This window comes from Echiichthys vipera, assembly GCF_963691815.1.
Source record: "Echiichthys vipera genome assembly, chromosome: 5".
In the NCBI taxonomy this organism is placed as follows: Eukaryota; Metazoa; Chordata; class Actinopteri; order Perciformes; family Trachinidae; genus Echiichthys; species Echiichthys vipera.
In genome coordinates this window covers 2,726,974-2,835,630 of record NC_139830.1, presented here as the reverse complement: position 1 = coordinate 2,835,630, position 108,657 = coordinate 2,726,974, and the positions used below count along the sequence as shown (strand labels likewise).

The 108,657-nt window shown below is 45.1% G+C and overlaps 8 protein-coding genes across 11 annotated transcripts; 3 read left to right on the top strand and 5 right to left on the bottom strand.

The window, feature by feature from the left end:
- Positions 1–2,215: 2,215 nt before the first annotated feature.
- Positions 2,216–8,984, bottom strand: dcun1d5 (DCN1, defective in cullin neddylation 1, domain containing 5). Its single transcript, XM_083913403.1, has 10 exons — positions 8,858–8,984; positions 6,949–7,001; positions 6,788–6,830; positions 6,603–6,702; positions 6,306–6,471; positions 5,618–5,709; positions 5,220–5,328; positions 4,924–5,028; positions 4,077–4,179; positions 2,216–2,591 (listed from the first exon to the last, which is right to left on the bottom strand). The coding sequence occupies exons 4-10, from the start codon at positions 6,668–6,670 to the stop codon at positions 2,536–2,538; spliced, it is 699 nt and encodes a 232-aa protein (XP_083769529.1). The 5' UTR covers positions 6,671–6,702; positions 6,788–6,830; positions 6,949–7,001; positions 8,858–8,984; the 3' UTR covers positions 2,216–2,535.
- A 6,130-nt stretch (positions 8,985–15,114) lies between these two features.
- Positions 15,115–35,262, bottom strand: LOC310947360 (cullin-5-like; the record flags this gene model as incomplete). Its single annotated transcript, XM_083914150.1, is given in 20 exon segments — positions 15,115–16,323; positions 18,482–18,605; positions 18,761–18,879; positions 20,207–20,368; positions 22,638–22,813; positions 23,007–23,130; positions 24,155–24,198; positions 24,201–24,285; positions 24,395–24,554; positions 24,625–24,689; positions 26,209–26,316; positions 26,418–26,548; positions 26,709–26,802; positions 27,476–27,556; positions 28,542–28,687; positions 28,831–28,972; positions 30,836–31,012; positions 31,140–31,239; positions 33,401–33,510; positions 35,239–35,262. Coding segments are annotated over 20 exon segments (2,367 nt in total). The 3' UTR covers positions 15,115–16,128.
- aamdc (adipogenesis associated, Mth938 domain containing) lies at positions 33,297–89,414 on the top strand. 4 transcript variants are annotated; one of them, XM_083913594.1, is made up of 4 exons: positions 33,297–33,329; positions 88,410–88,552; positions 88,641–88,736; positions 89,184–89,414. In XM_083913594.1, exons 2-4 carry the CDS (start codon positions 88,421–88,423, stop codon positions 89,322–89,324), a joined length of 369 nt encoding a protein of 122 aa, XP_083769720.1. In that variant the 5' UTR covers positions 33,297–33,329; positions 88,410–88,420; the 3' UTR covers positions 89,325–89,414. The 4 variants fall into 4 exon arrangements, with proteins under 4 accessions (XP_083769720.1, XP_083769717.1, XP_083769718.1 ...); XM_083913591.1 differs by lacking the exon at positions 33,297–33,329 and adding an exon at positions 87,236–87,313 and having other exon boundaries at positions 88,403–88,552; XM_083913592.1 differs by lacking the exon at positions 33,297–33,329 and adding an exon at positions 87,251–87,313 and having other exon boundaries at positions 88,377–88,552.
- Positions 37,744–42,820, top strand: LOC310947359 (solute carrier family 35 member F2-like; the record flags this gene model as incomplete). The annotated part of the gene is made up of 8 exons (XM_083914149.1): positions 37,744–37,853; positions 38,859–39,034; positions 39,138–39,265; positions 39,468–39,627; positions 40,821–40,977; positions 41,660–41,712; positions 41,858–42,012; positions 42,527–42,820. The coding sequence occupies 8 exons, from the start codon at positions 37,744–37,746 to the stop codon at positions 42,818–42,820; spliced, it is 1,233 nt and encodes a 410-aa protein (XP_083770275.1).
- LOC310947080 (transient receptor potential cation channel subfamily V member 1-like) lies at positions 44,648–57,559 on the top strand. The gene is made up of 15 exons (XM_083913730.1): positions 44,648–44,803; positions 46,236–46,387; positions 47,878–48,030; positions 49,367–49,504; positions 49,597–49,901; positions 50,015–50,191; positions 51,766–51,921; positions 52,020–52,115; positions 52,213–52,283; positions 53,102–53,267; positions 53,360–53,426; positions 53,580–53,908; positions 54,498–54,622; positions 56,156–56,265; positions 56,368–57,559. Exons 1-15 carry the CDS (start codon positions 44,682–44,684, stop codon positions 56,436–56,438), a joined length of 2,238 nt encoding a protein of 745 aa, XP_083769856.1. The 5' UTR covers positions 44,648–44,681; the 3' UTR covers positions 56,439–57,559.
- Positions 62,278–70,592, bottom strand: LOC310946922 (protein FAM222B-like). Its single transcript, XM_083913512.1, has 3 exons — positions 70,458–70,592; positions 66,333–66,458; positions 62,278–65,247 (listed from the first exon to the last, which is right to left on the bottom strand). Exons 2-3 carry the CDS (start codon positions 66,412–66,414, stop codon positions 63,137–63,139), a joined length of 2,193 nt encoding a protein of 730 aa, XP_083769638.1. The 5' UTR covers positions 66,415–66,458; positions 70,458–70,592; the 3' UTR covers positions 62,278–63,136.
- LOC310947288 (flotillin-2) lies at positions 73,088–86,279 on the bottom strand. The gene is made up of 11 exons (XM_083914073.1): positions 86,168–86,279; positions 84,597–84,678; positions 82,188–82,278; positions 81,603–81,726; positions 81,129–81,247; positions 78,534–78,647; positions 78,326–78,445; positions 78,009–78,223; positions 77,392–77,575; positions 76,070–76,219; positions 73,088–75,363 (listed from the first exon to the last, which is right to left on the bottom strand). The coding sequence occupies exons 1-11, from the start codon at positions 86,214–86,216 to the stop codon at positions 75,325–75,327; spliced, it is 1,287 nt and encodes a 428-aa protein (XP_083770199.1). The 5' UTR covers positions 86,217–86,279; the 3' UTR covers positions 73,088–75,324.
- Positions 89,415–90,323: 909 nt separating the features above from the next.
- ints4 (integrator complex subunit 4) lies at positions 90,324–102,874 on the bottom strand. Its single transcript, XM_083913602.1, has 24 exons — positions 102,817–102,874; positions 101,861–102,055; positions 101,583–101,700; positions 100,456–100,562; positions 100,219–100,333; positions 99,394–99,479; positions 99,236–99,286; positions 99,033–99,121; positions 98,525–98,645; positions 98,322–98,393; positions 98,046–98,220; positions 97,478–97,683; positions 96,667–96,809; positions 96,402–96,517; positions 95,947–96,080; positions 95,684–95,838; positions 94,814–94,907; positions 94,605–94,685; positions 94,385–94,515; positions 94,163–94,222; positions 92,866–93,025; positions 92,592–92,735; positions 91,524–91,644; positions 90,324–90,625 (listed from the first exon to the last, which is right to left on the bottom strand). The coding sequence occupies exons 1-24, from the start codon at positions 102,868–102,870 to the stop codon at positions 90,423–90,425; spliced, it is 2,931 nt and encodes a 976-aa protein (XP_083769728.1). The 5' UTR covers positions 102,871–102,874; the 3' UTR covers positions 90,324–90,422.
- Positions 102,875–108,657: the final 5,783 nt, after the last annotated feature.

Below are 108,657 nucleotides of genomic sequence, written 5' to 3'. Positions count from 1 at the left end.
TAAAAATAGATGCAAAACCAGCACAAAAAGATGCAAAATTATCAAAAATAGATGCAAATCCACTACAAAAAGTGAAATAATTGCTAAAAATAGATGCAAAACCACCACAAAAAGATGCAAAATGACTAAAAATAGATGCAAAACCACCACAAAAAGATGCAAAATGACTGAAATAGATGCAAAACCACCACAAAAAGATGCAAAATGACTGAAATAGATGCAAAACCACCACAAAAAGATGCAAAATGACTGAAATAGATGCTAACATCACTTTCATCTGCACTTAGCTGGAGCGGCTAATGCTAACTGTCAGTCAAACTCCTCTAATCCTTGTTTTGATGCTGTGATTTTCTGGAGGGGACGGGTTCAAACAGACTCAAACAGACTCCGGTCTCCTGGAGCTACTGGGCCGGGTCTGACCAACCTGGCAACCCCAATGCTGGACTTCTTTTTTGTTGTTGCGACGACGATCTTGAGACACAAGATGGAGCTGTTCGGCTCATTCTACAGATTCAACCTTTGATGCACTTTGTTTGCTCCTCGTCGTCTGTTGGAGAGTCGGACATTTGTCTGTTTCTGGGCTGCAGCCATGCGTGGTCTACGTGACACACACTAAAGCATCGACACACACACACACAGCAGGTGAAACCGCCCAAACAGTCGTTGCTCTTGGGCAAAAATCAGGTCAAACTGGCTCTGACAGAATCTGCATGAGCAGAAAATGAGCACATGCTTCCCTCGGTGTGTGTGTGTGTGTGTGCGTGTGTGTGTGTGTGTGTGTGTGTGTGTGTGTGTGTGTGTGTGTGTGGACCCCCCCCTCAGGACATTTGTTCTCCAGTTAAGGGTTAAACCACGCAGCAGAGTAGATACTGGTTAAAATGAGCTCCACCGTTACCAACGGCAACATTAAAGTGATGAACACATTAATGAAAAGTTTACAAAGGAGGGCTTTAAAAAAACAAATGTGTGTATAAATATGTGCTTTATCTGTATATTTACGGTTATATATGTGTGTGTAGATGTGTTTCTATGTAGGCCTTTGAATTACATTACTTTATTTAAATTATGTTATTTATAAAATGCCATAAAATGTATTACTGTATAGTAAGATTTAAAAATTGTACATAGTAGATAAAGATTACAGCAACCACTAAATAAGAGCAAACTTATGAGTTAAATATATTCATGTTACAGGGTTATTTTCTCTATTTGTGAGCTAGTTTCATTTTTTATAGTTTTGCACTTTAGCACACGTTATGGCTCCTAGAGGGCACTTTAACACAGGTTTTGGTCCTAGAGGGCACTTTAGCACACATTTTGGCTCCTAGAGGGCACTTTAACACAGGTTTTGGTCCTAGAGGGCACTTTAGCACACGTTTTGGTTCCTAGAGGAAACTTTAGCACACGTTTTGGCTCCCAGAGGACACTTTAGCACACGTTTTGGCTTCTAGAGGACACTTTAGCACACGTTTAGGCTCCTAGAGGGCACTTTAGCACACGTTTTGGTCCTAGAGGGCACTTTAGCACACGTTTTGGTTCCTAGAGGAAACTTTAGCACACGTTTTGGCTCCCAGAGGACACTTTAGCACACGTTTTGGCTCCTAGAGGGCACTTTAGCACACGTTTTGGCTCCCAGAGGACACTTTAGCACACGTTTTGGCTCCTAGAGGACACTTTAGCACACGTTTTGGTCCTAGAGGGCACTTTAGCACACGTTTTGGCTCCCAGAGGACACTTTAGCACACGTTTTGGCTCCTAGAGAGCACTTTAGCACACGTTTTGGTCCTAGAGGGCACTTTAGCACACGTTTTGGCTTCTAGAGGGCACTTTAGCACACGTTTTGGCTTCTAGAGAGCACTTTAGCACACGTTTTGGCTTCTAGAGGGCACTTTAGCACACGTGTTGGCTCCCTAGAGGGCACTTTAGCACACGTTTTGGCTCCTAGAGGGCACTTTAGCACACGTTTGGGCTCCCATGAGGACACTTCAGCACACGTTTAGGCTCCTAGAGGGCACTTTAGCACACATTTAGGCTCCTAGAGGGCACTTTAGCACAGGTTTTGATGACATAAGATGAAAAACAGGAGAGAAGCAGGAAGTGGATGATGGGGAAGGTCTCGTTGCGACTGTGATGCCTCACAGCGTCTCCGTAAAACCATTCAAAGTGTCTTTTTCTTCCGAAGCATGAAGACGCCGCTCGCCGTTCGTCCATTTCCTCTTTATTACTGTGAAAACATCTATAAACAAGACACAAAACGGGGGAAATAATTACCAAGGAAACAGAAACTCCATAACTCTTCCCTCTGGGTTCAACTCGTTTCTTATTTTTCTTTAAGAGCGTTTTCTTTTCTCCACATCAACACTATAAAAAGTCTACTGAGTGAGAGAGAGAGGCGTCCGGGCCGCGGCGAGCGTTCCCTCTGTGGTCCGGGTGTTTCCGCGTGACGTGGTAAAGTCTGTGTCCAAGCGGTTCAGGCTCCTTCTGTGTCTGTGGGTCTTGTTTTCTCTCTCTCTCTCCTTTTTTTGGTGTCGTCTGCTACGATGCTGACCAAGACTTCTGCCATTCCACAAACTCGTCTAGCAGCACGGGCCCTGCGGACAGAAGAGCGCGGACACGCAGCGTATGAGGTCACATCAGAGCGAAAACCACAGTCAACGTTCGTTTGGTTATTAATAATAGTTTGATGGTTAAATATCTTTAGTAAGACTGTTCTTAAGTCAAAGTCCAGGCCTCTTAAGTCACTCTTTGGTCGCCCACTCCCGCCAAACAACGTATGATGTATATTAATGATGTATATTATGCTGCAGCAGGTTCATTTACACGTGCTCTGAAACACATTTTAAAGTTCCCACACGTTTGGTTTGAGGCATAAAAGTGAGTAAAACACACTCTGCTGCCACTACAGCAGCATGAACACACTTAGGGCGCCCTCCCACTGTGCCTCCGTACCGTGCCCCGTGCTTTAGGGTCCTTGCCCCCCCCTCCAGGCCCGTTTGTACTCACACTACCTGGGCCTCGGAGAATGCTTCTTGCTGCCTATACGTCATCACGCCGTAACACGTCACACGCATTGATGACGTCATGGCGATGCGTGGCTTTGTTTCCAGATCTTTCCGTAGACCTCTGAGTTTTTGTGCGTCTTGTCGACTGTTTTTGAATCTTTTCATCGACCAAATCTGCAGTAAACACTCCACCTCCGCATCACACCAACGTGAACCTTTCACCGCCATTGTTTGAAATGTCCGCACATGGTCCCTCCTTCTTTTTTTCTACGTCCCAACAGGCGCACAGGAAATGACCTCAGAACCGCCGTAGGCCTCGTGCTCGTACACGTGTGCACGCTCGTGCTCGTACATGTGTAAACGTGCTTTACTAAAGCCCACCTCTCCCAAACGGGCCGAGGACGGCAAGCGTGCCGCTCCTAGACGCGGTACGGTTGCACTCACACTGGTCAAAGGAACCAGACTTTAGCCTTGGAACGTGTTTGGGCACGGTACGGAGGCACAGTGTGAGTGCACCCTTACTGTGATTGAACTCTAATAAACCGATCAAAACCATGAGTCTGAATTTACGCTTCGCCACGTTCTTCTGCAGGACGACACACAAACAGCTTTTAAAAGGCTTGTTTTCCTAACGGAGTCTGGATCCATGTGGGCTCTACTGTGCAGGAAAGGCTTTCCCCACTCAGCGGCACACAGATTTCCCATCGCCCGCAGCCCCTTGAACACAGCATTAGTCAATCCTTCACAATTACTGCGCTCATTTATCCTGACGGCACCTGAACGCAGCACATAAAACGTCTCTAAATATAAACGTGCATCAGCGTTTTCACGTGTACAGAAGGAAAGTCGAGACGTTTCAGCAAATGCTTTGAATTCCTATCGTTGTTGTTACGTCGCTTCACTCAAGTCCGTCTCACAACCCTTGGCTAAGGTGAGGTCTGTAAACGGCGGCTGCGGTGGCCTTTGAGTGACCTTTAAGTGACCTTTGAGTCTAAATGGAGGGAGCTATGCTGTGAGCTGTGTGTTGCGTCATGCAGTGTCGTGTAACAAAGCGGGGCGGTGCTGTTCACTCACACGCTCCGTCTTCGTCGTAGTTACTGAGGTCTGTGTTGATGGTCCGGCTGAACTCCAGGACGTTGTACCACTGGTCCTTGTTCATCCCCTTGTACTTGGATTGCTGTGGGGGGGAGAAAACACCCGACAGGCGATTGATTACACGGGGCGTGACGGGTCACCAACGTCACGGTTCACTAACGTCCCTGGGTTTTAAAGGCACGGTACGGTTCGTAGTTAAAGGGGGAAATGGAAAAACAGCTGTTTGTCAGAACGAACACAAGTTTAATTAGCAGTTAAAACGGTTTTAAATAAATATAATACTTCTTAAATAAATGCAACTGCAGCCTTTACTCAGGTTACAGCATTTGCCAGTTCTGAATTCACAGGTAGGACTTGTTGAAACCTGCGTAGGTCATGATGTAACACCCTTTCAAAATAAGATTTACCTTCCAAGCCTCGCAGCAGTGCCGTGTTCACGTTGTTTGAGCAGATCTGAGTTTTTAAAAAACTTCATAATTGTCATTTTCCGTCTTTGTTTTGGATGAAAAAGACGTTTGACTGATGAAAGAGGTGATTGTGATTATTCATATGTTCGGATGTTGTGTTTGTTTAGTTTCAACGGAGCGTTTGGACCCGGGAATCTTATTTTGAAAGGGTGTTGCGTCACACTGAGCAGCAGGATGGCGTCACAGGTGTCACAGTGACGGTAACTCCTGGATGGTGGCTTTTTAAATGCGCGTGCGTGTTCATCATTTACCTGCGTGAACACCACACTTTGATTAGATCGACAGGAGGACGAATGCGTGTTTTAAGCATTTACACACTTGTTTTTCTCCGTCCGATCCAAACGAGTCGAGAGACTTACCTCCAGGAACTGATGGAAGACGGGGAAGAGCGGCCACGTTCTCTCCAGCAGCAGGGCCAGCATGGTTTTAGCCGTGTCCATGTCCAGGCTCCTCTGGTCTTTGTCCTGAGCGCAAGAGAAGAACAGAAGCTGTGACGACGAAGAGCTCCAGAGGCTGCGCTGACTTTCCCGTCGTCCCGCACGTTTTACAGAAATGTTATGTTTTTATGCTCATTGTTACTCTGACCCTTCCCCATCTTTGTACTGAAACAGGAGAAATAAAGCTTCTTGAACACTGAGAGAAACGTCCCACTCACTCTGGCGAAGTCGAAAGCGTATCTGAAGATGTTTTTGAAGGCTGCGGAGTCGTTGAGCTCACTGCGCAGGTAATCCAGTTTGCTCTGTAACCGCTCTGTGCAGTCACACCTGCAGGAGAGACACACACACACACACACACACACACACACACACACACACACACACACACACACACACACACACACACACACACACACACACACACACACACACACACACACACACACACACACACACACACACACACACACACACACACACACACACACACACACACACACACACACACACACACACACACACACACACACACACACACACACAGGCGTTTACAGCTCCTCTGATGGCCACAGAGAGCGAGGCGTCGTGAGAGGCGTCAGGTGAAAAGCGCTCTTACTGTAGTATGGTCATCCCCCTGAGCCACTCCTCTTTGGTGAAGAAGCCCATACTCGCTGCCTCCAGGTGCCAGGCTAAAACTAACATGATGATCTGTGGGAGGAGAGAGACACACTGATGAAACCCGGCCCACGCCCCGTACGTCAGCCTCCTGAGCCCGTCCTGATCTCTGAGCTCTGCTGTGTTTCACTCTCACATCAGTTTGGGAACGAGCGGCGGAGAAAACACGGAGAAGTTTTCCAGCGACCGAACCAATCAGCGTTGGTTTCTTTGGTGGATTTAAGTGAAACAGAAGAGACTGTTGAGTGTAACCAACATGGAGGCTTCCACGGATGAGATGAGCAGCTATGGAGCAAGCCGCTCACTAACTCTTTGTTCTCTGGATCCTTCTGTTGAATATGGACCGGGCTCCTGAAATTGGGCCTTTGATCCGTAAATTCACGTTAAACACAAAGGGAAAATCTCCTTTACCCACATGTTGTTTCCTTTCTGAGCTTTGCCTCCACGCTGTTAGCACGTCACACGCTTCACTCATCTGATTGGTTGGTTTGACCCGTGTGTTGGTGACAGACAGATGGTTTATCCAATCAGAAACCAGGATTTTCGCCCCTTCACTAAAGCTCTTTAAACCAGAGTTCAGATGGATCAGTCTGGAGGAGTCCAGTTACTCGTACGTAGGGTGAACTCACGTTCTCCGGCTCCACCCCGATGTCCTCACAGAACTTCTCCATGGCCTCCGGACCGACCACCTTGTCGGCGCCGGCGTACCCGTGGAACCAGGCCAGGCACTTCTGAATGGAGAACAGCTTGTCGGCGGTGATCGGCCTCGCGCCGCGGACCTGAGGTCGGGTGAAACTGCAACACAGACAAAAGCAGAATATCTCTCCATGTCACGACTGTTTAAGTGGCGCCGCAGCCTTTGGTTCTGTTCTCTCGTGTGTGTGTGTGTGTTTCCCGCGCTGCAGAGACACAACGCGTGCGTTTACCTCGTTATTTTACACTTGCGCTCATTCTCGTCTGCGTCGGGGAGCTTCCTCCTCCTCTTCACGGGCATCCCTGGACCTTTGGTGGGCTTCACTAGCTGGGCTGCAAACAATAACCTCAGATCAGACGCGTCGGCAGGACGACACGAGCCAAACATGGATCATCTGTGTGAGCATGAAGGTCGTACCTGTGTACTTCTGGCTGCCGTGTCCATTCAGATCTAAGAGATTCTGAAGTAGAAGATAAAAACACCATCAGGTCAAAAGGTTCCTGCACAACACTGATACACTGATACACCGATAATCCTTAATCCAGTCAGAGCTTTTAACAACAAACAGCACTACTCACGAGCTTGTCCAGCGTTTCGGATGCTGGTGACCGCTGGGCGCCGCCGACTGTTCCTGCAAAAACACACACACACACACACACACACAACACAGGCGAGATATCATGAGGACGTACGTCAGATACACAGGTGAGTCGTTACTTATTCTGCATCGTTACTAAAGAGGCGTCCACACGAACACGGTGTTTCTGAAACCATGTGTCGTTGCTCCTGAAACTGGAGTCCAGGGTGAACTTTATGGGGGAAAACGTTCTTGTCGACACGTCTGACGTCACTGTGCGACGGTAAACGGTCTCTTGTTTCCATGGAGACGTGTGGAGCGCTCTACACGTGACCAGCTGACGGAGTTGCTGTTACTGAAGACCTCGCTGCTGTTCAGCAACTTAGAAACAGGGATCTGCCCTCGGCCTCGGGACAACCTTCTCGTTTTTCCAAAGTAAAATGATTAAATAAAAAATAATTAATTAATTAATTATTAATACATTTAAAAAAGAATGATAATTAAATTAATAAAATAAAAAATGTGTCTAAATTAAATAATAATAATATGGAAATACACTTATATTCAAATATTACACGGACCTAAAAATGGTAAAGCAACGAAAACTGGAATTTCTTAAAGTCGGACAATTTTTAATGTTTTTATTTATTTTGTTTTAATGGAACCACTTTGTTTGTTTGTTAGTTTTTTGTTGAAATAAATGGTGAAACATGATTCAATAAATTATTAAAAATAAAATAAATAAATTAAATAATAATAATAATTAAATATGTAAATACACGACGAACTGTTTCAGCGCTTGTTTTCAGTGAATGTGATATTTTCATTGCATCATTATTTCACCAGGTCAAAAAAAGTCACATTAAAAGGAAAACTATTAAAAATAGGATTTGGAAATTATATTTAAATATTACACAGACTTAAAAATAGTAAAACAAAGTAAAAAATGTAATTAGTGAAGCCTTAAATATTTACCTATAATGTTATGTGTATATTATTCTGTCTGTCTTTTTCTATATTTGTTTGTTTTAGATGGAATAAATGGTGAAAACATGATTAAATAAATGATTTTAAACAATTAATAAAATAATAAAAAATATATATAAATTAAAATTAAATTAAATTAAATTAAATAATTAAATTAAAAATAGAATTTGGGAATTATATTTAAATATTACACAGACTTAAAAATAGTAAAAGAATAAAAAAATATAATTATTAAAGCCTTAAATATTTACCTATAATGTTTTTTTGCATGAAGAAACCACTTTGTATATTATTATGTCTCGTTCTGTTCTGTCTGTTTCTATATTTGTTCATTTTTAATTAAATAAAATGGTGAAAACTTGATTAAATAAATGATTTTAAACAAATTAATATAATAATAAAAAATGCCTAATTTAAATAATAAAATATGGAAATGGAAAATCTTCAGTGAAAGGTTATTTTTAAAAATTTTACCTTTATTTTACCGGCTCAACAACGTGTCACATTATTATTATTATTATTATAATTATTATTTTTATTATTTACAGAGTGAATAAAAAACGACCGTTAAATCAAACGGCTTCGGGGCTTCCGTTGATGCTAACGGACCACGGCTAACGGGGGTTAGCATGACTAATGTTACACCCCGGGAACAGACGGTTAATCTGCGTGACACTTAAACGCCTCCGACGTTTTAAACACAACACAAAAACACACGTTGTTACTTTTACAGAGTTCCGGGGCTCCGTGTCTCCGCTGCTAGGAGACGTCTTTTGTTTGTTAGCGGAGTGTCGGAGCTAACGGCTAACGTTAGCGCATTTGTCAAAACGCGTCACGGGCTCAGCGAAACGCACCCGTTAACGCTAAGTTACGGTTGTTTGTTTTAGTATAAGTTCATAAAGAAAGTGATTTAATATACTTACAAACTCCTACTTCTTCTGTGGAAATGACACTTTTGGCTGACAAATCAGTTCCACCTGCTTCCGCTCAACACCGGGGTTTGTTTCTGTCGAGGCTGACGGAAGAAGGCTGGGACACCGCCGGGGTTTGTTTCTGTCGAGGCTGACGGAAGAAGGCTGGGACACCACCGGGGTTTGTTTCTGCAGAGGCTGATTAAAGAAGGCTGGGACACCACCGGGGTTTGTTTCTGTCGAGGCTGACGGAAGAAGGCTGGGACACCACCGGGGTTTGTTTCTGTCGAGGCTGACGGAAGAAGGCTGCGACACCACCGGGGTTTGTTTCTTTCAAGGCTGATGGAAGAAGGCTGGGACACCACCGGGGTTTGTTTCTGTCGAGGCTGACGGAAAAAGGCTGGGACACCACCGGAGTTTGTTGCTGTCGAGGCTGACGGAAGAAGGCTGCGACACCACCGGGGTTTGTTTCTTTCAAGGCTGATGGAAGAAGGCTGGGACACCACCGGGGTTTGTTTCTGTCGAGGCTGATGGAAGAAGGCTGGGACACAGCCGTGGGTTTGTTTCTGTCGAGGCTGACGGAAGAAGGCTGGGACACCGCCGGGGTTTGTTTCTGTCGAGGCTGACGGAAAAAGGCTGGGACACCACCGGAGTTTGTTTCTGTCGAGGCTGACGGAAGAAGGCTGCGACACCACCGGGGTTTGTTTCTTTCAAGGCTGATGGAAGAAGGCTGGGACACCACCGGGGTTTGTTTCTGTCGAGGCTGATGGAAGAAGGCTGGGACACAGCCGTGGGTTTCTTTCTGTCAAGGCTGATGAAAGAAGGCTGGGACACCACCGGGGTTGGTTTCTGTCGAGGCTGACGGAAGAAGGCTGGGACACCGCCGGGGTTTGTTTCTGTCGAGGCTGATGGAAGAAGGCTGGGACACCACCAGGGTTTGTTTCTGTCGAGGCTGACGGAAGAAGGCTGGGACACAGCCGGGGTTTGTTTCTGTCGAGGCTGACGGAAGAAGGCTGGGACACAGCCGGGGTTTGTTTCTGTCGAGGCTGACGGAAGAAGGCTGGGACACAGCCGTGGGTTTCTTTCTGTCAAGGCTGATGAAAGAAGGCTGGGACACCACCGGGGTTGGTTTCTGTCGAGGCTGACGGAAGAAGGCTGGGACACCGCCGGGGTTTGTTTCTGTCGAGGCTGATGGAAGAAGGCTGGGACACCACCAGGGTTTGTTTCTGTCGAGGCTGACGGAAGAAGGCTGGGACACCGCCGGGGTTTGTTTCTGTCGAGGCTGACGGAAGAAGGCTGGGACACCGCCGGGGTTTGTTTCTGTCGAGGCTGACGGAAGAAGGCTGGGACACAGCCGGGGTTTGTTTCTGTGGAGGCTGACGGAAGAAGGCTGGGACACAGCCGGGGTTTGTGTCTGTCAAAGCTGAAGGAAGAAGGCTGGGACACCACCGGGGTTTGTTTCTGTGGAGGCTGACGGAAGAAGGCTGGGACACCGCCGGGGTTTGTTTCTGCGGAGGCTGAGGGAAGAAGGCTGGGACACAGCCGGGGTTTGTTTCTGCGGAGGCTGACGGAAGAAGGCTGGGACACAGCCGGGGTTTGTTTCTGCGGAGGCTGACGGAAGAAGGCTGGGACACAGCCGGGGTTTGTTTCTGCGGAGGCTGACGGAAGAAGGCTGGGACACCGCCGGGGTTTGTTTCTGTCGAGGCTGACGGAAGAAGGCTGGGACACCGCCGGGGTTTGTGTCTGTCGAGGCTGACGGAAGAAGGCTGGGACACCGCCGGGGTTTGTTTCTGTCGAGGCTGACGGAAGAAGGCTGGGACACCGCCGGGGTTTGTTTCTGTCGAGGCTGACGGAAGAAGGCTGGGACACCGCCGGGGTTTGTTTCTGCGGAGGCTGACGGAAGAAGGCTGGGACACAGCCGGGGTTTGTTTCTGCGGAGGCTGACGGAAGAAGGCTGGGACACCGCCGGGGTTTGTTTCTGTCGAGGCTGACGGAAGAAGGCTGGGACACCACCAGGGTTTGTTTCTGTGGAGGCTGACGGAAGAAGGCTGGGACACCACCGGGGTTTGTTTCTTTCAAGGCTGATGGAAGAAGGCTGGGACACCACCGGGGTTTGTTTCTTTCAAGGCTGACGGAAGAAGGCTGGGACACCGCCGGGGTTTGTTTCTTTCAAGGCTGACGGAAGAAGGCTGGGACACCACAGTGGGTTTGTCTCTGTCGAGGCTGACGGAAGAAGGCTGGGACACAGCCGGGGTTTGTTTCTGCCGAGGCTGACAGAAGAAGGCTGGGCCACCACAGTGGGTTTGTCTCTGTCGAGGCTGACGGAAGAAATCTGGGACACCGCCGTGGGTCTGTTTCAGTTGAGGCTGACAGAAGAAGGCTGGGCCACCGCCGGGTTTTGTTGTTGTCGAGGCTGACAGAAGAAGGCTGGGACACCGCTATGGTTTGTTTCTTTCAAGGCTGACAGAAGAAGGCTGGGACACCGCCGTGGGTCTGTTTCAGTCGAGGCTGACAGAAGAAGGCTGGGACACCGCTATGGTTTGTTTCTTTCAAGGCTGACAGAAGAAGGCTGGGACACAGCCGTGGGTTTCTTTCTGTCAAGGCTGATGGAAGAAGGCTGGGACACCACCGGGTCTTGTTTTTGGGGGCGTCCAGGACAAAGCCATTATCACTACGTTTACGGGGGCGTTGTTTTTTCTATTGTGACAGTTCATAATGTCCTGAGTCTCTCCTTTGACCCAAACATCTGTGACCTGTGTGTGGCAGTGAATATAAAACAAACAGAAACCATCTTTACAGTTGTTTACAGTTTTATTCTGCCAGGAAATAAATTATTCAACTTTTAAAAAATATTTGAAACAAGCAAAAACCACCGACGCTCATTTGGACGCGGTTTAAATTGATGTCGTGGCGACTTTCAGCGGCTTCAGGCTGCGACCGACTGGGTTTGGTTCAAGTTTAGTCTTTTATGCAAGGCCACAGGTACGTGTGCACACCTGTGCGGGCCGGGCAGGGGGGCGGGGGGGCAGGGGGGGGGGGTCTCCAGAGAGAGGAGGACACACACCCCCCCCCCCCCCCCGCTCCACAGGCTCAGAAACATTGGGATGAGTTAAAAGTGATCGGAGAAAAACACGTTTAACTCGGCTTAAAACGCAGAATGTGGAATAAAAAAGGGCCAAAAAACCAGAGCAGTCCGTGTTTTCTGTTTTTAAACGTAATCGTGACAGGAAGTGACGCTTTTCTACAAAGTTCAAATAGAACTTCTGTTTGTTTGATGTCGGCTGAAACAAAAACTGTGCGAAGTTGTGGATGTTTTTTTTATGTGATGATCAAACTCTTAAAAAAGAAGTCGATGAACTCATAATTCAGAAACTTCCTCTGTGACCGATTTATTACGCAGATTAGTTTTAGTTTGTGGGGAAGATCACATGCGTCACGCACACACACACACAAACATACACACAAACACACACACAGACAAACACGCACACACGCACGCACACAGACAAGCACGCACACACACGCACACACACACACACACACACACACAGACAAACACGCACACACGCACGCACACACACACAAACACACACACAGACAAACACGCACACACGCACACAGACAAGCACGCACACACACGCAGACACACACGCCTGAGCAAACGTTTCTCATCTTCACCTTTGTCTGTTTAAACCGTCCCCCCGATCAGGTGATGATATTTAAGCCTCTGATTTTGAATTCTGAGTGAAAAAGTCAAATTTTTTGTTGTTTTAGTAAAACCGTCGTGATCGTCGCAGCTGAACACTTTAACGTTGACGGCATCGGTCGTATCCTTATTTAACGATATCTGCGTTTGTGTGTTCTCTGATACGGAAACCTGTTCCACACATTTAACACAGAAAACAATCATTACAGTTCTTGCACTTTGTTGATTGATGATTGTTAAGAGTTGTCCCATGTCACTCATGTCGTTGTGTCTTCCATCTCTTTGAATTATTAGCTCTTTGTCATCATGTGTGTCATTATTATTGTGCGTTTTACTGTTGTTTTTGCTGCTGTCTGTGCTGCAAATCGCCCCCCGGGGACAATAAAGACCTCTTGACTTGACCGACCTTTAACATGTTTATTCAGCTATTTCAAAAATGTATTCATTTGAATTTCAGAAACTGACTGATACTGAACAAACAGTACCTTTTTAGCTCTTTTTATGTCAATTTTAAATCAGTTTTCATTTCTAGGATGAAACACGTCAGATTTATTGTGTTTAATCTGCTGCAGGCGGCTGTTTCTTAATCCAAGAGGTGAAGTGAAGAAACGCAGGAAACTTGTGTTAAATTACTCCTTTCTTGAGTTTGCTCCCCAATTTATAAAACACGCACACACACGCACACATGCACACGCACACACACACACGCACACATGCACACGCACACATGCACACGCACACACACTAGCTCAGACAGTGTTCTCCCCAAACACAGCAGCTCATCCATTTAAATAAAACCGTTGTTTTTTTGTTTACAGCATTTTTCTGGTTCTTCTTCATCGATGCAAAGACAAAACACGTGGCTTCAGTGACAGAGCTCCAGTCGAGTGCGTTTGTGTTTCTGTTTCACCGCCTTTTGCCTCGTTGCTGTTCAGAACAAACAGTCTGCAGACGTGTTGAACGTGTGTGTGTGTGTGTGTGTGTGTGTCATCGCTCAGACACGGCGAGGGAAAGGGTCCCACGTGTGGAAACACGCGTCGTGAGTCGGGCACGAGGACAGAGGCTAAAGATCCTCCGATGACGCAGCGAGAACGTGACGTCGCATTCACGCGAGGCGGAGCCTTATGGAGCATCACCACCATCATCTCCAGACGCTCCACGGTCACACGTTTAAGTGCATCGATGTGTTGACCTTCGCTCGTGATAACCGATCGTCCTGCAGTGGAATCGAACCGTGATGAAGCTCTTGGACTCAAATCTCTCAGAAAATCTGGTGTGAAGTGTTTTGTTTGTGTCATTTATTTGTCGTGTTCATTTTTCTTTATGTCAAAATGAGAAAGTATTTAACTCACACAGCGTGTTCACGAGTGAGGGGACGATGGAGCGTGAGTTTGGCCGGAGAATCGGAGCAGCTGGGGCGGAGCTGCAGTCGCTCTACCGCACCGATGTGACGAAAAGAGAGCTGAGGAAGGCAAAGCTCTGGATCTACCCTCAGTCCTGGTTCCTACCCTCACCTGTGGTCATGAAAGCTGGGTCAGGACCCAAAGAACCAGGTCCAGGTCCAAGCGTCTGAATTGTGTTTCCTCAGGAGGGGGTCTGGAGTCTCCCTTAGAGAGAGGGGGAGAAGTTCAGCATCCGTGAGGAACTCGGAGTAGAGCCGCTGCTCCTTTGTGTTGAAAGGAGCCAGTTGAGGTGGTTCAGGATCATCTGGTAAGGATGAACCCTGGGCGCCTCCCTAGGGAGGTGTTCCAGGCACGTCCAGCTGGGAGGAGGCCTCGGGGAAGACCCAGGACCAGGTGGAGAGATTAGATCTCCACACTGGCCTGGGAACGCCTCAGGATCCCCCAGTTAGAGCTGGTTAATGTGGCCCGGGAAAGGGAAGTTTGGGGTCCCCTGCTAAAGCTGCTGCCCCCGAGACCCGACCCCGGATAAGAGGCTGAAGATGAGATGAGCATTAATCGTCTCAGGAAACTTGCTGTATCATGATTAACACAGTTACTGAGATCTACGTTATGCCCTAGTTTAAAAGTCTAATTATTGCATGAAAGCGACTTTGACGAACATAAAGAGCCGTCATGGCGTCATTTGGAGTTGATTGAGTGTTGTTTTATTGTGAAGGACAGGAAGTAAAGTACCCGGATGCGTTGGCAGCACTGACGACTTATTACGCCCCCGATAAACCAGCAGCAGCAGCTCCAGGTGTTTACAGGGAGGACCTGAGCGTGAAGGTAGACTCTAGTTTTAACCATTAAAGAGAGAATCCGTAAAATCCTCATGAGTTCAAACAATGGTGGTTGATCATGTGACGCACTAATGAAAGCACGTGTTTCCTCTTTATCTCTCTCTCTGTGTGTGTGTGTGTGTGTGTGTGTGTGTGTGTGTGTGTGTGTGTGTGTGTGTGTGTGTGTGTGTGTGTGTGTGTGTGTGTGTGTGTGTGTGTGTGTGTGTGTGTGTGTGTGTGTGTGTGTGTGTGTGTGTGTGTGTGTGTGTGTGTGTGTGTGTGTGTGTGTGTGTGTGTGTGTGTGTGTGTGTGTGTGTGTACATTTAAGAGGGGAACATTGAGGGGACGGACCGGAAGTAGAGAGGTGACACACACACACACACACACACGATGGAGGCCGGGAAAGAACAGGCGCGCTGCAATTACGTCTTACGGCCACAGAGGGCGCTAGAAACGCCGCGTCTCAAATCTGACGGACTCGGACTTCACGTGAACCGAGCACATTCGCACGATCGTCCGTAGGGAAACTGTCTGAACGGTGACGCACACACACACACACACACACACACACACACACACACACACACACACACACTGTTTTTCTTTACCTGTGGGGATAAAAAATAAAACAATAAATATTAGTATTTCAACGGTGGCCGGACTTCTCTTCGTCTCAGACACAACCACAAAGTGTGACGGAGCCTCCAGCAAACACACAAACAAACAAACAAACATCAGAGAGCAGCATGCTGTTGAAAGTGCACACACACACGCACACACACACACACATGGAAAAGACCACACACACACACACACACGATTTGGCAAAATACTCCTCGGTAGTTTGAGATCATCTCTCCGTCCGCTCCTCCTCAATGGCAGTTTTTTTTTTTTTGCGTTCCCAGTTTTAAAAAAAAAGACGAGCGTAGAATCGGAGGGATGCAGAGCGGCGGCCGCTAAGATGGCGGCTGTGGCGTTTTGAGTGAAAGCGTGAGGATGTCCGGTGTCAGCGCCCTCCCTCTGCAGTGCGTCCGTCCGTCGCTGACAAAGTAAGGCAGGAAGGGTTTCGTTCCATCACGTCACGGGTTTCCTTCTCATCTCGGCGGCTGGCGGACGGCGTCCTCCTCCTCTGACCCGCGCGCTCGAGGGCAGAGAGGCAAAAAACGAGACGACTCGACGGTCGCCTCGGTAACACGCCGGCGTCTTCACAAACACAAATATAAATATCCACACTTTTGTTGTTGCGGAGGCTCTGCGTCGTCCTCTAACGTCCTTCTCAAAGCGCCGGTCGCAGGAACCGGGAGTTTGAAACAAAAAAAATGGCGCGGTGGAAGCACCTTCGCTCCCCCTCGCCGCCTAGGCCATGTACATGAAGGTGTTGATGTCGGCCTCGTCCCTCTTGATGTACTTGTGCTCGATGAGCCACTCGATCTGCTCCTTGATCATCTTCTTCTGAGGCAGGAACATGTTCTTCAGGATCTCCACCAGCTCCGTCTGCAGCTGCGCGTTGCTCAGTCTCTTCCGCATCTTCATGATCTGGATGATGGCCTCCTGCACCGCAAACACACACAACATACTCAGCAACTTTTACGCCATCGCCGCGTCAGCAGATGAGACGTTCCCCAGGACGCCACGCTGGCAAGAAGTATACAGTCTTTATCTATATACCGTATTTTCCGCACTATAAGTTGCACCTAAAAACCTTCAAATGTCTCAGTGCTCCTTATAATGCGGTGCTCCTTATATATGGACCAATATTGAGCCACAACAGGTCTCCAACTACGGTGAGCAGCCGCCGACTCTATTTCCCCCGTAGAAGAAGTAACGCGCGGTGCATGTTGAGATATACGACTGTGTGAAGCGTGCCGTTTCATTTCCATGTGTGTGTTTGTGTAAAGAGCCCAAAATGGCTCCTGTTAAGAGACACGCTTACGACGCAGAGTTTACACTCAAGGCCATTAGTCACGCAGCAGAACACGGGAATAGAGCAGCAGCCAGAGAGTTGAACATGAACCAATCAATGGTGCCGAAGTGGAGGAAGCAACAAGACGACCTCCCCTGACTGTTTTGTTGACGTTCCCTTTAGTGCAGCTTCATCTAATGGATGCAGAACGTAACCCCAGCCTCCACTGTAGCGTCTGTTCTATGCGCCTTATAACGCGGAAAATACGGTACTTTATTAATTTATCTAAAAAAAAAAACCTGTTTGATTACCTTTTATTAATTTAGTTACTAAAAATGTAATTAATTAAATTATTAGTTTAAGGTTTTTATATTCACTTTTATTTATTTCCAATAATTTAATACAATTTATTTATTTAGTATTAGTCTCTTTGTCCTAATTCCTGTTGTATACCTTTTATTTGTATTTGACTAGTATTTTTTATTTATTAACTCATTTATTTTTTAATTATTTAATGTTTTTTAAATATTTACTTTTATTTATTTATTAATTTCTAATCTTTTTATTGGTCTCTTTGTCCTAATCCCTGTTGTATACCTTTTATTTGTATTTTAATAGTATTATTTATTCATTTATATTTAATTATTAATGGTTTTTATATGGACTTATAATTATTTAGCTATTGTTTTTATTTATTTATTAATTTTTAATCGATATATTAGTCTCAGTCTTCTTTATTCCTGTTATATACTTTTTAATTGTATTTTACTAGTAATGTTTATTTATTAACTAATTCTTTTTTTAATTATTAACATTTTTTACATATTAACTTTTATTTATGTATTAATTTTTAATCTATTTAATGACCGCTTAGTCTTCCTAGTTCCTGTTATATAATTTTTAATTGTATTTTACTATTTATTTATTAACTCATATATTTTTTAATTAACGTTTTTTATATATTTACTTTTAATTAATTAAGTCTCTTCCTCTTAATTCATGATACATGGTTTTTATTTGTATTTTACAAGTATTTTTTTATTAATTTATTTTGTAAATATTAATGTTTTTTATATTCACCTTTACTTATTTAGCAATTGTTTTTTTTTTTTTTATTAGTCTCTTAGTCTTCCTAATTCCTGCTATAGACTTTTTATTTGTATTTTATTTATTAACTTATTATTTTTTTAATTGTTTTTTTTACTATTTATTTATTTACTCTTTAATTATTAATTATTAACGTTTTTTAAATATTTACTTTTATTTATTTATTCATTTTGAATCTATTTATTAGTCTCTTAGTCTTCCTAGTTCCTGTTATATGGTTCTTATTTGTGTTTTACTAGTGTAATTAATTATTTTTTTAATTAACATTTTTTATATTCACTTTTATTTATTTTGCTATTTTAATTTATTAATTTTTAATCTATTTATTAGTCTCTTGGTCTTCTTTATTCCTGTTATATACTTTTTATTTGTATTTTACTAGTTATATTTATTTATATACTCATTTATTTTTTTAGTTATTAATGGTTTTGATATTCATTTTTATTTATTTAGCTATTTTTTATTTATTTATTCATTCATTTTAATCTATTTATTAGTCTCTTAGTCTTCTTAATTCCTGCTGTATACTTTGTATTTGTATTTATCAGTATTATCTATTTATTTATTCATTTTTTAATCTATTTTCTTCTTGTTTTCTTTTTATTCTGTGAAGCACTTCCTGTCGCCTTTGCTGTGCATGAAAAGTGCTGTAAAAGTTAGTTTGGACGACATAAAGAGGACGCCGGAGCGCTTTCGTACCTGAGTCCTGAGAATCCTGAGCTGAACGATTCCCTCGTTCTCCTCTTCTCTCATTCGCTCCGTGGTCAGCTGCAGGCGACCAATTAGGTTGATCTTCCCCCGCTTCTGGACTTTGGAGTTTTTGCTGAGAAAAGAAAACGAGACGCACAAAAAGACACGATCAATAAACATCACAAATATTCTATAGAGCTGCGGATTACGGAAATAAAGACACCCTGAAATCATGGATCAATGGGGACGTCCACGTTCCTCAGACGTGCGTTTGTCAGTGTAACGTACATGAGCGAGAACTCCTGGTTGACGTAGAAGAGCGTGCTGTCTGTGAAGTCTTTGGGCGAGCTGACCGGGGGGTCGTAAGACAGCACCTGCCTCTTCAGCTTGGGGAAGGCCACGAGAGACTGCACAGAGACGAGAGAGAGACAGGGAGACATGAAACATCAACTCCTCCTCACACTTTGAGCCTCTTTTTTCGGGACCTCACTGCGTCTCTCCGCGTCTCAGACCCTGTCACAGTCAGCTGGTTGTCTCTGTAAACAGTTTTGTGATTGAAGGCTGGAGAGTTTTGGCTCCATCTGCTGTTGTGACTGTGTACTGACATGCAACGCTCACACTGTGACTCAGGGCGCACTCACACTGTCCATCCGTACCGGGCCCCAGCACGTTTCACAGCTAAAGTCTGGTGACTTTGACCAGTGTGAGTGCAACCGTACCGCGTCTAGGAGCGGCACGCTTGCCGGCCAATGTCCATTTGGGAGAGTTGGGCTTTAGTAAAGCACGTTTGCACATGTACGAGCATGAGCGTGCGCACATGTACGAGCACGAGGCCTACGGCGGTTCTAGGTAATTTCCTGTGCGCCTGTTGGGACGTAGAAGAAAGAAGGAGGGACCATGCGCGGACATTTAAAACAATGGCGGTGAAAGGTTCACGTTGGTGTGATGCGGAGGTGGAGTGTTTACTGCAGATTTGGTCGATGAAAAGATTCAAAAACAGTCGACAAGACGCACAAAAACTCCGAGGTCTACGGAAAGATCTGGAAACAAAGCCACGCATCGCCATGACGTCATCAATGTGTGTGACGTGTTACGGCGTGATGACGTATAGGCAGCAAGAAGCATTCTCCGAGGCCCAGGTAGTGTGAGTACAAACGGGCCTGGAGGGGGGGACAAGGACCCTAAAGCACGGGGCACGGGACAGAGGCACAGTGGGAGTGCGCCCTTAATGTGGCCTTTAAAATATGCCCACCCCTCATATTCAGGAGAACACAGTACGTTATGTCCTGTGAAACATCTCAAGTGTGTGTGTCAGAAGTGTGAAGAAACACATGACAGCGACGAGTGTTGAGTGACACGGACAAAATCTTCTATCCCGGTGTAGAAAGGTTGTCAACGTATGATTTAAATATCCAATGTTTTTATCTATGAAATAAAAAAGGGGGACGATTCTGGATTTGTGTATTTTGACCACGGTAACCTTTGTAAACACACACACAACACGACTGAGAAGTACCAAACAGATGTGTTGTTCTACTTTAGATGTGTATTTATATTTGCTTTGGTTAACAACCCGACTGTTGCTAGGTTACGGTTGGCAGCCTGGCCGTGTTTCGCACCCATCAGCGGCGAAGAACGGATCTGACCTCAGTAAAATACCTCACTCTTGTGTACTTGAACGGTAAATTGGCGGATTGTAACACAGTATCTGAGAATGTTTTCCCGTGGTCTGACCCAGAGTGTGCGTCGCAGCTCTGCGTCGGGCAGCTCCGTGGCCAGTTTGAGGTTCTCGAAGCTGATTCGCTCCCGGGGTCGCTGGTTCCAGGCGAACAGCACGGCCAGCTGGAACGTCGTCACCTCCAGGTCGTACTGCCCCACCTCGTTTTTAAAGGTGATCTGAGCAGCAGGAGAAACAAAGGTACAGTAGTTTACTGTGTGTCTCACTGCAAATATACATAAACAAACTTATAACTAAGTTTACTAACTCATAAAAGAGATATTAGAAGAATAAAGACAGTTATTTAAAGGGTTTGTAGATGATGTTTGGCATGAGACGAAGGTCAAAACTCCTGCAACACTTGTTGTTTATAGCACAGTTTTATTGTTAAACCGACGCGTTTCATTGGGTTCATTGAATAAATAACAAGCGAGACAAAGAAAGTTTATGGTAAATATCATTTGACAGATCGTTGTTCGTATTGGTATCACTCAGTTGGGCGTGACTGAGCGATTCCTTGAGTAGTCCTTGTTTCGAAGCCGAATGGTCAAGTTTTTGCTAAATAAACAGAAAAAAACATGTAGATTCAAAAGATTTTTTAAATGTAGAGACATAAAGAAAGTATTTCTTAATACTCTGTAAGTCATGTGAACAATAAACATTTAACTTTTCAGGTTTATTTTTATGCGGAACATTTTGTTCCTGACGTGGTGTGGTGTGGTGTGGCGTGGTGTGACGTGACGTGGCGTTGTGTGACGTGACGTGGTGTAACGTGGCGGGGTGTGGAGTGGCGTAACGTGGCGGGTGTGGAGTGGCGTGACGTGATGGGGTGTGGAGTGGCGTGACTTGGTGTTGTGTGACTTGACATGGTGTGGTGTGACGTGGTGTGGCGTGACGTGATGGGGTGTGGAGTGGCATGACTTGGCGTTGTGTGACTTGACGTAGTGTGGTGTGGCTTGACGTTGCGTAATGTGACTTGACATGGTGTGGTGTGGCGTGACGTGGCGTTGTCTGACGTGGCGTGGTGTTGCGTGACGTGGCGTGATGTGACGTGGTGTGGCATGACGTGGCGTGACGTGGCGTTGTGTGACTTGACGTAGTGTGGTGTGGCTTGACGTGGCGTAACGTGACGTGACGTGGCGTGGTGTGACCTGGCGTGGCGTAACGTGACGTGGCGTGACGTGGCGTGACGTGGTGTGGCGTGACGTGGCGTGATGTGACGTGGTGTGGCATGGCGTGGCGTGACGTGGCTTTGTGTGACTTGACGTAGTGTGGTGTGGTGTGGCTTGACGTGGCGTAACGAGACGTGACGTGGCGTGGTGTGACCTGGTGTGGCGTAACGTGACGTGGCGTAACGTGACGTGGCGTAACGTGACGTGGCGTAACGTGGCGTGACGTGGCATGACGTGGCGTGGTGTGGCGTGGTGTGGCGTGACGTGGCGTTGTCTGACATGGCGTGGTGTTGCGTGACGTGGCGTGATGTGACGTGGTGTGGCATGACGTGGTGTGGCATGACGTGGCGTGACGTGGCGTTGTGTGACTTGACGTAGTGTGGTGTGGTGTGGCTTGACGTGGCGTAATGTGCCTTGACATGGTGTGGTGTGGTGTGGCGTGACGTGGCGTTGTCTGACGTGGCGTGGTGTTGCGTGACGTGGCGTGATGTGACGTGGTGTGGCATGACGTGGCGTGACGTGGCGTAATGTGCCTTGACATGGTGTGGTGTGGTGTGACGTGGTGTAGTGTGACGTGGCGTGGTGTGGCGTGACGTGGTGTGATGTGGTGTGGCATGGCGTGGTGTGGCGTGACTTGGTGTGGCGTGGTGTGACGTGGCGTGACGAGACGTGGTGTAGTGTGAAGTGGCGTGGTGTGGCGTGACGTGGTGTTATGTGGTGTGATGTGACGTGGTGTGCCGTGACTTGACGTGACGTGGTGTGGCGTGACGTGGCGTTGTCTGACGTGCCGTGGTGTTGCGTGACGTGGCGTGATGTGACGTGGTGTGGCATGACGTGGCGTGACGTGGTGCGGCGTGACGTGGCGTTGTGTGACTTGACATGGTGTGGTGTGACGTGGTGTGGTGTGACGTGGCGTTGTGTGACTTGACATGGTGTGGTGTGGCGTGGCTTTGTGTGACGTGACGTGGCGTGACGTGGTATGGCGTGACGTGGTATGGGGTGACGTGTTATGCCGTGACGTGACATGGTGTGGTGTGGCGTGGCGTGACGTGGCCTTCATAATTTCAAGTGTTAATTGTAAAAATAACTGTTTTTTTCACTTTATTTGTTTTTTAAGATATGATCATTTTTATGAGTTTAAAAAAGCGTTTTGATATTTCACAAGAGTTATGAGGGAGGGGTCGGACCAAAACCGCCTTGATTCTCTCGTAGTGTGACGCCGTTCGTAGCTGGTCTGTGGGGAAAACGTGTTATTTATTTATTCCGTCTCACTCACGATGCCGTTGGACATGAGGTGATGCCAGTGGAGTTTGCGACCGCTGTGGTTCCTCTTGTAGAAGTCTTCCACCTCAGGGATCAGGTCCTCCAGCTCCGTGGGCAGCGAGACAAAAACCTTCTCGCTGCTTCGCGACCACGCTCCGGCGTTCAGGATCTTAATGTTCACGCTGTCCGCTGTAGGGGAGAATCAGGAAGAACCGGTCATGGAGCATCACAACTAAACTGTGAATCGAGTCTGAGTCTCTGTGTTCAGTTAAATAAAGCGAGCACGTCGTCATGAAGCGTTTCCTATCGCACCCAGATACACGCACCCTCTCTGTGTGTGTGTGTGTGTGTGTGTGTGTGTGTGTGTGTGTGTGTGTGTTACCTGGCAGTGCCAGCTTGTTGTGTTTGTGCATCTCTTTGAAGACCTGATTGAGGTCCTCTGAGACTTTGATGTCCTGAAACATCCTCGCCAGCTTGTTCACATAGTCGGCAGGCATTCCTACTTCCTACAGAGAGAGAGAGAGAGAGAGAGAGAGAGAGAGAGAGAGAGGGAGGGAGACAGACAGCGAGAGAGAGAGAGAGAGAGAGAGACGAGAGAGAGAGAGAGAGACAGAGAGAGAGAGAGGAGAGAGAGAGACAGAGACAGAGACAGAGACAGACAGACAGACAGACAGAGACAGAGAGAGAGAGGAGAGACAGAGAGAGAGAGACAGAGAGAGAGAGGGAGAGACAGAGAGGGAGAGACAGAGAGAGAGAGACAGAGAGAGAGACAGAGAGAGAGAGACAGACAGACAGACAGACAGACAGACAGACAGACAGACAGACAGACAGACAGACAGACAGACAGACAGACAGACAGACAGACAGACAGACAGACAGACGAGACAGAAGAGAGAGAGAGAGAAGAGAGAGAGAGAGAGAGAGAGAGAGAGAGGAGAGAGAGAGAGAGAGAGAGAGAGAGAGAGAGAGAGAGAGAAGAGAGAGAGAGAGAGAGAGAGAGAGGAGAGAGAGAGAGAGGAGAGAGAGAGAGAGAGAGAGAGAGAGAGAGAGAGCCCACAAAGTCAAATCTTGCACAAAGATGTTTGGTCTCGTTACTTATTTTATACCATTTCCTCATTTAAAATCATAATATTTCTAATGTGTTGCAGTTTTTTCAACACAGTAACCTTGACGACCATTTAAGGCACGAGGGCACGGCACAGCAAGGTAAAAGGTTTCGTTTGTGACGATTGTAAAACCCAAGAAAACCGGCTTTATTCCTTATTTTCCAGCTTGAGTTCAGTGCAGATCAATAACTGTGATTCTACGACTGAATAACAAACGATAAAATGTTGAGTTTCCTTAAGTTTGTTTAGGATTTCAAGCTAATTTGAACCTTACACGAATAAATAACCACAGAATTATTAAATAAAAACAGTTTGAAGCAGAAAAAAGCACTTTTTTGTATTCAAATAAATCCGTTTTAGTGTGTTTTATTAAGAGAAAAACACTTTTATGTGATTAATGTTCATGTGCAGCTCCGTAACTCACCCTCAGCCACTCCACCATGTTCTCTTCGATCTCGCTGTCGGCGAAATGTCCAGAATCAGGCGCCTGGTCAGGTGGGCTTTGTGGTAACGCATGAAGACGTCTTTATTCTGGACGTACTTCAACACCAAGAGCTGAGACGATAAGAGAGGAGTGTGAGAACAGAGAGGGAGGACGGGACTGATGTGAGTACAGAGGGAGGACGGGACGGGGCTGCGGTTCGAGAGCAGAGCGGCGACTCACCACTTCTTTGAGTTTGAGCTCGATCTCCTCGGACGTGAGCTTCTTGCTGAGCGTGGTCTTCCGCAGCAGCATGTCGCAGTAGTTGGCGAGCAGCTCGGGACACTTGGACTCGGGCTGAGTCTTCATCCCACGCTGGTCGATGAACACGCAAACTTTGTGACTGGTTTTAAAATCAAACCGGCAAAAAAAAGAGACACGACTCTAATGACGCCGAGTCGTTCGCCACTCACCCTTTCTGTTTCAGCGGCAGCTCCAGTTTGAAGATCGTGGCGTCGTTGACCACGGCCTTGTACGCCTGCAGGGGAGGAGGAACAGACTTATGACTACGGTGAACATGACCCTGGTTATCTGACCCCGTCTACTCTGTAGTAGTAGTATTCGCTGTATCCTCATTATGACTCAGCGTGTTCATCACTGACTCGTGTTTTCACTCTATAAAGAGAGAACTGCCTTCAACTCCAGGTCTGACTCTCCTCCGCTTTTGTTCATATTGAGGAAAGTCAGGGCGCCCTCCCACTGTTCGCCCGTCCCGTGCCCCGTGCTTTAGGGTCCTTGTCCCCCCCTCCAGGCCCGTTTGTACTCACACTACCTGGGCCTCGGAGAATGCTTCTTGCTGCCTAAACGTCATCACGCCGTAACACGTCACACGCATTGATGACGTCATGGCGATGCGTGGCTTTGTTTCCAGATCTTTCCGTAGACCTCAGAGTTTTTGTGCGTCTTGTCGACTGTTTTTGAATCTTTTCATCGACCAAATCTGCAGTAAACACTCCACCTCCACATCACACCAACGTGAACCTTTCACCGCCATTGTTTGAAATGTCCGCGCATGGTCCCTCCTTCTTTTTTCTATGTCCCAACAGGCGCACAGGAAATGACCTCAGAACCACCGTAGGCCTCGTGCTCATACACGTGCGCACGCTCGTGCTGGTACACGTGCAAACACGCTCTACTAAAGCCCACCTCTCCCAAACGGGCCGTGGACGTCAACCGAGGCGCTCCTAGACGCGGTACAGTTGCACTCACACTGGTCAAAGGAACCAGACTTTACCTGTGAAACGTGCTTGGGCACGGTACAGATGACCAGTGTGAGTGCGCCCCTTAATCTTTGCGTCTTTCATCTTTACTGATTGCCTTTTTTAATCGCCATTGATGGACCACACATAACACAGGGTTCCTACACATTTTCCATTTTTAAAAATTCCAGACTGAGTGTTTGTAATTTCTTCTAATGATTTTGTCAAACACGTGTTTATTTCTACTTTATTCAGGTGGAGAGATTAGATCTCCACACTGGCCTGGGAACGCCTCAGGATCCCCCAGTTAGAGCTGGTTAATGTGGCCCGGGAAAGGGAAGTTTGGGGTCCCCTGCTAAAGCTGCTGCCCCCGAGACCCGACCCCGGATAAGAGGCTGAAGATGAGATGAGATGAGATGTTACATTTGTTTTGTGTTGTCTGTTTAATGTTGCTTTTTGATTTGTTTTCTCAGTGTTTCATGTGTATGTGCGGGATTCTGAGGTCTTCTTCGGATTCGTACGCTGACGGTTTGAAATCAAAAAGAAGAAGTGCGGTATCTTAACGTCACGCCACTCGATAAAAGACTTCCACAGCGGCGTTTCCTCGCTCTCAGCTCCTTCAGAAGCCCCCTCGAGGTGCATTTAAGGGATTGGAAGATCCAGAGAGGAGAGACACGGCGTGGACGCATAAGTTACTGAAAATTACTACATATGTGTGAACGGGGGCTGCAGGCTTAGTTCTTTATGAACACACACATTTTGGGAACAACTGTGATGAAACTGTCGTGTTAAACGGACCTTATCTCTGGCCGTGAGGAAGCGAGGGTCGTCGTGGAAGGCCTCCTTCACCAGCTTACTGAAGCGGTTAAACAAAGTCAACAGCTGCTCCACGTACTTCTCGGAGTCCTGGACAAACACACACGTTTGACAGTCTGTTAGTCATCGTGTCGGACTGAACATGAGACGAGCTAAGCTATCTGCTGAAGGGTGTGTGTTTGTGCACGTACGGTGGTGATCGTCTCGGCGGCAGCCACCATGTCTGCTAGTCCGGCGTTGACGATGTGTTCTTCGAGGTCTTTCAGCATGGGCTCGATCCCGCTGGGCACCTTGTCCATCAGTGAAAACATCAGGTGCAGCCCTGCTCGACAGGGAGAAGACAATCGATCAGTGCGTTTACAGTTTAGACTCGGGTTAAGGCAATAGAAGAGAGTAACACGTCAGTAGGATGAAACCAACATGGCTTCCTTTAACACGCTATATTTAAAAAGACAGTCACATATCAGTGCAGCAGTACTTACTGTCCGTCTCATTTCGTTTGATCATCCCCGGACATTCGGCGAGGATGGTCTCTTTGAACGAGGTCACCAGAGCGTTCACACAACACTCCATAAGCTGCGAGGAGAGGGAGAGGGAGAGGGAGAGGGAGAGAGATAGAGATAGAGATAGAGATAGAGATAGAGATAGAGATAGAGATAGAGAGAGACAGACGGAGAGGGAGAGGGAGAGGGAGAGGGAGAGGGAGAGGGAGAGGGAGAGGGAGAGGGAGAGGGAGAGGGAGAGGGAGAGGGAGAGGGAGAGGGAGAGGGATAGAGATAGAGATAGAGAGAGAGAGAGAGAGAGAGAGAGAGAGAGAGAGAGAGAGAGAGACAGACAGACAGACAGACAGACAGAGAGAGAGAGAGAGAGAGAGAGAGGGAGAGAGAGAGGGAGAGAGAGAGACAGAGAGAGAGAGAGAGGGAGAGAGAGAGACAGACAGACAGAAAGAGAGACAGACAGACAGAGAGAGAGAGAGAGAGACAGAGAGACAGACAGAGAGAGAGAGCGAGAGAGACAGACAGACAGACAGACAGAGAGACAGAGAGAGAGAGATACAGACAGAGACAGACAGAGAGAGAGAGAGCAAAGACTCACTTTAAAGGCAACTTTGAACGAAATAAACAAATAATAATAATGAAAAATAAACCACATTAAGTTTTAATGGGACTCCTGAAAGCTCAGAGTTTAATATCAAAGTACTGAATTAGAGAAGAAGAGATCCTTTAGTCCTGAGGCTTCAGACACTTACTGCTTGGACAGAGTTACATTCACGACGCGTCTCTAAATATCTCAGTGCTCTCTTCTCCTCTTCTCTCAGCTTTGCGTCCGCCTGCAGGGAAACACAACACACAGTTATATGAATGACGGTTATACACACACACACTCTCTCTCTCATACACACACGGCACAAACCCTCACATCTGTCCACAAAATGTAACTTAAAGCAACATCATGTAGTTTTACAACCGTCATAATTTACTGTATTTCCAAGACCTTTGCGATGGTTCATCAACTTGTTATAAGTTCAATGACACATCTGTCGTATCCTGATGGCATCAACTGCTTTACAGCGTCACCGCCTTGGATGCGAGGGCTCAGCTGTGGAGCGTAGCGTGTGTAAGCCTGTCTGCTGGCTGCTACAGCACGTGTAGACTGTACGTACTGTGCTGAAGGCGTGGCCCGAAATTAAACTAAACTGAAGACAGCTAAGGTTTTGTCGGACTGGACAAAGAAAAGAAAATGGGATTGTGACAGAGTCTGAGGGTGGAAGAGGATCAATATGAGCCCAGCGTTTACTCGCTGGTGTGAGCTAAAGGAGGAAGAGGTGTCGGACTACGCTGGGTTGCAAACGTGAGCTACGCAAACTAAAGTACTTTGATATTTTGGCGCCGGAAATAAATAAAACCTGTGAAATGATGACACTACATGCTGAAATACAGGCCACTCTCTGGCTCTTCTGACTGGGGCAGACTGCGTTGTGCGTATCCTCGGCTTGTCAACAAATGCACGTGTACCTGATCATGTAACCACGGCAACTTTTACAACAGCAGTCGGAGAAAACAGGGCTGTCTGACAGTAAGGTAAAGCTGTGAAAGTGTTCTAAAAATACTGTACACTCAAACTGATATAGATTTTTACATAGCAGCACATTTCGTAGCTTCACTCCAAACTGCAGTAACACACCGACTGTGGATAAGCACCTCGTGCAACATCACAACTGTCCCTTTAAATCCTAGGAACCTCTCCCTTCATCGGATCATTCAAACTCCACGCTAACACTTGTACTTGTAAGGGTCGGTGTTATTGTGGCGTACGTATTTCATGTAGTTCTGGACGCCATTCTGTTGCAGGTAGGACGGCGCCTGCGTTCTGTAAAACCTCTCTGTGGAGTCCAGGTAGGCCTTTTCAAAGTTGTCCCTGTAGATCTGCAGCTTGTCCTCTGGGTTTGAGCACAGGTTCACTGGAGGGAGAGAGGCACGGAGAGTTTGAGACAGAACGTGGTCAGAATCGTGGTTTGTTTCGCTCCTCACGTGCAGAAGGGTTGGTTTAATTGGACGGATGTTTACACATTAGCGACAACCTCTCTGCGTTTCTGTTCCTCACCGTACGACTCTCGTACGCCTATAACGAGCTGCGAGTCGAAGGCCTCCCCCTGCCTCTCGGCGTGCACCAGCTTCATGGCGCTGTCCTGCAGGCGACTCTTAATGTTGGAGAAGATCGACTCGTTCCACGTGTCCAACATCAGCTGAGAGGAGAGAAGCAGAGATAAAATGCTGAATAAATTAGAGTCCATTTCGCTGTCCAAGAATAGTCGAGCCCTAATTATTTATGAAGTGATTTGAAGGAAACTGCTGAATCATATTCCCTCCCCTACAACTTCCTCCTCCACCTTCATCTCAAGAACGATGAGAGCCACTTCTCACACCCTCCTTTCTTCTCCTGTCTTGTAAAAATGCTTTCGTTGATGATTTTAGATTTCTTCAGGGTGTCTACAGGTATCAAATTTTTAATTGTTCCAATACCAGCAGCATAAATGCCTCAGATACTTCCTAAAATGCTGGTACCTGTATCTGATAAACTCTACGCACCGATCTGACTTTGCCCTGAAAGAAGAGCAGTTGATTCATGTTCTTTCTACATTATGAGTGACTGTCAGACTAGATACTAAGGGCGCACTCACACTGTCCTTCCGCACCGGGCCAAAACAGGTTTTTCGTGTAGAGCCTAGTGCGTTTGACCAGTGTGAGTGCAACCGCTCCGCGTCTAGCTGCGGCCAGTTTGCCGTCCACGGCCCGTTTGGGAGTGGTGGGCTTTTGTAAAGCGCGTTTACACGTGTAGGAGCACGAGCGTGCGCACGTGTACGAGCACGAGGCCTACGGCAGTTCAGAGGTCATTTCCTGTGCGCCTGTTGGGACATAGAAAAAAGAAGGAGGGACCATGCGCGGACATTTCAAACAATGGCGGTGAAAGGTTCACGTTGGTGTGATGCGGAGGTGGAGTGTTTACTGCAGATTTGGTCGATGAAAAGATTCAAAAACAGTCGACAAGACGCACAAAAACTCTGAGGTCTACGGAAAGATCTGGAAACAAAGCCACGCATCGCCATGACGTCATCAATGCGTGTGACGTGTTACGGCGTGATGACGTATAGGCAGCAAGAAGCATTCTCCGAGGCCCAGGTAGTGTGAGTACAAACGGGCCTGGAGGGGGGGACAAGGACCCTAAAGCACGGGGCACGGGACGGACGCACAGTGGGAGGGCGCCCTAAAAGGAAGTTTGATGCTAGCAATCCTTTCACACTGTAGTAGTAACAATATTAATACTACGGGGATCTTGCACCTTTTCCAAAATCAAATTCAAACATTTTTCAAGAATTTCAAGGTGCATTTTCATGATTTTGGGTCAGGACCCAAAGAACCAGGTCGAGGGCACAAGCTTGTGAAATGTGTTTCCTCAGGAGGGGGGCTGGAGTCTCCCTTAGAGAGAGGGGGAGAAGTTCAGCATCCGTGAGGAACTCGGAGTAGAGCCGCTGCTCCTTTGTGTTGAAAGGAGCCAGTTGAGGTGGTTCAGGATCATCTGGTAAGGATGAACCCTGGGCGCCTCCCTAGGGAGGTGTTCCAGGTACGTCCAGCTGGGAGGAGGCCTCGGGGAAGACCCAGGACCAGGTGGAGAGATTAGATCTCCACACTGGCCTGGGAACGCCTCAGGATAACCCAGTTAGAGCTGGTTAATGTGGCCCAGGAAAGGGAAGTTTGGGGTCCCTGCTGGAGCTGCTGCCCCCGAGACCCGACCCCGGATAAGAGGCTGAAGATGAGATGAGATAGATGTGGCACTTCAGACCTCACAAATTCAAATTTAAGACTATTTAATCCTTTTTTAAGGACCTGCAGACACCCTGTTCTTATTTCTCTGCCTGCTTACCTCAACTACTGTGTAAACAGCTGTCCACACTAGCTGCCTCGACTGCTCTCCGTCAGTAACTTTCACCTCCTCTCCATCTTGCTGCTTCCTCTCATATGTCACTGTCATCACCTATCCTCATCCCTCCTTCTTTTCCTTTCGTGCCTCAGTTTTTCAACTCAAATCTCCATCCGCTTCCTCCTCTCACCTTGCGTACGATGCTGTCCTCCATGCTTGTTTTCTTGTTGCTGCCCTGTTTGCCCATGAGCGTGATCTCCAGCTGACAGAAGGGTTTGGGCAGGATGTCGCACTGCGTGAAGAACTTCCTCCACTCTACGATGTAGGCCTTTAGCAGCGCCGTGTCGTCCTGGTGGCTCAGCACCCGCTGCCAGGGCAACAAGTACACACTTATGATGCTTTGTCCCCTGGAATAATCAGTCTCCAGCAGTGAGCTTTGCTACTTGGACTCCGAATGAAACGACCAAACACAGGTATACACACACACTACTTACAGCCTGTGCTTGTTTGATGAAGTCAAGGATGTCCTCTTTGAGCGCTTGGTGGATTTTGGCGGGTCCTTTATCGTCCCATAGACACACAGCATGGACATCTCTGGAGGACAGACAAGAAACCATCAAGTGAAACTACACCTCAGACTCTGGGGAACTCTACTGAGCTTTTACTCCATACGGCACAAACACACATGGTGTCTACAGCTCTTTCACACTGCTGCCTCCAGGGTTCGTGTACCTTTTTCCTATGGTCAAATTCAAGCACTTTCATTTTCAAGCTTTTCAAGCATCCTAAAGTTGTGGTAAAACAACATTTCTACATATACATACATACTGAAAATGATTATTTCACGTTTTCCATTTTCAGGCTCTAACTTATTGTATTTCCACTCGATAGCTGTTTGCTGTGAAAGAACTGCAGATACAATTTCAAGCATTTTATCAAAAATTCAAGCACTTTTCAAGGATTTCAAGCACCCGTATGAACCCTGCCTGTTTGCTGTCGACATATTTGTGGTGCCTCTGAGCTGGCAGCGGAGGAACAGTGTCAGAGCCACCACAGCGTCTGTGTGAAAGGGAAAGGCGGCAGGGCGGAACGACATACTGTGGTGACGGCAGGTCGACCCACAGGCAGGTCAAAAAGTGACAGAGTAACGTGTGCAGTGGTCCAGCGTCTCTTTTCTCTCTCACACCTGGAGCCTGTGCTTGGTCCGTGTGAAATGACTAAAAGACAAGTCTATTTTATTTATGTAGCCAAAAATCACAAAATAGCTTTAAAGGGATTTAGAGTCATTGCAGCATACGACACCCTCTATCTTTACACCAGTGGTTTGGATCAGAAACACTCCCCTAAACAACCTTTAACATCATAGAAAGGTATCAATGCTTCAATATGTCTCAGTATCACGGTTCACAATGATACCATATCCACATTTGCACTGTCTCCAGGGTGTTTATTGAACAACAGGGGAAAATTATACTAGTTTGTGTGCCAAGGGTTATATCGAAAAGGGTATCGCGCATCGTTTTTAATGTACCGTATTTTAGGCGCCCCACATTATAAGGCGCCCCTTCAGTGAACGTCTTATATTGAAACTTTTTTCATATATAAGGCGCACCACATTATAAGGTGCATAGAACAGACGCTACAGTGGAGGCTGGGGTTACGTTCTGCATCCATTAGACGGAGCTGCTCTAAAGGGAACGTCAACACAACAGTCAGGGGAGGTCGTCTTGTTGCTTCCTCCACTTCGGCACCATTGATTGGTTCATGTTCAACTCTCTGGCTGCTGCTCTATTCCCGTGTTCTACTGCGTGACTAATGGCCTTGAGTGTAAACTCTGCGTCGTAAGCGTGTCTCTTAACAGGAGCCATTTTGGGCTCTTTACACAAACACACACATGGAAATGAAACGGCACGCTTCACGTAGTCGTATATCTCAACATGCACCGCGCGTTACTTCTTCTACGGGGAAAATAGAGTCGGCGGCTGCTCACCGTAGTTATGAGACCTGTTGTGGCTCAATATTGGTCCATATATAAGGAGCACCGGGTTATAAGGCGCACTGTCGGCTTTAGAGACATTTGAAGGTTTTTAGGTGCGCCTCATAGTGCAGAAAATACGGTACTTTATCGAAGAAAAAGCTCCTTTGGGCTTAATAAAAAAGGTGTCTTTGCAAAGACAGAAGGATACTGTAACATGCGTAACTTAAGACAGGTGCATAGGAGAGGGGTCTAGTACCGAAACATTGCTATTTAATAAACTATTTTTGCAAGTAAGACAAGTTAAGCTACACCACAACGTCCCATTTCATAGGGAAACACATCAAACCCTTAAAATCCCTAAAAAAATGTGTGGTTTTTATATTATAAGAGGCAGTCGTACATCAAGTCGTGGCCGTGGAGCTTTAGAAACGAGACACTTTTCCATTCCAGTTCACGAGGGGGACACAGTGCAACAACAGGCTTACCTACAAATGTATGACATTGTGTGGGGATTATGTAAAGCACGACACCTGTTGGTACAAACGGAGTCCATCTACTGCATGTGCGTGCTGCTGCAATGCACTAAAATAGTGTCTGATGTTCAGAGCGAGGCAACTGTTTTGGGATCTGACTCAGCAGCAGCAGCAGCAGCAGCAGCAGCAGCAGCAGCAGCAGCAGCAGCAGCAGCAGCAGCAGCAGCAGCTGGGTTGAGCGTGCACTGGGCCACTTTTTTTAAATAACACAGAAAGAAGTAAAAAGACAGAGAGCATCTCTTACGAAAACAAGTCGAACCACTGTTGCTTGGTGACGGCTTCCTGTCTGAGCAGCTTGAGGACGATGGGCCGCATCAGATCCCACTTGTCCTCAAACTGCAGGGACCCCTTGTTCTGCAGGGGAGATATGATGGGAGGAAGAAGAGGAAGGATGAGGGATGAGAAGGGAGGCGTTTAGAGGAAAGAGAGAAACAAAGATGGACACTGAAGACAGAACAAGGGCTGGGATCAAGGAGGCTAATTAGATTTTCACGTGACTGCAAAATCTTTTAATTACTTTGTATTAACCCAGGACACATTTTAATTCAGTAGTGCTACTTAGAGTGCACTGTGAACGTGAAGACCATACATTATCATACTGAACTATTGCCCGGCCATAAAGAGGTATCTTAACCTATAATAATAGCTCATCATAATATATATGTTGATTAAAGTTTGTATTGGTAATTCAATCTCCAAAGAAGCTAAAGTGACCAATGCAAAAATACTTAAAATAGATGCAAAACCACCACAAAAAGATGCAAAATGACTGAAAATAGATGCAAAACCACCACAAGAAGATGCAAAATGTCTAAAATTTGATGCAAAACCACCACAAAAAGATTCAAAATGACTAAAAATAGATGCAAAACCACCACAAAAAGATGCTAAATGACTAAAAATAGATTCAAAACGACTAAAAATAGATGCAAAACCACCACAAAAAGATGCAAAATGACTAAAAATAGATGCAAAACCACCACAAAAAGATGCAAAATGACTAAAAATAGATGCAAAACCACCATAAAAGGATGCAAAATGACTATAAATAGATGCAAAACCACCACAAAAAGATGCTAAACGTCTAAATATAGATGCTAAATAATTACAAATACATACAAAACAACTAAAAATAGATGCAAAATCGCCACAAAAAGAGGCAAATTGCTAAAATTAGATGCAAAACCACCACAAAAAGAAGCAAAATGACTAAAAATAGATGCAAAACCACCACAAAATGTTGTAAAATGTCTAAAAACAGATGCAAAATGACTGAAAACAGATGCAAAACCACCACAAAAAGATGCTAAACGTCTAAAAATAGATGCAAAATAATTACAAATACATACAAAACAAGTAAAAATGACCACTTTAAAAACCTTCTAATTGAATAAGTGCACAATGACCACAAAGAGACCCAAAATAACCACAAATGGCCTTAACGTGGACTCTTTGAATGTGGGTGTCTGGCTCCTGTGTGGACAGAGTGGGGGGGCCTCTTACATGTCTGCGCCCAGGGGCCCGTTGGCTCAGAATACGTCCATGTCTATCAGGACCCTGTGGCTGTGTGGTCCAGTGTCCACCTCCACGGGTCACCTGAGGCTGTGTAGCCGGGTACAGTGAGCTGGAGTGAGGGCTACCTGTCACGGCTACTCACCCCTCTCACCCGGCCGGTGACTAACGGTTAGCTTTAACGGTTAATTAACAGTCCACCTTACCGAGAGCACAACCGTTACCCTGTCAAAGCTACCGGGGGAGATGCTGTTCAACCGGGCCTGTTAGCAACGGTTAGCCGTTAGAACAAACGGCTGCGGTACCGCGGACAAACAGCCGTTAGAACCGTTGGTTGTGTCCGGGGGATATGTAACAGTTACCCGACACAGCACCGGACTTTAACAGCGACAACAACTGTCACCTATGGGTGCACTCACCACACACGTTTACCCTGTTAGTGCTCACTAATGTACGCCACGGTTAGTGAACACACACGAGCGGGGACTAATGGTGTCACTGTATGAACGTGAGGAGGTTAAATGTGTCCGTAAATGAGGAGAAATACGGGATATTTCAAGTGCTTCTTACCTTTAACAAATTAGACGTCGCCATGTTTTTTCAACTTATCACCTCGTAGAATCTCGCGAGACAGGTGGTTCCGCTGGCTCAGGTCCTGCATGGGAGCCCTGGGTGGACTGAACATGACTCAGGTCTCTATGAGGGCATGGATACATTAATAAATAAATAAATAAAATAATAAATAAATGCATGAATACATGAATAAATAAATAAATAAAATAATAAATACATGCATGAATACATGTATACATAAAATAATAAATAAATGTATGGATAAAATAATAAATAAATGCATTAATAAATGTATGGATAAAATAATAAATAAATGCATGAATAAATGTATACATAAAATAGTAAATAAATACATGAATGTATAAATAAAATAATAAATAAATGCATGGATAAATGAATAAATGTGTGGATAAAATAATGAATAAATGCATGAATAAATGTATACATAAAATAATAAATATATGCATGGATACATTAATAAATGTATACATGAAATAATAAATGCATGCACGAATAAATGAATAAATAAATGCATGAAAACATTAATAAATGTATGGATAAAATAATAAATAAATGCATGAATAAATGAATGAATGTATAGATGAAATAATAAATAAATGCATGAATAAATGTATAGATGAAATAATAAATAAATGCATGAATAAATGAATAGATACAATAATAAATAAATGCATGAATTAATGTATAGATAAAATAATAAATAAATGCATGAATAAATGAATAAATACATGGATATATACATGTATAGATACAATAATAAACAAATGCATGAATGAATGAATGAATGTATAGATGAAATAATAAATAAATGCATGAATAAATGAATAGATACAATAATAAATAAATGCATGAATAAATGAATGAATAAAATAATGAATAGATGTATGGATAAAATAATAAATAAATGCATGAAAACATTAATAAATGTATGGATAAAATAATAAATAAATGCATGAATAAATGAATAGATACAATAATAAATAAATGCATGAAAACATTAATAAATGTATGGATAAAATAATAAATAAATGCATGAATAAATGAATAAATACTGGGATACATACATGTATAGATACAATAATAAACAAATGCATGAATGAATGAATGAATGTATAGATACAATAATAAATAAATGCATGAATAAATGAATTAATGTATGGATAAAATAATAAATACATGCATGAATAAATGTATAGATGTATAAATAAAACAATAAATAAATGCATGAATAAATGTATAGATGTATAAATAAAACAATAAATTAATGCATGAATAAATAAATGTATAAATAAAATAATAAATAAATTCATTTATAAAATAATAAATAAATAAATAAATGTATAAATAAAATAATAAATAAATGCATACATAAATATATAAAAAAATTAAAAAATACATGAATAAATGTACAAATAAAATAATAAATAAATGCATGAATAAAATAATAAATAAATGTAAAAAAATAGAATAATAAATGAATGCATTAATAAAATAATAAATTAATAGATAAATGCATAAATAAAATAATAAATAAATGCATTAATAAAATAATAAATAAATGCATTAATAAAATAATAAATAAATGCATTAATAAAATAATAAATAAATGCATTAATAAAATAATAAATAAATGCATTAATAAAATAATAAATAAATGCATTAAAAAAATAATAAATAAATACATAAATGTATAAATAAAATAATAAATAAATGCATTAACAATAGGAACTGAATCTAAAACATCTGTGTGCACGCTCAACTTTAAAAACCTTTTGTATTTCAGTATGTGGAGGGAAACTGTGGAACAGACGAGCGGAGGAGCTCAGACGACGTCCAACCATGAGTGAAGTCAAACAACAGTACAACGGTGTTTACGAGGCACAGGGAAGAAGAAGAGGGTGTGAAAAACACCAGGGTTCTCACATGTCGCCATACTTGTCATTTATTATTTTTACATAAGCGGTTATTGTGTTGTTAGTTGGTGATTGTTTGTTTTGTTGAGCGTATTAAATAAAACCAGGATACACAGGAAGTAAGAAAACCTGTAGTTCCAGGTACTAAGTGGAGAAGGGGTAGGAGTTAATAAGCTGATCCTTCTTCCTGCTCCTTTACAAACATACAAAGGGGTTTAATGACTCGTGCTTCAAGTGTGATTTGTTTTTCACATGTTTGAAATAAAGCATTCATTCATTCCTTCCTTGAGTTAATGTGCTTAGTTACTTTGATGAAGCACTTTTCCTTCCACACACGTTATCTCATCAGCAGATATCAGATGAGAGTGAAAAGAAAAGGAAGCACAGTGGTGACGACTTCTTTGAGTCTATATCTCATCACCAGCTCTTATCTGTAAGTGTCACATCGACATGTTACACACACAGATCAGTGACAGAGCGATCTTCGCCCTCTGAGTCGTCAATCATTCAGCGAAAGCCAAGGAGTTAAGAGCTCAGGAGAGGGTTCCTCCATCACTGGTGAGGCAACATGGCGACCAAGCAGCGCGCGGATGGGTCCGGGAACATGTGTGACCAGAGCCAAAGCGGTGGAGTCGTGCCGAGGAGCAGGAAGTTCAACCCCAAGGACGTCTGCACCTGGTGAGTGACCACAGGAGGACGTGTTTGGACCGTCAGGCGAGCTGTTTTTGCACGTTTTCAGTCAAAATGTCAGACTTTTCCTGTAAGATTATGGTGAACAGAAGTATTCTCCTCACTCACCTGGGTAAAAGTGCTAAAATTAAACTGTTAAAACACTCCAGCACAAACAAAGAGTGCATTAAAAACCTAAAAAGTATTTAAGCGAATGGGAGACGCCTCAGGTGAATACAGTGAAACATTTTAACTGTTATGTGTCATTGAGAAACTTCCTCAGTTGGTTACTGACATTAAGACAAATACTTTTTGTATTACAATTGTTCTCAAATGTTATGTTTAAATGTGCAAATGATGCATTATCTTTGTCAGATTTGTGCTAATTTACACACATTTCTGAACCGAAATGTTAACATTGAAGCCATTTAATTGACATATTCAGTGTTTTTTTTACTAATATCTCTTTTTCCCACTCCATAAATATAAAATGAATATAAATAAATGAAAAATGACTGAAAATAGATGCAAAACCTCCACAAAAAGATGCAAAAAGACTAAAAATAGATGCAAAACCACCACAAAAAGATGCAAAATGACTAAAAATAGATGCAAAACCACCTCAAAAAGATGCAAAATGACTAAAAATAGATGCAAAACCACCACAAAAAGGTGCAAATGACTAAAAATAGATACAAAACACCACAAAAAGATGCAAAATGACTAAAAATAGATGCAAAACCATCACAAAAACATGCAAAATGTCTAAAAATAGATGCAAAAACCTCTCCCTCTCTCTCTCTCCCCCCCCCCTCTCTCTCTCTCTGTTGCTGTCTCTCTCCCCCTCTCTCCCTCTCTCTCTCCCCCCCCCCTCTCTCTCTCCCTCTCTCCCCCCCTCTCTCTCTCCCTCTCTCTCTCTCTCTGTCTCTCTCTCTCTCTCTCTCTCTCTCTCTCTCTCTCTCTCTCTCTCCCTCTCTCTCTCTCTCTCTCTCTCCCTCTCTCTCTCTCTCTCAGGCAGTTGGCCAAGACGTTAGCCATGGGTCAGGGCCTGGCCGTGCTCATCTGTGGGACGGCCATCACCTCTCAGTACCTGGCCACGAGCTTCCACGTGAACACGCCGATGCTGCAGAGCCTCTTTAACTACGCCCTGCTGTGCGGCACCTACACCACCATGCTGCTCTGCAGAACAGGTCACACCACAGCACCTAACACCTCGAACACACGCCTCTTTTCTATGATAGAGATAATACTGACATACTGAAGTTCAGGGGTGTTCCCCTTTAAAAAACACAGGGGATGGCAATATTTTACAGATTCTGAAGAGGCGCTGGTGGAAGTACCTTCTGCTGGGGCTGGTGGACGTGGAAGCCAACTACGCTGTGGTCAAAGCGTACCAGTACACCACCCTCACCAGCGTTCAGGTGGGTGCAGGCGGTGTGTGAGCATCAAAACTCTTTAATTGTCCCACCAGAATCAGACAAACTGTGACCCATTAGCTACGCCTGCTAGCCTTTAGCAGTGAATTACAAATGTATGTCAAGGGTTACGCGAGATTCAATGAATCCAAAGGGTTAAATCGATCTGTATGACTTGATATCTGTGTTTCTGACTTCCTGTCTCCAGCTGCTGGACTGTTTTGTGGTCCCGGTCCTGATGATCCTGTCCTGGTGGGTTTTGAAGACACGCTACAGGCCGATCCACTACGTAGCTGTCTGCATCTGTGTGCTCGGGGTGGGGGCCATGGTGGGGGCCGACCTGCTGGCTGGACGAGACCAGGGCTCGAGTAAGAACAACTTCAAGTGTTTCCTCGTTCAGTTCGTCAGAGCGACTGCAAACAACTCTTGTTTCGAGAGAGACACAAAATAACCACAAATTAACACAAAATGACCACAAAGTAGCATAAAAAAACCACAGTGACACAAAATGACACAAAGTGACACAAAATGACACAAAATGACCACAAAGTAATACAAAATGACCACTAAGTGACACAAAATGACCACAAAGTGACACAAAATAACCACTAAGTGACACAAAATGACACAAAGTGACACAAAATGACCACAAAGTGACACAAATTGACCACAAAGTAACACAAAATGACCACAAAGTTGCACAAAATGACCACAAAGCAACATAAAATGACAAGAAAGTAACAAATAATGACAAAAAAGAGACACAAATTAACAAGAAATGACCACAAAGTAGCATAAAAAACCACAGTGACACAAAATAACCACAAAGTGACACGAAATGACCACTAAGTGACACAAAATGACCACAAAGTGACACAAAATGACCACAAAGCAACACAAAATAACCACAAAGTGACACAAAATGACACAAAATGACCACAAAGTGACATAAAAAACAGTCACACAGAATGACCACAAAATGACACAAATTGACCACAAAGTGACACAAAATGACAACAAAGTGACACAAAAATGACTAGAAAGCAACACAAAATAACCACTAAGTGACACAAAATGACCACAAAGTAATATACAATGACAAAAAAATACAACAAATGACCACTAAGTGACACAAAATGACCACAAAGTGTCAAAAAATAACCACAAAGTGACATAAAAAAAACACAGTCACACAAAATGACCACAAAGTGACACAAAATAACCACTAAGTTGCACAAAATGACTACAAAGTGACACAAAATGACCACTAAGTGACACACAATGACCATTAAGTGACAGAAAATTACCAAAGAGATACGAAATGACCACAAGAAAACAAAGAATCACTAAATGATCACATAAAACTTAAAATGACTACAGACAGAGGTCCACACACAGATGCTGTCACTGTGGATGTTTGCTCATGGAGGAATTGTTGGGTGAACCCTAGAGAGAGGTTCACTGTATGAACGTCTCTCCAGATAAAAAAGAAAGTGCGTGTTGCCTCTTTAGGACGGGTGTGTCCACAGAAATGACGCGTCTTCCCCTCTCGTGTCCTCAGCCTCGAACATCCTGTTGGGTGACGGCCTGGTGCTGCTCAGTGCTTCGCTGTACGCCGTGTCCAACGTGTGTCAGGAATACACGGTGAAGAACCTCAGCAGGGTGGAGTTCCTGGGCATGGTCGGCCTGTTCGGCACCGTCATCAGCACCGTACAGATGTAAGCGTGTGTGTGTGTGTGTGTGTGTGGAGATGTGATCCAGATTTAGATTCCTTCAATATGTTTGTAAGGGCGCACTCCCACTGTCCGTCCGTACCGTGCCCCAGGACGTTTCACGGCTAAAGTCTGGTTCCTTTGACCAGTGTGAGTGCAACCGTACCGTGCCAAGGCCCGTTTGGGAGAGGTGGGCTTTAGTAAAGCACGTTTGCACGTGTACGAGCACGAGCGTGCGCACGTGTACGAGCACGAGGCCTACGGCGGCTCTGAGGTCATTTCCTGTGCGCCTGTTGGGACATAGAAAAAAGAAGGAGGGACCATGCGCGGACATTTCAAACAATGGCGGTGAAAGGTTCACGTTGGTGTGATGCGGAGGTGGAGTGTTTACTGCAGATTTGGTCGATGAAAAGATTCAAAAACAGTCGACAAGACGCACAAAAACTCCGAGGTCTACGGAAAGATCTGGAAACAAAGCCACGCATCGCCATGACGTCATCAATGCGTGTGACGTGTTACGGCGTGATGACGTATAGGCAGCAAGAAGCATTCTCCGAGGCCCAGGTAGTGTGAGTACAAACGGGCCTGGAGGGGGGGACAAGGACCCTAAAGCCCGGGGCACGGGACGGAGGCACAGTGGGACTGCGCCCTTAATGTGGTGTTTTGCTGTGTTTTCTTCTTTACCCAGGGTGATCCTGGAACGTGATGAAGTTGCATCCATCCAGTGGAGCTGGCAAGTCGGTCAGTACTCATCATCTCTCTACTAAGGAAACTCTTTGACCATTAGATTTCACCTAGTCATTGCCATTCATTCATAACGTTTACTTACTTACTTAACGTCTGAGTTGTCACTGACTAACAGGTGTGTGTGTGTCTGTGCTCTCAGGGCTCCTGTTCTCCGCCTACGCGCTCTGTATGTACGTGCTGTACAGCTGTATGCCCGTGGTGGTGAAGCTGACCAGCGCCACCTCCGTCAACCTCTCCCTGCTCACCGCCGACCTCTTCAGCCTCTTCTGTGGGATCTTCCTCTTCCAGTACAATGTGAGAGCGCGCACACACACACACACACACACACACACACACACACACCAAGTCTTAACTCCCAAACAAGCCTTAGAAAAACTGAGGACCGTGCCAAAATGTCCTCACTCTGTACGGAGACTCTAGTGTTCCACACAAAGATAGCTGTATAAGAACACACACACACACTCACTCACACACACACACACTCACACACACACACACACACACACACACACACACACACACACCAAGTCTTAACTCCCAAACAAGCCTTAGAAAAACTGAGGACCGTGCCAAAATGTCCTCACTCTGTACGGAGACTCTAGTGTTCCACACAAAGATAGCTGTATAAGAACACACACACACACTCACTCACACACACACACACTCACACACACACACACACCATCAAAGTCTGTCTTTTGCTACTGTTTGAATTGAGAGAACAACAAAGAAACACGAAGCGTATGAATGTCCCCAAACTGCGTCTGCATCATCATCGTATAACCTCCGTGCTCTCTGCCCGCCTCAGTTCTCTGGACTCTACCTGGTCTCGCTGGTGGTCATCCTCATCGGCTTCATCACTTTCAACGCCGTGCCAACACCCACCGACCACACAGACCCCGCCGCCACTTCCACTTCCTCTTCCTCCTCCTCCATCTGTGAGGAAGGTTACGACAACCCCGCAGACACTCCGCACTCCATCGCCAAGCGGGAGGTGGCGGTGAGGATCATTGAGGAGGAGAGGAAGAGGGGGAGCACTTCAGGCCCATCACAGAGCTTCGAACGAGGCAATGATTATGTTGGACACAGCACTAAAATGTGAACTACAGCACGGATAACCTGTGGGTGTATATTTTTAGACGTATTTATTTATTGTACATATAAAGAAATGACTGAGAAACGAATAAGGGAAATAAAGAGCGAAAACAAACCAAGCTTTTATTTATCAATTTTCATTCTGGATAAAAGTATTCTACACTTTATTTATGATTACGTAGAGGTTGAGGGTTATTCCGATTGGCTGTCAATGTTTCTGTTGTCCCTCAAATTCAAGATTCAAGATTCAAGAAGCTTCATTTATCCCCGAGGGAAATGATTGTGCAACAGTTTCAACACAAAGATGGGAAAAGATCAGAGTAACAATAAGCATAAAAACATAAATCAAATAATAACTAAATGTGACAGAGTGCAACAGACATTGCCACTCATTTTGCATCAAGTTTTAATCGTTTTGCATCAAGTTTGAATCATTTTGCATCAAGTTTTAGTCATTTTGCATCAAGTTTGAGTCATTTTGCATCAAGTTTGAATAATTTTGCATCAAGTTTGAGTCATTTTGCATCAAGTTTGAGTCGTTTTGCATCAAGTTTGAATCATTTTCCATCTGTTTCTAGTCATTTTGCATCAAGTTTGAGTCATTTTGCATCAAGTTTGAGTCATTTTGCATCAAGTTTGAATAATTTTGCATCAAGTTTGAATAATTTTGCATCAAGTTTGAATCATTTTGCATCAAGTTTGAATCATTTTGCATCTGTTTTTAGTCATTTTGCATCAAGTTTGAGTCATTTTGCATCAAGTTTTAGTCATTTTGCATCAAGTTGGAATCATTTTGCATCAAGTTTGAATCATTTTGCATCAAGTTTGAGTCATTTTGCATCAAGTTTGAATCATTTTGCATCAAGTTTGAATCATTTTGCATCAAGTTTTAGTCATTTTGCATCAAGTTTGAATCATTTTGCAACAATTTTGAGTCCTTTTGCATCAAGTATGAATAATTTTGCATCAAGTTTGAGTCATTTTGCATCAAGTTTTAGTCATTTTGCAACTGTTTTTAGTCATTTTGCATCTAAACCGGCCTGCGATGGAAGTGTGCCTCACTTAAGGGTAGAACAGTTTTACTCACCGGGCCGCGATGGAAGTCTGCCTTGGCGTGCAATTTCATCTCGCCTCGCTCGGCAACCTGGATTCCACGGATCTGATTTTCGCCTCAGCGAGGGAACCAATCACAGAACGGGGAGCGATGGCCAGACAATAACCCTGGGAACATTATCATCTATTTAGCCGATGTTCCTGCTCGTGGAAATGCAGCTTGGGCAGCAGCTCCAATAACTGTGTTCATAACCACGTGCAGAGAACACCTGTAGCACTAGTTTTCATCCTGGGAGACTTTAACCATTGTAAACTCAAACTGTCACTCCCCTGTCGCTGAACAACACATCATATGTGTCACTCGCGGGGACAAGGTGATAGACAAATGTTGTGGAAACATAAAAAATGCATACGGGGCTAGATCGAAACCCTCACTACCAAAACACTTCCTGTTTGGCGTACACCCACAAGGCAGTAATTCTAGCCAATGTCGTTTTGTGTTATTCTGGTGATGCTGGAGCACGTGCAAGGAAAATTTGCATGTAAACGGCAAGTTTTATCTTGTCTTATCTTATCTCATCTCACCTTGTCTTATCTTACATTTTGTAAACTACTACTGCTGAACAGACACCTTGGGACTTGCCCTGCCCTGGGGAGAGGGAGGAGCAACCAAGGTAACGAGCCGGTAAAAACATGCTTTAGAACAACCCCGCCCTCACCTTTGCAATCCTACACCTGTGCAGCTGTAGCTCTTCATAGCCGATGAGCGACTTGAGGAAGTAAACACGGTACTTTAAGACGTGATAATAATCAAGATGGATGAAGAACAGAAGATGGAAATAGTGGAGCTAAAGGAAATCGAAGACGATGAAGGCGCTGCGCAAGAAATGGTCTTCAGAGCAGCGATAATTCCCATGGACTCCAAAATCACAAACATGTAGGTAACCAGTCCTGCTGGGGGAGGACTGGAGTATGATTTCTCACTTGTAGCTTATGCACAAGCGTTTGTTTTAAATGACAAAGACTGACCGCTGGAGGTGTCAGCACAGAAAAATGGCGTTTTTGCCTTTAGGGACTGACACGTATCAGATTTCAGGTAAACAAGCTTCTGCATGTCTAACCCGTGTGCTTCACTTTAACTATATAACTGTGTTATTAGGGGGAGAGAGAGGGAGGGAGAGGGAGAGAGGGGGAGAGAGAGAGAGAGAGAGGGGAGAGGGAGGGAGAGAGACAGAGAGAGAGAGAGAGGGAGAAAGAGACAGAGCAAGAGACAGAGAGAGAGGGAGAGAGAGAGAGAGAGTTATATAGTTATAGTCTCAAAACTGCCAGTAAAGTACATATGAATGTGGGAAAGCTGAGTAATTACACTATTATTATTCTTCTGACTTCTTCTTCTACCGTACGTTTTTACGGTATCTTTTCTTGGAGCAGCGGGGGCGGTGCTACAGTCGCTCTACCGCACCGTTGTGACGAAAAGAGAGCTGAGGAAGACAAAGCTCTGGATCTACCGCTCAGTCCTGGTTCCTACCCTCACCTGTGGTCCTGAAAGCTGGGTCAGGACCCAAAGAACCAGGTCCAGGTCCAAGCGTCTGAAATGTGTTTCCTCAGGAGGGGGTCTGGAGTCTCCCTTAGAGAGAGGGGGAGAAGTTCAGCATCCGTGAGGAACTCGGAGTAGAGCCGCTGCTCCTTTGTGTTGAAAGGAGCCAGTTGAGGTGGTTCAGGATCATCTGGTAAGGATGAACCCTGGGCGCCTCCCTAGGGAGGTGTTCCAGGCACGTCCAGCTGGGAGGAGGCCTCGGGGAAGACCCAGGACCAGGTGGAGAGATTAGATCTCCACACTGGCCTGGGAACGCCTCAGGATCCCCCAGTTAGAGCTGGTTAATGTGGCCCGGGAAAGGGAAGTTTGGGGTCCCCTGCTAAAGCTGCTGCCCCCGCGACCCGACCCTGGATAAGAGGCTGAAGATGAGCGAATGAAGATGAGATGAGATGAGATGAGACTATATACAGACCAAACGGATCCATCTCTAAGTCATTTCTATCTCTTCAACTTGCTCTAACGTCTGCACTTTTCACTCTTGACGCATCATTTCTCATCAAAGTGTTGGAAAAACTGTGCTCTTTTTATAACACTTTAGCTCCGGAAGCAAACGGACACACGTTTGGCACAGGGAGCCGTTTTCTAACCTGCTCTAATTCTCACGTATTTTATATATTTACAAGCTGGTCCGTCTGCTTTCCCAAGACACTCATGAACAAATATTGTCTTATTAAAGTGTTTGCACAGGGTTTAGACTACTGCCATTGATATATTGTTAGAATGAATGACTGCAGAATACATTGTATGACTTATATGATTTTCTACATTTCAGCCAACATGCCACCCCTGATTACACCGACAGTGGAGCATTCACCAGGGAAAACGTCTTCGCAGCAGTATCCCAGGGAGACAAGAGTAAACTTGGCGGCCTGCTCGATTACCTACGAAGTGAGAAGCTGCAACTCACAAGCCCAGAATTCACAGGCAAGTACGAGCGCAGCACTTTTACGTTTCCTGTTGAAATTGGAAATGTGCAGTGAACTGGATGGTGGTCACGCGTAGCAAGAGGGTTTGATGGTGGTTTGTTTAAAAGAGGTGACACTGAAACCAAGTAGAGGAGGTCAGAATCAATGGATGCAGCTGATTGGAATTAGGATTTCATGTGTCCGGTCGAGACGGATGGCCGTGTGTCATGCCACTTTGCTGTGAACAGAACCTATTCACTGCTTCATCAGTGTTTCTGCCAAATCTCTTTATTTCCCTGTTTAAAATGGTCTCAAGATGCAGTTCCTTTCCAAACCGCGACCAGCGCCAAACCTATATTTAGCCTAAATGCGATACGTCCTCTCGACCAATCAGAATTCAGTGAGCGTTCTATGCGATCCAACATGGCGGCGCTCTGAAGCGGGAGAGTTTTTTGTGTCGTCCATCCGTTCAACATGTTCAGACTGAGTGAAAGTGAAAAAAACGACTAAAAACAGATGCAAAATACCACAAAAAGTGAAAAAAAACCGACTAAAAACAGATGAAAAAACACAAAAACAACTAAAAAACAGATGAAAAACACCACAAAAAGTGAAAAAATTACTATAAACTGATGAAAACTCTCGGCCAATCAGAATTCAGGGAGCGTTCTATGCGATCCAACATGGCGGCGCTCTGAAGCGGGAGAGTTTTTTGTGTCGTCCGTCCGTTCAACATGTTCAGACTGAGTGAGAGTGAAAAAAACGACTAAAAACAGATGAAAAACACCACAAAAATGTGACAAAATTACTAAAAACAGATGCAAAATACTACAAAAAGTGAAAAAAACGACTAAAAACAGATGAAAAAACACAAAAACGACTAAAAACGAATGAAAAACACCACAAAAAGTGAAAAAATTACTATAAACTGATGAAAACTCTCGGCCAATCAGAATTCAGGGAGCGTTCTATGCGATCCAACATGGCGGCGCTCTGAAGCGGGAGAGTTTTTTGTTTCGTCCGTCCGTTCAACATGTTCAGACTGAGCCAATAAACCATTCTTACAAGATACATTGAATATTAACCAAATGTTTTCCTGAAAACTATTAAAATGGATTTATAGCGTTTTGGAAAAGAGCTCCTCATATATACTGTAGATATCTCAACTTGAAGTCGCTCATGGAGGAATTGTCGTGTCTCTGTAAATCATAAATAAGTTACGGAGCGTGGTCTAGACCTACTCTTTATGTAAAGTGTCTTGAGATAGCTTTTGTTATGATTTTGCACTGTAAATACGATTGAACCGAGTGTTACACCTGCAAACCAATGTTTTCAAACCCACCAAGAAGCTGGACGTGGGCATAAAACTTGTATATCGATAAAGAAGTATATATAGGTGTTATTCAGTCCTTATCCATTTAGTTGAATGGACTCATCAGAAACTGTCTACACACTGATGTGAACAGATTGATGAGAATAAATTCTATGTCCTTTGTGTTTGACTTACAGACGAAACAACTGGGAAAACCGCTCTCCTGAAAGCTTTGATGAACCTAAAAGAGGGCAAAAACGACACGATTGAAGTGCTCCTTGATATAGCAGAGAAAACTGGAGACTTAGAAAACTTAATCAACGCATCTTACAAAGATCCTTACTACAAAGGTAGGTGAAACCAAAATGTTAGTCATAAGCGAGTGCACTTCTAAGAAAGGATGTCATTGTTTAAGCTGTATACATAAAAGAGACTTGACCTCTAAAGCCAGAGTTTACATCATCAATGTGCCTGAATTTTGGATTCCCCTGATGTGAATTAGACATGTGAGTCTGACAACACCGGCAGAGATACCCCCAAATAGTCGTCCAAGCACTGGTTGACCAAAAAAACCCCATTTGGAGCCGTTTCTTGTCAAAATTAAGTGAAAATCGATGTGACTGGCGGCTGTCCTAAAAGGCTGGAGGTCTTTTAATTTGAAGGGCTGGATAAAGGAAGTGGTGACACTCACTTACTCAGGGCGCACTCACACTGTCCTTCCGACCCGTGCCCCGTGCTTTAGGGTCCTTGTCCCCCCTCCAGGCCCGTTTGTGCTCACACTACCTGGGCCTCGGAGAATGCTTCTTGCTGCCTATACGTCATCACGCCGTAACACGTCACACGCATTGATGACGTCATGGCGATGCGTGGCTTTGTTTCCAGATCTTTCCGTAGACCTCGGAGTTTTTGTGCGTCTTGTCGACTGTTTTTGAATCTTTTCATCAACCAAATCTGCTGTAAACACTCCACCTCCGCATCACACCAACGTGAACCTTTCACCGCCATTGTTTTAAATGTCCGCGCATGGTCCCTCCTTCTTTTTTCTATGTCCCAACAGGTGCACAGGAAATGACCTCAGAACCGCCGTAGGCCTCGTGCTCGTACACGTGCGCACGCTCGTGCTCGTACATGTGCAAACGCGCTTTACAAAAGCCCACCTCTCTCAAACGGGCCGTGGACGGCAAACGTGCCGCAGCTAGGTGCGGAGCGGTTGCACTCACACTGGTCAAAGGAACTGGCCTTTAGCTGTGAAACCTGTTTTGGCCCGGTGCGGAAGGACAGTGTGAGTGCGCCCTCACTGTCAGTGTTTTGTTTTTTTAAGACGGCAGGTCCCTTCGACTTCGCGGTTAGACAGTTTTCAATTAATTGCCAGTCATGTCTGTCCCACCCTAAGTGAATGTGAGCCACCCCTAAAGACCGTTTGACTGGATTCTGACCTGCGGCCCCTCTGCTGCCTGTCACCTCTCTCTTTCTCCCATTTTCCTGTCAACCTCAAACTGCCCTGTCAAAATAAAGGCACAAAATGAATGGAGGCAGCCAATAATAGGTCCTCTACACCAGTGCAAGCCCGTCTGTCACTAAGGGTGCACTCACACTGTCCTTCTGCACCGCGCCCCGGGCTTTAGGGTACTTGTCCAGCGCAGAAAACATTAACAGCCTATTTCCTGTAACAATAAAACATCTCAGGTCAAACAGCCTTGCACATCGCCATTGAGAGGAGGAGCTTTGACCACGTGAAACTGCTGGTCCAGAAGGGAGCAGATGTGAATGCCAAAGCCGATGGGACATTCTTCCAGCGAAGTGCAGGACTGGGCTTTTATTTTGGTGGGTAACGGCATCCTAAATTTAAGCTACATTTTCTATCCCAGTTGTTAATAACGAGATACACTAAACTCACATTTGTGTGCTTCCAACAGGAGAGCTTCCTCTGTCACTGGCTGCCTGCACCAACCAGTACAATATTGTCGAGTTCCTCATGGAATACCCTTACAAAAAAGCTGACCTGACCAAGATAGATTCGCAGGGAAACACCGTCTTGCACGCCTTGGTGATCATAGCAGATGACACAGCGGAAAACACAGCTATGATTGCAGAGATGTATGACAAGATTCTGTTTCTTCACAACAGACTTGATCAAAAAAGCAAAGTCCAATTGGAATCCATTGAAAATAATCAACGGCTGACTCCTCTGAAGTTGGCTGCCAAGCTTGGAAAGATTGGGGTAGGTCTATTTCCCTGACCATGGAGACCCTTCCTTGTGCGTGCAAGGCATGGGTGGATGTGTATTGTTGTCACACATGGTAATGATCTAGTTTGTCATCTCTCTTTGGCCAGCTGCTCAAGCATATCTTACACCGGGAATTCAAAGAAGAGGAGATGCGACCGCTGTCCAGGAAGTTAACAGAATGGGTCTATGGACCTGTTCACTCCTCACTCTATGACATAAGTTCCATTGACACAAACGAAGACAACTCTGTGTTGGACATAATTGTTTTCGGGAGTGAAATTCCGGTAAGAAATATGTAGGGATTCACCAATTGGGAAATTCTGGGTTGACAAGATATATAAAATAACAATATGGCCGATAGCCGATGGCAATACCGATCTTCGTTGTTGTTTACTCCCTGAACTCATTAGCTGTCGGTCTGATGGCAATTTAGCCTCTGGGGTCAACTTTCTGGGAAGCCAGCAGACATTGTGGCAAATACTTTCTCTTCTGAGCAGCAGTCCTTGTTTACGGTGCGATTGCCGATTTCAGTCAAGGCATATCTCGGCCGATACCAATGTTCAACCGATAAATCGGTGCATCCTTAGAAATCTGTTTCAACCTAATTTTAACTTTAAAGGATCTGGACATGAAGGTCAACAAAATTACAACTTTTCCTAGTGTGTTTGCTTTTATAAAGTTAGATATTTACAGATATTCACCCGAGGGACTGGTATTAAAACAATGATGGGAATAGTCACTGGTGCCGATGCATGCAACAGTCAAACTGCGAGACAATTTCTGTCCATTGCCCAACACAACATCCTCCTGCTTCAGGTACAAGCTGTCCCCATTCACTGTCTGTAAATATAACTACACAAAGTAATGCACTGTTATTTTGTATTACTGTAGAAATTACATCTGGTGCAAAGATGTACAGGTGGTGTAGGGTGCTACACCATGGTCCCATGAGGCTAGTGGCTACATGTCTTTTGGAGGCCCCTGACTTTCTTGTCTTCATCCTCTCAAAATCACCCACCAGATCATCATTGATGAAGTGACAAAGTTTGGCACATGCTACTCCACAGCTCACTTTTATTCTGTCTAATGGCCCTTTCAGACACAACACAACTGCACCCATGCACTCTGAAACCCATTATTTCCAAAGGCTTGCACCACACCACTACAGCTTTTCTCTTGATTGAACCCAAGGGGGGCTTCACCCTTTGAATAACAATGCCTGAGAGCCCTAACACTGGAAGTGCTGAGAGGTCCTGTGGGGCTTAGTGAGTGTAGTGGCCTGCTTGTTCTGTGCACACTGAGGGCCTTGGCATTCAACTTCCTTCAGATGTCTCGGCCCGATCCATAAGGATGCATTTCTCATGCTCCTCTCCTGTCTTGGCCCGATCCATAATCCAGCCATGGTCACGTAGTATAGGAGCACCAATATCTACATACGGAGGAGGGATGGTGTGCTGAATGGGTCCCAGCAGAGGACTTTCTCCCAGGGGATCTGTATTTGTGTCCTGGAAGTACTAAACAAAACTACAATCTTTTCTTATCTTAGGGCGCACTCACACTGTCCTTCCATACCGGGCCAAAACAGGTTTTACGGGTAAAGCCTAGTTCGTTTGACCAGTGTGAGTGCAACCGCTCTGCGCCTAGCTGCGGCCAGCGCTATTTATTTATGATAATGGAGGGAATGAATCAGACTCATACAGTAAACTGGGAAGAAGAAAAATCCGTCAATAATCTGGCAGCAGTTTACCATTTACTTTCTTAGGCTACGGTGTTTCTGTAAACAGCTTTCACAAGGCCACAATGCCAGTTTGAATAAAGGACTTTTAATATGTAAATAATCCTGTGAATGTTGCCTCAGAATCGTCCTGAGATGCTGCAGATCGAACCTCTGCGCAGTCTTCTGGAGGATAAGTGGGACAGGTTCGCTTCCAAAGTGTTCTTGATGAATTTCTTGGTTTACCTGATGTACCTGAGCAGCTTCACCGCCGTGGCAACCTTCAGAAAGGAAGGAGAGGTAAGAGGAAAAAACCTACTGGAAAAAAAACCATACGCTTAAACTGTTCCAACATCTTGATCAGCCCTAAAGAAGACTCCTAACCTTTTGACTTGCAGCCGCCGTTTCCCGTTGAGAATACCCCGCTTGACGTCCTTCGTTGCATTGGCGAAATCTTTGTTGTCTTGGGAGCAGTGTGGTTTCTCTATAAAGCGGTGAGACAGTGGAATCTGGTCCAGCAAATGAAATGAAATGAAGAAAGTCCAAATTGATTTTGAACGATTTCCATGTGTTTGACTCGTGACTCCACAGATAACGATTTTCATGTGGAAACCCCCGACCTTCAAGGGTCTCTACACGGATGGATTCTGTGACATTCTCTTGTAAGTATGTATGAACCTCTTATGAAGGACTAATCGTTTTGTATTGCAGATGACTTTCTCAGTTGCCTTTAACAGCCTCTGGACTGACTTCTATGTAAAGGGCACCTGAGTCCCTCGCCTCTCTTCAACTCCCCTAGTGCCAACAGTGTGCAACATTAGCTAACGTTACAAATGCAGTCCGCTAATGTCAACAAATGGCTTGCGCCCACCACAACAGAATCCACACATGTGGTGTTTGTGAGTACATACACAGGTTTGCATTTGTCCTGGAACAGCAACAACTAGTTTGCTGCTCCGGACGGGAGTTGGATATGGGGTGGTCCAGGATCAGACCCCCGGTATTGGGGTTTAGGTGGGCTGCCCGTCACTGCAGAGTGTGTGTAGCAGAGGCACAGCATGTGTGGACTGTGTTGCATGTGTGGTTGCTACAACAAAACCCTCCCCCCAGGTGCTGATAAAAATCCCAGAAGAAACACTGACATGTGACTGACTTTTAGCTGCTAATGTTAGCTATTGTTAGCTTGCTTGCTGCTGCGGACAAAGCTAGTGCAGTTAATTCATCCAGACTCGTGCGACTGATCTGGCTAGCTCGCCATTTGTAAATGACTTTATCAGCTAAAGTTACGAAGCAACCAACACCAGCTCCATGCAGTTTAGCTAAGTAACAGCCAGCTGGCTAACGTTATTGCTTGCTTGCTAACTCACCACAACTAAAGCTAAGGCTGGCTAGTTGGCGGTTGCTCAGCTGCAGTTTTGCCTTGGTTCCCTAGAGAAACTTTAACTTCATTGCTTTCTTACCACTCCATTTTGTTTTGCAGTTTCCTGCAGGCAACACTCCTGCTGATCTCCGTACCTTTGTACTTCTGCGGGCAGCGAGAATACGTTGGACTCCTCGTGCTCTCGCTGGCTCTTGCTTGGATCAATATTCTTTACTACTCAAGAGGCTCTAAACAAATGGGGATGTACAGTGTCATGATGGAAAGAGTAAGAATTAGGGTTAAATAACCAAAAGTCTCAGAGTGGATTAACTGGTGACGAATGGGTTGCATGATCTTAAGGTCTGTTCTTCTTTTTAGATGATCCTGGGTGATCTATTGCAGTTCTTATGCGTCTATGGAGTCTATCTCTTTGGATTTTCGGCTGGTAAGGCGGGGATTGCAGCTTAACAAATATTAAACACATAAAAAAGTGATTATGGATAAGTACCTCATACAACCAGACTTCTTCTCAACCGTATCTCTAAGATGTTTTCCCAAATAAAGACTTCTAACATCTAAATTTTCTCCTTATCCGTAGCTATTGTTGCGCTGATAGACGACTCAACTGCAGCTCAGCCTCCCAATGACACACAGCCGCGTGGGAGGAACTTCGATGCCAAGCCTTTCGAGTGCGAGAAACCAAGTTACAATGACATCCGTTTTACAACACTGGAATTGTTCAAGTTCACGATTGGAATGGGAGACCTGGAGTTCACTGACCATGTGCAGTCCAAGGAAGTCTTCTACATCTTGCTCATCTTGTACTTGGTTCTCACTTTCATCCTGATGCTCAACATGCTCATAGCCCTGATGGGGAACACGGTCCAAAGGATCTCGGAAAAAAGCGAAGACATCTGGAACCTGCAGGTGAGAAGCTGTTCGGGTCTGTAAACTTGTATTTAAGATAAGATAAGATAAGACTCTATTGTCTGTTACAGACAATTTTCTTAGACAAGGCTCCAATCACAAGAAACATTCACACAGACATATAAGGACCAGACATGGGGTGTTGAGGTATCAGCTGTGGGAGTCATTTTGTGTTGTTCAGTATGGCTGTTGCAGAAGGGATGAAGGGTTTCTTGTAAATGTTCTTCCGGGCCGGTGGTACATTGAAATGCCTGCCTCATGGTAGCAGCTGGAAGGAGTGATGGGGGGGTGAGAGTGGTCCTCTGTGATCAGGTTGGCTTTCCTGATCACTGTTTGATGTGAAATACCAGCGATAAGCACCAATACTCCACTATATCTTTATTTGTTTGCTACTATATTAATTGCTCTGACTATATATAGCTCCTTTAAGGATGTCTGTAAATGCTTCTGGGTATGTGTGGATCCAACACAGGAAATCAAGCTTGCATTTGCCAGAATGAAGCTAATCCACCTTAGGAAACAGACTGAATATGTCAAAGATACACTTTTTAAAAGAAGCGCATTAATGTAATTTGTTGCACCTCCTCAGAGAGCTCTTACAATTCTGGACATGGAGAGGACTCTGCCGAGGTGCCTGGTGAGTAAGATGCACGACGAGGTGACGGAGACGGTGTGTTTCCAAAGCGATCAGGACAAGAATCGTAGATTTTTCAGGTAAACCATCCGGTCAAGTATGTTTGCACAGGTGAAGGAAATTATTTTGTGAACCACCAAACCTTACCGGGCTTTTATTTTGTAACTGTCAAGTTCAAGTTTCAAGACACTATATTTGTCAAAGGACAAAGGAGAATTTGAGGCAAGAGCGGCTGTTTCTGGTTCCTTTACAAAAAGGTTCATCTCTGTAGGGATCTCTGATTTCATCCACTGTTACCATCACTGAACAAGCAAAGGTAGCTTGTGTACATTCAGCACACCTTCAGTTGATAGCATAGCATAAAAGTGCCGTAATGTTGCTCTGCTAATGTTAGCGCCACAGGTTTTTTTTGCAGTCAATGCTAGAAATCAGCAATAAGGGCAAAACAAAATCGAACATGTTCCAGCAGGAATAACATCTGAAATCTTGAAAACTGATGTTAGCATGTAGCTTCTTATAGCTTTAGCAGTGGAATGACTGTTGGAGTAACGTTATAGCAGCACTGAAAAAACACCAATAAAGGCTTGTGATCGAAAAACAACTAAATCAAACAGATTCCAGCAGCAATGTGATGAGAAAATGGAGAACTTTCTAATATGACATTGGCATCAAAGATTACAGGTTTCCCTGACATGTAGCTGCGTATAGCAGTGTAAATGTGAATAAATCACTGCAATAACGTCTGCTGTTGTAATAGAAGGTCATGTTCTTGCTGGAACATGCTCGATTGTGTAACTACCGTTTTTTGACACACATCAGCCTCTGCGGGTGACTATAATCATGATTACAGGCCCAATGTTGTAACCAATGTAACCATTCATTCATCTTCAACCGCTTATCTCTGGGTCGGGGTTGGGGTTGGGGTCGCGGGGGAGGGGGGGTGGGGGGGTGCTGGAGCCGATCCCAGCTGACATCGGGCGTGAGGCGGGGTCCACCCTGGACAGGACGCCAGTCTATCACAGGACACATAGAGTCGAACAGAGACGGACAACCATTCACACCTACGGGTGATTTAGAGTCATCAATGAACCGAACACCTGCACGTCTTTGGACTGTGGGAGGAAACCGGAGAACCCGGAGAAAACCCACGCAGACACGGGGAGAACATGCACACTCCACACAGAAGGGCCCCAGCCGGGATGCGATCCAAGAACCTTCTCGCTTTGAGGCGACAGTGCTAACCATTACACCAATGTAGCCATGATTAGCTTAAAATCCCCCAAAACGCAAGACTTAGCGAAGGGTTACTGACAAACTCCAACATCTTTTAAGGGCTCCGTTCATCCAAATTACAAAAGAACATACTCTAACATTTATATTTCTGTTTTATGTGCTGTAACTACATTTGTGCTAACCATGTGTAATACACCATACACGGCCGAGGCAGCAAGCTTCACAAAAAGTATATTAGTGGAAGCTGAGCACCTCAAACCTTGTATGTTGACCAGAATGCAACGAACGCCACCATTTGGGAACATTTTTACTATACGCCTGTGATTTTTACTATACGTAATATCAGTTTTTTACCATGACGTGATCTTCTTCAACATCAGGGTGGATGAAATTAATTGGACACAGTGGAGGTCAGGTGTCGGTGTTATCCGGGAAGAAGACCCTGTGGATGCCATGATGAGATCACAGCCCCACCGCCAAACTCCTCGTAGTACGACACACACACAAACACTCACACACACATACGTTGTGTACTTGCTGTTTCTTACTTCGAAGACGTCACTAACTCTGAATTTCCCTTTACTTCTTTCAGGGAACCTGTGGAACCCGGGTCCGTTATTGCAGAGGATTCGTCCCAAACGACAGAGCTCCAGCATTCTGTGAAATCTGCATCCAGATCAATTTAACCAGTTCAAGACATAATGTGAATTTTCTGTATTTAAATGTGTTAAATGATGAACTGTTTCCAACAATGTTCAAACTAAGACTTGTTACTTTATTCAGTGACACAGACGGTGTCATTTGGTTGCCTGTCGACGGCGTCCAAAGCCTTAAAACCCTCAAGTTGCTCGAACTTTCTAGCGAAACACAGGAAACCCCAGATGGCACTGTCGATATGTCGGAGTTATTGTCAGTCGCAATGTCACAAAATCATACTAACATTAACACTTAATTGATATATTTCATCCATCTACTACAATGCTACGATAAGCTAAATGCTAAGGCTAGCTGCTAATGCTAATTCTTGGTGGCTAAACCATATGGTCACGTTATATTGTTACGATATAGTTGAAAATGCGCAGAAATTTATTTTCAATATTTCTTTGACCGCAAAACAGCGCAAGGCTAAAACGATAGCTAAAGTAGCTAGTTAGTGGCTAGTTAGTGCACATGTTCCCTCCGCCTCACTTCCATCCAAAAGGAGATTTAGCCTAGAAGAGATCGAACGCTCCGAGAGTTTCAGTAACTTCAGCGAGGAGTGTTTTTGTGTTAATGCTTCCACCTGGAACGGTTCGGGTCCGCGGGAGAAAGCTGCAGAAGGGCAGTTTGTACAACATCATTGTATCTTTGACAAACTGAGTCAATGTATGTCTGCTTACATCTGATACACACACGTCTTTCTACATCTCACGCCGACGATGTTCTCCGTATCTAACCTGCACTAACACACTAACATCCTGACACTTACTCTCTTACACTTTATTCTTGTTGTTAGGTTTAAATGTTTTTGTATAGTTGCACTGTCGTTATTTGCTGCTCTGTGTGCCCTGAATTGCCCCCCGGGGACAAATAAAGTTTTTTTTTAATTGAATGTATGTGAGAAGTGATGCATGTGATGGAGGTCTGCCACTGCCACACTGTTTTGGCAGCCTGCAGGTGAATACAACGACAAAAATATAAATTATACCTTCATAAACACTAATGCCCTTGTCTTGTTATTGTTTGTAAATACGTCACGTCCGCGGAATATGTCTTATGATAAAGTGAATACTAGCTCAACTGAAGGATACACTTGTACTTTGATACGTAATCGTCTTGGAACCTGTGCGTATGTAAATAAAGACTGTTACACGCAGAAGCTTCGTGTTTGCAAACTTTATTTTGGTTAGGGGGGAATGTTTGTGCAAGACGGTTCATTTATTCCTGAAGGTTCGGCAAAAAACTGGGATATCACATTTTCACAAAGTGGAGAAAGTAACCCCCCCCCCCTCCTCCGCTCCCCTCCACCACCGCCACCGTTCACGATGCGATGCATCTTTGACGGTCGAAGAGAATCGTGTTAAATGGGAGTAGAAAATAAATCTAGAGCTGTTATAGTGGAAGCCCATTTAAGCCTCATGGTTAAAAACATGCGTGTTATAATAATGAGACTTCTGCAGTAATGACCTCATATCTCAAAAGATGCTTAGTCATGATTTAACGATGCCAAACCATCACGTTGAGAAGGTTTATCATGACTTGCAGAATCGTTGTTTCCTCTCATATCGGCAGTAATGGGCTTCCGTACGGTTCCTTCCTGTGCCCCAATAAATATTGCCATGAGTCACCTGACATGAGCTGTAACGTGCTAAGCTGCACTGCGCGTGACCACATTACTGCAGGACGTCGTGAACTGGAATCACAGGACAGACAGGAAATACTTCGCTCTAGATTTATTTCACGCTCCGTTCACATCTTTACACTTTTACTTCACAACATTTTTCTTCTTCAACCGTCCAAATGAGGGCGGCAGCTCTCCTCTACGTCACCGGGTCGGTGCTTATTACTGTTAGAACGTGACAAGTTCCCGATATACACAAGCTCGCCAGGAAGGGGAGGGGTTCTTTTTTGGCCGGGGGTGGTTACAGAGAGGGACGCTTGGTCACTTTGGTCAGTGAGTCAGCAGCAAACAGTTCACACATCACATCCCGACGGCGTCTGGGAAATCGTGGCACACTTCAGGACTTCAGTCCATGACACAGTATCAGTAGTTACACTAAGTAGCTTGGTCCCCCGTCAAAAGATACACGCGGTGCACGTCGTCAGCGCGCACACCTGTGTGCAAGTACCCAAGCTTTACATACGGACACACACACACACACACACACACACACTCACACATTACTCCATACTTAGCCCAGTGGAGGCACTTCATATGAAACTGTAGAACCTGACTGTCGGGCCGTAACGAGGCCGCTCAGAATAAACAGGGCAGGTCTGTCCGACTGTTTAGTGTCGATTTAAGGTGAAGGAAACCCGCGGAGGCCCGGCCACTCGTGGAAACCGCTCCTCCACTCGCAATGCTGGTCGGTTATTATATATTTGGCGTTTGGGTCACGGCACGGTGATGACAGTAAGGGGTCGACCCACGTGGATGTTTAAGGGTCGATGCCGACGATTTTTTTGAGCTGATTCTACTTTTGCTCCCCCTCAGTTTACATCGTAAAAATGACACGATGATGACAAATGTTACAAGTCTCAATTTAAACAAAATGGGACATTTATTGAACTTAAAGGGGCGTCAGCAGCAACGCAGAGCTGCCTGTGGACGCCTGTCTGTGAATAAAGATGGGAATGAACGATCGGCGGCCCGCATCGGCCGATACGATACACGTAAAAAATGCAAATATCGGCCGATACATGTAATGATGTATCGGTCTATCACCAATGACAATTGATGGGAATCGCACCATGTAGTACATTTGCTACGGCATTGAAAAAGAGAGACTTCATGGATTCGGATCTGGACCCCAGACCGTATGATCTGGACTGGCTGCAGCAGATGAATCAGAAGTCCCGCCCCCTCCATGTGTCTGTCACTTTAGGTAGTTTTTTAAACCCTGCTTGCTTGTTCAAGTGTTTCTGATACGTTTTGTTTTATTTGATGCTAAAAATGGGGTGAAACGAAACGTAATGGTAGACAGCTGTGATTCGCTGGGCCGGGTGTATGGACGGTATGTCGACACACCTCTGACCCCTGCTGCGCGGTCTCTGGTTGCCCAGATGCAAAGATCGGCGGCGGCGTCCATGTCTGATATTTTAGCTTCACTTTTGTACAGTGGGAGGAAGCAGCGACGCACGGTCTGTGGTGTAACACTGTTGTACCGTAGAGATCTCAACCCTGTTCGGACGTTACCAAATTTACCAGCATCTGAGTGGTGGCACTTCCCTCCCTGCGCTCAACCCCATAAATAGGAACCCATTTCCACTGAAAAGCCCACACATCATCACTATTCACACACACGCTCACACAAATCATACTAGTGTGTGTTAAGACTAACGTCGATAGCAGCTTTAAGGGGCAGGCACGTCAAAAACGAGAGCCGGGAAAACTAAACAAAAAAAATGAACCGCCGTCAAGTACGGAGACCGGAAATCCTAGAAAAAGCTACGGTTTGCATCTCCGCGGTCTTTCCCCGGATGGTGACGGATCCTTTTTTTCGACCTGCGCTGTTGTTTTGCGAAAGACGTCAGGTCAAAGCACGGATGCTAACCTCTTCTTCGCCTCGGAGCGCAGACCATCTGCGTTAATACGCGTCGCCTAATGTAAAAACTACCACCTATGGCTTCAGGATGCAGTGGTCCAAAGAGAAATAAATTAAGAAACTATGTCAGGATACTTATAACTATAAGAACTAAAACACGGTCCGAATACGTTAAAATAACTGCTACAGCCCCGGTTCTACATACCTAACAATCCGCTAAATACCATTCATATTTAAAAATCATCTTAAATCCATTCGAGACGGGACGACGATGGAGTCGCCGCGTTATCACCTTAATATCGCAATTTCAGGTAACACGTATATACGCCTGCACGTATAAACGCCGCCCAATGATCCGACAGCACGGATTTCAAATGAACCGAACAAATATATAACTTAGTCATTCTCTCGCAGTGAAGCCGCGCTGACGTCGGGATCCTAGCGTAAGGAGGTTACGGTTAAATCGAGGACGACTGTGACATTTAAGGCTTTTTCCAGAAGGCTTGAGGCTAGCGGAGCGACACACGCGCCCAGACGACGTCCGCCCGGAGACGGACTAGAGGAGGAAAATGGGTCCAGAGCTTCACGTAGACACATCCAGCGAAACACAACCTGCGTTAAATGTTTCTTCCTCTGTAGGTAGCAGAAATAGGACATGGGGCGAGGCCAGTGATGAGTACGATGAACGGCTGACCGCAAGCCACGCGGGTAAAGTCCACGCCACGTCAGTTCACGTGTGTTACAGTAGTGAGGAGGGAAACGAAGCAGCTTCCCCAGCTTGCATTATTTGAAGTACTTGCAAGTGATCAATTTGACACACACACACGCACACACACACACATTTCTGTTTCACATTAGCTAAAGACAAAGAGGGGCTTAATGGAGTTTCTGATCCTTTTGCCAAATGTTAAGACGTAACATTTAAAAAAAAAAGGTAATTTCTACAATTCAAGTAGGACCATCTACAGAAATACGACAAAGAACTGGAATAAAATAACGACTACCAAAGAAATTCTCCAAACATCACACACGAGAGGGCACTTTAGACTTTTCCCAAACAGAAGAGGAACTACCCGCGGCTCCAGAGACTACGTGGAGAATGTTACGTTTTTTTTGCTAGTGCTGGCTTTACTCTTATTTTTTAACTAAAAACTTAGGGATGCACCAATCTAACGACACCTGGGCTTTGGGTATCGGCGGATACAGAGTCCTGATCCGTTACCAGTGTTTCATTAATGAGCTGTGCAGGGCTGCCCCCCCCGACAGTGGACCGAGAGCCTTCAAGTCGGGCGGTTTTGGTTTGCGGTTGTGCAGCTCTGCAGCTACTTCTGGGGACATTTTGGTCCCCAGAAGTAGCTGCAGGGTGAGTGTGCTTTGTTTGCGCGGGATAAAAATCATTCCCACAACGCGGAGAAGTAGTGTTGTTTGAGATGTGGTTGAAAATTTCGGATCCTTCAGTAGCGAGTTAGCGCACATGAGCTCGGAAGACTAATTTGGCTCGTTTACTCTCGAACATGAACGCCGATGAGGAAAACATGGCAGTTTAATTTAGCGTCTAAATCAGTCAAATATTCATATTAAGCATCCACTAAGACAATTCTGTATTCCTCAGTGTGTGGAAGTGACTGGGACCATTAGTGTGTTGCATTCACACCTCCCCACTTTAATTCTTTTTGCGGCTGATACGCAAATTCCGTAAGTTTCGCGCTGCGCCGACTTTACATGAAATCGTGCCGTCCACAACGTATGGTTTGATTTAAACATTGCCTTTCCTAACTTAAAACAAAATGTTACGAATAAATACGTTAAGTTGAAAATCGGGGCGCCAGCAATTAACTCCGGTGTTACGATTCAGGTGTGAACCTTTTAGGGCGCCCTCCCACTGTCCTTCCGCACCGCGCCCCGGGGTTTAGGGTCCTTGTCCCCCCCTCCAGGCCCGTTTGTACTCACACTACCTGGGCCTCGGAGAATGCTTCTTGCTGCCTATACGTCATCACGCCGTAACACGTCACACGCATTGATGGCGTCATGGCGATGCGTGGCTTTGTTTCCAGATCTTTCCGTAGACCTCTGAGTCTTTGTGCGTCTTGTCGACTGTTTTTGAATCTTTTCATCGACCAAATCTGCAGTAAACACTCCACCTCCGCATCACACCAACGTGAACCTTTCACCGCCATTGTTTGAAATGTCCGTGCATGGTCCCTCCTTCTTTTTTCTACGTCCCAACAGGCACACAGGAAATGACCTCAGAGCCGCCGTGGGTCTCTCTCAGACGGGCCGTGGACGGCCAGCTGGCCGCAGTTATGCGCGGAGCGGTTGCACTCACACTGGTCAAACGCACTAGGCTTGACCCGAAAAACCCGTTTTGGCCCGGTGCGGAAGGACAGTGTGAGTGTGCCCTGAATATATATCGGACCCATTGTCACGATACCCATTTGAATATCAGCCCGATGTCAGTATTGATCAGTGCATCCCTACTAAAATTCAGCCCAAACAGTGAGCTTTTGTACACCTGCGGAACCACGCAGAAACTTCCTGCTCCGCTCGCTGCAGACGGGAGTCGTGGCTCCGACTTCGGCAGTTAAAAACTACAGGATGGACAAACATAACCTATCAACAGTCTTATTAATTGCATATACATGTAACCTTATTTAAACGGATCACAAACCTGTTAAGAGGATAAATAATTGCAAAAAAATCAAAACATTACACGAGGACATCCTAAATCTTGCCTTTGGGCAGTTGTAAGGCCACAGATGCTGAAAGAAAGTTGTTCCGCGTCAACCTCGGAAAAAAGCACTGTGACGATCACGTGGCGAGCATGTTCTCAGCTGCAAATGAATATTTTAAGAACACCATATATACACACGAACAAAGAGCAGCACATCCACGCCAGTGATGAAGAGGAGGAATCCTACTCGACAGTGGACAACAATCTCAAAAAACCCTTCATTTGCGACAAAGGTACGACATGGCTTAAGACCTGAGGAATACTTGGAAACGTCACAACCTGGCGGGTCTACGACTCGAGCTCTGAAGCGGTAAAATGTAATTGATCACTTGCAAGATCTTGAAGAATGAACCACAGAAGCTGAAGGGAGGGGATGAACGCACGCTTCAGCGGTAGCCCGGGTGGTGACTGTGAACACCACCACCTCCATTGTTGGGCTCCTGACCCTGGCCCATGGCCGACCTGTGCATCTTCTCCATCACGTCCATGTTCTGCCCCTGAAAGTTGGGAATCTGGAAGTCCCCCCCTAAGAAATCCACATTCTGCATCAACTTGGGCTGCCCGGGGGGACCCTCTTTCCCCGGCCTGTACTTTGCCCCCGGGATGCGGTCAGTGGAGGCGGCAGCCTGCCCTGCCTGGAAAACCACGGGGAGGTCCTGAGAGCCGGATCCATTGTTACCTGCTGTGGCGGGCATGCTGCCCCACGCCGGCTGAATGTAGTGGCCGTTAATGTAAGGCATAGCACCTACTGGACAGTTCACAGGGGACGACGGTCGTGGTTTTTCTGCAGTGTGTTTCAGGGTAAAGGGCTGTGCATTGTTGGGCAGCTTGTGGCAATAGTTGAGGTTTCGAGAGGGGAACGAACACTCCGCTGGAGGCTCCATCCTTGGGTTCTTGCAGGGATGGGCCCCCTCGGGGGCTTGCTGCATGTGGGCCAGTTGATGCTGGGCCCAGGAGCGCTGCTGCTGCTGCTGCTGCTGCTGCTGTTGCTGCTGCTGTTGCTGCTGCTGCTGCTGCTGTTGTTGCTGCTGCTGTTGCTGCTGCTGTTGTTGCTGCTGCTGCTGCTGCTGCTGTTGCAGATGCTGCAGCTGTTGTAAATGTTGCTGCTGCTGTAACTGCTGCTGTTGTTGTTTCTGCTGATGTAAATGATGCTGCAGCTGCTGCTGCTGCTGCTGAAGCTGTACTTTCTCAGGGTCTGCGTGAAAGGCAGGTATACTATTGGCAGCAGCTATATTGGGCTGTGAATGCAGAGCAGCAGTGGGAGTCTGAGCTGGACCTTTGTCTGGAGGTCCCACCATGACGCAGCCAGGCACAGAGCCCAGACCCGGGTGGTGGCAGGACACCCTTGAGCTGGCGTTGATCAGCAGGTTGCGGCTGATGGGGCTGGGGTTTGCGATCTGGCCCTCACAGACCGAGGTGGTGCCCATATTAGCCCGAGCCTGGCACAACTGGTTGATTTGGTGCACGATGCTGCTCAGGTCGCTGGGCCGGTTCTGATGCAGGCTGGCCGCCATGGACAGTGGGATGGTGGAGGTAGATACAGTTACATTTGGTGGGGCGTCTGCGTCAGGGAGCTTCCGGGGCCCGTACGGCCCTGGTGGGGGCTGCTGGAGGCTATTAGGCATGGTAGGAGGTCCTGTACCCACAGCCTGGGGAAGGGACTGTGAGCCAACGAGCCCCTGGGTGTGCTGCAGGCTCGCCAGCTGAGCTCCATCAGACATGTGGCGCAGATCCTGAGTCACTCCCTGTGTAAGTAAAGCTTGCGGCGGAGCCGTCTGATGCTTTAGTGTCTGCAGGTGAGAAAGATGCTGCTGTGGTCCGACTGGTGCACAGGACTGGCTCTGCTGCTGCTGTAGAGCCTGGGGGTGAGGCAGACTCTGCTGCCTCGGGAGGCCCTGTGGATGAGCCAATCTTTGCTGTGAAGTCTGACCCTGGGACAAACTCTGCTGTCGCTGCAGAGCTTGTGAATGAGCCATGGTTCTTTGCTGTAAAGCCTGTGGGTGAGGCATAGTTTGAGGCTGCTGTAAAGTCATTGGATGAGTCATGCTCTGCTGCAGCGCCTGTGGGTGAACCATCCCCTGCTTCTGAGCAGCCTGGGCCGCAGGCTGAGACGGGCCCTGGAGGTGAGGAGCAGGCTGGGGAAGATTTAAAGTGCTTTGAGTGGCGTACGGCCCGCTGTGAGGGTTCATGATGGCCTTCTGTAGCTGTCGGGCGCGGCTCCCGTCAGACTCTTTGATGATGCCTTTGGCAGGTGCACGGAGGACAGCCAGCAGGCCCCTACTGGAGCTGACCTGAGAGGGGTAGGGACTGTGGCGCTGGCTGGACGAGGATGTGTCAAGCCCGTTGACTGTGCGGCGAATGTGCTTCCTTTGAGGTACTTTGACGCTGTTGGGGAAGATCTGGATGGTCAGAGGGTGGTTGGCAACTTTCTTAGCATAGGCATCCAACTCTGCTGGGGTTGGATAGCTGGCAGATCTCATCTTCTGTGTAGTTTCCCCTGCAACGTGCAGAAGGTCAGACAACCAGAAATACAGATCCATGCACACTTACTGGGGTCTTACACTCACACTATACCAACATCTGACCACAAGGAGACTCATCTCTGTCTGTGTGTCTGTCTGTGTGTTTCTCATGAATGTGAAAGACGGGGAGGAAAAGTGGTTCTCTTCACAAACACCACGTCGGCACAACAGCTACTGTTGCGGACAGCGGCGCTCGGTGAAGTGGCGTTAACAACGGGCTGCTTTCAGCTCAGACGCTGAATCCTCTGTGTCCTGCTGTCGTGGTCGAACACTTCTAGTTCACAGAGGACACTTTCACCTTTTTGGAGGATTAGAGCGAACGGTTTGATTTCCAGTCAGCAGCAGCACGCCGCGTGTTGTTGCTACAGAGCGTGGAGCTCCCCGCAGATCAGAGGAGCCGAGGCGGTGGTCTTCCTGTTTTAAATGAAAACTGTCCAGATAGAAAAGCTCAAAGGGAGCCGACCGGACAGATAACAGGACCTCAATCTAATAATATTAATATATAATAGTAAAATGTATTCATTTATTTCTAAATTAACGTTATCACGCACGCATGTCTCTTGACGGAACTGATTTCCTTTGGACCGTAAACACAAACATGATAAATCCACACGCCTCAATGGTGTCATTTACTTGTATTCTTCTCTCTACTTTATATATATTTATATATATTCACTAAGAGTTTATTGTTTATCTTGTGCTGTATTTTCTTTAATAGCTCCTTATTTTCAGGTGTTCTCTGAGCTGCTGGAAATCTAATTTCCTTGCTGGAATCATCCCAAAGGATCAATAAAGACAAGTCCAAGTCCTTTTTATACCGTCGGCGTCTCAATCGTTGTTTAAGCTCCGTATAATATTTATGCGGGATGTTGACACCTCCCCGCAGACGTCACAACCCACATTTAACTCAACACACTATCTCTATTTTCATGCACCCTGTACTTTCCCTTCATCATATTCATTCATGGGTGTTCTTTGTTTATATCTGTGTGTGAATATTCATGAATGATCTTTGTTTTGTGTGAATCACGCTACGGATGATAAACGTGCGGATACTTACATTTCTGAAGTCCAGTGTTCATCTGCGTGCGTGAGAGAAGTGTGATGGTGGGGTCACCTGATGCTGGCAGACAGGCCAGCATGTCACTGTTCCACTAATGCAGCATGGGACCTTCTCCTCACCATACTGGGGGGGGGGAGATAGAGGGAGGGAGGGAGAGAGAGGGAGGGAGAGAGAGAGAGAGAGAGAGAGGGAGGGAAGAGGGAGGGAGGGAAGAGGGAGAGAGACAGAGGGAGAGAGAGAGAGAGGGAGAGAGAGAGAGAGAGAGAGAGAGGGGGGGAGAGAGAGGGGGGGGAGGGAGAGAGAGACAGAGGGAGAGAGAGAGAGAGGGAGAGAGAGAGAGAGAGAGAGAGAGGGGGGGAGAGAGAGGGGGGGAGGGAGAGAGGGAGGGAGAGAGAGAGAGGGAGAGAGAGAGGGAGAGAGAGGGAGGGCGAGAGGGAGAGAGGGAGGGAAGAGGGAAAGAGAGAGAGACAGGGGGAGAGAGGGGGGAGAGAGAGAGACAGAGGGAGAGAGGGGGGAGAGAGAGAGACAGAGGGAGAGAGGGGAAAGAGAGAGAGACAGAGGGAGAGAGGGGGGAGAGAGAGAGACAGAGAGAGGGAGACTATTTTACTTATATTTTTTGACTTGAAAGCTTCTAAACTCTGGAGGTCTAAACATGACGTAATAAAATAATATATAAATAAAAACACATTCATAAATAAACTTAAATAAATTATTTAAATAAAGAAATGCATGAATAAATATATAAATATATGCATAAATGAATAAAGAAATAATAAAGAAATGCATGCATAACAGTATGGATAATAAAAAATACAATAACAGGTAAATGCATAAAAAAATATATAAAGAAATAAATACAGTGATAAATGAATAAATAAACAAGTGCATGAATAAATAAAAACATAACCAGTGATAATTGACTAAATAAATGTATGTATAAATAAATGCATAAACCAATATATAAATAAATATAGTAATAAATGAATATAAACAAATGCATTAATATATGTATATATAAAAATAAATAAATGCAGAAATACATTAATTAATAAATGGGACCTTCTACTTCATTAACATATAGATACAAATAAATTAATATACAAAAATGTAGAAAAATAAAACATTTATTGTTTTATTTACGCATTAATTTCAGCATTTATTTATCAGTCATGTATTCTCTTCAGCATGTATTTATGCATTTATGTATTAATTTATTTATACATTATTTATTAGTCATGTGTTTATGCATTTATGTAATATCTCCTACATGTATGTATTTATGTAATGATGTATTATTTATTGATTTATTTATACATTATTAGTCATGTATTTATGCATGTATGTGTTGATGTATTGCTTTATTTATACATTATCAGTTATGAATGTATGTATTGATGTGTTATCTCCTGTATGCATGTATTGATATATTTATTGTTGTATTTATACATTATATTAGTTATGTATGTATGTATGTATTGATGTAAACGTTTATTTATACATTATATTAGTTATGTATGTATGTATGTATTGATGTATTTATCATGTATGTATGTATTGATGTATTGTCTTATTTATCCATTATATTAGTTATGTATGTATGTATTGATGTATCATCTCCTGCATGTATGTATTTATTGTTGTATATATACATTAAATTAGTTATGTATGTATGTATGTATGTATGTATGGAGCCCTGAGTCAGGTCCAGAGCTCCCCAGGAACCCTGCCCTTTAATCTGCTCTACTTTACTGATGTATTTATCATGAATGTATGTGTTAATGTATTGTCTTATTTATACATTATTAGTTATGTATGTATGTATGTAATGATGTATTATCTCCTGCATGTATGTATGTATTGATGTAAACGTTTATTTATACATTATATTAGTCATGTATGTATGTATGTATGTATTGTCTCCTGCATGTATGTATTGATGTATTTATTGTTGTATTTATACATTATATTAGTTATGTATGTATGTATGTATTGATGTAAACGTTTATTTATACATTATATTAGTTATGTATGTATGTATGTATTGTTTTATTTATACATTATATTAGTTATGTATGTATGTATTGATGTAAACGTTTATTTATACATTATTAGTTATGTATGTATGTATTGATGTAAACGTTTATTTATACATTATATTAGTTATGTATGTATGTGTGTATGTATTTATTGATTTATTTATACATTATTAGTTATGTATGTATGTATTGATGTAAACGTTTATTTATACATTATATTAGTTATGTATGTATGTATGTATGTATTGATGTATTGTTTTATGTATACATTATATTAGTTAGTTATGTATGTATGTATGTATTGATGTATGGAGCCCTGAGTCAGGTCCAGAGCTCCGCAGGAACCCTGCCCTTTAATCTGCTCTACTGTATTGATGTATTTATCATGTATGTATGTATTGATGTATTGCTTTATGTATACATTATATTAGTTATGTATGTATGTATGTAATGATGTATTTATACATTATATTAGTTATGTATGTATGTATGTATGTATTGCTTTATGTGTACATTATATTAGTAATGTATGTACTTATGTATGTACTGATGTATTATCTCCTGCATGTATGTATGTATGTATTGATGTATTTATCATGTATGTATGTATTGATGTATGTATTGTTGTATTTATACATTATATTAGTCATGTATGTATGTATGTATTGATGTATTTATACATTATATTAGTTATGTATGTATGCATGTATGTATTGCTGTAAACATTTATTTATACATTATATTAGTTATGTATGTATGTATGTATGGTCTCCTGCATGTATGTATTGATGTATTTATTGTTGTATTTATACATTAGTCATGTATTTATGTATGTATGTATTGATGTATTGAGCCTGAGTCAGGTCCAGAGCTCCGCAGGAACCCTGCCCTTTAATCTGCTCTACTTTACTGATGTATTTATCATGAATGTATGTGTTAATGTATTGTCTTATTTATACATTATTAGTTATGTATGTATGTATGTATTGATGTAAACGTTTATTTATACATTATTAGTCATGTATGTATGTATGTATGTATTGTCTCCTGCATGTATGTATTGATGTATTTATTGTTGTATTTATACATTATATTAGTTATGCATGTATGTATGTATTGATGTATTGCTGTATTGAGCCTGAGTCAGGTCCAGAGCTCCGCAGGAACCCTGCCCTTTAATCTGCTCTACTTCACTGATGTATTTATCATGTATGTATGTATTGATGTATTGTCTTATTTATACATTATATTTGTCATGTATGCATTGATGTACTTATTGTTGTATTTATACATTATATTAGTTATGTATGTATGCATGTATTTATTGTTGTATTTATCCATTATATTAGTTATGTATGTATGTATGTATTTATTGCTTTATTTATACATTATAAGTCATGTATGTATGTATGTATTTATTGATGTAAACGTTTATTTATCCATTATATTAGTTATGTATGTATGTATGTATGTATTTATTGCTTTATTTATACATTATAAGTCATGTATGTATGTATGTATTTATTGATGTAAACGTTTATTTATCCATTATATTAGTTATGCATGTATGTATTGCTGTATGGAGCCCTGAGTCAGGTCCAGAGCTCCCCAGGAACCCTGCCCTTTAATCTGCTCTACTTTACTGATGTATTTATCATGTATGTATGTATTGATGTATTGTCTTATTTATACATTATATTAGTTATGTATGTATGTATGTATTGATGTATTTATCATGTATGTATGTATTGCTGTATGGAGCCCTGAGTCAGGTCCAGCGCTCCGCAGGAACCCTGCCCTTTAATCTGCTCTACTTTCTAACAGCTAGGTGGCTAACACGTTAGCACACATCTGATATAACCTGATGTCCGCCCGCACACCCGCGGTACACGTTAGGGGCCCGGGCACGACGCTTCCCCGGGAGAGGAGACGACATGTCGGGCAGGAAACCGTGCACCGTGAGCCCCTGCTCCCGGTAACGGAGCAGCCTCTTTGTGCTGGTTGTGAGCAGGCCAGCTGCTCCGGCAAACTTTCGCTCTGACGGAAAACACCGACGAGAGCCGAGTGAAAAAAGGCTGATACTTACTCCTCGCGAGTCTATGAGTAAGGGAGCTTCATCGTGCGCGCGGATGTGATGTTGATGTTGTGTTATTTCGGAATGAAGCGACCATCCCCGGTGCTGCTGCTGCTGCTGCTGCCGCTGCTGGAGCTCCGTGCTGCCGCCGCTGCTGCTGCTGCTGCTCTCACTGGCTACGGCAGCAACATTCGTCGCGCATGCGCAGACAGGAGACAAAAGGCCCCCTCCGTTCACGATTCTGCGTTTAGGCGTCAGAGGCAAACGCCTGTTCAATAAGTGTTGTTTTAGGGCACAGGTGTTAAACTCCAATTCACAGTGGGACAAATTTAACAACTGGGACAAAGTTTAGGGCCAAACAAGATGCAAAATGAGTAAAAATAGATGAAAAACCACCACAAAAAGATGCAAAATGACTAAAAACAGATGCAAAACCACCACAAAAAGATGCAAAATGACTAAAAACAGATGCAAACCAACACAAAAAAATGCAAAATGACTAAAAATAGATGTAAAACCACCACAAAAAGAGGCAAAATTAGTAAAAATAGATGCAAAACCACTACAAAAAGATGCAAAATGACTAAAAACAGATGCAAACCAACACAAAAAGATGCAAAATGACTAAAAATAGTGGCAAAACCAGCACAAAAAGATGCAAAATGACTTAAATCAGATGCAAAACCACCACAAAAAGAGGCAAAATTACTTAAAATAGATGCAAAACCACCACAAAAAGATGCAAAATGACTAAAAACAGATGCAAACCAACACAAAAAAATGCAAAATGACTAAAAATAGATGCAAAACCACCACAAAAAGATGCAAAATGATTAAAATAGATGTAACGTGGCTAACAGCTGGACGTGGCTAACAGTGATTAGCTCGGGGCAGCACTGTGAAGGCATTAAAACGTCTTTTTTAACCACTAATGCTGCTGAAAATAACAGCAAACCTCTGCAGCAGCATGAGAAGAGTCCCTACACACACAACAAAGCAGCAATGGGCTCCTTCCACTGTAATGGACTTTACTATGAGAGGAGCTGGTACAGGGGCCAGTAGGTAAGTCTTTAAAACACTCTTTTAATAAACTCTGGCTTCACTAACTACGTTGTTGCTGCTTTGTTGTGTGTGTAGGGACTCTTCTCATGCTGCTGCAGAGGTTTGCTGTTATTTTCAGCAGCATTAGAAACAGATAACATTAACTTTAACCAAAACCAACACAAATGAATGACGCATGTAGATAAAAAAATGACCAAAATCTGCTTTTGTTTTCTAATTTGAACTATATTTATACACGGTGGTTTGGTGGTTAGCACTGTCACCTCACAGCGAGAGGGTTTCTGGTTTGAATCCCTGCTGGGGCCCTTCTGTGTGGAGTTTGCATGTTGTCCCCATGTCTGCGTGGGTTTTTTCCGGGTTCTCCGGTTTCCTCCCACAGTCCAAAGACGTGCAGGTGTTCGGTCGACTGGCGTCCTGTCCAGGGTGGACCCCGCCTCACGTCCGATGTCAGCTGGGATCGGCTCCACGTACATCACTATACCTTGAACGTACATGACTATACCTTGAACGTACATGACTATACCTTGAACGTACATGACTATAACTTGAAGGTACATCACTATACCTTGAACGTACATGACTATACCTTGAACGTACATGACTATACCTTGAACGTACATGACTATACCTTGAACGTACATGACTGTACCTTGAACGTACATGACTATACCTTGAACGTACATGACTATACCTTGAACGTACATCACTATACCTTGAACGTACATGACTGTACCTTGAAGGTACATGACTGTACCTTGAACGTACATGACTTTACCTTGAACGTACATGACTGTACCTTGAACGTACATGATTATACCTTGAATGTACATGACTTTACCTTGAACGTACATGACTATACCTTGAACGTACATGACTATACCTTGAACGTACATGACCATACCTTGAACGTACATGACTATAACTTGAAGGTACATCACTATACCTTGAACGTACATGACTGTACCTTGAAGGTACATGACTATACCTTGAACGTACATGACTTTACCTTGAACGTACATGACTGTACCTTGAACGTACATGACTATACCTTGAATGTACATGACTTTACCTTGAATGTACATGACTATACCTTGAATGTACATGACTATACCTTGAATGTACATCACTATACCTTGAACGTACATCACTTTACCTTGAACGTACATGACTGTACCTTGAATGTACATGACTTTACCTTGAACGTACATCACTATACCTTGAACGTACATGACTATACCTTAAACGTACATGACTATACCTTGATCGACATCACTGTACCTTGAAGGTACATGACTATACCTTGATCGACATCACTGTACCTTGAAGGTACATGACTATACCTTGAAGGTACATGACTATACCTTGAACTTACATCACTATACCTTGAACGTACATGACTATAACTTGAACGTACATGACTATACCTTGAACGTACATCACTATACCTTGAACGTACATGACTTTACCTTGAACCAAGATTAAAAAACAAACGTAATTAAATAAACATTGATGGCATTTTTGATTTATTAGAATAACAATGATCTAAGAGTGAACTGATTATTCCCAGTACAGATGGATGACATGCAGCAAGAGCATACAGGAACTCATGGCCGTTTGAGACGCACAGTGGACGTGTAAATCACATTATAACACAAATATGTCGTATATACACATTTGAAGCTGGATAAATCAAAGCGGTCACAGTATTTTTCAAGTCACGGAATCAGCAAAAGAATGATACAAACACAAATGAGCTGAGGATGAACAGTAATATCAATAACAGTCCTGTGTGAGTTCAGTGTCGGTGCGCTCAAACGTAAAAGTACCACAGAGATGAGGTTCGGACTAAACGTCACCGTCACGTCACTTTAGGGGTCGTAAGTGTCGGGGGGAGCGGCTCAGTGCCCGAGAATACGTCGCACCTGCCTCCGGTCTATTCCCCAAAAACATCTCTACTGCTGCATTGAAGCTTAAAAGGAAAGTTCGGATTATTTTAAAAGTGTGGTTGCATGAAGTTGTCATCCGTAGTCAGCGTGTTGTATCGTTCTCTTCAAAGCCACCAGACTCCACTGACAGAAACAGCCATTTTAACCTCACAGACGCCCCCGGTCTCCGGCTGCCTCCATCTGTTGGTTTTAGTTTTGTTAGTCACGTCATCGGACCGGGCCAGACGTAATTGCATGGGCCTCTAAATCACCCGTAGGTGTGAATGGTTATCTGTCTCTGTTCGTCTCTATGTGTCCTGTGATAGACTGGCGACCTGTCCAGGGTGGACCCCGCCTCACGCCCGATGTCAGCTGGGATCGGCTCCAGCCCCCCACGACCCCGACAGGGACAAGAGGTTGAAGACGAATGAATGAATGAAAAAGATCGAACTCTTTTAAAACACTAAAACGCACCGGTCCAAAAACAGCAGCAGACCTGTGAATGACTGAGTCTGGTGGCTTAGAAGAGAGCAGAGAACAGCTTCGGTTCATGGTGCGTAAACTGAAACAGGGCTGTCTGAGAACAAGATAAAGTGGTTAATATACTCTAAATACAGCGTACACTAAAAGAGACTTTCTTTAGGTGTCTAAAAAGCGTTTACGCGCTGTACGTAACACACTGACTCTGGGCAAAAACCTCAGGCGACCACGCTTCGATAAATCAAATCTTTGATAACCACTTGGTGCGCGAGACCCCGAAACACCAAAACCATTGTGACCATTTACAAACAGCAACATCAAGGATTTAAAAAAGATGAAACATTATTTGATAAGTTACAGCGTTCTGCTTCTGTCTGAACGTAGTGATTGTTAAAAACAAACTCAACGCGGACGTGAGGAAACACTGAACGCGAAGCAGCGCGAGGTTTGGTTCGTGGAACATGGCTTAGCGTCTGCAGATATCCGTAGTGTTAAAGAAAACATCAGATGAACTCCGCGGCACCCTCGAGTCCCTCTGAGAACAATGGAAACGCAAAGACGGTCTATTTGGCATCGCTGTTTGACCTTTCACCTGTAGAATCTATTCACACGAATCCACAATATAAACACGTTTTACACACTTCAAGCCTTTTTTTTACAGTTTGCCTGTGAAATCTTTTTTTTTTCAATCTCGATCGACGCCGAAACTACCGAGGTTTTCACATTTACACTAAATATTAAAGGATCACGTCACAAGCTAACTGTATCAGCACAAGACTTTGCTTCCTGTTTTCCTGCCGGCGTATAAATAATAATAAATATAATCCCATGAATCGTGCCTGATGCATGCGGAGAATTAAACTTCCTTCAGCAGAACGGACAAAATGTGCACGAGGGGCTTCTTTCGTTAAGATTGTGAGCACCTGTTACATCGTAAAAACAAACCAGTGATGCAAACTAATCACATAAATACTTAAATAAGGAAATAAACAAGAAAAGATTCAGATTATCTGGGGTACGCGGATGTGTCTCAAAACAAAGACAGAGGTATATGAACCAAACAGAAAGGCCTGCGACGTACGGAATGTAAAAAAGTGAGCGCGGATGCCTCGCGGTCTGAAAAAAGCAGCGCCCCGACGCATAAATATTAAATAATACGAATAATCCTGGATTAAAAAACACAACAGAAAATGTTCCCGTGTTAAAATGGATTCAAAAGAACCGGTTGAATGAGCAGCAGTGCATGCAGATATTCTGGCCCTGTATAAAGTAAGGCACCAGAGGTTTCCAAAATTCACTTGGTTTACAGTTATGTACGTATAAAACAACAGAATTCTTCAAGTGTATTAAAGGCAGTCTATCAGAGTGCATACGGCGGATACTGGAGTCATGTGGAGCGGTTGGGGGGGTTTTCAGGCTTGAGCGCCGGTCATCTTCTGCAGCAACGGGATCTGAAGGAAAACAAGCACAGAGAATTTAAAGTTCAGCCAAGTTAAGAACAACGCTTTGTGACGGCACAAGAGCGCTTTAGAAACACCGCAGCCACGTGTTCAAGTGTAATTCAGGCGCAAAAAGGTCTTTTTTAATCTTTTACATACATTAAATAAGCCATCAAGACAGTTTTTTTTTTCATGTAACAACCACTAATGAAGAAATCCAGGAGAGACGCTAACAGCCGGACGTGGCTAACAGTGATTAGCTCGGGGCAGCACGGTGAAGGCATTCAAAGGTCTTTTTTAACCACTAATGCTGCTGAAAATAACAGCAAACCTCTGCAGCAGCATGAGAAGAGTCCCTACACACACAACAAAGCACCAATGGGCTCCTTCCTTTGGGGTTGACTTTGGTAATCCACTGTAATGGACTTTACTATGAGAGGAGCTGGTACAGGGGCCAGTAGGTAAGTCTTTAAAACACTCTGGCTTCACTAACTACGTTGTTGCTGCTTCGTTTCTTTCACCGTGCTGCCCCGAGCTAATCACTGTTAGCCACGTCCGGCTGTTAGCCACTATCCCAGACCATGGGATGATTTTGCGCGGGAATTACACTTTAAGTCACGTCACCTGTTTAAACAGCCAATCAGCTCGTAGCAAAGTCAGCTGGTGGACGGATGGACGGACGGACAACCCGCACACAGAATGCCTCCGGCACACTTACCTTTGACAAATCCACTCCAGTGAGAGCATTGACAGAAACAGGAAGTTCAGCCAAGAGGCGGTTCACCTCGCCCGTCACGCGGTTGCCCTCCCCGCTGAGGATGACGATCTCATTGGTCCTGGCTAACGGAGCCGCCACCTTGGAAGCAATCTGCAAAGAGACGGTCAAGATGGAGATATTGTGATCCAGAAGATGAAGACTGAGAGCTCGCATTCCTCTTCTGATCAAATACGCTAAATATACCGTCCGTCCCACGCACCCGCCTTAAGACCCGGGGGATCGAGCTTTCAAATCCGTAGCACCTAAACTACGGCGCACTCTGCCTGCACTCTTACGGTCTGCGGTGTCTGCGGTGTCTACAGTGTCTGCGGTGTCTGTTGTGTTTACGGTGTCTGCGGTGTCTGCGGTGTCTACGGTGTCTACGGTGTCTGTGGTGTCTGCTGTGTTTACGGTGTCTGCGGTGTCTACGGTGTCTACGGTGTCTGCGGTGTCTGCGGTGTCTGCGGTGTCTGCGGTGTCTACGGTGTCTGAGGTGTCTGCGGAGTCTATGGTGTCCGCGGAGTCCGTGGTGTCTACGCTGTCTGCGGTGTCTGCGGTGTCTGCGGAGTCTACGGTGTCTGCGGTGTCTGCGGAGTCTGCGGAGTCTACGGTGCCTGCGGTGTCTGCAGAGTCTTTTAAACTTTTTGACGTGTATGCAACTAGACGTCCAGGTCTAAATGTGTTTTTCTGTTGTTTTACTTCCTGTATTTCTGCCCATTATGTTGTTTTTTACCCGTGAAAAGCGCTTCATGATTAAACTTTACTTACTTAACTTTCTCTATGTTTTCATATCCCACTGCCTGTGAAAATACTTTTAATCTTGTGTTACATGTGGGTTTTACCGCTGAATATCGCAACTATTAAAACATGGAAATACAGCTGCGTTATGTGTGACACACAACATACTAGTATCTTAAAGATAAACAAGCGTGGAGGGGTTATGAGGGGATTAAACAAACAAACGACACAACTGAATACTTAGAGGAGTGGGTGGACAACAATACAACACTGAGACGCTGTGTCCAGTCTTTATGCTAAGCTAAGCTAACTGTCTCACGGCAGTAACCTCATATTTAACAGACGGATCTGAGAGAGTGGGGGAGCAAGTAAATAAACGCATTTCCCAAAATGTCAAACAGCCCTTTAAATGCTGACATCAGCACAGTGTTTTTATAATTCTAGAGTCACATCATCATGCAGTGACGCCGCACTGGCTCGTGTTTGTATTAAGCACGGAGAAACCAGCTGAAATGAAACGGGTGTTTAGGTGTTCTGTGTTTTACCATAGGCAGAGCTTCGAGGACCAGAGCAGTCTTGGCTGCCTCGCCGTACTGCTGGTAGGCCTCAGCCTTCAGCCTCATCTTCTCGGCCTCCGCCTTGCCCACTGCTTCGATGGAGGAAGCCTCCGCCTCACCGATCTTCTTGATCTTTTCCGCGTTAGCCTGGGCGATCAGCACCGTCTTCATCCTGATGACGGGGGAAACACACACAGGTTAAAATAGCTCACGTCTTTGGGCTGTTCAGACCACGTGGTCGGCTCATGATCTGGATTCTGGTCTTTTTTCTCTGCGAGTCAATGAAACACGAGAAAACACACAGATAATGAGTATGAGTATGTGTAATGATATGAAAGTGTTCCTGTTGTTTTTGTTTTTGTCTCTGCTCTGTGAAGCACTTGGATGCCTGTTACAGCTCTTTCTGTCTGTGCTACAGAAATAAAAGTGAACTTGAAATAGACTTAAAGAGAGATTGTGTTGTTTTAAACATGGTATAAACAAGCATCAGAGTATTGCTTTTGACAACCTTACCGTTGTGTAAGTTAACAATTCAAGAACCAGTCACTGAGTTACGTTTTCAAAGCAGTAATCAGTTACTTTTAAACTATTTCCCAGTCACTTACTTCTGCCCCTCGGCCAGCTGCTGCATCTTGTAGGCCTCTGCCTCGGCGGGCCTCTTGACTGTGGCGATGAGCTCCTTGTCGGTCCGGTCGATCTCCCTCTCCCCGATGGTGATCTCCTTCTTCCTCTGCACCACTTGGATCTCAATCTCCTCCAGGCGGATCTTTTGCTGCTCCTTGGCGGCCTGCAGCTCGTACGCCAGCTGGGCCTCGGCTTTCTGAAAACATCGGCAACATCAGATGTCACACCTCTAGAGCGCACACGGACACAGACACACACATTCACACGCACACACAGACACACACAGACAGTTTCAAACCTTGGTGTTGACTTCCTGGTTGAAAGAAGCTTTCTGCAGCTCCAGTTCTCGTTTGGAGTCGGCCATCTTGGTGTCGGCCTGGAACTTGACGTCCATCATCTCCTTCTTACATTCGGCTTCCTGTGACAGAAAGAAGTCCAGCCGTGTTCGGTTGTTTTGTTGTGCGCAACAGAATTCACGGATCAAAGTCTCCCAAATGTGTCCTTACCCGTATCCCAGCATCCCTCTCTGCCTCAGCCACGCCGATGTCGGCGTCCCTCTGGACAGCTGCGGTCTGGGTCTTCCCAAGGGAGCTCAGGTAATCCAGTTTATCGTACACGTCCTGAGAAAAGACAAACGCGTTCATCCGTGAGATTCATGCAAACCCTCAGACTGGATCAGGCGATAACAGGGGGGGGGGCGCTGCCGTTGAGACAGACTCCAGTCACGCAGCGTTCAATGTGAGTAGACATGTCACAGTGTGTTCTGAGTAGTACCGTCAACAGGAAGACATCCTGCCTCCTACCAGTGCCACAAGAAAGGGTGGCTGTTAGCGACTGTTAGCGACTCTCCCAGATTTCTCCGTTAATAGTTGTTAAACAAGAAAAACTGTCTCGATGGCTTATTTGATGTTTATTTATGTAAGTTACGAAAAAGCCCCTGGGATGATTTTGTGCCAGAATTACACTTTAACTGCCCGGGAGTTTGTGTAACATCTGATTGTGTCCTGCAACCATCTTCCGCTAAGTCCTTCTGTCTCTTTTCTTTCTCTCTTTCTCCTGAAATGAAGCTGCTTTCAAGTGCGGTCGGAAAAGTCGACATTACAACGATTTGACTGAAATCAACAATAACTGAAATATAAAGTACACTTGTAAAACGTTAATTAGGGGGTTAAAGAATACAACAGGGCGTCACACAAACTGGCCATAAGTGTGTGTGTGTGTGTGTATGTGTATGTGTATGTGTGTGTGTGTGTGTGCGTCCAGAACCTTGAATTAAATCAGTATCGTTTGGTGGTTGTGCTTTGAGTGTTTTGAAGCCACAAACTAAATCTTGTTTCGTGCCACAGAAATCCTGGGGCCGGCTCTGGTCACCGGCTGTAAATCAATAAAAAATAAACAAATGCACTGGTATGGGATCCGTACTCGGGGTCGATAAGGAAACAACGGTATGGAAAATATCTCTAAACAACATCGACACCAAGAGACAAACTGTCACAAATGTGTGGATGTTTTGAATCTGGAAGACGTAATACAGGTATATATAGATCCTCCTCCACTGATGAGCTAACTGGTCCTGATGAATCACACAAGTCATCTTGGCTCGGACTAATTGATGTGAAGGAAATGGACTCTCCGCTGTGTCTGCACCACACTTCAATTAGTCCTAATGAACAGCAGTTCACTGTACGGGGGGAGTCTCCTGCTCCTCCTGCTGCAGAGAGGACGTCTCTAATGAGCAGCAGTCACACAGAGATCACACTGCTGACTCATGTTTGTGTGACTCCTCGGTCAGTCATCGTGTTTAACCCGCCCCACGTGAGATAAACGGTTGCGATTGGTCCGTCCAGGGCCTGTCTGAACAGGAGAGGAGCCGGATGAGCTCGGCGGATCCGGTCCGGTTTCCAGGTGATACTGAATGCAGCCTATTGTGTGTGTCTTTTGAATCTCATTCATGTTTCATTGCTGGTCCGATGAAAATAAAGCGTGGAAGTGTTTCTCTTTGTCTAGCTAAATAAATGTAAGCGCAGCGAGAACGAGACAGACATGAGGCGCGCCCATTTTGCTTCTCTGTCCTCCAACTGACCTAGAAACTGATGGAGGTCTGCCGTCACTGAGGACGCTCCAATCACTTCAATGTGTCTCGGAGGGAAGAGCGAGGATTCTCACCAGTGCTGAACGTGCACGTGTGCTGGTTTGTGATCAGATACAGGCTCCGGGTCTGTTCTAATACGTGCTCTTTTCTCTGAATTGTGTTATTTGGAGCCGTCTTTGCTCAGTAGCTACATCTTCTTCAGGTTTTCTGGTTTGCCTAGATGAATCCGGTGAGCCATTTGTGTGCTTCGCCATCTAGCGCTACGGAGGTACGGGTTTAAGTCGTTGAAGTTTCCCGCTGCTGTTGGAGCAGCAGAGAATTGCACAGGTTCTTCCTCGACATCGTTGTCAAAAGTAAAGCTGCATAAAAAGGTAAAAGTAGAAACGGTTTGTAATGGTAAAGTTATTACTCGATGTGATGCTTGTTGCAAGGTAAAATAACTAAAATGCTTAGGACTATGTCTGTGCAACATACAAACGTGCATGTAGCATGACCTTTTGACTTGTACTTGTATGAAACTGTGACTTTATGAACTCTTTTTGCACTTCTCTAATACCAGGCACATCTTCTGAGAAAGCACATGCAGAGACGGCCTGTTCAGCTACACGTCTGCTAGCGTAGTTCCTATTTAAGGTGTTATGTTGGGCGCATGATCATCTGAGGTGTACTCCACATAGACACCAATGTATTAGAATCCTATAAAAACGACCTGTGCACGCCATAACCTGACATTTGCCTGTGCACATGTTAGCGGATGACGCCCCGCGGTATACCCAGTAAATAAAGGCGTGTGTTCTGTTCCAAAGAAGAAGATTTCTCGTTGTGTAGCAAAAGAAGCAGTGGAAACAGTGAAATCCTGACCAGGCTAGAGAAGTTTCCACTACAGGTTCACTTCTAATGACAGCTCCCATTCAATCGTGCGCACACTGGAGGGAGACGCCGCCGCAGTAATGGAGGCTTGTTCACTTCCGGTACGGTGCTGGTTTCGCCGATAGGACCCTGCACCCACCTTGATGGTAAAGCTGAGGATCTCGATGCCCATCCGGCCCACGTCAGGAGCCGCCACCTCCCTCACCAGTTTGGCAAACTGGTCCCTGTCCTGATAGATCTGCTCTACAGTCAAGGTACCTGCAAAAGAGAGAGAGACGCGATCAAGATCTCCAGGAAACATGTCTGTGTGGAGCTCGCGGTTCAAAATGCCACACCCTCAAACAAGCAGCAGTCAATGGGTCAACAGGTTTAGACAGTATGCATGACAAATGCAACAATTTTGGTAATCGGTTAATTGTTGTATTTCTTCTTTTTTCTGTTTTATAAGTTTGCCTCAGCAAGTGGTTTGAGTGATCGGATCCCGATGCGTCTCATTGGTCGTTTGCACTCATATTTAGCGCTGTCCTCTTGTGATCCGACTGCCCAGGATGCACTTTAAAAGCCGAGTGTGAAACAGGCTCAAACACAGTTCAGGTGAAATGAAAGTTCATACCTAGAATGGAGCGCAGATGTCCCTCCAAAGTCTGCAGAACCACAGCTTTGATTTCTACCACTGATTTACCCAGGAACTGCTCACAGGCCACAGCCAGCAGGTCCTGCTCGGTCATGACTTTCACCTGAAGAAGACACAGAGAGGTCAGCCCACCTGGAGACGGACCCCACTCTCAACATCTTGAGTACGTTAATTTCCTGTGCGCCTGTTGGGACGTAGAAAAAAGAAGGAGGGACCATGCACAGACATTTAACAACAACAATGGCAGCGAAAGGTTCACGTTGGTGTGATGCGGAGGTGGAGTGTTTACTGCAGATTTGGTCGATGAAAAGATTCAAAAACAGTCGACAAGACGCACAAAAACTCAGAGGTCTACGGAAAGATCTGGAAACAAAGCCACGCATCGCCATGACGTCATCAATGCGCGTGACGTGTTACGGCGTGATGACGTATAGGCAGCAAGAAGCATTCTCCGAGGCCCAGGTAGTGTGAGTACAAACGGGCCTGGAGGGGGGGACAAGGGCCCTAAAGCACGGGGCACGGGATGGACGCACAGTGGGAGGGCGCCCTGGGATGAGGTTTTACCTGAGCCACCCCGGTGACAGTGATGGCGACCCCCTCTGCCGTCTCCACATCCTCACACCGCGGCTGCAGAGTCATGATCTCCAGGGTTATCCTACAGCGAGGGACAAAAGCACATTTACTGGGCCGTGGAGAGGGGAACATTACGTGATAAGAAGAAGCTGTGTGGAGTAATAGAATAAGATCTGCAGGTGTTAAATTCTGTATATTGTTAAGACACTGACAGTGTGTACATACAAGGAATACAGACGCAGAACAAGCTAAAAATAAGGACAACGAAGCTGAAAAAAGACAGGTCAAAATTAACCTTATTATTGTTTTATTATGTACATACACACGAGTGAAAAAAGGTGTTAATAATACGGTTGGGGACTGATGTAGCAGCAATGTCTCTTGTGGCGATTGTTTGGACTATTGTGTTGCATAAGTGTGTAAGTGTGAGACGTGAAGATTGTTCAAATGGGTCATTTTTCTCCCCAAAAGGCGACAAATGAACTGTGTCAAGAATGAAGAAGGATCTTAGAAGGAGCTTAAGAGAGATGTTCAAACCCCGCGTACAGCCACAGCTGTGCTCTGATAATCCGCCATTTTAATGCCAATTAGCTGCAGCCATTGATCCTGTAGCTACTGTAGCTGCCACGTTTCCAAGTGCTGCACGTCGCCAGAGCATCACTCAGGAAATGAGCTCATGGAACATTTCACAATCTCAACTGTGTCAAGTGTCAGGACGGACGGACGACTGCAGCACTGTGGAACATAAAGGGATAAAATGTCTGATGATCAACCCGACAGCAACAGCTGCTGCAAAAGATTAACCATAGGAACACACATTTACGAGGACACTACGCATTTAAGAGGACGGTGCACATTTAAGAGGACACTACACATTTAAGAGGACGGTGCACGTTTAAGAGGACGGTGCACATTTAAGAGGACAGTGCACATTTAAGAGGACAGTGCACATTTAAGAGGACAGTGCACATTTAACAGGATAGTGCACGTTTAACAGGACAGTGCACGTTTAAGAGGACAGTGCACGTTTAAGAGGACAGTGCACGTTTAAGAGGATAGTGCACGTTTAAGAGGACGGTGCACGTTTAAGAGGACACTACGCGTTTAAGAGGACACTACACATTTAAGAGGACAGTGCACGTTTAAGAGGACACTGCACATTTAAGAGGACAGTGCACGTTTAAGAGGACAGTGCACGTTTAAGAGGACTGTGCACGTTTAAGAGGACACTGCACATTTAAGAGGACAGTGCACGTTTAAGAGGACACTGCACATTAAAGAGGACGGAGCACGTTTAAGAGGACACTACACATTTAAGAGGACACTGCACATTTAAGAGGACAGGGCACGTTTAAGAGGACAGTGCACGTTTAAGAGGACACTACGCATTTAAGAGGACAGTGCACATTTAAGAGGACACTGCACATTTAAGAGGATAGAGCACTTTTAAGAGGACACTGCACATTTAAGAGGACAGTGCACATTTAAGAGGACACTGCACATTTAAGAGGACACTACACATTTAAGAGGACACTACGCATTTAAGAGGACACTGCACATTTAAGAGGACACTACACATTTAAGAGGACAGTGCACATTTAAGAGGACAGTGCACATTTAAGAGGACAGTGCACATTTAAGAGGACAGTGCACATTTAAGAGGACACTACACATTTAAGAGGACACTACACATTTAAGAGGACAGTGCACATTTAAGAGGACAGTGCACATTTAAGAGGACACTGCACATTTAAGAGGACAGTGCACATTTAAGAGGACAGTGCACATTTAAGAGGACACTACACATTTAAGAGGACACTACACATTTAAGAAGACACTGCACATTTAAGAGGACAGTGCACATTTAAGAGGACAGTGCACATTTAAGAGGACACTACACATTTAAGAGGACACTACACATTTAAGAGGACACTACGCATTTAAGAGGACACTACACATTTAAGAGGACACTGCACATTTAAGAGGATAGTGCACGTTTAAGAGGACGGTGCACATTTAAGAGGACACTACGCATTTAAGAGGACAGTGTACATTTAAGAAGACACTACACATTTAGCAGCCAGGGACTCGGGTTACATTAGAAAACCCAATATTGTGAGTTAACCGTAGACAGAATATGGCAGAGCAGCTGACAGACGGCCTGCGGATAATGGGAATGACTTCCCCGTAGACATCCAAGGCAGCAGAAGCCCATCTGAGCTGCGGTCTGTTTGAAAACCTCGGCCACTTTGATAGTTTAACCCACTTATCTGCGGTGAGTAGCACTTACTGGCACACGAGCATTTCAAGGAGCGACTCAAAGACCAACTTCGTTTCCAGACAACAGAAAAAGGGACCATGTATATATATATATATATATATATATATATTTTTTTTCACCTTTGGGTGTCTGAGATGAGACACCAAGCCCAGGCCCATCCTCCCACGGCGTAGGTCTTGGTATCAGAGCCAAAACAATCACCTGAGGGGAAAGGAACAGGTGCATTAAGACACTTCGTGGTCAGTAATCCCTTCAAAGGGGGTCACAGAATAAACCTGCGGGGTTGTGAGAGACAAACAGGACGGGAAAGTAGTTTATAAGGCTGAGCTCGTTTGTTTGCTGTTTGCTTTGTTTTATTAATAATAGGACCCTGGGCGCCTCCCTAGGGAGGTGTTCCAGGTACGTCCAGCTGGGAGGAGGCCTCAGGGAAGACCCAGGACCAGGTGGAGAGATTAGATCTCCACACTGGCCTGGGAACGCCTCAGGATCCCCCAGTTAGAGCTGGTTAATGTGGCCCGGGAAAGGGAAGTTTGGGGTCCCCTGCTAAAGCTGCTGCTCCTGAGACCCGACCCCGGATAAGAGGCTGAAGATGAGATGAGATGTGGATTTTTTTATGGGCCTTAGACTATGACAGACAAAGACTGCAGATTTTCTTGAGCCGATTCTACTTTTGCCCCCGCGACACCGACAGGGACAAGCGGTTGAAGATGAAAATGAATGAATGACTGAATGAATAAATGTTTCCTTTTTTATTTTAGTACTTGGGGGCGGCAGTAGCTCAGTCCATAGGTGACTTTGCTGGGAACCGGAGGGTCGCCTGTTCAAGTCCCTATGTGAACCATGAATGGAGTGTGGACTGGCGGCTGGAGAGGTGCCAGTTCACCTCCTGGGCACTGCCGAGGTGCTGTGGAGCAAGGCACCAACCCCCAACTGCTCGGGGCGCTGGTCCACTGGCAGCCCCCTCGCTCTAACATCTCTCCATTAATTGCATGTATATAGGTCCTGTTTGTGCATGTGTCTGTATTAAATATATATAAAAGTAATTCTTCTTCTTCTGCAGAGTAGAGAACATCTTGTAGACTGTATGTTTACCTTAAGTGGTGTAGTCTGGCCTGTATTAAATGATTGAAAGAATGCAGAGAGCTAACACATCCCAGCTGAGTTCAATGGTCATAAACAGATCGTGTATGTTTCCACAGAGCTGCATCATTAGATCAGAGGATGGAGGATGGAGGATGGAGGGTGGAGGGTGTAGGACGGAGGATGAGCAGACCCGCCCCCCTTCAGCTGGAGCATCCCTGTGGGCCTCAATGAAGAGACACACACTGGAGCTTTCATTCCTACTAGTTATTTACACACTTGACTTTTTACATTACATTTAAAAAGACGCCTGAACTGTAGCTCATGTATTACAGCGGTGTTAGCATGAATAGCACGTCGTGATTGACGTCACTCACGCTGATTTAATTAGATGCTGCACACAGTAGCTACACGGTTATTATTATTATTATTATTATTATTTTAGACTGTAACAAACAAACAAACTATAAGTTACAGCTACATAAGAGCGAAATAAACGTTTGCCAGTTAGCCACCGACACCAGCTAACGTTAGCCCGCTAGCTAACTGACAGCTAACTGACAGCTAGCTTAGCTCCGTTAGCTCGGTAAGAAGAGGACCGGGAACCTACCGGACACCACCAGAGCTTCGTTCGGCCCCACGGTTAAGCAGCTCCCCATGTTCACTGACAGACAGCGGGACTCGTTACGGTGAGAATATGTTCTGGTGTCCGGTGTTTTTAATCCGAGTGTGGACGGTGCGAGAGGATCTTCACGTCCCCGAAAGACAACAGCAACAAGACACAGCCCCCGCCCCGCCTAACGACACCGCACAGTGACGTCAGGACGCAACGTAACGTGACATCATGTGACGTAACGTGATATTGCGTAACGGTAAAACCCATTTTTGCAGGTGTATTTTAATTTAATAACAATAAAACTATAAAAACTATAAATCTGTGCTCCCATTTTAATTTATTTAATTTAATCTTACTTTTTTAAATGTATCCTTATTTTTTATCTCTATTTATGTGTGTATTTATTTTGTTGTTACATCAGTTTGTTATCCATTTGTTATTGACGTGATGCTCGTCACATGATTTTAATGCACAGTTAATGTATTATGTAAATGAATATATATATATATATATATATATATATATATATATATAAAGTGTCTTTAAATATCTTATTCACAAGCAAATATTATGTTTGCATAATACAGACGCAAAAGTTACACCATAGATACAAAGCATGAAAACATAAATCAAATCAAAATAAATTAAACACTAACTAAATGTGACAGACATTGTGGTTAAACGTAGATTTATACAATATACAACAACACGCAGCGTGCAGTTTAGCAGCAGATGAAATAAAATAAGTACAAACTAAAGAAGTCATAAGTGAAAGGAGTGATTATTGTAACAATGTTAAAGTGTAGCAGCGTTTCTGACGTGGTGTTTACTGCCCTCTAATGGTTTTACTGAACAAGTCACCTTCATGGCACCTCTTCCGGTGAACACCTTTCAAAATAAAGCGATCCAACTGAAGCAACAACAACAAACAAAGTGTTGTTTTAAAAAGAAGAACACGTGAGAGACGTGAGAGCTGTCACTGATGTAAGAAGATGATCAGTGTTTGTTTCACACATGAGTGAAACTGAACGGTGTGTGTCCCTTTAATTACACGTGTGTGTGTGTGTGTGTGTGTGTGGGTGTGCCCAGTCTGTTGACATCAGGGAGAATAAGCAGCAGCAGCAGCAGCAGCAGTTTCAGGTGAGCAGGATTTCCTGTTGCAGGTTTTCAGGACCTTCCACAGCAGCAGCATCGTTGCAGCTGTTTCTCTTGTTTCTTTGAACCCGCTGAGTTTGGAGCAACGACCCAGTTTTGACGGTTCTGCTCCGGTGGGACAGTGAGACGGTCTGGGGTCAGGACAGGAATAGCTCCAGGCACCAGCTCCTGGCACCAGCTCCTGGCACTGGGGCCTTTTGGCTTTTATTTTGCAGCTGACTAATGCTGATCTCAGCAGATTTTCTGGAAGTTAATACATCTCTGCGGCTTCTACAACATGGATATTAACACACAGTATATTCAATAGCACTACCAATACTTCATTCTTTTAGAATGGAGTAGCTGCTATAGCTTAATATTATATATTGTCTTATAATAGACATAATAAATAGTTACAAGGCGTCTGCACTCACAGAGTTTACTTTTTTTAAATGGATTTTGTGTCCATTCTTAGTGATTTTGGGTTTCTTTGTGGTGGTTTTGAGTCTCTTTGAAGCGGTTTTGCATGTTTTTGTGCTGGTTTAGCATCTATTTACAGCCCCTTCTTATCTTTTTTTGGTCTTTTTGCCTCTCTTTAGTTACGTTGTAGTCGTTTTGGGTTTCTTTGTGGTGGTTTTGAGTCTCTTTGAAGCTGTTTTGCATGTTTTGGTGCTGGTTTGGCATCTATTTACAGCCCCTTTTCATCTTTTCTTGGTCTTTTTGCCTCTCTTTAGTTACGTTGTAGTCATTTTAACTCATTTGTAGTGAGTATATGGAATTCTTTTGCTAGTTTATCGTGTCTTTGTGATCATTGTGTTTTTTTAAAGCAACGTCAGGACCCCTTACCCCTTTGGCACGTTCAGTAATCCGTCCAGGTGTATTAGTAATTTACCTCTGTGACTCAGAAACTACAGGGATGACACAAATATACTTGTTTCCCTGGACAGTTCGTTTACGCTGTTGGGACACGTTGAACAGGGAAGGAGAGAGGCGAGGCATCATTTCACAACCATGTTTAAAGTAGTTGTCAGGCTTTGTTGTAACCCTGTGACGTGTACGTACTCCGCAGTCATCATCTACCTCTTCGTCTTGCAGTAGACAGCCTCACACAACATGTCCTCTCCAGAGATCGCCTCTCTGTCCTGGGGCCACATGAAGGTGAAGGGATGCTCCTCGGGCTACAAGGACTGTAAGGTGTGGCCCGGAGGCAGCCGGGCCTGGGACTGGAGAGAGACTGGGACTGACGTGAGTGGAAACAAAAGCATTATCCTTAAATACATGGACAACAGGACCTGAGACATGCTCACACACTATCTGGTCTTTCCCTCCACAGCATCACCCCGGGGTGCAACCTGCCGATCTGGAGGAGGTGCTGAAGAAGGGAATAGAGCTGCTGGTCATCGGCAGAGGCATGAGTGAAGCTCTGCAGGTACAACACATTTACAATGCGTGACTAACTAATGCATGGATGGATCACAGAACGGGGCCCACCAGGCACAGGCACAGGGGCCCATCAGGCACAGGCCCAGGGGCCCATAGGGTCAAGGGCCCTGAGTCACAAAATGTTGCTGAAAAAAACACAAAACAATCACGCAAAATGACCACAAATCCACACAAATCCACACAAAACCACTTTAAATGACACATATTGATCCAAAACATCAGCCAAATTGACTAAATTAGATGCAAAACCATCAAAGATGTAAAACAACTTTAAAAACAATTAAAAACTGTACACAAGGAGGTGCGATAAAATAAAAAATATCTGCAAAACACCACAAGAAGATGAGTAAACGACTAAAAACAGACGCAAAACACCACAAAAAGATGAGGAAATGCCTAAAAACAGACGTGAACCTGCCGTCTCTTCTCTCAGGTCCCCCCCTCCACTCTGGACTACGTGACGCAGAGAGGTGTCGATGTCAGAGTCCTGCAGACGGAGAAGGCGGTCGCTGAATACAACAAACTGGTCGGCCAGGGCGCCAAGGTGGGAGGGGTCTTCCACTCCACCTGCTGATGACGTCACCGACTTTCAACAAGTTCTTGGTTCTTATTTCAAATGTTATATGAAATTAAAGATGCGATATGAGTAAATTTGATTTTAGAAGTCATCTTTGTGTCTGTGAGGTAAAAGACAGATCATCAGAGCTCTCATCTCATCTCATCTCATCTCATCTTCAGCCTCTTATCCGTGGTCGGGTCTCGGGGGCAGCAGCTCCAGCAGGGGACCCCAAACTTCCTTTTCCCGGGCCACATTAACCAGCTCTAACTGGGGGATCCTGAGGCGTTCCCAGGCCAGTGTGGAGATCTAATCTCTCCACCTGGTCCTGGGTCTTCCCCGAGGCCTCCTCCCAGCTGAATGTGCCTGGAACACCTCCCTAGGGAGGCGCCCAGGGTTCATCCTTACCAGATGATCCTGAACCACCTCAACTGGCTCCTTTCAACGCAAAGGAGCAGCGGCTCTACTCCGAGTTCCTCACGGATGCTGAACTTCTCCCCCTCTCTCTAAGGGAGACTCCAGACCCCCTCCTGAGGAAACACATTTCAGCCGCTTGTACCCGCGACCTGGTTCTTTGGGACCCAGCTTTCATGACCACAGGTGAGGGTAGGAACCAGGACTGAGGGTAGATCCAGAGCTTTGTCTTCCTCAGCTCTCTTTTGGTCACAACGGTGCGGTAGAGCGACTGCAGCTCCGCCCCCGCTGCTCCGATTCTCCGGCCAAACTCACGCTCCATCGTCCCCTCACTCGTGAACAAGATCCCGAGGTACTTGAACTCCTTCACTTGGGGTCAGGACTCATTCCCTACCTGGAGTAAGCGATCATTGGAGGTGGTGTTTGCAAATGCTAATGAATGCATAGATGAGTACATGTATTTCTGCACAAAATAAGATGAGAGCATGAATCATATCATGACGTTTGTCTTTATCAGAAACTATAAAGTACAAAAATACAAACACAAGTGACACACCACGAGTTCAAAGTGTGTGTTCCTAAGACTGAACCATAAATTATTTTCACACGCTCCGCTGCCCAAACTTTTAAAAAACGTGTTTCTGCACAGTTCTGAATTCATGAAGGTCCAGCATCCTCAGAGAGTTCACGTCTGTGGTTGTGTCAGCGTCTGGCGGGTTTGGGCATGATGTAGACTTTGACGGACTTGCTGAACGGGATGGTTCCCTCCACGGCGGCGTCCGGCGGCGGGAGGCCATCGATGCTGTCGCTCCATCCCTGCTTGGAAGCTGAAGAAGGGGAGGAGGAGAGGGAGGTGGAGGAGGAGCTGTAGGCCAGCAGGAGACGCACCTCGATCTGAGACGGCTCTGAGAGAGAGAGAGAGAGAGAGAGAGAGAGAGAGAGAGAGAGAGGAAGACGGATGATGACACGATATCTAGATACAGCCCAGGATCCAGAGGAAAACTATAAATACATTTTAAAAACATATGGCGGCTAACGCTGGCGTCAAAGGATCTGGATGTCGGACTTTTTAATTGGTCTTCCGGACTACAACCGCACAAGCTCCAGGACAGACGAGAGCCTTTACCCGCCCTTTATTAAAAAATCAACCCTACATCTCATCTCATCTTCAGCCTCTTATCCGGGGTCGGGTCGCGGGGGCAGCAGCTCCAGCAGGGGACCCCAAACTTCCCTTTCCCGGGCCACATTAACCAGCTCTAACTGGGGGATCCTGAGGCGTTCCCAGGCCAGTGTGGAGTTCTAATCTCTCCACCTGGTCCTGGGTCTTCCCCGAGGCCTCCTCCCAGCTGGACGTGCCTGGAACACCTCCCTAGGGAGGCGCCCAGGGTTCATCCTTACCAGATGATCCTGAACCACCTCAACTGGCTCCTTTCAACACAAAGGAGCAGCGGCTCTACTCCGAGTTCCTCACGGATGCTGAACTTCTCCCCCTCTCTCTAAGGGAGACTCCAGACCCCCTCCTGAGGAAACACATTTCACACGCTTGTACCCGCGACCCCGGATAAGCGGTTGAAGATGAGATGACAAAAATACACGTGAAGCATGAAAAATGTGGGGGATCTGTGTGGACTAATGTGTGCCCCGTAAAAAGAGGGTAGAGGAGAGCGTGCAGCGTGAGCGGTAAACTGCAAAATCGCAGCGCAATGTTGCTTTTTCACCGCGGTAAGAACAAATCAATGCGGTCACAGCCCTATCTCCTGTAGATGGAGTAGAAAACTTGAGGAGAGTGTGTAGTCCACTGACCTGTCCACGCGGTGTGTGAGAGGTAAACCTGTGTGATGAGTCTGTGTCTGTCAGGGCCCGGCTTTCTGAAGTCTCCAGGTTTAGGATGGATCACGTGACTCTGGCCGTCTGGATACAGGACCTGCAGAGACCGGAGGAGTGTGTGACGTTCATGTCCAGAGGCGATGAGCGTGTGTGTGTGTGTGTGTGTGTGTGTGTGTGTTTAGTTTCAGGACAACAATGAATGTAGCTGTTCAAGTGTGATTCCCACATAAAATCATCCCCTGGTCTTTTTCAGCACTTACACTCTACTTTTTTGTTGTGTAACAGCGACCCGCTAACAGCCGGACGTGGCTAACGGTGATTAGCTCGGGGCAGTACGGTGAAGGCATTCAAAGGTCTATTTTAACCACTAATACTGCTGAAAATAACAGCAAACCTCTGCAGCAGCATGAGAAGAGTCCCTACACACAAAACAAAGCAGCAACAACGTAGTTAGTGAAGCCAGAGTTTATTAAAGAGTGTTTTAAAGACTTACCTACTGGCCCCTGTACCAGCTCCTCTCATAGTAAAGTCCATTACAGTGGAAGGAGCCCATTGGTGCTTTGTTTTGTGTGTAGGGACTCTTCTCATGCTGCTGCAGAGGTTTGCTGTTAGTTTCAGCAGCATTAGTGGTTAAAAAGGACCTTTGAATGCCTTCACCGCGCTGCCCTGAGCTAATCACTGTTAGCCACGTCCAGCTGTTAGCCTCTCTCCTGGATTTCTCTGTTAATACTTGTCTCTAAAAAACTGCCTTGATGACTTATTGGATGTATATAAGTGCGGAAAAAGAGCAAAGGGAGGATTTTGCGCTGGAATTACACTTTAAGCAGAGTTCAAGGTTTTTCCACAGACAGTTTTAACAAAACTCATATTTTATTCATCTATCACACAACCATATTTAAAAACTGTATATTACCTGATCTGAAGTGAACTTAGTTTTTATTTTGTTGCCTTTTCTGACCCCAGATTAATTCTGAAAAGCTTAAAAACACTAAACAGCTGGTTACAGTCTATGAAAGCTGGCTGAAGACTAAATCTGAAGCTGACCTGCACTTTCACGGTGTTCTGCGGGTCCTGGACATGCTCCAGCGTCGCGTCGATGTCTAGCGCCACCACCAGGCCGGTGGTGAACCTCAGCGGGTTGTCGGACTCCCCAGTCGGCTCTATGATGGTGGCTGTCGCCCGATGGATCTGTCGACCGGCGGGGAAACGTTCACGAAGACAAAACAGCGCTCCGTTAAACAAAATGTGCGTCTCGGCTGTGGATGAAACTCATTTTAACAGATGTGTGTGTGTGTGTGTAGAGACTCCTTCACTGTACCTGTTCAGGCAGCCGGATCTGCAGCAGGCCGCTCTGTCTCAGAGTCGCCTGGAGGATCTTCACCATCTCCACCGGTTTACAGGACGACAGCCGCGGCATCAGCTCCAGGAGCTTATCCACAAAACTGTCCTGCAGGTGGGGCAGCTCTGCCAGAAACAGCCTGAGGGAAGCAGAGAACATGGACTCAAGAAAGAGTGAGAGGAGAGACAGCAGGTGGATGAACCGACTATGGGAACGTCCACACGATCGAAAACCGACTCCAAACGCTGTAGTACCCATGCCAGGCCTGGAGGTGGCGCTGTAACTGCCACAGAAATACACCAACAATGGAGAAGAAGAGACGGGGAGACGCTGTGGAGAATCCAAACACCGGAGAGCTTCTCTCCAAATCCTCCTCCATCCTAGAGACAAACGTGTCCCTGGTTCTGGTCTTAGTGGAGACTTTGGTGCTGTTCTGGACTCTGATGCACCCATCACTCTGCAGTTAGTGTCCTCACTGAGCAGAGGGTGCTGCTGGGAGCCCCATCACTCTGCAGTTAGTGTCCTCACTGAGCAGAGGGGGCTGCTGGGAGCCCCTTCACTCTGCAGTTAGTGTCCTCACTGAGCAGAGGGGGCTGCTGGGAGCCCCTTCACTCTGCAGTTAGTGTCCTCACTGAGCAGAGGGGGCTGCTGGGAGCCCCTTCACTCTGCAGTTAGTGTCCTCACTGAGCAGAGGGTGCTGCTGGGAGCCCCTTCATTCTGCAGTTAGTGTCCTCACTGAGCAGAGGGGGCTGCTGGGAGCCCCTTCACTCTGCAGTTAGTGTCCTCACTGAGCAGAGGGGGCTGCTGGGAGCCCCTTCACTCTGCAGTTAGTGTCCTCACTGAGCAGAGGGTGCTGCTGGGAGCCCCTTCACTCTGCAGTTAGTGTCCTCACTGAGCAGAGGGAGCTGCTGGGAGCCCCTTCCCCGTCCCAAAGCACTCCCAGGCGCCACTTTCTCACTACATTTAGAGACTTTTCACAGCTTCTTAGAACTGGATTTAGAAACAGAGCCTAGAGCAGTTTAGCTCCTTATTCAGAGCATCAGGGAAAAGGGAGAAATCTGTGCTGGGCCTCATTCAGTCCCATGCATGTGGCTCAGAGTCCAGTTCAGTCAACAGTCTCTGGGTCCGTCTCTGTCCTCTCACGCAGCAGCAGTGTTGTTGTTATGCGACGCCACGGGGTTAGAGGGCGGAGGTGGGGCGGTGACGGCATCATTTAACAAAGTCTGAGGTTTCACCGTCCAGACCACAACGCAGCTATTAGACGCAAAGATCTCACCTCTGAAACGACTCAATGTCCTGCAAGAACTTCTCACAGCTGCTGATGAGAGGATCCAACCTGCAGAGAAATGACAAGGGTCTGCATAATGATGTGGTCCACATGAAGTCTTAAAATGTATACGGTGTTAGTGTGTGTGTGTGTGTGTGTGTGTGTGTGTGTGTGTGTGTGTGTGTGTGTGTGTGTGTGTGTGTGTGTGTGTGTGTGTGTGTGTGTACTGACCCTTGCCTGGTGCGTGCAGTGAGGATGAGCTGCAGAGCTTTGGCCTGGAGGCGAACGTGATGTATGGTGGCGACCTGTCTGCTTTCCAAACCGCTGTACAGAAACTGCAGCTTGTACGTCTCCTCCAGGATCTGCAAACATGACCACACACACACGTTTAAACAGACACCCCAAACGATGTCACAGGTGTGTGTGTGTGTGTGTGCGTGTGTGTGCTGACCTGTTGAGCTGCTGCTGTGGCTGTGACGTTCTGCTTGAGGCAGAGAGGGACGGCCATGTTCCACAGCTTCTCCTGCAGAGCCTGAGGACACGAAGCAAAGTTAACTTTGAAGCCACCGCTCTGTTTCCTTAAATGTTACTTTAAACATAGGAGTTACCAAACAAATATGAATCAAAGCTGAATAGACAGAATCACACACACACACACACCTTCATGAGCAGCAGCTGGCAGCGCAGATATGTGGCACAGAAGTCCGCAGCCCCAGCGAGCTCTGTCTGCAGCTCCCCGAGCCGCCGCAGGTCTCTGACAGACGGACGAGAAGAGGACAGAGACATAAACAAACTCCTCCTTATCCATCGATCGAAGACGGTGATGCGTTCAAAGACTCACCAAATACATTCGTCATTTTACCAAATAATCCAATCATAAAACGATCGCCGACCATATTCAGAGTGCTGGGTGACCTTCCCCCCTTTTTTTGCACACATCTTATTCAATTAAACTATATTAATAGATAGTACTCTAGTACTATATTATACTCTTTTTTTTTTCACCTTTACCTTTACCCTACACACTGCCATGACACAGAGCTGGACTTAAATCAGCAAAGTAAAAACTAAAAGCGGTGGTTATCTCCTGACGGAGCAGAAGCAGAACTAACCCTTCATCTTCTGAAATAATCAACGGTGTGTGAATGCGTAAAAAATGGTCTTTTTCGGCACTTACATACATCAAATAAGGGCGCACTCACACTGTCCATCCGTACCGTGCCCAAACAGGTTTTACGGGTAAAGTCTGGTTCCTTTGACCAGTGTGAGTGCAGCGGTATCGCATCGAGGAGCGGCACGCTTGGCGACCACGGCCCGTTTGGGAGAGGTGGGCTTTAGTAAAGCACGTTTGCACGTGTACGAGCATGAGGCCATCATTACCAAAAATAAAACTTTAATAGGTACTGTACGTTACTCAGAATGTCTAAGACGGATGAAATAAATAACTAAAGTATGGCTTCCTGCTTGCTTCTTCTCATGTCACATAGTTTGTGTGCGTGTGTGTGTGTGTGTGTGAGTGTGAGTGTGTACCTTATGGTGAAGTTCAGCAGGTCCTGGGCTCCAGGTGCTTCCAGGTTCTGGATGGTGCTGACCCTGATCAAACTCTGCTGAAGGAAGAGCTGAGCTGATTCGACAGAACCGGAACCGCACCGCGAGTCCAACAAGTCCAGACCGTTGCCTGGCAACTAACAAAGACAGGACAGTTAGAGGGGAGACGGTGAGCGTCCCACTGACTGTGTAAAGGGAGAGTTGTGTAAAGGGTTGTGTGTGTGTGTGTCGTGGTACATACTCACTCTTAGCGCTGGTACGAGGTGTGACAGACTGTCCCTCAGGTAGGCGTAGTGTCTGAAGGTGTGGTCAGAGAACAGCGCCGACATGGTGGGACACGACTTGGCGGCGTTGAACACCAGCACCAAAACGGCAATGTCTGACATCGACAACCAGAGTCAAGAAAGAAAAACACAGTTGACAGGTCCAGAGGGGAGGGAACCATCATCTTCTAACTATTTTTTTGCTCCGTTTTTAGAAAATACAACTAAAGCCAAGGTTTGGTTTTGATTTGTTTTCTGCGTATTGATGAAAATGTTTCATTGTGTTCATGATAAAATACTGAAACACTGTCTTCTACTGTCTTTTCACTTGAGCCTACAAACTTTCTCTCAACAAGAAATCTAAAGAATGGGTCAAGGACATGGGTTTTTTTGCAACACATTAAGTGTTTCGAGATGCTCAGGTGTGTGAAGGATACAGGCCGGGTCGTCCATGTCGGGCTCTGGTGTGTCGAAGTACGGGTGTGTGCTGAGCAGCTCGGGAACCAGCGGCAGCACCAGCGTTGGGTGCCGGGAACCCAGGAACTTCAGACACCTGAGGGGAAAGAAGACAATCAGTCATCCAGTCATCAACTGACAAAGAAAATAACACAACGCTGTTTTATAACTACATGATCGAGGTGGATTTATTCATTTACAGCAATTTATACGTTTTAAATAAATGAAAAGCACTGAGAGTCTTACTTCCAGACAGAGTTGCGGTCGGTGGGATACTTGTTGAGGTTCTTGAGCAGCTCCAGCAGAGCCAGCTGGATACACTCTTTAGTGGAGACGTTGGTGTAACAAATTAATTCATGGAGAGCTTCTCTGATGTCTCGAGACGAGTCCTGGAGAGCAAACAGCGACTTCATCAACGTGCACGTGTAAGATACAAAACCACGCTTCAGGGCGCACTCACACTGTCCTTCCGCACCGGGCCAAATCAGGTTTTTCGGGTCAAGCCTAGTGCGTTTGACCAGTGTGAGTGCAACCACTCCGCGCATAACTGCGGCCAGCTGGCCGTCCACAGCCCGTCTGAGAGAGGTGGGCTTTTGTAAAGCATGTTTGCAAATGTACGACCACGAGCGTGATGCCTACGGCGGTTCTGATGTCATTTCCTGTGCGCCTGTTGGGACGTAGAAAAAAGAAGGAGGGACCATGGGTGGACATTTCAAAACAATGGCGGTGAAAGGTTCACGTTGGTGTGATGTGGAGGTGGAGTGTTTACTGCAGATTTGGTCGATGAAAAGATTCAAAAACAGTCGACAAGACGCACAAAAACTCTGAGGTCTACGGAAAGATCTGGAAACAAAGCCACGCATCGCCATGACGTCATCAATGCGTGTGACGTGTTACGGCGTGATGACGTATAGGCAGCAAGAAGCATTCGCCGAGGCCCAGGTAGTGTGAGGACAAATGGGCCTGAAGGGGGGGACAAGGACCCTAAAGCAGGGGGCGCGGTGCGGAAGGACAGTGTGAGTGCGCCCTCGGTTTCAGGGTTTCAAGACAGTTTTACCTCCAGCACGGCCAGCACGGTATCCAGCTGGTCCTCTCTCAGCGTTATGTGGGTGGAGATCTCTCGCAGCACGTGGATGGACTGCAGCCTCACTTCCTCGATCTCGTCGTTGAACATGTCGACCAGGAAGTCCAGGCACTTTTCGGCGAAGCTGGGAGACGAGCGAGCCAGCTGGCACAGCGCCTCCACCGCCGCAATACGGACCTCTGAAACAACATCAAAGACTCCAGCGTGAAAAGCATCGTTAGATATGTAACACGGTAAAAAAGAATAACAGAGAGGAAGGTGAGTGAAGACTGGAGGAGAGAACATTTTTATGACTTTCTTGAATGTTTCAATTTAACTTTAAACTTTGTTGACTGTAAAAATCAACATGCAATGGGAGAAAAGCCTTCAGTAACACATTGGATGTCTCTTTTTTGGGGGGACGTGAACGGATTCAGTGGGAATATCCAATCAACCAAACAAAAATAAGATACGAGGTCTCAGATAAATCCCTCTTTTGCTCCTTATTTGACTTTAAATCAGCAAAATCATTATTACGTCTGGAAACACGAGCGTCACGTACCGAACATCTCGTCCTCCAGGCCGTGAACGAAGGCGCCGCAGGCCCCTGAGGCGATGAGGTTGACCGTGTTTGTGTCTAGCTTCTCCTTCGGGGCGTCGTCGGCCCACTTCCTGCCCGAAGAAAATTCTCCAGAAGTGAAGAGTTCCTTGGCCCGTTCGTGAGCCGTACGCTTCCTCTGGACACAGACGGAGGGAGGGGAGGTGAGTTGACGTTATTAGACCATATCATCGTGTTCACAGACATCTGTTATCTGAACACACTTCCATTCCTGCTCACCCTCAGATCTGACATCAGCTTCTTGTCCAACGTCTGCTCCAGAAATTGAGGACTGACCTGCAGCATCGAACCCTGACACACAAAAGGAAAGACTCACTTCTGAGCGTTGCATTTGGGTTCCTCACTCAGCTCCTGTCTGTCTTATATAGATGAAAGCAGCTGTGTGAAATTAACATTGTGTGTGTGTTGCTCTGTTCCCTCACCAGGGTTTTGGCGCCCTGCACCCGGACCATCCAGGAGCCGTCGCTGACCATGTGACTGATCTTCCCGAATGCGTCGTCAACGAGTCGGATCTCCTCATTGGATGACGGGATGGGCACGATGCTGATTGGACACGCAGAGCAGTCAGTCAGTTAGTTCCAGGTAAATAAATAAAAATATCAACCATCAACACAACAAATACAATCAGGACCATAAACCGTCCTCTTCCTCCATTTCATGCCCTCTCTCCTTTTCATCTGAGCTGTTTGAAGAAGGCTTTAATCTGAGTTCTGATCGTTCGAATGCTTCAGCTATTTGTTGTAAAGCGCTGTGAGGAGAAGTGAGTCAGTTTATCAGATGGTTTGGATGATGACGTGTGGATATGAGCGGTCAGACGGCTTTGGACGGATCCGAAAAACGCAGATATCAAACACGCTCCAAGAGTTTAACGATGATAAAAGTTTCAGGGTCAGCATGTGTTGATCCCTCTGATCATCACTATCGTCTCACCTTTCTGGGTACAGCTGACTGAGCACCCAAACCATCTGCACGGCTGCAGAGCGGACCTGCTCATAATCATCTGACAGTAACCTGCAGGCCTGCAAACACACACACGCACACACACACAGAGACACACACATCCACTGTGAGGAAGGTCTGTTTACTCCAGGGTTTCCATTTATGTTCTCAGGGTTCAGTAACGATGTTGTTACCTGGTCATAAATGATCTCATGGATCTTCATTCCTCTGTCATGCAGCTGTAGCTGGAAAACAAACACACACAGAAGGATCCATGACTGGGGTTTCTACCTGCTGATTGAACGAACACGAGTGTGGTGCTGGTGAAGTGCTGGTGTTGCCGCTGTCCTACCATGGCTTTGATAGCTGCAGTGCGGACTCGGGGGTCCTGGTCTCCGAAGTAGTCGCTGATGATACTCTGGACATCCCTCACTCCTCCTGGAGCGCCGAGCGACATGTAACATGACACGACAGAATCAGGATAACACAACAACACGCACACAGAGCCCAATCATGTCCCATAAATGTCAGTTTTTAAGAAGTGATATCAAAGATTTCTCACAGACGGCGGGGCGTAATAAAAGCGCAACAGCCCCATGAGGAACAATCATGTGAGGGTGCCCTCACACGGTCTACCCGTCCCGTGCCCCGTGCTTTAGGGTCCTTGTCCCCCCCTCCAGGCCCGTTTGTACTCACACTACCTGGGCCTCGGAGAATGCTTCTTGCTGCCTATACGTCATCACGCCGTAACACGTCACAAGCATTGATGACGTCATGGAGATGCGTGGCTTTGTTTCCAGATCTTTCCGTAGACCTCAGAGTTTTTGTGCGTCTTGTCGACTGTTTTTGAATCTTTTCATCGACCAAATCTGCAGTAAACACTCCACCTCCGCATCACACCAACGTGAACCTTTCACCGCCATTGTTTGAAATGTCCGCGCATGGTCCCTCCTTCTTTTTTCTACGTCCCAACAGGTGCACAGAAAATGACGTCAGAGCCGCCGTAGGCCTCGTGCTCGGTACGGCGTGGTACGGTTGCACTCACACTGGTCAAAGGAACTAGACTTAAGCCGTGAAACGTGCTTGGGCACGGGACGGATGGACAGTGTGAGTGCGCCCTGAAAGAGGATTTGGAGTCACAGTTCGATGTATGAAAATACTGAGCGGTGGCACGAACCAAATGAGGAGCCCAGTCCCTCGCTGTCTTTGGTCAATGGAGCGTCCACCATGCCGAGACATCCAAGGAGCTTCAGACACTTGTTCCTCACCCCGAAATACGTATCCGACAGGTGCTGAGGGGAAGAAAAGAGACAAAACACAGAAGAGTTTCGTTGCTTTATGCAGAGAGTCCTGCTGAGTCTCTAAAGAACACTTTAACGGTGAGTTTGTTCGATGTGTAAACTGTGTGTTTCACCTTGCAGGCCATCTCTATGAGCCTCTGTCTGACTGTGGGACTCTCGGGAAGTTGTGTACCGATGACCAGCAGAGTGTCCAGCAGCTGGGCGAGGACCTGATGGGACTCTGCACACACAGACACCTTTATGTTTTAATATCATCTTTAATTAGAAATCTAAACGTGACAACACTTCAGCTCTTCTCAGCCGGAACACTTTTCACTTAATAACTTATTAATACCACTTCACAAACATTGTGAAGGCAAAGCTCTAAAGAACAGAAACACAATTTATTTAAAGGAAATCTCTTTGGCAATTATGAACAAATAATGTAATGATGTGCATTTGTTTAAAGGTTGAATATGTAGAATCTTTACTAAAAGCTATATTTAAAAATAATAATAATACACCCGCGTTTGAGGGGTACAGAATGAAAGTGTTGCTTTTCCATAAAGAAATATATTTAGTCTGAATTAATATTTCAAATTTTTTGACGGCTTTGACAATGATTTTCTGTCCCGTTCTGTTTCCATGGTAGCAGCCAATAGCGTTGGGCGTTGCTGGTTGCCAGGGTTGTCTGTTGTTGGGTGCAGCTACTGTAGGCTGGCACCGGGTGAAATGGAGTTAGCCAATCCTGCAGCTGCTTGGGAGCCTCAGTGAAGGGGGCGTTCTTTGTCCCAGCAGCTGAGTGAGCGGAGACGGGCAACAACCAGAGTCACTATAGGCCGAGCATTCACTCCATGGACTGAGAGAAAGGAGAGGAACGCCATTCAAACGCACGCCCACATGGCTACGCTGCTCCTTGATGCTAACATCACTTTCATCTGCACTTAGCTGCAACAGCTAACGCTAACAGCTAACAGCTAACGGCTAACGCTTACTGTCAGTCAAACTCCTCTAATCCTTGTTTTGATGCTGTGATTTTCTGGAGAGGACGGGTTCAAACAGGCTCAAACAGACTCCGGTCTCCTGGAGCTACTGGGCCGGGTCTGACAAACCTGGCAACCCGACTGCTGGAGTTATTTTTTGTTGTTGCGACGACGATCTTGAGACACTAGATGGAGCTGTTCTGATCATTCTACAGATTCAACCTTTAAATGTGCTAATAAAAAAAAAGCAAGGTTCAAACTGCGTGAAGGCGTCTTACTCTCATTGTTGAGTGTGTTGATGGCGTCGTCTACGATGCAGTCGGGGCTGAAGCCCTGCGTCTTGGACAGCAGACCCAGCAGAGAGGCGATCTTCAGCCTCACAGAGTTATCCGGCTCCTGGGAGAGGACATCAGATGTGTTCAACTCAGACTGAACCGGGTAAACAGAACTTTAACAGTTACAGGCCACGTCTGAGCACAGCGGAGCTATTTTATTACAATGTTACAGAGAATATGACTATTACACACACATATTCCTGGATACGACGGTTCTTTACCTTGTAGTAGTGCTCCAACAGGATCCTGACCACACCCTCCACGCTCTCCACCTCCACGGGCTTGCGTGCGAACTGTAGCAGGTACTGCAGGGCGTCGGTGGAGTTCGTGGCCTTACAGAGGTCAATGTGCAGAGCCGCAGACTTGCTGGGTTTGGACAGACGCAGCTTCTTGGCCGGAGCTTCTTCATGGGGAATCTGTCATAGTAAAACGCGATTATTTCCCCAGATCGGTGCATCTCTAGTTTTTATGTATTTTTAGTCATTTTGCATGTTTTTGTGGTGGTTTTACATCTATTTTCCGTCAATTTGCATCTTTTTAATGTAGTTTTTATGTATTAGTAGTCAATTTGCATCTTTTTGTGGTGGTTTTACGTCTATTTTCAGTCCATTTGCATCTTTTTAAGGTGGTTTTTATGTATTAGCAGTCAATTTGCATCTCTTTGTTGTAGTTTTTGTATTAGCAGTCAAATTGCAACTTTTATGGTAGTTTTTATGTATTAGCAGTCAATTTGCATCTTTTTGTGGTGGTTTTACTTCTATTTTTAGTCAATTTGCATCTTTTTTTATGGTGGTTTTGATCAATTAATAGTCAAGTTGCATCTTTTTGTGGTGGCTTTTATGTATTAGCAGTCAATTTGCATCTTTTTGTGGTAGTTCTGCGTCTATTTTCAGTCATCTTGCATCTTTATAAGGTCGTTTTTATGAATTAATAGTCAATTTGCATCTTTTTGTGGTAGTTTTACGTCTATTTTTACACATTGTATTATTATTATGTTAAATATGACACTTATGTTGCACAAATGTCCCAGAGATGGCCTGTGTTGTGACGTTAGTTAGCCGTATATCATTATGCTAGCTAGCGGCCGGTTTGCTCTAAAGACCAACCGTCAACGTTAATTTTGAATTATTATTATTATTATTATTATTATTATTATGAGAGAGCTTCGCGTTCTCACCTGCACAACTCTGGAAAACTCCTCATAAACTCGCTTTTTCAGGTGCGCCGCCATGTTCAGAGAGAGACGGTTAGCGAAGCTTCAGCTAGCGACACACTATTGTCCCTCTGCACTTCCCGTAGCTACGGTAAGCGAGGTAAAACGCGCTTCGTAAATCACGCTCGTTCTTTTTTACTCGCAGTGATGAAGGAATAATAATTATGTAATACATCAATAAACCAATATGACCAGGAAATAAGTCAATAAATAAACAAACAAACAAATAAATAAATAAATAAATATAATTTTGAGTTAAAAGTCCCCCTGAACTAAATAAAAGTAAACATTTGAAAAGCATAATTAAAAAAACTAAACATTTTTATATTTATTTATTGAACCATGATGACTTATTTATATATTTATATTTATATAATATATCAATAAAACAATATGCCTATGAAATAAATAAATACATAAATAAATAAATAACTAAGTAAATAAATGGAATAAAGAGTTAAAAGTCCCCTGAAATAAACAAAACTAGTCATTTTAATTTCAAGTCTCATATAAAAACAATCAAGTACAAATTCACTTATTTTACTATGTTGACCTATTTATATATTTATATTTAAATGTATTTAATACATCAATAAACAAATATGACTATGAAATCAATAAATAAAATAAATAAATAAATAGAATTAGGAGTTAAAAGTCCCCTGAAATAAATAAAAGTATTCATTTTAAAAACCTAAAAACCATATATTTAAGGAACTATGCTGATTTATTTCTATATTTACATTTATTTTATATTTATGTATTTGTTTTCTTATTTATTCAGGATTCATTTTATAGCCATATTTATTTATTTCATTTCAAATCCCTGCTTTAAAAAGTAAAAGTAAAAGCATCCAAATGTGGGAAGAATTTCAAAATAAAACTTCTCATTGGACAGAATTTCAGAGTAAAATCTATCATCAGTGTAAAGAGTCTGTCAGTACTTAAAATAACTTTTTTTTTTTTAAGTTAGAATAAAATGATGGAAAATAGGTTTTGTAAAAATATTCAGTCAAAAAAGTCCAGACTTTTATGTTTAAGTGTTTATTTTTATATTTATAATTATTACAAGTTAACAAGTCACAAGTAAATGTAAAAATGTAAGTTGTAACATGCAGCACGTCTGTAACATGTTCATGATGTCTGGGATCTGTGGGCTGAAAAAAAGACAAGCAGACAACAAAAAGAAGAGAAATCCAGTTTAAAGCTGCAAAAAAAGTCATTTTGCATCTTTTTGTGGTGGTTTTGCATCTATTTTTAGTCATTTTACATCTTTTTGTGGTGGTTTTGCATCTATTTTTAGTCATTTTGCATCTTTTTGTGGTGGTTTTGCATCTATTTTTAGTCATTTTGCATCTTTTTGTGCTGGTTTTGCATCTATTTTTAGTCATTTTGCATCTTTTTGTGGTGGTTTTGCATCTATTTTTAGTCATTTTGCATCTTTTCTGGTGTTTTTTTGTGTTGGTTTTAGCTTAGCTTCATGTGTAAAATGTAAAAATGTAAGTTGTAACACGCAGCATGTCTGTAACATGTTCATGACTGGGGCTGAAAAAAAGACGAGCCAAGAAAAAGAAGAGAAATCCAGTTTAAAAACACAATTATTTCCCAGATACATCGATGAGCAGCGGGTTAAAGCTCGACGCCGGCTGCAGACGCCTTGGCCCTCTTACGGTCCCCTCTCCGTGTGAAGTATCCCACTGTGAGCACCATGAAGGGCAGAGCCGCACACAGCACGATGCGGCTGATGGGCAGCTGCACGGGACAATCTGTGGTGCCCGCGGGGACCCCTGGCTTCTGGGCGGGAGGAGGAGGAGGAGGAGGAGGGTTGGGGAACAGGAAGGAAGACGTGAAGTCCACAAACGCAGCCGCCGTGCTGCTGTTTTCCGAGGTGTTCACCTGACACCTCCACTTCCTGTCGTGGTCTTCCTGCCGAAGCGTTTTGACCAGAGTGATGTTGCAGCGAGTGCGGAGTCTGCGGATGATCTGCTCGTACCTGCGAAGACGAGAGGAACCACTTAAAATCACATCATGGACTTCCAGAACACAAAGCACCCAAATGTGGGTTAATCCACCGCTGGAAATAGTCCAGTTTTGCATCTATTTTTAGTCATTTTGCATCTTTTTGTGGTGTTTTGCATCTGTTTTTAGTCATTTTGCATCTTTTTGTGCTGGTTTTGCATCTATTTTTAGTCATTTTGCATCTTTTTGTGGTGGTTTTGCATCTATTTTCAGTCATTTTGCATCTATTTTTAGTCATTTTGCATCTTTTTGTGGTGTTTTGCATCTGTTTTTAGTCATTTTGCATCTTTTTGTGCTGGTTTTGCATCTATTTTTAGTCAATTTGCATCTTTTTGTGGTGGTTTTGCATCTATTTTCAGTCATTTTGCATCTATTTTTAGTCATTTTGCATCTTTTTGTGGTGTTTTGCATCTATTTTTATTCTTTTTGTGCTGGTTTTGCATCTATTTTTAGTCATTTTGCATCTTTTTGTGCTGGTTTTGCATCTATTTTTAGTCATTTTGCATCTTTTTGTGCTGGTTTTGCATCTATTTTTAGTCATTTTGCATCTTTTTGTGGTGGTTTTGCATCTATTTTTAGTCATTTTGCAACTTTTTGTGGTGGTTTTGCATCTATTTTTAGTCATTTTGCATCTTTTTGTGGTGGGTTTGCATCTATTTTTAGTCATTTTTTAATTCTCCGTTCTCTAACTTGATCCAATCATCCTCACCTACAGGAGTCTCCATCTCCTCTTTGACTCGGCCTCATTTCCTCTGAACAAAAAAGGGCATGTATGTGACGTTGGGGGGAGGGGCGTACGTCCATCTGGCTGACGTTTACCTCCGAGGAGAAGTGAGGGCCAGAGGCTAGCTGTCACTCAAGAGACCACACCCCTAATTATTCATACACTTTAACCTCCAATAAAATAAAAACTAGCCTGGTACAAAACAATACACCGCCCTCATTGTTGCCATGGAGATATGACCTAATCATACAGACTAGAATGTTCTTTTGTCCTTAAACAGGTTTAATGATGCTGTGTAAACGGCCTGTTTAACATGGGGGTCAATGAGAAACTGCTCTGTTATGAAACCTGCCCCTAGTGGACACTCAGAGAACTGACGTTTTTGGCACTTCCTGTTTGGATCAACCAGGAAGTAGCGGTGTTGGGGGCTTGGTGTGAAGAGAGAAAGCTGCTAACCTGGGGTCTGCGGGCAGCGTAGCACCGTCCTCAGCCGCCCAGCTGAGGACGAAAGCGCTGGAGTACGACTTGCAGCTCCCAGCATCATAGTAGGTGAAGAGGACGCAGCTCAGCGTGAGGTTTCCTCCGGGCCGCAGGTCAGTAATGCTGGAGGGGGAGGTGACGGTGAGGAGAGACAGGTAGACGTTAGTGACAGTGCTCCCCTGCATCAGGCACACGTAGGAGCCAGCGTCGTCCACGATGAGCTGGCGGAGGCTGACGGAGCAGTTGGGCGTGACGGACATGCGGCTGGACTTGTCCGAGTCCTCCCTCACCCGCCCCTCGCTGACCTCCTCGCTGTAGCGCACCTGGCCGCCTTTGTAGAAGGTCCAGGTGACGGAGGAGCAGTCTGGAGGACGTAGGCTGATGCACGGCAGCAGGGCGTCACCTCCCACTGTGCTGTACACGAACACTGAGTCTTTCTTCCTCTCTCTCTTCTCCGTCTCATCCTGTCTGCACCTCACACCTGCAAACACAAAAACGATGACTAGCTCGTTTAAAGGCGCCTTTCTAGTCATCTGACTACTCAAGGTGCTTTCACAGTGTTTGTCACATTCACCCGTTCACACTCACATTCACACTGATGGCAGTGGACATCTACAAACCATCTAATCTAATGTAACCATTCACACCACATTTACACACACATGTGCAGCGCGAGGAGCAATTCAGGGGTTCAGTGTCTTGCCCAAGGACACTTCGACATGTGGACCGGGGGAGCTGGGGATCAAACTGCCAATCTCTCGAATGGAGGACGACCCACTCTTCCTCTGAGCCACAGTCGCCCGATAGACACACAGAAGCACTCAAAACAGAGTTCCCACATCAAAAAATAGAGAATTAAATAGTAATAAAAGACACGAATGAGTAAATCTAAGTCGGTGAGAGACGACGTATGAACACATGATGACAGAGAGTGTTTGGTTCAGTTCATTTATGGATATATTCATCTTCATTCATTCATTCATCTTCAGCCTCTTGTCCCTGTCGTGGTCGTTGGGGGGGCTGGAGCCGATCCCAGGTGAAGTCGGGCATGAGGCGAGGTCCACCCTGGACAGGACGCCAGTCTATCACAGGACACAACCTCACTGTGTCTTCATAAGCACTGACTGAACGTTCAGGTAACATGAATGAACATGAAGTCATTTTTAAAGTCTCCCCTCATGAAAACGTTTGAAGTTCGTCCCTAAACGAATGAAAGATCACGCGTACCTGTGAGCATCAGAGCGGCCAGCAGCAGAACTCTCATCCTGTCGCAGGTGTGCGTCTCTCTGCTGCTGCTGCTACATGAGCTGCATTTCCTGTGTGACAATGAAGTCAACAGGACACACACGCGCGCGCACACACACACACACACACACACACGCACACACACATGCAAACACCCACACAGAGAGAGAGAGGCACAAACACACAAACACACACGCACGCACGCACACACACACACACACACACACACACACACACACACACACACACACACACACACACACACACACACACACACACACACACACACACACACACACACACACACACACACACACACACACACACACACACACACACACACACACACACACACACACACACACACACACACACACACAGAGAGAGAGGCACAAACACACAAACACACACGCACGCACACACACACGCAAACACAAAGAGAGAGAGACACACACACGCACGCGCACACACACACACACACACACACATATACACACACGCGTAGATGGAAAACCACCACAAAAAAATGCTAAATGATTAAAAATTCTCTCTAAATGTCGACTCTAATAATAAAGAAGGAGAAGAAGAAGAAGAAGGAGAAGAAGAAGAAGCAGAAGAAGAAGAAGAAGAAGAGGAAGAAGCAGAAGAAGGAGAAGGAAGAGACGAAGGAGGAGAAGAAGAACTTTATTAATCCCGCAACGGGAAATTCATTTTTTTCACTCTGTTATTATTCAGGGTACACACACACACACACACACACACACACACACACACACACACACACACACACACACACACACACACACACACTCTCTCTCTTAATGGAGAGATGTTAGAGCGAGGGGGCCGCCAATGGATCAGCGCCCCGAGCAGTTGGGGGTTCAGTGCCTTGCTCAACAGCACCTCGGCAGTGCCCAGGAGATGAACTGGCACCTCTCCAGCCACCAGTCCATTAATGGTCCACACAGGAACTCGAACCGGCGACTACTGCCGCCCCAAAAGGGCACAACATAAGAAAACAGCAAACGTCCAAATCAAAGACGAATAAAAGCGTCCGCCTGCTTCTCGTCACTCATTGGTGCCACTGTGCCACTGTGCCTCTGATCCAAAGGTGTGAAATGCGAACATGTGCAGGTCATGATGTCGCTGTGGGCCCCGCGGGGGTTTGAACAGGAAGTGTGATTGTGAAACCACTGTACGTCTCACGTCCAACCGCACGGCTCTGAACAGAGGACGGAAACTCACGCTGGCCTGATTTTCTCTGAGAAGAGAAACTTAAAGAGTTTTCTTTCTAAATGTGGTTGAACTTGATTTCTTTGTGGAGCCTGCGTCTGTAA

Bases quoted from the DNA above. Each gene is read 5' to 3' on its own strand.
- LOC310946922 (XM_083913512.1), bottom strand. From the start codon at position 66,414: ATGCTGGCCTGTCTGCCAGCATCAGGTGACCCCACCATCACACTTCTC. The intron at 65,248-66,332 runs GTAAGTATCCGC...TGCACGTTGCAG, and splicing joins GAACACTGGACTTCAGAAAT to GGGAAACTACACAGAAGATG.
- dcun1d5 (XM_083913403.1), bottom strand. From the start codon at position 6,670: ATGCCCGTGAAGAGGAGGAGGAAGCTCCCCGACGCAGACGAGAATGAG. The intron at 6,472-6,602 runs GTAAACGCACGC...TCTGTGTTGCAG, and splicing joins CGCAAGTGTAAAATAACGAG to TTTCACCCGACCTCAGGTCC. The intron at 4,180-4,923 runs GTAAGTCTCTCG...TCCCCCCCACAG, and splicing joins TCTTCCATCAGTTCCTGGAG to CAATCCAAGTACAAGGGGAT.
- LOC310947080 (XM_083913730.1), top strand. From the start codon at position 44,682: ATGGATGAAGAACAGAAGATGGAAATAGTGGAGCTAAAGGAAATCGAA. The intron at 49,505-49,596 runs GTGGGTAACGGC...TGCTTCCAACAG, and splicing joins AGGACTGGGCTTTTATTTTG to GAGAGCTTCCTCTGTCACTG. The intron at 50,192-51,765 runs GTAAGAAATATG...ATGTTGCCTCAG, and splicing joins TTTTCGGGAGTGAAATTCCG to AATCGTCCTGAGATGCTGCA.
- aamdc (XM_083913594.1), top strand. From the start codon at position 88,421: ATGTCCTCTCCAGAGATCGCCTCTCTGTCCTGGGGCCACATGAAGGTG. The intron at 88,553-88,640 runs GTGAGTGGAAAC...TTCCCTCCACAG, and splicing joins GGAGAGAGACTGGGACTGAC to CATCACCCCGGGGTGCAACC. The intron at 88,737-89,183 runs GTACAACACATT...CTCTTCTCTCAG, and splicing joins GCATGAGTGAAGCTCTGCAG to GTCCCCCCCTCCACTCTGGA.
- ints4 (XM_083913602.1), bottom strand. From the start codon at position 102,870: ATGGCGGCGCACCTGAAAAAGCGAGTTTATGAGGAGTTTTCCAGAGTT. The intron at 98,394-98,524 runs GTGAGGGAACAG...TTTGTGTGTCAG, and splicing joins TGCAGGGCGCCAAAACCCTG to GGTTCGATGCTGCAGGTCAG. The intron at 98,221-98,321 runs GTGAGCAGGAAT...GTCTGTGTCCAG, and splicing joins AGCTGATGTCAGATCTGAGG to AGGAAGCGTACGGCTCACGA.
- LOC310947288 (XM_083914073.1), bottom strand. From the start codon at position 86,216: ATGGGGAGCTGCTTAACCGTGGGGCCGAACGAAGCTCTGGTGGTGTCC. The intron at 81,727-82,187 runs GTAAAACCTCAT...TGTCTTCTTCAG, and splicing joins CTGTCACCGGGGTGGCTCAG to GTGAAAGTCATGACCGAGCA. The intron at 78,224-78,325 runs GTTTGAAACTGT...CGATGTTTTCAG, and splicing joins ACCAGGAAGTCAACACCAAG to AAAGCCGAGGCCCAGCTGGC.